Genomic DNA, 137,980 nt, shown 5'->3' with positions numbered 1-137,980 from the left:
CTCTCTCCTCTCCTCCTCCCTCTCCTCCTCCCTCTTTCTTTCTGTTCTGTCATATTTTTATAGTGGTGAGATTAGGACGAGCTCAGGGAAGAATCCTTTTGTATCTCAAATGTAATTTACCTTCCTCCCTCTCCTTTATTCAGTCTCTCTCTCTCTCCTCTACTCTCTCTCTCTATCTGTCCTTCCTCTTTCTCCCTCTCTCTCTTCCTCTCTCTCTCCCTCTCTGCTCCCTCCTCCCTCAGTAATGTCTCTCTCTCTTTCTCCTCTTTCTCCCTCCCTCTCTCCCTCTTTCCTCCCTCTCTCCTCTCTTTCTCTCTCTCTTTCTGCATGTGTTTTATTCTGAGTAAACACTGAACACTCGTCTGGGCCGCGACACATTCCATCAGGCTCTTATCTGTTATGTTTCCTTGGTCCCTCGTTTCCTTGCTCCCTCGTTTCCTTGCTCCCTCATTTTCTTACTCCCTTGTATCCTTGCTCCCTTGTTTCCTTTATTTCCTTGCTCCCTTGCTTCCTTGTTTCCTTGCTCCCTTGTTTCTTTGCGTCCTTTCTCCCTTGTTTCCTTGCTCCCTTGTTTTCTTGTGTCCTTGCTCCCTTGTTTCCTTGTTCCCTTTTTTCCTTGTTTCCTTGCTCCCTTGTTTCCTGTTTCCTTGCTCCCTTGTTTCCTTGTTTCCTTGCTCCCTTGTTTCCTTGTTTCCTTGCTCCCTTGTTTCTTCCTTCCCTTGCCTCCTCGCTACCTCATTTCCTTGTTTCCTCGTTTTGCCTCCTCGTTTCCTTTCCTCGCTCTGATAATGGGGCTGTTTCTTAAACATTGAGGGACAGAGGATTGTGCAGTGGTCAGCAGAGCGTCTGTCCAAACATCCATCCATCTATCACTGCAGGAGAGAGAGAGGGGGGGAGGAGAGAGAGGAGGGGGGAGGAGAGAGGAGGAGAGAGAGAGAGAGGAGGAGGAGGGGGGAGGAGAGAGAGGAGGGGGGAGGAGAGAGGAGGAGAGAGCGGTCAGCAGAGCGTCTGTCCAAACATCCATCTATCTATCACTGCAGAAGAGAGAGAGGGGGGAGAGGGGGAGAGAGAGGGGGAGAGAGAGGGGGAGAGAGAGGGGGAGAGAGAGGGGGAGAGAGAGGGGGAGAGAGAGGAGGAGAGAGTAGGTCAAGTGAACATGAAGACGTTCTCTCTCTTCTCCTCTTTCCCCCTCAGTCTCTCTCTATCTGCCTTCCTTGTCTTTTCTGCCTCTCTCTCTTTCTCTCTGCCTCATTCTCGCCCCCTCTCTTCCTCTCTCTCCTTCTGCCCCCTCCTCTTCCTTCCTCTCTCTGGCTCTCTCTCTCCTCATCCTCCTCCGTCCTCTCCCCCTCTGTCTCCCTCTTTTTCCTCACTTTCTCTTTACCTCCCCTTCCTCTCTCTTTACCCCCCTCTCTTGCTCTCCCCCTCCTCTCTCCTCCTTTCCCCCTCTCTCCTTCTCTCTTTTTTTCAGGTTAAATCTCATATTAATTAAAATGCACCTCCTCGTTTCACTCAAAGCAATTAGCTTCTTCACAATCAATTATTCAATCCACAAACTCACCTCCCTCCACCCCCCCCTCTCTCTCTCTCTCTCTCTCTCTTTCTCTCTCTCTCTCTCCCTCCCTCCCTCCCTAATCCCTCTCTCCCTCCTCTCCTCTGTAGTTTTGTCTCTCTCTTTTCCCATTGGAGCGTCACTGGGGAGGAGGCGGGGTCAAAAAAGGCGCTTTGTTCTACTTTGACTTTTGGAGGTCGAAAAGGACGGAAGAAAGAGAGAGAGAGAGACAGAGAGAGAGAGGGAGGGAGAGCGAGAGAGAAAGACAGAGAGAGAGGGAGGAGAGCGAGAGAGAAAGACAGAGAGAGGAAGGAGAGGGATAGGAAGAGAGGAGGAGGAGAGTGAGAGACAGGGAGAGAAGAAAGAGAGGAGAGGGAGAAAGAGAATACAGAGAGTAGAAGAGTTACACTGAGACTGGACGAGTGAAAAACCTCACGGGATTCCTCTGTCCTTCAGAATCAAATCTCCGGTCCGTGGCTCCGGTCCGTGGCTCCGGTCCGTGGCTCCGGTCCGTGGCTCCGTGGCTCCGGTCCGTGGCTCCGGTCCGTGGCTCCGGTCCGTGGCTCCGGTCCGTGGCTCCGGTCCGTGGCTCCGGTCCGTGACGAGGGAGAGTGCACAAAATAGTTTAATTTCTTCATAGTGTTTTTAAAGCTGCAGTGTGTAACTTTTCTGGAGGGTCTGCTTGTCTCCATGGAGATGTTGTGGCTTTGCCTGGATGTTGCCAAGTTACAGATTAGATCTGTGGAGATGTGAAGTTTTTAAAGACAATTTCACCTTTTGGTCTAAAGATTAAAGAGGGAATATTTTACCTCCACAGGGCGTTAAAGATGGAGGGAGGAGAGAGGGGGATGGAGGGAGGAGAGAGGGGGATGGAGGGAGGAGAGAGGGGGATGGGGGAGAAATGGTAAAGGAGAGAGTGATAAAAGAGGAGAAGGGAGAGAGAGTATGAGAGGTAGAGAGGGATAAGAGAGAGAGAGAGGGGGGATGGAGGGACTCACGGGGGGAGGGGTGAAGGAGGAGAGAGGTCGATACGGCTCATAGATCTGAATCACCTGTTTAATCACAAAAAACTATCGATTATAAAAGACCAGGACTGAACCAGGACTAAACCAGGACTAAACCAGGACTGAACCAGGACTAAACCAAATCTGTTGCTGGAACATTCTCAGGAATTTGTCTGTTATTAATGTTCATATCTTGATTTACAGACACAATAGTGAAATAAAAACCCCAGGATCATGTAGAGGGTTAATACGAACATTTAAGACCAGAATGAGTCTGAAGCAGCAGAGACAGAGAGAGGAGACAGAGGGGGACACAGAGAGGACAGAGAGAGGACAGGAAGTGCGACATGATCACTTCCTGTTTGGAGTGCGGCGGCGGCGGCAGGTTAGATATGTACATTTATATAAACAGTGTAAAATAGCAGGTTAGCAGATCAACAGGTTAGCGTGTTAGCAAATTACCGGGTTAGCGAATTAGTGGGTTAGCACGTTAGCGGGATAGCACGTTAGCGGGTTAGCATGTTAGCGGGTTAGCTGTGTCATAAACTGTGTGTCTCGTGTCTCAGTTTGTGGAGAAAAGTTCAAACCAAATGTAAATATTTGAGTTTATCTTCAGAGACGCACCTGCTGCTCCTGAAACCAGAGAGAGGGAGAGAGGAGGAGGAGGAGAGGAGGAGAGGAGAGGAGAGGAGAGGAGGAGAGGAGAGGAGGAGGAGAGGAGGAGGAGAGGAGGAGGAGAGGAGGAGAGGTGTGCTACAGAGACCAGGTTAATCTGTGAGGGAGGGAGCGAGTGAGAGGGAGGGAGAACAGAAATAGGAGCGATAGAGGAGAGAGAGGCTGAGAGGAGAAAGAGGATGGAAAGAGAGAGAGAGAGAGGGAGGAGACGAGTTTAATCTGTGAGTCAAAGGGAGAGAGAGAAAGAGGGGGGTCAGAGACTCACTTCAGAGACGAGTTTAATGTGTGAGGAAAAGAGAGAGAGAGGAGGAAAAGAGGAGGAGGGAGGAGGAAAAGAGAGAGACAGGAGGAGGGAGGAGGAGGAGAGGAGGGAGGGAGAGGTGGTGCTGATAAATGTGTTCATGTCCTGCTGTCAAAATGATACACAAAATGAAGCTGGAATTAAACCAGGACTAAACCAGGACTAAACCAGGACTGAACCAGGACTAAACCAGGACTGAACCAGGACTAAACCAGGACTAAACCAGGACTAAACCAGGACTAAACCAGGACTGAACCAGGACTAAACCAGGACTAAACCAGGACTAAACCAGGACTGAACCAGGACTAAACCAGGACTAAACCAGGACTAAACCAGGACTAAACCAGGACTGAACCAGGTCTAAACCAGGACTAAACCAGGACTGAACCAGGACTAAACCAGGACTAAACCAGGACTAAACCAGAACTAAACCAGGACTGAACCAGGACTAAACCAGGACTAAACCAGGACTAAACCAGGACTAAACCAGGACTGAACCAGGTCTAAACCAGGACTAAACCAGGACTGAACCAGGACTAAACCAGGACTAAACCAGGACTAAACCAGGACTAAACCAGGACTGAACCAGGACTAAACCAGGACTAAACCAGGACTAAACCAGGACTGAACCAGGACTAAACCAGGACTAAACCAGGACTAAACCAGGACTGAACCAGGACTAAACCAGGACTAAACCAGGACTAAACCAGGACTGAACCAGGACTGAACCAGGACTGAACCAGGACTAAACCAGGACTAAACCAGGTCTAAATGAGTCCCTGTTTCTTGTCGTCTGCTCCTGTGTTTCTCAAACTGTGGGACGTGGACAGAGCTTCAGTTCATTTTTTTTCTTTTCTTTTTAAAAACACTCTGACCTCTGACCCCTCTGACCCCTTTCTCCCCTCCTCTTTCTCTCCTCCTTTCTTTCCTCTCTCTCCTCCTTCTCCCTTATTTTCTCCTCCCTTCTTCACTGATCCCCCTCCCCCCCTCTCTCCCTCTCTCCCTCTCTCTCTCTTTCATCTCTGATCTCTCCATTTGAAGTTCATTTTCTCTTTTGGGAAACGTTCATTTTGATTCAGAGGAAAAAGTCGAGTCGTGAGCTGAATGTTCAACCTCCTCCTCCCCCATCCTCTTCTCCTCCTCTTCTCACTCTCTCATCCTCTCCTCCCTCTCTCCTTCTCTTCTGTCTCACCTCCTCTTGTCTATCTGTCTCCTCCTTGTCCCCCCTTTTCTCTCCTCCTCCTGTCCTCTACTCCGTCTCTCTCCTTCTCTCTCCTCCTCTCTCCTTCTCTCTCCTCCTCTCTCCTCCCCTCTCCTCCTCTCTCCCTCTCTCCCTTTCTCCTCCTCTCTCCTTCTCTCCTCCTCTCTCCCTCTCTCCTCCCCTCCTCCTCTCTCCATCTCTCCTCCCCTCTCCTCCTCTCCTGCTCCTCTCCTCCTCCTCGTCTCCTCCCCTCCTCCTCGTCTCCTCCCCTCCTCCTCGTCTCCTCCCCTCCTCATCTCCCTCTCTTCCTCTCCTCCTCTCCTCCTCCTCTCCTCTCCTCCTCCTCTCCTCCCCTCCTCCTCTCCTCCCCTCCTCCTCTCCCTCTCCTCCTCTCCTCCTCTCCCTCTCTTCCTCTCCTCCTCTCCTCCTCTCCCTCTCTTCCTCTCCTCCTCTCCCTCTCCTCTCTCCTCTCTCCTCCTCTGGACAGTTGTTTCTTTGTAGTGTAAATGTAAAGTGTCTGAGCTCGGCCTGAGCCCTGGACCAGGACACACCCACAGAACAGAGGGAGAGGAGAGGAGAGGAAGAGAGGAAGAGGAGAGGGAGAGGAGAGGAGAGAGAGGAAGATGAGAGGAGAGGAAGAGGAGAGGAAGAGGAGAGGGAGAGGAGAGGAGAGAGAGGAAGATGAGAGGAGAGGAAGAGGAGAGGAAGAGGAGAGGGAGAGAGGAAGAGGAGAGGAGAGAAGAGGAGAGGAGAGGAGAGGAAGAGGAGAGGGAGAGAGGAAGAGGAGAGGGAGAGGAGAGGAGAGAGAGCCCTGGACCACCAGGACACACCCACAGAACAGAGGGAGAGAAGAGGAGAGGGAGAGAGGAAGAGGAGAGGGAGAGGAGAGGAGAGAGAGGAAGAGGAGAGAAGAGGAGAGGAGAGGAGAGGAAGAGGAGAGGGAGAGAGGAAGAGGAGAGGGAGAGGAGAGGAGAGAGAGGAAGAGGAGAGAAGAGGAGAGGAGAGGAGAGGAAGAGGAGAGGGAGAAAGGAAGAGGAGAGGAGAGGAGAGGGAGAGAGGAAGAGGAGAGGAGAGAGAGAGGAAGAGGAGAGGAGAGGAGAGAGAGAGGAAGAGGAGAGGAGAGGCAGAGAGGAAGAGGAGAGGAGAGGAGAGAGAGAGGAAGAGGAGAGAGCAAGAGGGAGGGAAAAGAGGGAAGATCTAAATATGTTATGTTACAATTAATGCCTCCTCTTTAATGCCTCCTCTTTAATGCCTCTTCTTTAATACCTCCTCTTTAATGCCTCCTCTTTAATACCTCCTCTTTAATGCCTCCTCTTTAATACCTCCTCTTTAATACCTCCTCTTTAATACCTCCTCTTTAATGCCTCCTCTTTAATACCTCCTCTTTAATGCCTCCTCTTTAATGCCTCTTCTTTAATGCCTCCTCTTTAATACCTCCTCTTTAATGCCTCCTCTTTAATGCCTCCTCTTTAATGCCTTTTCTTTAATGCCTCCTCTTTAATACCTCCTCTTTAATACCTCCTCTTTAATGCCTCCTCTTTAATACCTCCTCTTTAATGCCTCCTCTTTAATACCTCCTCTTTAATACCTCCTCTTTAATACCCCCTCTTTAATGCCTCCTCTTTAATGCCTCCTCTTTAATACCTCCTCTTTAATGCCTCCTCTTTAATGCCTCCTCTTTAATGCCTCCTCTTTAATGCCTCCTCTTTAATGCCTCCTCTTTAAACTCTCTCTGAGAGCAGGGGCTAACCACTCTGCCACTGAGAGGAGGAGAGAGGGAGAGAGGAGGAGAGAGAGGGAGAGAGGGAGAGAGGAGGAGAGGAGGAGGGGAGGAGGAGACGAGGAGAGGTGGAGAGGGAAGAGGAGGGGAGGAGGAGAGGGGGAGAGAAAGAAAGAGAGGAAGGGAAGGGAAGGAGAAAAGAGGAGGGAGAGAGGGAAGCGGGGTGGGTAAAGGGAGAGTGAAAGACCGCAGGGAGGGTGAGAGATGGAGAGCGGAGGGGTAGAGGGAGAGGAGGGAGGAGGAGGAGGAGGAGGAGGAGGAGAGGGGAGGAGACGCAGAGGTGAGCGCGTGAGACCGAGATGTTCTTTGATTTTGGGGAATGGCGCGCGCGCGGGAGGTTGGGGATCCAATTACCGCGAGATAATTGGGACCGGGGGAATCAGGCCCGCGCGCTCGGATCAATTATGCTAAAAGAACAGCTGTAAGTAGAGCTAACGAGCGCATTAGAGGCGCGGGGCAGGGCATCTGGAGCAGCGCGCGGGGGTCGGGGGACATGCTTAAATACAGAGCGGGGAGAGAGGAGGGGCAGAGCCGGCGGAGGAGCGCTGCGAGGCGGGTACACAGCTCAACACACGCCCGGGGTCTGAACACCGGAGACAGCGGCCCCGTCACACCCGAGGGATGACTCCGTGAGGCGGACACCGGAGCAGGACACCGCGCGTCAGGTACGTGCCCAAATCACCCGTGCGCTTTTTACGCACGAGTCCAAACGGAGAGGTTTAAGGCGCGGACACTTTGACTCACCGCGGGGCTCCCGGGGCCCCACGCGACACTGCGTCAGCGCGTGTCAAATCACGCACCGAGAGCGTGAACTTTGAACTGCGGCGCGCGCTCGGCACACGTGTCCACGTGAGTTTTACGCACAGACCGTAAATGTGGAGACACGCACCGGTCACTAAAGGTCCATCCACAGGAAGGGCATCCGGCACAACGGCTCAGAGGAGTTTAAAGCCCCAACTGTTCATATGAGAACAAACTAGAGACTGGAACTAGACCAGGACTAAACCACGACTAAACCTGGACTAAACCAGGACTAAACCTGGACTAAACCAGGTCTAAACCAGGACTAAACCAGGACTAAACCAGGACTAAACCAGGACTAGACCAGGTCTAAACCAGGACTAAACCAGGTCTAAACCAGGACTAAACCAGGACTAAACCAGGACTAAACCAGGACTAAACCTGGACTAAACCAGGACTAAACCAGGTCTAAACCAGGACTAAACCTGGACTAAACCAGGACTAAACCAGGTCTAAACCAGGACTAAACCAGGACTAAACCAGGTCTAAACCAGTCTGACTTCTGACCCCTGTAGATATTGTTGTGTGTCAGGTGTTGTTGTGTGTCAGATGTTGTGTGTCAGGTGTTGTGTGTCAGATGTTGTGTGTCAGATGTTGTGTGTCGGATGTTGTTGTGTGTCGGATGTTGTGTGTCAGATGTTTTTGTGTTTCAGATGTTGTGTGTCGGATGTTGTGTGTCAAATGTTGTGTGTCAGATGTTGTTGTGTGTCAGATGTTGTGTGTCAGGTGTTGTGTGTCAGGTGTTGTGTGTCGGATGTTGTGTGTCAGATGTTGTTGTGTGTCAGATGTTGTGTGTCATGTTGTTGTGTGTCAGATGTTGTTGTGTGTCAGATGTTGTGTGTCAGGTGTTGTGTGTCAGGTGTTGTGTGTCAGATGTTGTGTGTCAGATGTTGTGTGTCGGATGTTGTTGTGTGTCAGATGTTGTGTGTCAGATGTTGTTGTGTCAGATGTTTTTGTGTTTCAGATGTTGTGTGTCGGATGTTGTGTGTCAGATGTTGTTGTGTGTCGGATGTTGTGTGTCAAATGTTGTGTGTCAAATGTTGTGTGTCAGATGTTGTGTGTCAGATGTTGTGTGTCAGGTGTTGTGTGTCAGATGTTGTGTGTCGGATGTTGTGTGTCAGATGTTGTTGTGTGTCAGATGTTGTGTGTCGGATGTTGTGTGTCAGATGTTGTGTGTCAGATGTTGTGTGTCAGATGTTGTGTGTCAGATGTTGTTGTGTGTCAGATGTGTGTCGGATGTTTGTGTCAGATGTTGTGTGTCAGATGTTGTTGTGTGCCGGATGTTGTGTGTCGGATGTTGTGTGTCGGATGTTGTGTGTCAGATGTTGTGTGTCGGATGTTGTGTGTCAGATGTTGTGTGTCGGATGTTGTGTGCCGGATGTTGTGTGTCGGATGTTGTGTGTCGGATGTTGTGTGTCAGATGTTGTGTGTCGGATGTTGTGTGTCAGATGTTGTGTGTCAGATGTTGTGTGTCAGATGTTGTTGTGTGTCGGATGTTGTGTGTCAGATGTTGTTGTGTGTCGGATGTTGTGTGTCAGATGTTGTTGTGTGTCAGATGTTGTGTGTCAGATGTTGTGTGTCAGATGATGTTGTGTGTCGGATGTTGTTGTGTGTCAGATGTTGTTGTGTGTCAGATGTTGTGTGTCAGATGTTGTGTGTCAGATGTTGTGTGTCAGATGATGTTGTGTGTCAGATGTTGTGTGTCAGATGTTGTGTGTCGGATGTTGTTGTGTGTCGGATGTTGTTGTGTGTCAGATGTTGTGTGTCAGATGTTGTGTGTCAGATGATGTTGTGTGTCAGATGTTGTGTGTCAGATGTTGTGTGTCAGATGTTGTTGTGTGTCGGATGTTGTTGTGTGTCAGATGTTGTGTGTCAGATGTTGTGTGTCAGATGATGTTGTGTGTCAGATGTTGTGTGTCAGATGTTGTGTGTCAGATGTTGTGTGTCAGATGTTGTTGTGTGTCAGATGTTGTTGTGTGTCAGATGTTGTGTGTTGTGGTTGATACACTCGGTTAGTCGGTTAGTCGGTTGTATCTGAGCGCAGCTCTGTTCAGTTTGTTCCGTTTGCGCGCGGACTTCGCGTAATTGACGTAATTGACGTAATGGTCGTACTCGTCTCCTGTCGCGGCTGTGATTGGTCCAAACGGAGGAGGAGGGAGGGGGCGCGTGAGGGACAGCTGGAGCTGCACGAGCCCGGGGCAGACGCTGAGCGCGAGGCGAACGGGACGCATCTCTTTGTCCCGTCATCCACTGCGGCTCTCACGGGCTTCTGCTCCGCACCGCCGCCTCTCGCGGTGTCTCCCCGGTGACTCCGCTCCATCTCCTCCGCCTCTCCGCCGCCACGCTCCCTCCTCCGGACCCCTGCGGAGCTCCACGCCGCCGACCAGGAGCCGTTTCCCGGGAACAAAGCCCCGTCTCTCCGGTCCAGTCGCATGCAGCTGCTCCCCGGCTCCGGCTCCACCAATGCAGAAAAGGGACAAAAGTTTCGGTAAGCCCCGGCTCTCCGCTCCTCCGGTGCTTGTGCGCGAGCCTCACAGCCCGCCGCGGGGAGCTCCGTGTCCGCAGGTGACCCCTCTGCGCTGTGACCGCTCCGGGACACGGGGATCGGGGCTCTCGGGGCTCTCGGGGCTCTCGGGGCTCTCGGGGCTCTCGGGGCTCAGGGCTCGGGGCTCGGGGCTCTCGGGGATGTGCGTGTCTCCGGTGCGGGTGCTGTGGCGGCTGTGATTGGCCTTTTAGCTGCGTGCCGCTGCCATGGCAACAGTCATTAGGAAAAGGCCAAATGTCACCGAGACCGACACGCTCCGTCCGTACGTGAGACGCGCACTGCGGACCGGAGCCTTTGTCCCCGGAGCTGCTCCCGGGCGGAGATGGGAGCGGTGTCCGGGCACGGCGCGCCTCTGTGCGGATGCGGTGCGGCGCAGACCCCGGTGACGGGGTCCCGCAGGGCCCAGCGCTAATGAGCAGCGGCACTTTGAAGTGTAACGTGCGCGTGAATCTGGATCAGCCAATCAGCGCTCAGACAGAACGCACGCGGCTCTGACTGCAACCTGCCCCCGCGCACGCGCACAGATGCGTGCGTGCTCCGCAGCTGACGCACCACGCACGCACCACGCACGCACCACGCACGAGAACAGCCACGTTCAGTTTATGATGTTTGTGATTCAACTGTGACTGCACCAGAGAGAGACCTGGTCTAGTCCTGGTCTAGTCCTGGTTCAGTCCTTGTTTAGTCCTGGTCTAGTCCTGGTTCAGTCCTTGTTTAGTCCTGGTTTAGACCTGGTTTAGACCTGGTTTAGTCCTGGTTTAGACCTGGTTTAGATCTAGTTTAGACCTGGTTTAGTCCTGGTTTAGACCTGGTTTAGACCTGGTTTAGTCCTGGTTTAGACCTGGTTTCTGCCTGTGGACTGCAGAGTCAGGTCCTGGTCAGGAGTACCTCGCTGGAGGACAGGGGCATGTTTTGTTTTAAAGATGAAGGTAAAACCAGACTCAGGGACGTGTGAGCTCCACACGGCTCAGGAATCGAAACCGGGACTTTCTGGCTGTGAGGCACAAGGGCTTATTACTTCAGCGACTTTTTCACCTGTGTCTCATGCAGGACTAAACCAGGACTAAACCAGGACTAAACCAGGACTAAACCAGGACTAAACCAGGACTAAACCAGGACTAAACCAGGACTAAACCAGGACTAGATGAGAGAAAGTGTATTGATGAGGTTTGTTCCAGCTGCTGTGGGCTTAGCGGGTCAGAGGAGGGGTGTGTGTGACTGTGTGTGTGTGTGTGTGTGTGAGGGGGTGTGTGGGGGTGTGCGTGTGTGTGTGTGACGGGGTGTGTGTGAGTGTGTGTGTGAGAGAGAGAGAGTGTGGGGAATACTAATCTGTCTCATTGTCCCTGGTTTACCACAGAGGGACTAAAGAAAAGAGCAGTAACTGAACAATGACACTGGCCCCGCCCACTGCCCCCGCCCCCTCCCACTGCCCCCGCCCCCTCCCCTCTCACTGCTGCTGTCACTAACATTTCAAACTCCATTTTGATTTTAAGGGACAAGGTTGTCAAAAGTATCGACTAATCGATCCTAAAACTAAACCTAGATCCTCATTTTTCAGGCGTCGATACTAAAAAAGTCCCATTGACAGAAATGAGTCTTTCCTGATGTTTATTATGACGCTGAGCTGAATCTGAACAAGTATAAGACACATCGACTCACATACACCATACGCAAAGTCACCGCTGTAACCGCTCGCCTCGATGAGCTGTGGGAGCAAGTATTAGAAAATGGAACAAGACACTGATAATCTCCCTCGATCTGGGGCTACACGCAAGACCTCAGCCCGTGGGGTCAAAATGACACAAGAACCACACTACGCCGCCAGGGACTCAAATCCTGCAGTGCCAGACGTGTCCCCTGATTAAGACAGGACATGTCCAGGCCCGTCTGAAGTTTGACAGAAGCATTTGGATGATCCAGAAGAGGATTGGGACAATGTCACAGGGTCAGATCAAACCAAAATACAACTTTTTGGTAAAAATCTGTCGTGTTTGGAGGAGAAAGAATGCAGAGTTACAACCAAAGAACATCAGACCTACAGTGAATCATGGGGGTGGAAACATCATGCTTTGTACAGGAAAGAATGAACAGGGCCATGTATCATGAGATTTTGAGTGAAAACCTCCTTCCATCAGCGAGGGAACTGAAGATGAAACGTGTCTGGGTCTTTCAGCGTGACAATGATCCAAACACATCGCCCGGGCAACGAAGGAGTGGAGTAAGAAGCATTTCAAGGTCCTGGAGTGGCCCAGTCTCCAGATCTCAACCCCATAGAAAATCTTTGGAGGGAGTTGAAAGTCCGTGTTGTCCCAAAACATCACTGCTCTAGAGGAGATCTGCAGGAGGAACGGACCAAACTACAGCAACAGAGAAAACCTCTGGAGACAGAAAACGACCTGTCACTGCAACAAAGAGAATGTAACAAAGTATGAGATGAACTTTTGTTATTGACCAAATTCTTATTTTACAACATAATTTACCAAGAAATTCATTATAAATCCTCCAGTGTGATGTCCTGGATCTTTCATTCTGTCTCATAGTTTAAATGAAACTATGATGAAAATTACAGGTCTCGTCTTTTTAAGTGAGAGAACTGGAACATCTGGGGCTGAATAAATACTTTTTTGTCCCAATGTATAAAAGGAAGTACTGACATTTAATGTTGAAAATCACATTCTATTGTCTAAAGAGTGTTTTTATTATCATCATGGTCTCCTCTCTCTGACCCCTCTCCCTCTGTCTCTGACCCCTCTCTCTCTCTGACCCCTCTCTCTCTCTGACCCCTCTCTCTCTCTCTGACCTCTCTCTCTGACCCCTCTCTCTGACCCCTCTCCTTCTGACCCTCAGGTATCCAGATGTTGTCCGTTCACCCGGACACAAAGCCTAAGGGCTGTGCCGGCTGTAAGAGGAAGATCCAGGACCGTTTCCTGCTGAAGGCGCTGGATCAGTTCTGGCACGAGGACTGTCTGAAGTGTGCGTGCTGCGAGTGTCGCCTGGGGGAGGTGGGCTCCACCCTCTACACCAAGGCCAACCTCATCCTGTGCAGACGGGACTACCTAAGGTGAGGGCGGGGCCAGGGCGGGGCTCAAAAACAGACCTGTTGTGTTCGTTTAAAGTGTTGGATGCAGCAGTCATCAGAACAGAGCCTGAAACTGTCAGCAGAACGTCCAAACTGAAGGAAAAGTCAAACATTACAGCTGCCCTAAGATGTGAACTGTCCTAAGATGTGAACTGCCCTAAGATGTGAACTGTCCTAAGGTGTGAACTGCCCTAAGATGTGAACTGTCCTAAGATGTGAACTGTCCTAAGATGTGAACTGTCCTAAGATGTGAACTGTCTAAGGTGTGACCCTGAGTCCTGTGTTGTAAAATTGTAATTTGTTGTTGACTGATCCACAGACAGACGAATTCTCTCATAACTGAGTCACAAAGTCACATGACTCCATGTTTTCCCTTCACTTTCAGCTGTGACGTTTGTGACCACAATCCTAAAGTTTGTGCCTCCAGGAAGAATGTTTGTTTACAAACTCTGAAAAATCAAATGTCTGCAGAAGTGTCTTGCCAAAGGACACAACAGCAACAGTTTATCAAGTGCAGCGAATAATCCCCCAGGAGCTGTGTGTCAGATGCCCTCCCTGTGTGTCAGATGCCCTCCCGTCCTCCCGTGTGTCAGATGCCCTCCCGTCCTCCCGTGTGTCAGATGCCCTCCCGTCCTCCCGTGTGTCAGATGCCCTCCCGTGTGTCAGATGCCCTCCCGTCCTCCCGTGTGTCAGATGCCCTCCCGTGTGTCAGATGCCCTCCCGTCCTCCCGTGTGTCAGATGCCCTCCCGTGTGTCAGATGCCCTCCCGTGTGTCAGATGCCCTCCCGTCCTCCTGTGTTTAGATAATTGTCTTAAACTTGATATTTTAATCCCAAACAGAGCAGATCTTCCACGTCTGTAGCTCGGAGCAGTCTCTCGTTCACATTAACCTTCCTCACCCCAATCACGCCGCCGCTCGGCCTTGTGGGTAACGCCGCTCGGCCTTGTGGGTAGTGTTTTTTAATTAAAGCGTGTCGGCTTGTAGGCGTTTTGACCCCAGAGTTTGGGTCAAATTCATGAATATTTTAAACAAACCTGATTTTGTGAAGAAGAATCCATCAGTGCAGAGGAGAGGAGGAGGAGAAGAGAGGAGGAGAGAGGAGGAGGAGAGGAGGAGAGGAGGTGGAGAGGAGAGGAGAGGAGGAGAGGAGAGGAGAGAGGAGGAGGAGAGGAGAGAGGAGAAGAGGAGAGGAGAAGAGAGGAGGTGGAGAGGAGAGGAGAGAGGAGGAGAAGAGGAGAGGAGAGAGGAGGAGAAGAGAGGAGGTGGAGAGGAGAGGAGAGAGGAGGAGGAGGAGGAGAGAGGAGGAGAGAGGCAGTGAAGAGGAGAGAGGAGGTGGAGAGGAGGAGAAGAGAGGAGGTGGAGAGGAGAGAGGAGGAGGAGAGAGGAGGAGGAGAGGAGAAGAGAGGAGGAGGAGGAGAGAGGAGGTGGAGAGGAGAGAGGAGGAGAAGAGGAGAGGAGAGAGGCAGTGAAGAGGAGAGGGGAGGTGGAGAGGAGGAGAAGAGAGGAGGTGGAGAGGAGAGGAGAGAGGAGGAGAAGAGGAGAGGAGGAGAAGAGAGGAGGTGGAGAGGAGAGGAGGAGAAGAGAGGAGGTGGAGAGGAGAGGAGAGAGAAGGAGAGGGGAGAGGAGAAGAAAAGGGAGAAGGAGAGGGGAGAGGAGGTGAAGAGAGGAGGTGAAGAGGAGAAGAGAGAGAAGGAGAGGGGAGAGGAGAAGAAAAGGGAGAAGGAGAGGGGAGAGGAGGTGAAGAGAGGAGGTGAAGAGGAGAAGAGAGAGGAGGAGAAGTGGAGAGGAGAGAGGAGGAGAAGAGAGAGGAGGAGAAGAGGAGAGGAGAAGAGGAGGTGGAGAGGAGAGAGGAGGTGAAGAGGAGAGGAGGTGAAGTCTTTCCTCTTCACCTCCTCTCCTCTTCACCTCCTCTCTGGGTGAAGAGGAGGGGGAGGAGAAGAGGAGAGAGGAGGTGAAGAGAAGCAGAGGGTCAGAGGAGCAGAGGGTCAGAGGAGCAGAGGGTCAGAGGAGCAGAGGGTCAGAGGATGGAGCTGAAATCTGTTTTTGTTTCCAGATTGTTTGGAGTGACGGGGAACTGTGCCGCCTGCAGTAAACTCATCCCGGCGTTTGAGATGGTGATGAGAGCCAAAGACAACGTCTACCACCTGGACTGTTTCGCCTGTCAGCTCTGCAACCAGCGGTGAGACGCACGGACACAGCTAACACGCTAACAGGCTAACACGCTAACACGCTAACATACACTGTATAAACACACGGGCGTAGCTAACCTGCCGCCGCCAGGTTCTAAACAGGAAGTGATCATGGTGCATTTTTGGCTCCAGTTCACTCTCTGTGTATAAACAGCGCCCCCTCTGTCCTCTCTCTGTCTCTGCTGCTTCAGACTCATTCTGGTCTTAAATGTTCGTATTAACCCTCTACATGATCCTGGGGTTTTTATTTCACTATTGTGTCTGTAAATCAAGATATGAACATTAATAACAGACAAATCAGGTCCTTCTGTCCCCGACGTCGCTCCTGTTAGCGTTAGCATTAGTGTTAGCAACAGGTTTGATTGACAGTGTCGTTCCCTGGTAAACCAGTGGTGTGGGCGGGAAGGGGCGTTACCTTCAACAACCTCCCTCTGGATTGGCTCTTTGGTTGATATGATACTTGTGCTGATAATTCCAAACATAGAACTCTGCTCCAGATCAGCCTCTTCTGGGTAAGAGGGACCTCCTGCTCCCGGTTCAGTCCCGGTTCAGTCCCGGTTCAGTCCCGGTTCAGTCCCGGTTCAGTCCCGGTTTAGTCCCGGTTTAGTCCTGGTTCAGTCCCGCTCTAGTCCCGGTTTAGTCCCGGTTTAGTCCCGGTTTAGTCCCGGTTCAGTCCCGGTTCAGTCCCGGTTCAGTCCCGGTTCAGTCCCGGTTCAGTCCCGGTTTAGTCCTGGTTCAGTCCCGCTCTAGTCCCGCTCTAGTCCCGCTCTAGTCCCGGTTTAGTCCCGCTTTAGTCCCGGTTCAGTCCCGGTTCAGTCCCGGTTTAGTCCCGGTTCAGTCCCGGTTTAGTCCTGGTTTAGTCCTGGTTTAGTGCTGGTTTAGTCCTGGTTTAGTGCTGGTTTAGTCCTGGTCTAGTCCTGGTTTAGTGCTGGTTTAGTCCTGGTTTAGTGCTGGTTTAGTCCTGGTCTAGTCCTGGTTTAGTCCTGGTCTAGTCCTGGTTTAGTCCTGGTTTAGTCCCGCTCTAGTCCTGGTTTAGTCCCGGTTTAGTCCTGGTTTAGTCCTGGTCTAGTCCTGGTTTAGTCCCGCTCTAGTCCTGGTTTAGTCCTGGTTTAGTGCTGGTTTAGTCCTGGTCTAGTCCTGGTTTAGTCCTGGTCTAGTCCTGGTTTAGTCCTGGTTTAGTCCCGCTCTAGTCCTGGTTTAGTCCCGGTTTAGTCCTGGTTTAGTCCTGGTCTAGTCCTGGTTTAGTCCCGCTCTAGTCCTGGTTTAGTCCTGGTTTAGTCCCGCTCTAGTCCTGGTTTAGTCCTGGTTTAGTCCCGGTTCAGTCCTGGTTTAGTCCTGGTTCAGTCCTGGTTTAGTCCCGGTTCAGTCCTGGTTTAGTGCTGGTTTAGTCCCGGTTTAGTCCCGGTTTAGTCCTGGTCTGTGTCGTTTTATAAATAGTTGATATTTTGTGGGTCGGTCTCTCCTCTGCCCCTCAGTCCGGTCCGAGGTCTAGACCCGGTCTCTAATTGGTCCACGAGGACTCGGACTCGGACAAAGACCCTGGACGGGGCTGATAAAGGGGGAATGAACTGAGCCTTACCCCAGCCCCGAGCGCTCCTCTGGGGGACAGCTAATCGATACGGCCCCTGTCTGAGCTCCAGAGACGAGCCGCAGCCAGGGGCGAGAGCAGAGAGGCCGAGCCCAGAGGAGAGCACCACGGCTGGGCAGGGCAGCGCTGATAAGACCCCCCCCCCCCCCCGTCTGGAGGTCAAGCACTGATGTTATAACGAGATGAGAGAGAGAGAAAGAAAGAGGGGGAAAGAGAGGGGAGAGAGAGAGGGGGGGGGAGAAAGAGGGGGGGAGAGGGGAGAGAGAGGGAGAGAAAGAAAGAGGGGGGGAGAGAGAGGGGAGAGAGAGAGAGGGGGGGGGACGAGGGCAGAGAGACAGAGAGAGAGAGAAAGAAAGAAAGAGGGGGGGGGAGGGGAGAGAGAGAAAGAGGGGGGGAGAGGAGAGAGAGAGAGAGGGGGGAAGAGAGGGGAGAGAGAGAGAGGGGGGGGAAAGAGAGGGGAGAGAGAGAGAGGGGGGGAGAGAGGAGAGAGAGAGGGAAAGGGGGGGAGAGGAGAGAGAGAGAGAAAGAGAGGGGGGAAGAGAGGGGAGAGAGAGAGACAGAAAGAGAGGGGAGAGAGACAGAGGGGGGGACGAGGGGAGAGAGAGAGAAAGAAAGGGAGGGGGGGAGAGACAGAGAGGGGAGAGAGAGAGAGCGGGAGAGAGGGCCACCCCTCTCTCCCCCTCGCTCTATCTCTCGAGGGGAGAGACAGAGAGAGAGAGTGAGAGAGAAGGGGGGAGAAGAGAGAGACAGAGTGAGAGAGGGGGGGGGGGGGGAGACACAGAGAGGTGATGCTGTCTCCTCCGCTCAGTCAGGAGGTTGTGGGTTAGACTCACACTGTTTATATAAATGGACGTAGCTAACCTGCTAGCACGCTCTAAACAGGAAGTGATGATGTCACTTCCTGCTCTATTAACGTCATTTTGGTCTTAAATGTTCGTATTAACCCTCTACATGATCCTGGGGTTTTTATTTCACTATTGTGTCTGTAAATCAAGATATGAACATTAAAAACAGACAGATCAGGTCCTTCTTTCCCCGAGGTCGCTCCTGTTAGCGTTAGCGACAGGTTTATTAACAGTCGCTCCTGATTGGCTCTTTGGTTGCTATGAAACTCTGGTCCAGATTCGTCGCTAAAATCTCCTCGACGAGCTTCATTTGTCACACTCAGTTCTGTACACAGTCTGGTCTCCTCTCACCAGGAGGTTGTGGGTTCGACCTCTGACCTCTCTGAGTGCAGTGTGCGTGTTCTCCCTGTGCGACTGTGGCAGAGTGGTTAGCCTGACTCCTCTGTTTTTCTTTTGCAGGTTTTGCGTCGGGGATAAATTCTTCTTAAAGAACAATATGATTTTGTGTCAGACCGACTACGAGGAGGGGCTTCTGAAGGAGGGATACGCCCCACAGATACGCTGACCCCGCCCCCTCACGCAGCTCCGCCCTGGGACCCTCCTGTACACACCAGCTCCCGTAGGTGGCGCCGTCTCGAGCCGCGGACACTTGGACTGGTCGAGACGGCTGCTGGTGCTGGACTCGTGCACACGGCGCCCCCTGGAGTCGACAGTTTGTACTTGAATCAGCGTTTTGTTTACAGACCGACCGCAACGAGGAGCACAATCACGGGACGGGGCCGAAAGTCCAACAGCTCAAAATGACTCAGCTTTTTTTTCAGATGTTAAACCCAAACGTTTCCTCTTAAACGGTGGCAGAGTGGTTAGCCCCTCCCGAATTCACAACGTCCAGGGTTTAACTCCCAGACTCTTTATGGAGTTTGCATGTTCTGCCTGTGTCTGGGATCCTCCGGTTTCTATCATCGATAAATCATCTCTGATCAGACACTGGCTCCACACATGAGAAATCTGATTATAATCTGATTTCTGGAGTAATCAGATTAGGTAAAGGTCGTGTAAACAGGTTTCTCTGATGTGAGTAATCTCCATGTTCTAAAGTCCTCCTCAAAATCAGATGTGGAGTTGTGTTTTGTTTCATTCACATGTTTGAGTCACACTTTATTATTAGTCTGTTACATCTCCAAAGCTCAAAATGCGACGTTCCACCTTGTGATGTCATCAAGTGGTAGTTTTCACGTTAACTCCTCCTTTTACCTTTAGTTCAGTCGAGATAAGTGACAACTCCAGGACTGAAATGAAACAAATGATTCTAAAAATGAAGGTGTGTGGAGTTTAAAAACACAGTGGAGCACTTCCTGTATCACCACATGATGACATCACAAGGTGGAACAGAGTGTTTTCAGTTTGAGAGAAGAACTCAGTCTAAATCTGCAGGTGTGTGCGTTAAACATGTGAGAATGAAACAAAAACACAACTAATTCTCTGTTTGTGATGAGGAAACATTAGAACAGATCAGAGAATCGAGGAAAATGGACTTTTAACTGACACATTTCACTGTTTTTGCTGATCAGATCTCATCATGGGGTTATCTGATTACTCTAGTGATCTGATTACTGGACGGGTCAAATGCAGAGGAAACATTTACAGGGACAAAAACTGCAAACCGACTCTTTTCTCATCTGTTTTCTTCTGTATGAACCACAGACTGTTTAGGTAGGAAGGTATCGCCTCTTCCCGCTCACACTGCTGGTTTAACAGGGAGCGGGCGCTTAGCAACACTGTCAATCAAACCTGTTGCTAACGCTAACAGGAGCGACCGCGGGGAAAGAAGGACCTGATTTGTCTGTTATTAATGTTCAGATCTTGATTTACAGACACAATAGTGAAATCGCTGGAGCTGAATCGCACTCACGCTCACAGTTTGGAGCGCGGCCGTTAGCATGTTAGCATGTTAGCTACGTCCCTTTACATAAACAGTCTGTGGTTTGAACTGAATTTCATTTGAATCACATTTTGAGGTTTTTTTTAAATATTTATTCGTCCCATTTCGTTCCTCGTCTGTAAATATTTGTGTAAATAAAAATGGATCTTTTTTTATTTAACAGCTCTTTGTTTGGCATGAGATTTTTAGGGCCTTTGTACAAACTCAAGCACAAATGTAATACACTTTTATTATGTGAACGCGTCTCCTGGGCTTTTATTCTGAAAAGACTTTGACTCAGGATCTTGTTCCTGTTTTGAGCCGCTCTGGTTTCTCCTGTTTTATTCCCTAAAACAAAGTGATTTAGAAAAATGACAAATTACAATAGTTAAAGAGGGAGTGTTTACTTCTGTGCCTCTGCTCTCTGTGCTAAGCCCCTCCCCCTTCAGAGCACTATCACAACACAATCAGCTGCATCGCACAAATGAAACTACTGCACATCACACCAGGTTTGTCGCGTCATAGTGCACAGTTTGTATCATGTTTTTGTGTATTTATGGAGGGTTGTCGTGTGGAGCGTGGGCGATGTAGGCCTGTGGGCGGAGCTTCGTACAGACTCGTACTACTAACTGTGCGGAGGTTTGAATAGAACCCAGGAGAGATCTCTAGATTGCTCAAACATGGATGGATGACTTCACTAGGATCATCTGGATCATTTCAGTCCTGGAGTTGTCTCTTATCTCGACTGAACTAAAGGTAAAAGGAGGAGTTAATGTGAAAACTACCACTTGATGACATCACAAGGTGGAAAAGAGCATGACTTTAAACATGTTCAGGTTAAATTTACTCCAGACTTTTTGACTTAAACACATTTTTGTCGCTGATATAAAGTCGTTTTGTAATTATTAAAGTTGGATTATAGATCTGTTTCCAGTTTCTTAAATATCAGGATATGACAATGAAAAGGTAAAGAGCTTCCTCTGACTCCAGGTCGACTCGAGTGTACGCAAAAGAAATGAAAACATATATGATGATTTTAAACATTAAACATCACAAACTTGTCTCACAGATGCTCGGTCGATCAGCGTCTGCTCCGAGACAAAACCGCCATGAAACAATCCATCAGTTTCCGTCACTCGTCGTCAAGTTGGACCGAGGCCTTTTCAACGGAGACGGACATGAAGCCAAGAACTGGAAACTTCAAGTCATCTAAAAGCACTTTTAATAAACCGAATGTCTCTGTGGAGTTTGTGTGTGTTTAGACCTGAGTCACAGAGCAGTCAGGTCACGCGAGTCTGTCTACAACTCCAATAAAGTGTTTCACATACAGGAGAGAAAAGAGGCCGGTCCTCGTGAATCAGTCTGGTCAGGTACTCCAGGTCCTCCAGGTCCCCATGACACAGTCCGGTCAGATATGCTAGGTCCTTGTGACACATGACACAGTCTGGTCAGATACTCCGGGTCCTCCAGGTCCTCGTGACTCAGTCTGGTCAGGTACTCCGGGTCCTCCAAGTCCTCATGACACAGTCTGGTCAGATGCTCCAGGTCCTCCAGGTCCTCATGACACGGTCTGGTCAGATGCTCCAGGTCCTCATGACTCTGTCCGGTCAGATGCTCCAGATCCTCCAGGTCCTCGTGACACAGTGTGCTCAGATGCTCCAGGTCCTCATGACTCAGTCTGGTCAGATGCTCCAGGTCCTTGGTCTTGTTACCACCTGATATTTCACTTTTGCAATTGAATTTGTTAAACTCTTTTAAACGTGTGTGTTCTGTTCTCAGACTTCCCTCGGCTGTTTTCTGACCTTTATGAACAGTTTAAATGCAGTTTTCACAGAGCGCGTCTTTATAAATCAAACACTTTACATTAATATTCCGCAGTGACGTCGCTCTGGGGGGGTTCTGTGTGTATGTCTACAGTTACCATGGTGACACAACGCACACGTCACCAAATACAAGTAAAAACGCTTTAAGATTAAGTCTGAAAACTCTTGAAAAAATCCCAAAGAAATTTAAACAACACGGAAAGGTGAGAGCGACTCATTGCAAAACTGTTTGCTAATGCTAATGCTAACTAGCTTGTGACGGTAATGTTATTCGTGAGGGACTTTACAGCACAGATGAGCTCACCTGGTGTAATTCAGATAACTCAGGTCTTTCTGGTCAGATTGCGTAAAAAACAAAGCTCAGATTAAAGTCTAACGGAGCTTCAGACAGAGCAGTGCCTCCGGTTAGCTCCTCACCCTGACATCAGCTGCAAAGAATCACTTCCAACAGCACATTAAATTATGAGCAAATCTCAAAAATGAGGTTTGTCCAAAGTAGAGTCGCCATAGCAACGTAGCATCTGGGCTCAGTTTGAAAAATCGCTTCGAATCGGGCGGCGACGGGCCTCGATTTACACCGACGCTTTTCTAAAACGAAGCTAAACTCTGGTCTGAAAACCGAGTCCGTCCTCATGAGACGTGCGCGGGTAAAGCTCTTAGCCTGTGGACATAACAGTTAGCTCCTTTCACCTTAAACCATCATTAGCGTTAGCGGTTAGCAGGAGTTAGCGCGGGGCTATCCACACACAGGACCAAACAGCCCTTAGCCGTGTTAGGTCGAGTTAGCGCTACGATGCTGCAGGCGCTAAAATAATGATGCGCTCTGAAACGTCGATGCTAACTGCAGCTAATGAGAGCGGCAGACCTCCCCCTCCCCAGACGCCTCCCTCCCATTATAAACTGAGTGAGGTGAAGAGGTGGGTGAGACAGACGGAGAGAAAAATACAGATCGCACAGACACGGTGAAAATAAAAACACACTTTTAGTATCGATACCCGCTCAAACGAGTATCTAGTTTCGATACTAGCTTTAGTATCGATTAGTGTCTGGTTTTTGATACTTTTGGCGTCTGCAGGAGCTTAACGAGCTTTGGCGGAAACGAGGTGATTAAAATGATCTTCGACTGAGAACATCAGAAACACGGATGAATAATTATGAGCAAGTCTGAGTTTAATGAGGCGGGACCAGAACAGGAAGTGACACGAGCAGGACGCCACTCACGCCTGAGCAGAACAGGAAGTGACACGAGCAGGACGCCGCTCACGCCTGAGCAGAACAGGAAGTGACACGACCACGACGCCACTCACACCTGACCACAACAGGAAGTGACACGAGCAGGACGCCACTCACGCCTGAGCAGAACAGGAAGTGACACGACCACGACGCCACTCACACCTGACCACAACAGGAAGTGACACGAGCAGGACGCCACTCACGCCTGAGCAGAACAGGAAGTGTCACGAGCAGGACGCCGCTCACATCTGACCAGAACAGGAAGTGACACGAGCAGGACGCCACTCACGCCTGAGCAGAACAGGAAGTGACACGAGCAGGACGCCACTCACGCCTGAGCAGAACAGGAAGTGTCACGAGCAGGACGCCGCTCACATCTGACCAGAACAGGAAGTGACACGAGCAGGACGCCACTCACGCCTGAGCAGAACAGGAAGTGACACGAGCAGGACGCCACTCACACCTGAGCAGAACAGGAAGTGACACGAGCAGGACGCCGCTCACACCTGACCACAGGAGGGCAGCACTTTCACACATTTACTCGAACAACTTTTAAATAATGTGTACATTTAGAGTACTTTCCTAACAGCACACATACTTCATTAAAAACATTACTCAAGTAGGAGTAACTGTACTCTTACTCGAGTAACTGTTCAGAGTAAATGTAAAGTTGTGGTTCCTCGCCCTCTGAGTCTAAAGTGACTTGAGCTTTATATAAATGTTTTATTAATATGAAATGATCTGAACATTTGTGTTTGTTCAGATCTGATTTAGTTTGGGTCATTTTTGTGTTTTTTGTGTCTTTTTTTATGTTTTGTCACAGTGAACTTGTTTCTTTAAAGTGTTTTTAGATGAATATTGTCATTTAAAATGTGTGAATTAAAACAAAATGATCCACGAGTGTCGATTATAACGACAAGACAAACACAACAGCCCGATTAAAGAAGAAGGAGTTTAATAAAGTCAGTTTATCTTCAACAGTTCATCTACAGAAAAACACAACTTTAATACCCCACAGACAGAAAATACCCCCTCTGTAGTACCCCGCAGTAGTGTAATACCCCGCAGTAGTGTAATACCTCCTCTTTAATACCTCCTCTTTAATACCTCCTCTTTAATACCCCCTCTTTAATACCTCCTCTTTAATACCCCCTCTTTAATGCCTCCTCTTTAATACCCCCTTTCTAATGCCTCCTCTTTAATACCCCCTTTCTAATGCCTCCTCTTTAATACCCCCTCTTTAATACCTCCTCTTTAATACCCCTCTTTAATACCTCCTCTTTAATACCCCCTCTTTAATACCCCCTTTCTAATGCCTCCTCTTTAACACCCCCTCTTTAATACCTCCTCTTTAATACCCCTCTTTAATACCTCCTCTTTAATACCCCCTCTTTAATACCCCCTTTCTAATGCCTCCTCTTTAATACCTCCTCTTTAATACCTCCTCTTTAATACCTCCTCTTTAATACCTCCTCTTTAATACCCCCTCTTTAATACCTCCTCTTTAATACCCCCTCTCTAATGCCTCCTCTTTAACACCTCCTCTCTAATACCTCTCCCTAATACCCCCTCCTCAGTATCTGCCCCGTGCTCAGTGGAACACGACGCTGTGGATGACCGTGTGGGCCATGGACAGTGTGGTCATGAATCCCACGGCCCAGCTCAGGCCTCTGGACGGCTGGGGCAGCGCCATCATGTACGCCACCGTGTGGACGAGGCGAGAACACACAAACACCCGGAAATGGAGCAGGGCCCAGGACGGATCCGGACCGGTCAGAGCGTAGAGCAGACCGACCAGGACGAAGGGCACGATGCTCTCCAGGTCGTTCTGATGACACCTGCACCGACGCAACGAGAGGAGGAGGAGGAGGAGGAGGAGGAGGAGGAGGAGGAGGAGGAGTAATAGTAGTAGTAGAAGTTTTAATAGTAGTTGTAGTTTTAATAGTAGTTGTAGTTTTAATAGTAGTTGAAGTAGTTAAAGTAGCAGAAGAGATTAACTGATCCAGCATTTTTAGTTCTGATATTGTCATGGAAACTCCACACAGACACAGGGAGAACACGCAAACTCCACACAGACACAGAGAGAACACGCAAACTGTTGTTTCTAAGGACAGAGGTCTAACTGTTTTAAAGTGAAGTCACTGGTCCAACCAGTGGAACCACATCCAGAAGAACAACTATCAGAGCGAATCAGAACATAACACACACATACACATATACACAGTAGCAGTAGTAGCAGTAGTAGCAGTAGTAGCAGCAGTAGTAGTAGTAGTAGTAGTAGTAGTAGTAGTAGTAGTAGTAGTAGTAGTAGTAGTAGTAGTAGTAGTAGTAGTAGCAGTAATAGTAGTAGTAGCAGTAGCAGTAGTAGTACCTGCGTGCTCTCTCTACGTCCTCATTCGTCCTCACAAGTTGTTTCTTCTCTTCGGGTTTAGAAGAATGAGCTGCAGCGTCCTCTGGGTTTGCAAACGCCTGAAAAAATATGTGAATCAAACAGAATCATCCTCATCCTCATGCTCTTCATCCTCACGACAGAGTGTTGTCTCACTCTCTTCAGTGCACTCCTCTTTCACTCTGTGGAGTCACTGTTCTACTGTGGCCACAGCTGCCCTGGGGCAAACTGACAGTGTGATGCTGCCAATCTGTGCCACCGCACCCGCACCCACACCGCACCCACACCGCACCCACACCGCACCCACACCGCACCCACACCGCACCCACACCGCACCCACACCCACACCGCACCCACCCACTCCTCCTGTCAGCAGTTGTAGTATTAGTATTAGTAGTAGTACTAGTACCTTCCTGGTGATGCGGTAGTACGCGGTCAGGGGGCCCATCAGCAGTAGTTTGACGGTGACGATGGCGGCGTATTTGGCAAAAGAGCGAAACACCTCGTCCTCCATCAGAGACGCCATCTTGGATTTATGTCACTCTGCCAGGAAGCAAAAACACGATTAAGGAAACGGGACTGAACCGGGACTGAACCGGGACTGAACCAGGACTAAACCGGGACTAAACCGGGACTAAACCGGGACTAAACCGGGACTAAACCGGGACTGAACCGGGACTGAACCGGGACTGAACCGGGACTAAACCAGGGCTAAACCGGGACCGAACCGGGACTAAACCAGAACTACACCAGGTCTTTTTGCAGGTGTGGCATTTGGACGTTGTATCTAATATAAAACCATGACTCTAGTAAACATGTACCAGAGGTAGTACTGCAGTACCAGACCAGAGGTAGTACTATAGTACCAGAGGTAGCACTGCAGTACCAGAGGTAGCACTGCAGTATTAGTAGTACATTGGTGGAAAGAGTACTGCAAATTCGTACTCAAGTAAAAGTACAGTTACAAAGCTAAAGATTTACTCAATACAAGTACAGCTTAAGATTTTGAACTTAAGTAAAAAGTACACATGACAAATACTACTCCCCACACGTGAAGTACATTTGACCAGTACAGGATGTATAGTATTTGCATGAATTGTAAGTATTTGCAGTACTTACAGGGAGTGGTGTGCAGAGCAGGAGAGAGGCAGTTGTGTAAGACTTTGGACTGTGGACACAAACACAATGTGATGTCACTTCCTGTGTGGAGGTGGAGCCAAGAACAGGTTCACACAAGGACTAAACCAGGACTAAACCAGGTCTAAACCAGGTCTAAACCAGGTATAAACCAGGACTAAACCAGGTCTAAACCAGGACTGAACCAGGTCTAAACCAGGACTAAACCAGGTCTAAACCAGGTCTAAACCAGGTCTAAACCAGGACTAAACCAGGTCTAAACCAGGACTGAACCAGGTCTAAACCAGGTCTAAACCAGGTCTAAACCAGGACTAAACCAGGTCTGAACCAGGACTAAACCAGGACTAAACCAGGACTAAACCAGGTCTGAACCAGGACTAAACCAGGACTAAACCAGGACTAAACCAGGTCTGAACCAGGATGAAACCAGGACTAAACCAGGACTAAACCAGGACTAAACCAGGACTAATCCAGGACTGAAAACAGGACTAAACCAGGACTAAACCAGGACTAAACCAGGACTAAACCAGGTCTGAACCAGGTCTGAACCAGGACTAAACCAGGACTGAACCAGGACTAAACCAGGTCTAAACCAGGTCTAAACCAGGTCTAAACCAGGTCTAAACCAGGTCTAAACCAGGTCTAAGCCAGGACTGAGCCAGGACTGAGCCAGGACTGAACCTTTGCCCTTCCCTCTCTCTCCTCCTCCTCTTCCTCTTCAGCTGATAAAGTGAGTCTGGCTTAATTTATTCAGAATTAATGTGACAGACTGAGCTATAATGAGCCTGAACTCATCTGAGCAGAGAGAGAGACAGAGAGAGAGAGAGACAGAGAGAAACACAGAGACACAGAGACAGAGAGAGAGAGAGAGAGAGAGAGAGAGACAGAGAGAGAGAGAGACAGAGAGAAACACAGAGACAGAGAGAGAGAGAGAGAGAGAGAAACACAGAGACACAGACACGCAGAGACAGAGAGAGAGAGACACAGAGACTCCGCTGTGACCTCCGCACTTCCTTCTCTAGTTTTATTTTCTGTCGCGTCGTCAGTTTGGTCCAAATGTTACAAACGTGCTGCTCTAGTGCGACGTGCATCTGTCCATAGGGGGCGCTACAGCATGAGGCGCTTTGTTGTGATGACGTCATGATGATGTCAGAGATTATAACTATAGAGACGATCATCACATGTCCATTAAAGCTCCTGTATCACAAACTCGTCAAAAACAGACCTGGAGTTGTGTTTTGTTTCATTCACATGTTTGAGTCACTTTATTATTAGTCTGTCACATCTACAAAGATCAAAACGCTCTGTTCCACCTTGTGATGTCATCAAGTGGTAGTTTTCACGTTAACTCCTCCTTTTACCTTTAGTTCAGTCGAGATAAGAGACAACTCCAGGACTGAAATGATCCAAATGATTCTATAAATGAAGGTGTGTGGAGTTTAAAAACACAGTGGAGCACTTCCTGTATCACCACATGATGACATCACAAGGTGGAACAGAGTGTTTTCAGTTTGAGAGAAGAACTCAGCCTAAATCTGCAGGTTTGTGTGTTAAACATGTGTGCTCGTGTGTTCTATGCTGTTTTAGTGAAAGCTCTTATGGATGTTACTTACTTCCTGTTCTTGTGTCCAGGTGCCAAATGAGTCCCATCAGAAACAAGTTCCCCTTTTAAGGTTCCAGGCCAAAGAAAAATGTGATCCTGATTGGCTGCAGGTGCTGGGCTTTAGGTCGAGAATGTTCAGATCAGACAGACATTTTAGGTTTAAAACGACTGGATTTCAGCAGTGAACCTGGAAACACAAATGAGAGTCATGTGACGCTCATTCTGCTCTCTGATTGGATAATCGTCTTGAACCAAAACTCCAGATTATAATAGAAACAAATGAGACGTGTCCAGTGTTTTTGTCATTAAGAATAAATCAGTATTATCATTGTTTTCAGTAAAAGTTCTATTTGAAGTGAACGTGTTTATTTTGGATTTGGGGTCACAGAGAGGTCAAGTTTATGGAATTTAAAACTCAAAATCTCACATACGGTTCTGTTAAATCAGGTTTTGTCTCTGGTTATATTTTCTAAAACACTTCTGTTCATGTGTCGCTCTCACACAGAGAGATATAAAAAGGTCAAACAGTTCAGACATTTCAACATTGGCTTTGGAAATATGTTGAAAAAAACTGCAGAAAACAGTGAGAGCGTGATCAGAGGAGCCAGCAGCAGAGGACGGACGCCATTTTGACCTGATGTGTCTGTTTTTAATGTTCATATCTTGATTTACAGACACAATAGTGAAATAAAAACCCCAGGATCATGTAGAGGGTTAATACGAACATTTAAGACCAGAATGAGTCTGAAGCAGCAGAGCCCTCTCCTGCTCTCCTTTTTCTCTCCTCTTCTCCTCTGCTCCTCCTTCTGTGCTCCTCCCCCTGTGCTCCTCCCCTCCTCCTCCTCTCCTCTCCTTCCCTCTCCTGCTCTCCTTTTTCTCTCCTCCGCCTCCTCTCCTCTTCTCTCCTCTTCTCCTCCTCTCCTGCTCTCCTTTTCTCTCCTCTCCTCCTCTGCTCCTCCTCCTGTGCTCCTCCCCCTGTGCTCCTCCCCTCCTCCTCCTCTCCTCTCCTTCCCTCTCCTGCTCTCCTTTTTCTCTCCTCCGCCTCCTCTCCTCTTCTCTCCTCTTCTCCTCCTCTCCTGCTCTCCTTTTCTCTCCCCTCTCCTCCTCTGCTCTTCCTCTCATCTCCTCCTCCTCTCCTTCCCTGTCCTGCTCTCCTCCTCTCCTGCTCTCTTTTCTCTCCTCTCTTCCTCTGCTCCTCCTCTCCTCTTCTCTCCTCCTCCCCTCCTCTCTTCCTCTGCTCCTCTCCTCCTCCTCTCTTCCTCTGCTCCTCCTCCTCTTCTCCTCCTCCTCTCCTGCTTTCCTTTTTCTCTCCTCTCCTCCTCTGCTCCTCCTCTTCTCCTCCTCTGCTCCTCTCCTCCTCCCCTCCTCCTCCTCCTGGTGGTTCATCTGTGACATTTGAGCTGAGGTTCACTGTGGAGATAAAAATAGGACGTGCAGCTTTGACGAGTCTTTGAATAAATGAGGCTCAAAGAGGAGCAGGGGTCAAAGGTCACGTTCATGAAAGAAACCATCATTTCTTCTGAGGAGCGGGTGAGGCAGAGTGGTCTCCTGTCTCCTGCTCTCAGTGAGGAGGTTGTGGGTTAGACTCCTCAGAAAGAGACAAAGAAGAAGAGTGAAGGTTGGTGCCACAGAAATGAGAGTGTGGCGCCATCTGCAGGTTCAAACCAGGAACTGCATCCTCCGATTTTCACTTAACTGTGTCTTCTGAAGAATCCAACAGTTTAAACAGCAACTAGAACTGGTTCAGACCTGGTTTAGTCCTGGTTCAGACCTGATTTAGACCTGGTTTAGTCCTGGTTCAGACCTGGTTTAGTCCTGGTTTAGTCCTGGTTTAGGGACATTACCGTTGACCATTTCATGACAGAAAAAGGGTCAATAAATACTATTAAATAAGTTGATTAAAAACGTGATTAAAACGTGATTGTAAAAATATAAATATTATTTGAAAAAGTAATTAATATTTTTAATTTTTTTTTATTTTGCAAAAACAAAAAAACCCGCCCCTCCCACGAGCACGCGCAGCAGAGTGATCGAGCACGCGCAGGACTAAACCACAGAAAAATATAAAAATAAATGAACACAAACCTTTTCTAATCAAACCGGAGGAGCAGAGAGAGTCCAACAGGAGTTTAAGCCGCTACGAGGAGAGCTCAGGAGACTTTTATGTGACATTTTTCCTGCTTTTGTGAGGTGCACTTTGCTGTGGCTAAACGAGGTAATTCCGACTATTTAAATTGTCCAAAGACGCTTAAAAACGCATATTTATGTCGTGTGTAATTTAATTCGATAGCGTTTAAGCCAGAATGTATTCTATTTGATGTATTTTGTGTGTATTTCATGTGAAAATACTAAACTGTTGAAGCGCTGAGCCGCCGCCATTTTGAGTGTGCTCCAGGTCACGTAGCCGCTTCATTTACAGCGCGTTTATTTATTTATTTTTATTTATTATAAAGGTCTAAAATGATGTTCTCATGGTCTGTTCTGCAGGTTTTGTTTCCCCCTGGAGAAGATGGGAGAAGGTTCTGGACACAGAGTTTTTCCACATCTACAAACTCAAGGTTAAAACTCTGTAAACGAAAGACCAGGCATCTTAAAGTGAAGTAAACTCAAACGGTAAAAGAACTCAAACATAATCATTTATTTGACTTTAAAACTTAAGAATGAAACAATATAAAATGTGTTTTAAAAGTGCCTTATACAGATACTGGCATTTAGTTAGTCCTGTTTCCATTTAACGTTCAGCTCTATTTACCCATCATGCACTGCTCCGTCTTTATTTTTAGGTGCAACAAATTCTTCTGGTTTAGTCCTCGTCCTAGTGTAGACCTTTTTTGGACATGATTTAGTCTGGGATTAGAACTATTTTGGTCCAGGTGTAGTCCAGGTGTAGTCCAGGTGTAGTCCAGGTGTAGTCCAGGTGTAGTCCAGGTGTAGTCCAGGTGTAGTCCAGGTGTAGTCCAGGTGTAGTGCAGGTGTAGTCCAGGTGTATAGCACAATTCGTATTAATTCAAAGTGCTTCACCGAATAAGAAAGACATTTAAATCACAATACAACAAATCAATACATAAATAATCATAACATTAGTAAGAAGATGCAGATTTAAGACCCGTTCAGTCACATGTAAATAAACAGAACTGTTCTGGATTTAAACAGGGTCAAAGTAGAGGCCTGTCTCACATCTTCAGGAAGAAGTTTTAGCTGCATAAAAGTGAGATGCTGATTCCCGCTTTAGTCCCGCTTTAGTCCCGCTTTAGTCCCGCTTTAGTCCCGCTTTAGTCCCGCTTTAGTCCCGCTTTAGTCCCGCTTTAGTCCGAGCATGTAGATGAACTCAGACTGACGCTGACCTCGTGGACAGTTCTGTCCGTTAACACCACGTGAATCAGGTTTTTCTAAATTTGAATGAATAAACATGCTTTTACTTCAGTTTATTTATTTTTGGCAAAAAGTTTCATAGTATGGCTTTAAAAAATGTATTTCTGTAAAACATATTAGTTGATGGACTTTTGCTGCGTTGCATTGTACTTCTTGAAGAGTAATTCCCCCTGCTGCCAGTGGATGGCGTGCTAACACCAAACCAAGATGATGGAGCTTAGAGTGATGGACAGTGGTGTGTTATTTCACATGATTTAAGCTCTAAAACATGAGACGCCAACGCAAAGGCACTAAGACCATGTTTAAAGTTCTGTTGACCGCACTGGACTTCACCACAAAAAATACAAAAGGTAAATTCATAAATGTTGAACCCGATCATTTTTATTAGAGCCAAGACCCGACTGTGCTACAACACAAACCTGCACTGGAACAAGATTCATTTTATTTTAGCTGCTTCATCTGTTAAATATGATTGGTCTGTAGAAGGTGGTGACATCATCTGAGACAGTAATAATTTTAATACATAACACGTGTCCTTAACAGTAATAGGCCACATATTAATAAAACGTGTCTAAAAAATGACCTCCAAACCACAGACTGTATATTTAAATGGACACGGCTAACACCTTAGACACCGTGTTCCACATAGAAAGTGATCATGTCGCACTCCCATCTCCTCTCTCTGTCTCTGCTGCTTCAGACTCATTTTGGTCTTAAATGTTCGTATTAACCCTCTACATGATCCTGGGGTTTTTATTTTGAGTCTATTTTTTCCATTTTTCATCTTTTTTTTTTTTTTTTTTTTTTTTTATTTTTTATTTTGAGTTGTTTTTTTTGTTTTGTTATTTTTGACGTTTTATTTTTATGTTTCTTGTTATTTTGAGTTCATTTTTAATTTTTTTTTTAAAAACATTTTTTGTAATTTTGATGTTTTTTTTGTTTTTTTTATATTTTTGTTTTTTAGTTATTTTGAGTTGATTTTTTTTTTTCTTGATCTTTTTTTTTGTGTGTCCACTCTCTGTATCTGCTTTTTTTAATCCTTTTTTGTTTGTTTCTGTTATTTTGAGTTATATTTTTGTATTTTATTTTTTTCTTTATTTCTTTCTTTATTTATTTTTTTGTTATTTTGTTGTTTTTTTTGTCCACTCTCTCTGTATCTGCTTTTTTTTAAATCTTTTTTTTGTTTGTTTCTGTTATTTTGAGTTATATTTTTGTATTTTATTTTTTTCTTATTTCTTTGTAATTTTATTTTATTTTATTTTATTTTTGGTTATTTTTAGTTGATTTTTTTTTTTTTTTTTGTGTCCCCTCTCTCTGTCTCTGCTGCTTCAGACTCATTTTGGTCTTAAATGTTCGTATTAACCCTCTACATGATCCTGTTTTTTTTTATTTCACTATTGTGTCTGTAAATCAAGATCTGAACATTAATAACAGACAAATCAGGTCCTTCTTTCCTCGAGGTCGCTTCTGCTCGCTCCTGATTGGCTCTTTGGTTGCTATGATACTCGTGGTCAGAATTCCAAATATCAGACGCTGCTGTACCTGCTCTGGCCTCGATGAGCTTCATGTGGAGCTGAAGCTGAGGTGACGTCACACTCTCTGTCACTTCTTTATACAGTCTATACTCTAAATGTGATTACAAATATATTAAACATTGATACTCCAAATATTACTGCAGTCAGTGGTAAAATTCACATATTTTTTATTAATAATTATGTGCAAAAAATGATAAAAATAACAGATGTTAAATGTAATAATTGTCTCTTCCGATGGAGATGATGCAAAACAGACCATAAATAAAACAGAAACAGAAACATACGACACTGGAAATAAAATCATCAGAGGAAAAAAAAAAAAGAAACACAAATACATCTGTTTTGTGCAAATAAAATGCTTTTAAATAGTTTTTCATCTAGAGAAAATCTAAATTCTGGAGTTTATCCTTCTCCAATTTGAGTCCGAGCTGAATTTGTGTCTAAATTTGATCTGCACGTGCCCAGAGTCACTACGGCAACACGTACACGGACAAACTACGTGTAATGTGTTATCTTTTTATTATTCTTTAAATCTCTTCATTTTTAATTATTTCTGAACCCAACTTTCATGTTATCACCAGAATTGAACTGATAAAAAGCTCGAGCAGATGAGTTTCAGATGTTTCTCCGTGTTCTGGTCGTTTCTTCTCATTGAGCCTCTGAAGTTGTTTGGAGAGATTCATCTGTTTGTGATGTTTATTAAGTCGTTTCAGATGAATATTGTGACTTTTATTATGGAATAGCCTCAGACAAAACAACAAAAGCAAGACCGGGAATCAAACTCATAACCTTCTTTTTGTGTGACAGAAGAGCTAACCACTCTGCCAGTGAAACTTGTGTCTATTATATTGAGGATAATACTTAAAGTGCTTTATCTGAAGTCTTTAGCTGCCTAATCAACACAGCGCCCCCCAGTGGAGATGTGCCTGAAGCTTTGAGATCAGTACCAAGAAACAGGATCAGGGCTGTGCAGGCGCCAACCCCAAGTCTATTTAAACTGCAGTTAAAAGATTTATAATTGGTTGTAATTATACTTTAAAAAAGAATTAAACACAATAAATGAGTGAAGAGTTCAACAGCACAATCGGATGTGTTTTGAAAAAATGTCAAAAAGTTTTAGTTTTCTTTTTGTTTCCATCTTCTAGAGATATTAGCAACGACAATAATGTAAAGTGGATTTTATCAAGAAGAGATAGGATTATATTTTAACGGCAGTAAAATACATTTGTCTTTTGAAAATATTACAGTATCAAGAGACATTTGAAAATGTCAAAAGGCCTCTAACTCTTATCTCTTTTTGAAAATGAACTCTTCCAAGTCTAGATCACAGCGTTTCAGAATAAGAGACGTAGAGAAGACGTGATCTACAGCAGAGCAGATGGTCTCTTATTACTTATACAAAAGGTTATTAGGCATATTATTTAATTTAACGACAGTCACCAGCTCAGACTTTTAAATGGCGAGCAAAAGAAACAAAAAATAAACTCGAGATAAACACAGGACTTAGTTTTACTCTGATACGCAGCCTGTCCGTCATCCCCGATAAACCTTTGTAATAATATTAATCCTATCTGCTTTTTAGAAAGTGGATCACCATCAGTGTATTTTGCTGTATTTCAAACTACTTACTTATTCATTAAAATTTTTGTTTTTAAGCGGCATTAAAATAGTGTTATCATAAACAATAATTACTATAAATCACAAATCCTTTTAAGTGCAGTTTAACATGACTTCCTGTTGGCACATGCACAGCCCTGATCCTGTTTCCTGGGACTGATTCCGTTGCTCTATCCCCTTTACCCCGTTTGCTAGCCTGGCCAGCCAGCCCATCTGGCTTTCTGTTCAAAAGCAGAAGCATCTGGAATCTTCCCCACAGGGAGTCATCACTGAAGTCCTCTGTGAAACAGCATGAGATCAGGTCTCAGTCTGTGCCTCATTTGTAGAAAACGTTTCAGTGGTCGTCATCTGGACACTGTTTTTCAAATACAGACGTTTCAACTCAAGACGTCATTTTGAATCTGAAGGGACTGGACTGAGAAGCTCCTCCCACAGGCTCCTCCCACAGGCTCCTCCCACAGGGCGGGGCTAATCCAGCTCAGGACAGGAGGACAAACGTTCTCAGAAACCTTCAGAGAGAAAATGACCTCCACAGTCCAAATGTCTCAATTTCAAAATCTTGTCCAGATGACGACCTCTGAACCCTTCTCCACCAAAGCTCTCAGTTAAACACACTCTGAGCGAGAGTCCAGAGGCGTCTGCGTTGGAACAGAAAGCCGGATGGGCTGAGTGGACAGGCTATGGTTAGTTTGGAGTCAGGCTCTGGGAGTGAGAGACGCTGGAGGTGCTGAGGTCCGTGCGATCACCTGGTTTCAGAGAGAGACCAGAGCCACGTGTGACGTGAGAGCGGAGTTTGAGTCCACTGTCTATGAGCCTGCGCCTGCTCCGCCTCTGTGCGCCCCCTGCTGTCCTCGTGTGCAAACATCTCAGCCACTTCCTGGTGTTTCGTGCAGCCAGTGAACGCCTCGCCTTTTTACTGCTGCTCTGGTAGAACCTCCCAAACGTGCACAGAACAGTGAGCGTGAGATCGCTTTTGAACGAGAGGAGAGACAAATGTGGGCAATACATCTGCCACCTCCTGAGTTCATCCATGTTCGGTCTGAACTTCTCCATCATGCTCTTTTTCATTTTTCGAAAAGCAGATGGACTCATGCCACTGAAGTGTTTGGAGGGCAGACACAGGGGCTGAAGCCTCCTCACCTCACTGAGGTAGTCGATGTCTTTGTGGACCTGTTTTAACATGTTCTTCAGTAACCGTCCAACGCAGGCAGAGACATCATGCTGTACTTGTGTGAAAGTCTCGCTCCACTGCTCCAGGAGTGTTTGGTATCTACGGAGACGCTGTGTCTCTTCTCTGAGCCCCTCCTCCTCTCTCAGGAACAGGAAGCGCGCGATGTTCACATCCTGCTCCTCACGGAACGGTGAGATCTGGAATCCCATCCCCAAATAATCAGAGCTTGTGCATTGGCTGTGGAGAAATGAAAGGCACAATTAAGAGCACAGCTCACAACTTTTATCTTCACTCTCCTGTGGCATAGACACAAATACTGCACGTGTGGGTGTGTGTGTGTGTGTGTGTGTAAAATGTCACAGCAATGTCATGTGACCACTCTGAGGCGTGTCAGGTTAGAAAATAAACTAACCATTGGTCTGAAAAAAGAACCTATTAAAACATTGCTAATATTATTCATCTTATATTTGTGCTGCCTTGGTTTGTATTTTTTCTGTGGTGTTATTTGAGTTTATGGTTTCCAGTGTATGTTGTTTGTTTGTTCTTGTTTGTAAAACCCTTCACACTGCTCTGCCTGCTTCACATAGAATCGATGGAGATGACTTCAGGGATAAAACTGTACCTGTTTTTTCCCGCTTTCTCGATGTCTCTGAACAAACTGATGAGGTCCTGCTTCTCCAGATGTTCAGCAGAGTCCTGCTCTCTGCTCCGCTCGTCCTCTCTGTGGAGTCAAACACAGAGTCAAAACCTCTCATCTACTGTGGAAGTAAACGTTTCACATTCATGACCTGCAGAGGCTGCACTAGCTCTGAGTCCTGATGCAGGTGTTGGGGTTTAGTGACCAATCAGATCAGAGAGAGACATTTTAGGTTTAAAACTACTGGATTTGGCAACACAAATGAGAGTCAAGTGAGGCTCATTCTGCTCTCTGATTGGGTAATCGTCTTGAACCAAATGATTATTTTATCTCTTATCTGTGGACATTCTACACTAAGATTCTATGTCCTCTTCCTCTGACAGTAAAACCCTGTCAGACTCAGCTGTGACGTCTTTACCTGCGGAGGAGCTGCACGATCCTCTGTTCTGCTTTTACTTCGTCCATAAAGTCTCTGTGAAACAAACCAATAATGAGTTATTAACGTAAATCACCATAATATTTATTTTTATATAATAAATATTTAATATATAAATATATCAAATATTTATATATATAATATATAGATATTTAATATATTTCACTCAAAAACTTGAGGCAGATGAGTGTGAAGCTGTTTCAGAAAAGAGAAAACACAGAAGGAGCAGCTGAATAATTCTTTGACATATTTATAATGCAAAGTGAGTTCATAAGTAATATCTGCAGCCTTTAGTGCACAGCTGTGTGATGGAGGTGGAGAGTGGGGAGAGACATTCACACACAGAGCCTGCACGTGGGCCCCTCTCACACAGGGCTTCAAAACAAACTACTGTGTTTGAACATTTGGACTTTAAATGTTCTCCAGATGCAGAGAGCAAAAACACACTCCTGCAGATGAGTAAAGCAAAGAAGTAAAGAAAAAAAAAATACATTGTCCCCCAAGTTAATTACCTTGTTTCCTCAAGATAATACATTTTTTATTTTATTTATTCTTTTAAAAGATAAGATTCTATGAGTGTGACGTCACAGCGTCCAGCTCCAGTCAAATGAAACTCATCGGGGCTAGAGCAGTTATAGCGGCTAATTTGGTGCCAGTTCCATATTTGGAATTCTGACTGTGAGTATCATAGCAACCAAAGAACCAATCCAGAGCGAGGCTGTTGAAAGTTACGGCCCTTCCCACTTGCTCCATTGGTTTAGCAGAGGGCGGGGACTTAGCAACGCTGTCAATCAAAGCTGTTGCTAACGATAGTGGGAGCGACCTCTGGGAAAGAAGACGCCTGTATTCTGTTATTAATGTTTTTATCTTGAGTTCTGGACATTATGGCGCAGTGGTCCCCAACCACCGGGCCGGGGACCAGACTGGTCAGCCGGACTGTCAGGAACAGATAAATCGCTCCCTCAAGTTAATTATTTGGTTCACTCAAGATAAATAACTTACGGCCACAAGATAATACCTTTTTAATTGTATTTATTTTTCTTTTAAAAGTGTCATTTGCAGCCTTTTTTACTGCACATGGTATGTTAGACAGTTTCCATTCAGGCTCCAAGGCCCAGCACAGCACTGAGTCTGCACTTTTAAAGGTTTTTAAGGACCTGTTTTTATTGACTGATGCTGTTGTTTTTAGACCTGACCGCGGCTTTTCACACAGACCACACAATTCTTTTTAAACCATCTTGAAGACTATCAGAGTCAGGTGGACCAGGGAGATCCTGTACTGTCAGGCACCAGGGAGCCCCCCAGGGTTCAATCCATGGGCCAATTCTATTTTCTCTCTTTCTCCTGCTGAGTGTGATCTTCAGAAGACACGACATTTATCATTTTCAAACTCAGACTTTATGCTCACGCCTCACTTCCTAACACATTCCAAGCATCCTGAGTTTATAAAGGCCAGAGCAGTTTTACTGTCATGTCCCTGCTAAAAACAACTAGCATGCTAACAGAGTACCAGCTTTACTTCCTGGTTCTCAGCAGACAAAAAGTTATAGTTAGTTATATAATTAGACGTAGACGGCAGCGGCCTCATTTTGACCCCAAGAGCTGCTTTTACAATATACACTGTGCCTTTTGTTTTTTTTACTTTAAACCCATCAGAGCCAAACTGCAGCTTTAGACTGGATGTTCTTACTTGTAGATTTGTGACAACAGGTAATGGAGGGTCCTCTTCAAAGTCTCGCTCTGTGGCGTCTCGTCTGCCTCCTCCTCGCTGTAAAAACACAGAGGGGTGAGATCGTACAGTCACAAGTCGCACGTGGGCTGTCACCATATAATGAATTACAAACTTCTTTGCTTAAATGTATTGTTTAGTTGTAACAGCTAAAAAAAAGCTACATAGACCATGATCCTTTGCTCTGCTTCTGTGCAGACTTATTAAAGATTATTAAAGGTCCTATATCACGCAAAACTGACTCTTGTAGCTTTAATCCATGTTCTAACGCTGTTCCCTCCTCAAACACAGACCTGGAGTTGTGTTTTGTTTCATTCACACATATTTGAGTCACACTTTATTATTAGTCTGTTACATTTCCTAAGGTCAAAATGTTCGGTTCCACCTTGTGATGTCATCAAGTGGTAGTTTTCAAGTGAACTCCTCCTTTTACATTTAGTTTAGTCGAGATAAGACACAACTCCAGGACTGAAATGAAACAAATGATTCTAGTGAAGGTGGAGTTTAAAAAGCACTTCCTGTATCACCACATGATGACATCACAAGGTGGAACAGAGTGTTTTCAGTTTGAAAGATCATTTTAAAATCAGTTTCTATAGTTCTGTGAGCATCTCCAGTGAGATTTGCACACGGTCACTCACCTCCCACATAGAATAACATCCTGAGGGGGGAGGGCAGCGTCTGGAGGGGGGAGGGCGGAGTGTGGAGGGGGGAGGGCGGAGTGTGGAGGGGGGAGGGCGGAGTGTGGAGGAGGGAGGGCGGGGTCTGGAGGGGGGAGGGCGGGGTCTGGGGTACAGAGGGAAAGGGGCCGATCAGTCTCCAGGAACAGAGTGGCGGGGTCTTCTTCGTACACGCGGCGGTCGTCCTCCTCGTCGTAATCGGCCCAGGCTTTGCTCCTGACCACTGCGGGGGTGGGCGGAGCCAGGGAGGGAGTAGGTGGGGCCAGTGAGGCAGTGGGTGTGGTCATCTTTCTGACTGACACGTTACTGTAAAAATACAAAAGACTTTCAGTGCCACTGTGTGAATCGTGGCAATAAAGTGTTGAGTCAGAAGGGGGCGCTGTAGGAACTCACGCTGCAGGTGGAGCATTTCCTCTGGCCGTGACGCTCTTGACTCTGCGTCTGTGTTTTCTGATGGAACAAAAAAGACAAAATAGTTTTTACTTGAGTGACGCATTAATAATTGAATAGAATCAGTCGTTTGATGAATGTTTTTGTTCCTCTTTTATTATTTAGATTATTTATGACCTTTAGGGGGCGCTGTTCACATTCAGTCTTTCTCAGAAACTGTAAAATAACGTAATTCCTGATCTAGTCTAGACCTCATGCCTCATCTCTCGTCTCTGGAGCTGTGGACAGACGGAAATGCTCAGGAAAAAAGCAGGTTTTGTATCTTCCAATGTTTCAAATTTTCTGCCAATCTCGAAGCTCCTTTTTGGCTAAAGTATTGGAGGAAGTGAATGTTCTTAGTCAATTACAGCCTTTTATAAATACACCTGGTATGTTCTAAATGTATAAAATCGGCAAATCCAGGTGTGAAACCAAAGAGCCAATCAGGATCGAGGGTGATCAACTTACAACAAAAAATACTTTAATAACATTGTTTTTTTAATCTGTAACAGTAAAATGTAAAATGCATAAATTTGCCTGAAATTCATACATATTTTTTATCCTTATTTGAACTATACACATTTTTTTAACTGATTGAACCACCTGATACTGAAAAAATAAAATAAAATTTGATTAAATATCAAAAAGAAAAATATAAATTAAATTATAATAAAATGAAGAAGTCAGGATTAAAGGCTACAATGAGCTGGTTTTGCAGGGCACAGCTTTTCGAAGCGGAGTTTGAAGCTGATACTGCAGCTCTCAGCTCCTGCTCAGTGTTTAGTGTTGAGAGAGGACAGTTTTTATAAAGTGAATTATAACCAGAGCTCAAAGGAACCACTTTGTGCCCATGTTCAAGTTCTACATGTTCACTATGTCCATTTATCTACACCACATGTGTCAAACTCAAGGCCCGGGGGCTAAATACGGCCCGCCACGTCATTTTATGTGGCCCACGACAAGGTAAATTAAAATGTATAACTGTCTTAAAATGTCAGTTTATCAGGAGATACGCAGTTACACAGTCATATTTTTTTACATCTATACAAATTTAAGGGCATTTTGCTGATGTGGCCCTCGATGAAATTGAGTTTGACGCCCCTGATCTACACAGTCTATGGTCTGAGAGCAGCATTAACACGGCCTGAGTGTGGGGCCTCTGTCTTTTACTGTTCTATTTATTTTATTATTTTTAACTGGTTGTATTTTGTTTATCGTTTTAAGGTTTTATTATTTTTATGAGAAAGTTTGTTTTAATGTGCCGTCTGACTAAAGTCTTTTTTTTTTTTTTTTATTCGTCCCTATTCAAATAAACCCCACAGTGCGCAGCGTTAGAGGACGTTAGTTTATAAAATGTGTTGTATAAAGTGGATAAACCATAGGACCTGAGACGAAGACGATGAAGTTTAACAGTTTATAGTGACTTACTGTAAACGCTGTGGCTTTTTGAAGAGTATGAAACGGTCGTTTGAGCGATCTCTGAAGGTGCTGCCCCCTACAGGACTGAAAGAGACAGAACACAAACTGTTAACCAGAGTCACAAAATAAAATAAAAGTCACGGGCATCGGTGGATCACATGAGTCACATTTAGCTGTTCTTCTGATCTTCACCACACGACTTTAGGACAAGAGTTAAACCCGGGATAATGCCCAGCAGGGGGCGCAAAGGACTGAACTGATGGGACCATAGAACCCCCTGGATACAGCACAGAGGGGCGTGTCTGGAGGAACCGAGGCCTCGAGGCTTGGAGACGCCTGAGGAACCTGAGGCCTTCGTACTGTGAGGTATGGGAGCTAACCACTCTGCCACTGTACACTTCTTGTTCATTTTCAGATCGTAGTTTGTGCTGATGTTTCTCATGTGGAGGAAGGGCAAAACAAAAGGTCTAAGGGCCCACAAGGGGGCGCTGTGACATGTAAGGGTTAAAATGCTGCGTGTTCTCTGATGTTTCGTTGGTCGTCCGTCCTGAAACACGTCTCAGTCTCAGGTCTGAGCGCACTTTGACCTGATAATGTCAGAGTGTTTTTGTAAAGTGTAGTTTAAATCAGTCTGATCTGGACCACAGCTTTGAGTTCAACTTTATTATTGTAACTTACGTTAAACAGCGTGGCTTTTTGAAGTTTATGGGTTGGTCATTTGAGCGATCTCTGAAGGTGCTGCCCCCTACAGGACTGAAAGAGACAGAACACAAACTGTGAACCACAGAGTCACAAAATAAAATGAGTCACAGGCATCAGTGGATCACATGAGTCACATTTAGTTAATGCTTCACCACACGACTTTAGGACAAGTGTTAAACCCGGGATATTACCAGCAGGGGGCGCTCTGCTGATGGGGTCCCACACTCTGCATAATGTCAGAGTTGTATTCACTCAGTTACAGATTGTTTTGCCAAAAAATGTGAACATTTTAATCGATTATTTGGGCCTGTGGGTGTTGTGTTTTCTATGCCTTGGTGCCAGTGCAGCGCTCGATAGTTTCAAGTTAAAACATGATATTTATTATTATGAAGTTGCATCATTACTCTTGAAGTGATGTTATTTGTAAAATGAAGTAACAACGTGATGGTGACAGATTATAACGCGACAGTGAAGAGCGTGAGGCGGTGGATCAGAGTGAGGACACAGGCTGTTCGAGTTCGTGCTATTAAACATATGATTTATTAACTGAGGGTGTGGCTTTGGTCAACGTCAGAGAGCTGCTTCTTGCTGTGGGCAGAGCTGTGGACTATGGGCACATGCCTCAGTCTGTACTACTACTACTACTACTACTAGGACCACTACTTCAACGCCTATGACAGGTGGGCACAGTCATAACAAACACAATAGATCCTTGTTTTAAATATCTGCTGCTTCATGATTCTTCAGTCTGACGTCATTTCGAGGTGGTATCGTGTTAAAACGTGACTCTGACAATTGGACGAGGCGACGCTGAGGCTCCATTTCTCTATGATTTTAGATTTGTCTTGTATTTTGGAGACTTTTTCTGGTGGAAAAATGAGAATGATGTTATAACTGTGGAACATTTGATCTGACCAGGAGTGAAGAAGCGGTTTGGATGAGCGTCTGCTGTGGACTGTACCTGGACGACTGAGGGATTACACGGACACATCAAGACAAACATCGCTGTCCCGTAGAGCTGCGTGTGGATTAAGGCTCTTTGAGAAACGTTTGACTTGTACGTCTGTGTCCCTCAGTCGTCCAGGTCTGATCCAGAGTAAAAGAAAAATTCAAATCTGTAACTGGACAAAAAGTTCTAGGAGTGAAGACGTTTGGCTGATCGTCCAAGCCACGACTACTGGAACTGAAGAAAAACCTAAGAATATTCAAACTTTTGTGCGTAATATAGAATGTAAAAAATAAACGTAAAGAAAAAAACTAATTTTCAACATGCAGCGTCAACAGTAAAGTGTGCTATTCACTGAACTAGTCAAAACTGCACACAAAGTACTGCTCTGAGCAAATATGATGTGTGCAGTGTCCAGCAGGGGGCGCCAGGGAGCCGTGTTTGTGTGCACTCACGTGGTCAGGGCAGTACTGTCACGTTTACGCCCTCTAGTGGACAGTCGGTTTGTTGCAGAGCTGTGGTCCCTGTCAGAAAAAAGTCAGAGTTTATATGAACAACATTCAGCACAGAAAAAATACACAACTACAGACTGTTAGATTTGTTACTGTTGGACCACACTTGGACCACACTTGGACCACACTTGGACCACACTTGGACCACACTTGGACCACACTTGGACCACACTTGGACCACACTTGGACCACACTTGGACCACACTTGGACTCACCTTGGACCAGAGTGAACGGGGTCTTGAGGATCCTCACTGGGCTCCATTCTGTTCCATGTCAACAGCCTGAGAATGGCAAGAGTCAAAAGTAAACACGGGGAAATGTGTCCTCTGCATTTGACCCGTCCTTCAGTGTCCCTGGTTTAAACCTACATTTTAACTTTGGAGGAAGAGTTGTTATTATTTTGTTATTTAGCTGATGTGATGCAGACAGAGTTTATAGCAAGACCTTCATTTTCAACCCGTCCCTGGTTGGGCTTTTTTACAATTTACTAATATGCAAAGTATATTAAAACACTTACCTCTTAAAATAGTTACATCAGTGCCCAAAAATACATTTAACACTCACACGTTCTCTCACTCACCAACTGTCATACTACTTATTTACAAGTGGGGACAGTTTTGACTCATTTTCAGCCAGTTCTTAACCCTAGAGCTGAACATTTTTTAGTGTTAAACTGCAGATTAAAAGTCTGTACTGTTTATGTTCATGAAATTGATTCTATTTTGATGCAGTTTTTGAAAATACCAAATAAAAAATGCAGAACAAAACATTCTGTCCCCACATGGCTCCGCCCTCCGCCCTCGTGACTGAGGAGGGCGGTGTTACAGTCGGTGTTCACAGTCCACATTCTCTGAGGTGCAGCACAAACAGCTCTGAGTTTTGTTCTCGGCATTTAAACTTTATTTAAACGTGACAAAACATCGAGAGTCAAATCTGTCCTTTAAGAGGACAAGAGGAATAAAGACAGAAGAGACAAGTCTACAGCAAGTCAAATATTTACAGTTTCCCTCACTCTGTTCATGAAGCTCTTTAACTCCTCAGTTTGATCAGTTTGACACTTACCGCGTTTAGGAGACAAAAGCAACGTCGTTTGGGAAGAAAAAGTCTTTAAAAACTGATGAAGGAGCAACTGACGACCTCAAAGAAGGATCCAGACGCTCTGAGGCAGGAAGAGAGGAGGGAGGAGGTATAGAGAGAGAGAGAGGGAGGAGCTACAGGGCAGATAGAGAGAGAGAGAGTAGAGACAGAGGAGAGGTTGAGGAAATCACATGACCCAGAGTTCAGCCAATCAGAGCAGGGCTGCGTGGGGTGGGGAGGGGATTTCCACGTCCCAGGTACCGCCCTCGTCTGGGTCCTTTCAGGTCGTGGTAGGGCATCCAGGTCATTCAAGCATTCACGTCCTCCACAGGCTTGTTTTAGTATTTTCACCTCCTTGAGCAGACATAACTACCCACAATGCATTTGTCTTTTTCAAGAAAAATGTGGGTTTATTTGTTGGTTTGTATTTATTATTTAATGTTTATGTTTTTCCTGCTGCTGCTCGTTCTCTGTCCCGTGAGCCTCTGTTTAGGCTCAGGAGGAAGTGGCTCCGCCCACCGCCAGGTCCAGATACTTTGGAAAACCCCCAGTTCAGTCCTGGTCTAGTCCAAGTTTAGTTCTGGATTTAGATGCTCACTACATGCACTTCCACTGTGCCCCGGCCCCTGAGCAAGACACTGCTCACCCTGTCTCACCCAGGACTAAACCGGGACTTAACCGGGACTAAACTGGGACTAAACTGGGACTAAACTGGGACTAAACCGGGACTAAACTGGGACTAAACTAGGACTAAACCAGGACTAAACCAGGACTAAACCGGGACTAAACTAGGACTAAACCGGGACTAAACCGGGACTAAACCAGGACTGAACCAGGACTAAGGCAGGTCTTTCTCTTTCTGCAGGTCAAGGCTCTGAACAGTGGTCCAGTTGTGGGTGTAGTACCGTTTTAAACCAGCAGGAGGAGCCAGTCGCTCCTACTTCCTGATCTGGAGGATTCATAGATCATAGAGCACGTTACAAAGAAAATAATGTTTGAAACAAGGGATTTTTAATGGAGCGTTTTAGTAACAACAAACATTTAAAACCAAGATAAATGTAAATAAAAACCCCAGGATCATGTAGAGGGTTAATACGAACATTTAAGACCAGAATGAGTCTGAAGCAGCAGAGACAGAGCGAGGACAGGAAATGCGACATGATCACTTCCTGTTTGGCTAGCAGGTTAGCCATGTCCGTTCATATATAGCGTGTATGCTAGCAGGTTACTCTTGATCCTCTGCTGGACGGTGGGAGGACCTTGGTCGTTACAGTCTGTGACCTTCAGGACGTCTTCTTTGTTGAGACGTTGGGATTGTTTTGAACATCATTTCTTTATTTTACATGTGACATAACTGATCATAACACTACACCACTGTTGTTTTTATAATGGCTTCATACTTTTTGCAGATTAAAACAACAACAGCCGACCAGATCATGCAGGAACCTGAGTTTAACACCGAGGACGTGGATATGGAGCTTCTGGGCACAAATGGAGACACAAAAGGCTCAGTTTTATACCACAGAAACACGTTGGAAATGACCTCTTTGGTTCATTTTGTTTGGCCTTTTTAATATCATTTATTTTTATTCTTTGTATTTATCGGCGCAGAGGGGTCTTCTCTCTCGTCGAGTTGAATACGATGAAGAGCAGGAGCAGCTTTAGACAGAATCACAAGAAGAACAACAAAACGTCTCATAAGAACCACCATAACAAAGCTCTAACTGGCCTTTCATTTTGTTTTACTTCCATCTTGACTCTGTCCTGATTTGGCCCTGAGCTCATCCTGGTTTAGTCCTGGTTTAGTCCTGGTTTAGTCCTGTTTAGTCCTGGTTTAGTCCTGGTTTAGTCTTGGTTTAGTCTGTGCCTTAATCCTGAGTTTGTCTCGTCTTTGTTCTGGTTTAATCCTGACCATGTTTCATCACGTCTGGGCTCCTTCCATCTGACTCTATCCTGGTTTGGCCTGGTTTAGTCTGGGTTTTGACCCGGGTTAAGTCTTATTTAGTCCTGCTTTAGTTGAGGCTGGTCCTTTTAAATCACAGTTTTATAAAGTGTGGGCTCTTGTCTCCTGGTCCAGAATCTCACTCCAGCTTTGGTGAAAAGTTCAGTTCTGTGTGAAAGTAACAAAGTTTTATTTGAAATGAGTGAAACGGCAAAAGGTTAAATCAGTTTAATTATGGCAGCAGTTTTTTGTACATTTGATTGAACAAACATGAACATGACTCTGCTCATCTCATCAGACAAATGTTTAAACTGTAAAAAAACAACAGTAAAAGGCACTTTGGCTTGTTTTTAAACAGAAGATCCTCATCTGACTCTGGTGAGGAACATGAAGGTGAGACTCTGGTTCTGTCCAGGCTCCTCGTCTTAATCATCTGGAATCTTCCCCACAGGGAGTCATCACTGAAGTCCTCTGTGAAACAGCATGAGATCAGTCAGGTCAGTCTGTGCCTCATTTGTAGAAAACGTTTCAGTGGTCGTCATCTGGACACTGTTTTTCAAATACAGACGTTTCAACTCAAGACGTCATTTTGAATCTGAAGGGACTGGACTGAAGAGTGAACTAAAGACCCGACATGAGGCACCAGCAGAGACACCAGGAGAGGACAGCACCGGACCAAGAGCGAGGACAAGTGCGCGCTCTGGGTCAAGAGCGCGCACGCAGAGACACGCTGTTTAAAGCCTGCAGCACGCCAAACCCAAACATAAAACTAAACTTACAAATAGGCAAAAATGCACAACTAACTACTAACTTAAAGTAACAAAAATATACAGGAAAAACTTCAGATGATTTAAAACTGAGAAAACGAAGGAAATAAAGAAACACGAGGAGAAATAAACACATAAAAACTCCAGAGATAATGTTAAACTAAAGTCTATGAAGATGTGACAAAACCACAGAATAGAGTTTTGTCCTCGGGATTTAAACTTAATCCTGACAAAACATCAAATCTGAGGACAAGAGGAATAAAGACAGAAGAGACAAGTCTGCACAGAGTGAATCTGAGAGGGGGAGCTGAAAAAAGCTACGGCTCCCCCTGGTGTTTGACCAGAGAATCACAATGAGCCTCGGTCAGAATCTAAAGTGGAAATATTTCAAATATTAAAATAAAATAACTTCCATTCATGAACATTCAGATGAAAACACACTGGAGAGTTATTGACTCATGAACTGTCCCGTGTTTGGACTGACACAGATGTCACAAATATGACACAAATATGACATAAATATGACATAAATATGACATAATTATCACACAAATGTCACAAATCAGTGTCATGACTCTGTCCAGTCTGTTCCACTCATAGATACATTTCATTCTAAAACTCTTTTTTCTGGAGCAGGAAACAAATCAAGATGCACCAAAACGAGGCAGGTCCTGATCATGAATCAAGTCAAATATTTACAGTTTCCCTTAATAAACCACTAAAATATTTACACTGATTTAAGAAAATATGTGAGGATTAAACTGACATTTCTACAGTTGAACTGTATTTGAAGTCAAATCATCACAATTGAGTTTATTTTCTGATTTAAACCCTCACTCTGTTCATGAAGCTCTTTAACTCTTCAGTTTGACACTTACCAAGTTTAGGAGAAAAGTCTTTAAAAAATGACGAAGGAGCAGCTGAAGAATTTAAAGAAGCATCCAGATCCAACACACTATACACCTTACGACGGTAACACTTGATAAACTCCGCCATTTATCCTCCAATCAGACGCTCCGCAGGCAGCGCCTCAATACTGCACATAGAGTGATGATGTGTAATGATCGGTCAGCTGCACAGGGCGAGTGGTGTGGACTATAGTTTTTATATTTATATTTATATATTAGTCTCAGAGTAAAAGGACTTGATGAAAAGAGGACAGTTGAATGAGTCGTTTTTGGGTCGAGAAACCTGATGAAACTCAAATCGTGACAAATGTTGGAGACACATTGGACTTTTATCCACATGTTTTGGGATTGTATTGTGTCAGTATATTTAGTGTATTTAATATATTTAGTGTATTTAGTAAAACTGTATACTCTGATTGAACTGAAATGTTAAAGACTTTTGTTACTTTTTAATGAAGGACTTTTCAAACTCACTAAACTGCTCCTTTTCTCACATAAAGACACGACTGGAGGTTTAAGAAAAGTGAAAAAACTGCATCACTTCACTGACAAACACCAACAACCTGAGTCTGAGTCACTGGACCTTTAGTTTTATCATGAACATGGAATTATCAGGAGCTAAAATGCACAAAAAGAAAAACCTGTGATTCTGGAGTAAAACCTGATGAGAACAGCATCATCTCAAATAAAGTTCAACTTATCATCAGTGGAACACATTTTTACAATGGAAATATAAACTAAAAGGTAAAGGAACTGTATGGGGCTGCAAATTCAAAATAATAATTGAAAAAGTCCATGTTCAGACTGAGGACTGGGGTCAGGGCGCCATCTGCTGGCAGCAGAGGGACATGACACAAACACAAAAGCTCAGGTTTCTGGACTTTAGAACAGCAGGAGACACAAAAGTGTGAAAGTCAAACCCTGGTGTTTTTATGGGGCTGGAGGGAGAGAAGTGAACGAGGATTCATCAAACAAGTGAGAAAAAAGAAAAATACAAAACCAGGAGTTTAATGAGGGAACGAGTTATAACATGATAAAAGATCCAAAAGTCCAGTTTGTATAATGTGCTCTTTAGAAAACACAAGGATCATGATTATAACAGTAACACAACACAAGTATAATTACACTATTAGACCCGCCCCCTGCTGTCTACATCACACCTGGTCTCTCTAGCCCCGCCCCCGATGTCTACGTCACACCTGGACAATGTGATTAGCCAGAATAATCCATGTTTTTTGTATATTTTTGTTTCTACAGGGCAAACGAGTCACCAGTCGGTGAAGTAGAGTCTCAAAACAAACAAGACCCAACACTGATGATCTGCACGAGCTTAAGTCTGAGCCTCTGGACAACTGGTCAAAAGGGGTGTGTTCAAAAAAATAGCAGCGTGACATCATGAGGTCATCAATTTTATGAAAAAAAAACAGGTGTGAATCAGGTGGCCCCAGTTTAAGGATGAAGCAGCACTTAGTGAACATGAATTTGAGAAAAATGGGTCGTTCATTGTTCAGAAGAACGACTTTGATTAAAAGGTTGACTGGAGAGAGGAAAACCGATAAAGAGGTGCAGAAAATGAAAGGTCAGCTAAAATGATCAATGTCTTAAAATGGAGAGTAAAACCAAAGGGACGTGGAAGAAAAACGAAAGACAAGCATCAAAATGGAGCAAAGAAGAATCAGAAAAGGCTCAGCCAACGATAAAGTCTGGAGTTCCCTGTGACAGAAGACGTCTGTGTGAAGATCATCTGTTTCCAACAATCCCCCCAAAAAAAAGACACGTGAAGAAACAGTGACAACCTGACAAAGAACAAAAGAACTAAAGAGAAATGGAGGAACATTCTGTGACTGATGAGTATAAGTGTTCTTTTTGGGTCCAAGTGTGTGAGACGACCCCCAAAGTCTGAATACAAGCGTCAGGCTCTGGTCACAGGTCAGGGGTCACAGGTCAGGGCTCTGGACACAGGTCAGGGGTCACAGGTCAGGGCTCGGGTCACAGGTCAGGGGTCACAGGTCAGGGGTCACAGGTCAAGGCTCTGGACACAGGTCAGGGGTCACAGGTCAGGGGTCACAGGTCAAGGCTCTGGACACAGGTCAGGGGTCACAGGTCAGGGGTCACAGGTCAAGGCTCTGGACACAGGTCAGGGGTCACAGGTCATAGACGACGTAACAAAGAAACGAAAACTTGAATTTGAAAGAAGTGATTTTTAATAAAACATTTTCGTAACAACAAACATTTCAAACCAAGATAAAAGTCAAACAGATTTAAATTAAACTGGACTCTGCGGCGCCGACGTGAAAATCACCAAATCTCAACGTGTCACCAATGAGCTTTGTCCAAAGTGTGGTTACTATAGCAACGCCAGCGCCAAAGAGTCTGAGCCACTTCAGGGTCAAAGTGTCCTGCCCGGAGACACACGACAACTGTGTGTAATGCCACGAGCTGGGATTTAACCCTCGAGTTACCACGGCAACGTCTGCACTGCAAAATAAACAGGATTTACACCAAAATATACCAAACTAAAACTTTATCAGACTGAAGTTTGGACTCAGTGTTTGTGTTTTCACTTCTATGGGGCATTAGAGTCCTGTGTGATGTCACGTAGTACTTTAATTGCAGAGGTCACACAGTTTAGTGACAAAAGTGGATTTAGTGTTTCACTTTAAATGTAAATGTGCGTCCAAACTTTAGGCTGAACTTTCATCGTCTTCACTCCAGAAAATCTCTTCAAACTCGTCAGGAATGTTTAAAACAAACCCCGAGCCAACACCACTTTTCAGAGCTCCTTCTTCTCTCCGCCCGCCGTTTCACCTCCGAGCGCCGCCTCCTCCGGGGCCTCCTCCGGGGCCTCCTCCGGGGCCTCCTCCGGGGCGTGGGGTCCCGGGCCGGTCTTTGGGGTGTGGGGGTCCTGGTTCTGGGTCTCGGGGCTGAAGGTCAGAGAGGCAGAGTTGATGCAGTAGCGTTTTCTCGTGGGCCTGGGTCCGTCGTCAAACACGTGCCCCAGATGAGCGCCGCACTGGAACAGGACGCACAAGGACGTCACACACACAGTACGTCACACACACAGTACGTCATCACACACACATTATGCAGCGTGTGTGTGTCAGGTGCAGCGTGTGTGTGTCAGGTGCGGGGTGTGTGTGTGTGTGTGTCAGGTGCGGGGTGTGTGTGTGTGTGTGTCAGGTGGGGTGTGTGTGTGTGTGTCAGGTGGGGTGTGTGTGTGTCAGGTGCAGTGTGTGTGTGTGTGTCAGGTGCAGTGTGTGTGTGTGTGTCAGGTGCAGTGTGTGTGTGTGTGTGTCAGGTGCAGTGTGTGTGTGTGTGTGTCAGGTGCAGTGTGTGTGTGTGTGTGTCAGGTGCAGTGTGTAGTGTGTGTGTCAGGTGCAGTGTGTAGTGTGTGTGTCAGGTGTGTGTCAGGTGCAGTGTGTCAGGTGTGTGTCAGGTGTGTGTCAGGTGCAGTGTGTCAGGTGTGTGTCAGGTGCAGTGTGTAGTGTGTGTCAGGTGCAGCGTGTGTGTCAGGTGCAGCGTGTGTGTGTGTCAGGTGCAGCGTGTGTGTGTGTCAGGTGCAGTGTGTGTGTGTGTCAGGTGCAGTGTGTGTGTGTGTCAGGTGCAGTGTGTGTGTCAGGTGCAGTGTGTGTGTCAGGTGCAGTGTGTGTGTCAGGTGCAGTGTGTGTGTGTCAGGTGCAGCGTGTGTGTGTCAGGTGCAGTGTGTGTGTCAGGTGCAGTGTGTGTGTCAGGTGCAGTGTGTGTGTGTCAGGTGCAGTGTGTGTCAGGTGCAGTGTGTGTCAGGGGCTGTACCTGTGCACAGTTGGTCTCCACGCGGTGCATGCCGTAGGTGAAGTCGTCCGTCTGGTCGATGGCGTCTTTGGCGAGGAGGTCATAGAAGGACGGCCAGCCTGAAACACAGGACACAACGTGAAACTCCAGAGTGAAGCTTTATTCTGACGCCTCGGCAACGACCTCAAGGTTTCAGGAGTGACAGGAGTGAGTCAGAGCTTTGGCGGACATGTTTTTTGTGTTTGTTTAATTCTGAGGGAGGGCATCTGACACACACACGGGGAGGGCATCTGACACACACACGGGGAGGGCATCTGACACACACACGGGGAGGGCATCTGACACACACACGGGGAGGGCATCTGACACACACACGGGGGGCATCTGACACACACACGGGGGGCATCTGACACACACACGGGGAGGGCATCTGACACTAAACACTGTGCTCTTCTATGTCTCGTGTCTTTGGTGCCCTCTAGTGGTGACTGTGTGAACTGTCCCACACACAGAACAGTTTACACAGGGACACAGTGGCTCAGCGTTCACCCTCTAACCAGGGGGTGACAGTTTAAACCTTCATTTAACTAAATAAAAGTATTTTTATTGTCTATAATCGTAACTTGTGTATAACTTAGACACATTTTGTTTACGGTGGATTGATAAAACGTATGGATTTACCTCTGCGTGTGTCACATCTGCTGCTCGTGTCAAACAGGAAGTCAAATAAATAAACTACAAAAAACATCACTGAGTAAAATAGAACAATGTAAACTATAAATATATTTACACAAACTGAGTCTGAGGTTTAATCATGTTCTAATGTTTTTACCTCCTCAAACACACACTGGAGTTGTGTTTGTTTCATTCACATGTTTGAGTCACTTTATTATTCGTCTGTTTCATCTACAAAGATCAAAATGAGACGTTCCACCTTGTGATGTCATCAAGTGTTTTCATGTGAACAGCTCAGACTAAAGAGGAGGAGAGGAGACAAGAGGAGGAGACAAAAGGAGGAGAGGAGACAAGAGGAGGAGACAAAAGAAGGAGAGGAAGAGAGGAGGAGACAAGAGGAGGAGAGGAGGAGACAAAAGGAGGAGAGGAAGAGAGGAGGAGACAAGGGGAGGAGAGGAGACAAGAGGAGGAGACAAGAGGAGGAGAGGAGACAAAAGAAGGAGAGGAAGAGAGGAGAGGAAGAGAGGAGACAAGAGGAGGAGACGAGTTTAAGTTAACTCCTCCTTTTACCTTTAGTTCAGTCGAGATAAGAGACAACTCCAGGACTGAAATGATCCAAATGATTCTATAAATGAAGGTGTGTGGAGTTTAAAAACACAGTGGAGCACTTCCTGTATCACCACATGATGACATCACAAGGTGGAACAGAGTGTTTTCTCTAATTCTGCAGGTTTGTGTGTTGGACCTGGAGTTGTGTTTTGTTTGTGATTAGAGCAGATCAGAAAATGTGAGAGATAAAAGACATAAAACTGGACACTGACCTGAGCCGGAGTCGAATTTGGTTTTGGAGCTGAAAGAAAAACAAAAACAGTTTTATCGACGTTTTATGAAGTCGAGTTTTGTGTTTTGTTCTGCAGTGACGGGGCCTCACCTGAAGAGCGGCGCTCCACACACCACACAGCTGTACGTGCCGTCCTCTTTGTTAAACGTCAGCTCCCCCGTGAACGCACTGAGGACACAGCGGCAGAGTGGTTAGCCCGAGGAGGTGGGGAGTGTGACTGTGGCAGAGTGGTTAGCCCGAGGAGGTGGGGAGTGTGACTGTGGCAGAGTGGTTAGCCCGAGGAGGTGGGGTGTGTGACTGTGGCAGAGTGGTTAGCAGACTCACCTCTCTGTCCCCCTCTCCTGGGTGACGTGGTACTGCATCGGGGTGAGTCGCTCCTTCAGCTCCTCTTTGGTGAACGTCACGGGCCATGTCTTCTTCGTGCGGCGAGCTCCTGAAAAATGTCCGTCAAACGTTAGAGCGACTCCCAGAAGACAAAACGGGACGTGTGGGAGGGCATCTGACACACGGGGAGGGCATCTGACACACAGGGGGAGGGCATCTGACACACACGGGGAGGGCATCTGACACACACGGGGAGGGCATCTGACATTAAACACTGTGCTCTTCTATGTCTCGTGTCTTTAGTGCCCTCTAGTGGTGACTGTGTGAACTGTCCCACACACAGAACACGGTTTAAACAGGGACACAGTGGCTCAGCGTTCGCCCTCTAACCAGGGGGTGACCGGGCGGCGTGATCGATGGCGGTCGGAGGCGCCGCCGGAGCGGACGGACAGCTGCGTCTGTCAGTCTGCCCCGGGGCAACTGTGGCGCTATCTCACAACCACCATCTGGAGTGAGCAGGAGGGGAGAGCGGGAGGCGGCAGCAGCTCATCGTTTACCGGGAATGTTCCACACTATGGCATTAAACTTATCCGTCCAGATCCAGCAGAGAGGATGCAGGTGTTTCAGGGCATGTTAGCGCGTTAGCATGTTAGCATTTTAGCATGTTAGCCACAAAACGGAGCGTAACGATTCAGAAATTACAACTTCTTTAAATCCGTATTTGGACTGATTCATGTTTGAGTTTAATCTTTAATCAACTGTTTTCAAGACGCCATTTTGTTGCCATCTGCCCCCGTTTAACCTCCACTGTGACACGCCCACTGTGACATCATAAGGTGGAACACAGCGTTTTCAGTTTGAGAGAAGAACTCCTTGTGTTTCTCGTGTCGTTTGTTGGCCATCGCTAAAAGACCGTTACGTTTGATGCCATTGTGGAAAAATTCAGGCAAAACAATAACATCTCCATGACGATAAGCAGGTGGCAAACCCTGTCAGAAAAGTTACACAGTGCAGCTTTAAAGTCCCAGTATGACTCGACTCTCTGATCTGTTCTCATGTCGTTTCCTCGTCACACACAGACCTGGAGTTGTGTTTTTGTTTCATTCTCACAGGTTTAACACACAAACCTGCAGATTTAGGCTGAGAAAACACTCTGTTCCACCTTGTGATGTCATCATGTGGTGATACAGGAAGTGCTCCACTGTGTTTTTAAACTCCACCTTCACTAGAATCATTTGTTTCATTTCAGTCCTGGAGTTGTCTCTTATCTCGACTGAACTAAAGGTAAAAGGAGGAGTTAACATGAAAACTACCACTTGATGACATCACAAGGTGGAATAGTGTATTTTGATGTTTGTAGATGTCACAGACTAATAATAAAGTGACTCAAACATGTGAATGAAACAAAACACAACTCCAGGTCTGTTTTTGATGAAACAGCATTTGTGCGATACAGGACTTTTAAACAGTTATTGTAATGAAACACAGCAAACGCAGGCAGAGGTCATGGGTCAAAGGTCATCAGTAAAGCACAGGTCAGGTCAATCTGTTACTACAAAGGGACTCAAAAGTGAATCAGAATATGCATCATGATTTGAGAAGTTTTACTACTACTACTACTACTTTACCAAATCTTTTTACCCCATAAATATTTTCTCTCATTAAATCTGTGTCAGATCATGATCCATATTCCTGCTGATTTCTAAGCAGTGCATTTGTGCTGTTGCTTTTGTGTGTGCATGTTCTCAGAGCGTGTTGGGTTTGTGTGTTCAGAAAGTGTGTGCCGACTCTCTGCGTGTGTAGTGTGCGTGTGCCGACTCTCTGCGTGTGTGTGCCGACTCTCTGCGTGTGTGTGCCGACTCTCTGCGTGTGTGCGTGTGTGTGTGCCGACTCTCTGCGTGTGTGTGCCGACTCTCTGCGTGTGTGCGTGTGTGTGTGCCGACTCTCTGCGTGTGTGTGCCGACTCTCTGCGTGTGTGTGCCGACTCTCTGCGTGTGTGCGTGTGCCGACTCTCTGCGTGTGTGCGTGTGCCGACTCTCTGCGTGTGTGCGTGTGCCGACTCTCTGCGTGTGTGCGTGTGCCGACTCTCTGCGTGTGTGCGTGTGCCGACTCTCTGCGTGTGCGTGTGTGCTGTGCGTGTTCTAGAGGAAGCGTGCGCACACACCAGCCGCAGTGTTAGCCACAGCACCACACAGCAGCCACATGAGGACCTGAGGGGAGGCTGCACGCGCGCAGAGTCACCGGCTGGCCCTTGGACACCAGGTGCAGCAGGTTAAAGCCCGACATCTCCACAGGTCATAGGTCAGAGGTCAGACGGAGCGGCGGACAGGCCTAAGGCTCTGCAACACACATTTAGACTTTTAATAATCACAACAAAGACACACCTTGGATTTGAGGCCGAGTGTTTAGAAGTGACCGGACGTCTACGTTAGAAAACTGTGGTGTCCGGTGGAGCTGACGGCGCCGTAAACGTCATCACAACAAAGCGTCGTGCAGCGCCCCCTATGGACAGATGCACGTCGCACTAGAGCAGCACGTTTTATTACATTTGGACCAAAATGACGACGCGACGCTGCAGAATCTACGAGTATCAACGATTAAGAAAAAAAAACTGGAGAAGGAAGAGCGGACGTCACAGGGGGCGTGTCACGGGGGGCGTGTCACGGGGGGGCGTGGCAAAGCAGGCACATTCACCCGAGGGCTCAAGGACGGGTCAGACGCTGTGATAAACACCAGTAAGCTCCGCCCCTCCGCACACCGCCACAGTCACACAGGCGAGAGGAGCGGACCGATAACCTTTGGGTTGGTGGGTGAACGCTCTACCACTGAGCCACTGAGGGGGGATTTACTTCTATGTCGTATTAACAAGTTTCACTTTCACCCCTCCCTCCCTTTGCTCTCTGTGCTAAGCCCCTCCCCTTCAGAGCACCATCACAACACTGCACTACTGAACGAGTGAGACGCTGTACTCTACCTAAGAGGCCAGCAGAGGGCGCAGCGTGCACAGATACGATGCCTTGCCCGGTGGCACGATGGAAGACGGAGAGGAGAGTCCTCCTGAGGAGCACAGCCATAAACCGATCAGGCTGAAGAGAAAGAGAGAAGAGAAAGAAGAGAGAGAAGAGAGAGAGGGAAGACAGGATGAAATGATTACACTTTGACCTCCACTGTACGCACACAATAAACACTAAAGAGAGAGGAGGAGAGAGGAGGACAGAAGTGGAGAGAGGAGGACAGAAGTGGAGAGAGGAGGACAAAAGAGGAGAGAGGGACAAAAGAGGAGAGAGGGACAAAAGAGGAGAGAGGGACAAAAGAGGAGAGAGGGACAAAAGAGGGAGAGAAGAGGGAGGAAAGAGTGAGAGGGAAAGGAGAAGAGAGAAGAACTTTTAGCACAAGATCTCATGATTGTCTACGTCTAAATACTGAACAATGGAGACGAGGAGAGAGGAGGAGGAAGAGAGAAGGAAGAGGAGGGAGAAAGAGGAGGAGAGAAGGAGGGAGGGAGGAGGGAGAAAGAGGAGGAGAGGTGGAGGGAGAAAGAGGAGGGAGAAGGGAAGGAGGGAGGGAGGAGGGAGAAAGAGGAGGAGGGAGAAAGAGGAGGGAGGGCGGCTTTTGGTTCTTTTTCTTCCCCAAAATGGAGTCCATCTAAAACTGCAGCACTTTAATAATGTGGAACATTTCTGCTCCTGTTTTCACAGTTTTAAGTGGATGATGTAAATGGACCTGTGCAGGAGTTTGTTTGTTTGTTTGTTTGTTTGTTTGTTTGTTCTGGAGTTGAACTGGGCTCATGAAACAGTTTGGTACCAGAACCAGGTCGACTCCAGACACAAACACAACTCTCTCCTTTAAGTCTCATCATTTCATCATTTCACTAAAACGGAGCCTCAAAACTTTTAAAACGGGTTTGGACTGAATCCTCTGACCCGGGTCCATCTGTACAAACAAACAAACAAACAAACAAACAAGAAATAAAAGAAAAACATGAAGGTTCACTGTAGTAAAGTCACGACTCTGTGGAATGAGGCAGGATGGAAATAAAACATGACTCTACAAAAATAATAAACTAAACAAATATTAGGACGTCATGTGTTTTTGGGCTCAAGTCTCTGGAGTCGTCTGAGCTGATCTTCTGTCACTTCAGAGTTCAAGCATCAACATTAGGAAGAAAAAGATTCAGTTACAATAAAAAATTAGGTCCAGTTCCAACAAAGTCCGGTTAAAGTCCGGTTAAAGACAGTAAACTCGGCTCTGCTGCTGTTTAAGAGTCTGCACAGACACAGAGAGACACAGAGAGACACAAAGAGACACAGAGACACAGAGACGAGGCTTTAGGAAACTACGGAAAAACATCTCTAATATTAATAAAATGTTTAAGTTAAAAATATGTCACTTTTCACACTGTTCGACATTTTACACTTTATAAAGTTTATGCTCTGTCATTACGTCATGTTGCTCGTGTGTAAAAAGTGAACTGTACCTGACACCAGCGACACGCACCACAGGAATAAAACTGGACCGAACCGAGCCAGGACCGAGCCGGGACAAAGTCAGGACAGAGTCAGGACAGAGTCAGGACAGAGCCGCAGAAAACTCGAGCCTGTGTGTCTAGAGTTGTCCAGTTGTGTCTGTGGCGCAGACCTTTTATGGAGACGAGCCTCAGCGCCGGAAGTGAGTGTGACGTAACAGGAAGCAGGAAGTCCACAACAACAACAACAAAAAACAAACGAAATAATAATAATAATAATAATAATAATAATAATAATAATAATAATAATAATAATAATAATAATAATAAACTGCATATTTGAAGTTTACTCTTGGATAAGATAAAAATCACTTTTTTCATTATATTTAGCAGAAATCCATTGAAACAAAGTTGTTTGTCATTTACAGATGCGTAAAATGTGATCTGTGTGTAATCATCTTATTTCAAACACACAGAGGCCCCGTTCTGACAGTGACACACGGATATCGGCAAATATCGGTCCAGTCGATCTCCAGGACATTTAAACTGATGTAATGAGACGATTTACTGATCAGAAAGTCTGAGAATGTTTCCATTTCTATCAAACTTTATTTATAAAACACTTTTCATACAAAAATGAAACGCAGTGTTTAATCTTTTATTTACTGTCGTTACCTGAGACCAGCTGTGACACATTTGGATCAGTTTTGTCTTATTTTATTTTTCTTTTAAGGATAAATGCTGTTTTCAGTCTCTGGTATCGGTTGATATCGAGTATTTGCAGGAATCTGTAGAATTGAAATCAGTATCAGAAGTGAAAAGAAGAATCAGAGAGAGAAGGACGAAGGTTTGAGCTGCACAAAGAATGAAACATATATAAAACATATTTATGAAACCAAACAGGCCTGTGCCTCTGCTGTGGACAAAACATCAGCCCAACAGGTCACTCTGGTCCACCAGGTCACTCTGGTCCACCAGGTCACTCTGGTCCATCTGTATCACTCTGGTCCACCAGGTCACTCTGGTCCACCTGTATCACTCTGGTCCACCAGGTCACTCTGGTCCACCAGGTCACTCTGGTCCATCTGTATCACTCTGGTCCACCAGGTCACTCTGGTCCACCAGTATCACTCTGGTCCATCTGTATCACTCTGGTCCAACAGGTCACTCTGGTCCACCAGGTCACTCTGGTCCACCTGTATCACTCTGGTCCACCAGGTCACTCTGGTCCACCAGCTCACTCTGGTCCACCAGGTCACTCTGGTCCATCTGTATCACTCTGGTCCAACAGGTCACTCTGGTCCATCTGTATCACTCTGGTCCACCAGGTCACTCTGGTCCATCTGTATCACTCTGGTCCAACAGGTCACTCTGGTCCACCAGGTCACTCTGGTCCACCTGTATCACTCTGGTCCACCAGGTCACTCTGGTCCACCAGGTCACTCTGGTCCACCAGTATCACTGACCTTTAGCCTTCGACCTCATGGACTGCAAACTCTACAGAAAAGGTGCTGAGGTAAACAATAAGTTTGGCTAAACAAATGTGCAAATATTAAGATAGAGAAACAATATAACAAATATGCAACTGAGCAAATTACCATTTAAAATAGGTAATAAACAAAAAACAATGAACTCATAATAAACAGAAACATTTATTTCCAGTGTGACAGGGGACATTTTGAATCAACCAGGGTTTATCCGCCGCTGTCCTGCAGAAGCCCCTCAGGGGTCGCAAGGGTCATGAGGGCCCTTCATCACTGCTTACAGTTTTAATAGTGTAATTATACTTGTGTTGTGTTACTGTTATAATCATGATCCTTGTGTTTTCTAAAGAGCACATTATACAAACTGGACTTTTGGATCTTTTATCATGTTATAACTCGTTCCCTCATTAAACTCCTGGTTTTGTATTTTTCTTTTTTCTCACTTGTTTGATGAATCCTCGTTCACTTCTCTCCCTCCAGCCCCATAAAAACACCAGGGTTTGACTTTCACACTTTTGTGTCTCCTGCTGTTCTAAAGTCCAGAAACCTGAGCTTTTGTGTTTGTGTCATGTCCCTCTGCTGCCAGCAGATGGCGCCCTGACCCCAGTCCTCAGTCTGAACATGGACTTTTTCGATTATTATTTTGAATTTGCAGCCCCATACAGTTCCTTTACCTTTTAGTTTATATTTCCATTGTAAAAATGTGTTCCACTGATGATAAGTTGAACTTTATTTGAGATGATGCTGTTCATCAGGTTTTACTCCAGAATCACAGGTTTTTCTTTTTGTGCATTTTAGCTCCTGATAATTCCATGTTCATGATAAAACTAAAGGTCCAGTGACTCAGACTCAGGTTGTTGGTGTTTGTCAGTGAAGTGATGCAGTTTTTTCACTTTTCTTAAACCTCCAGTCGTGTCTTTATGTGAGAAAAGGAGCAGTTTAGTGAGTTTGAAAAGTCCTTCATTAAAAAGTAACAAAAGTCTTTAACATTTTAGTTCAATCAGAATATACAGTTTTACTAAATATACTAAATATACTAAATATATTAAATATACTAAATATACTAAATACACTAAATACACTAAATACACTAAATACACTAAATACACTAAATACACTAAATACACTAAATATACTAAATATATTAAATGCACTGACATCGTTACAATCCCAAACATGTGGATAAAAGTCCAGTGTGTGTTGGTTCCACATTCAGAGACACGAGTTGAACACAAACACACACACAAACACATGAAAGCTCCGCACACTTTGGCTGTTACTGGACAAACTGGTGAAATGAGAAACTTTATTAGGCCCGAGCCCCTACAGGGCGTAGGGCCAATTGCTTCTGCAACGATGAGTGCGAAGCACTCATCGTTGCAGACTGTCTTCACAAAATTGCTTATGTATCCTGGCATACGGATCTGGTGTTTAAAGTGATGGAAGAGGTCTAATTATTAGAGGAATAGCCTTTGTATTCAGAGGGTGTCCACAGGCTCTGACAGTATTGGTCTTGTTGTTAAACGTTCGTCTTGTTTTTGTTGTTATTGTATAAAGAAAGACAATAAAAAATTCCCATAAGCAGGTAAAGAACCATTGGGTAGCTACTCACAAATATTTAATTATTTGATGGGTAAAGAGGCTGGGACCTGCAGCCTGGTAGAATAGATAAAAAATTAAATAAAAGACAAAAAAAAGACACCCACGGCCTCCAGGTCATTCTTGGCCTGGGGAAGAGCCTCATCTAGGATAGGATAGGCTATAGTTTAGGAGTGCACCCTAAAGAGAGTAATCCTTATGGAAAAAAGTTATAAAAAGACAATAAAAATAATCTCGTAACAGGATGAACTATGGGTAGCTGTTCACAAACTTTTTAAGGTTTGATGGGCAAAGAGCCTGAAACCTGCAGGCTGGTAGAATAGATGAAAAATTTAATAAAAGACAAAAAAAAGACGCCCATGGCCTCCAGGTCATTCGTGGCCTGGGGAAGAGTCTCATCTAGGAAAGGTGGACTATATTTAGATAATTACGAGAGCTACTCGAGGAACGAGTAAAGAGCTGACGAGCTATTTATGTGGCATCGATGCAGTGTTCGTTTATGTCTAATGTCATATCGTTTGTATTGAGTAAGGCATACGTAGTCTGCCCTTAAAGTGTTGGTCAAGTATGTGACGAGGGTATTCTGGGTTCTCCCAGGGCAAAGCAGTGTTGCATAACTCAGTCTGGGAATTCTGTAGTCTGAAGTAAGGTGAGACTGTGTGCTATTTTTGGGGTAGCGTCTGTCACTGCTGTGTGGATACAAAATTGCCAGAGGAGCCTGAAAAAATTATATGTTGACTAGACCTATAACACGAAAAAGTTAAGATTGTTAATATTACAATAAAGACCAGGTAGACAGCGTGGAAAAAGGTAATTGTTTTTTGCATGTTTTGCATGTTAATAGTGTATAGTTTAACATGGAGAGACAACCCAGTGTCACAGTCAAAAATTTTGACATTAAGGTCAAAAATGAGGATGATTTGCCAAGACGTGAAAGGAGGGAGTTCAGAAATCTATTAAAATGAAATCCACAATTAAAAGAAGTCCCACAAAAATCTGCGAACAGACTTACACCCAGAAAATATGGATGATTACCAAATTGGGAGTGTACTATGTTGAACCTTATTTGACTGAGTTGTCTACATGGTCTGATAATAGTTACCCACGTGAAGGTAGTTTCAAAGGAGACAAATTGAATCTTGCACGGGGCATATATAGTTGACAAAACTAAAATTGCTGACCCAAAATGGAGCTCAAGTTATTAGTTTTCTGCAGCAAAACAATACTAAAGTGAGTCTAGAAAACGTCAGGTTAAAGTTGCAATAATCTTTCCAGACTCAGATCTAGTGGATAAGTCTGAAAAACAATGGTGAAAGGCTTGCATACAGTCCTGGTATGAAGAAGGTCACCGGGCTGTCCTAAAATTAGACGATGGCAATAGAAAGGACAAAATAGGAATCAAGAAGGACCAGCTGGTTTTTGTTACAGAACTCCTCAAAGTTGAATTTAAACACATTTTTAAATTGATTAAAGACAAAAAAGACCCTGCAATAAATTTGGCTCCAATATGTTCCTATGTTATTAGCTGTTAGGCAACATGTGTCAAGCTAGTTGAAAAGCAAACCGGGAAGTAAATAGATGTTATAAACCCTGTAGAATAAGCAGCAAAAATGTGTAAATTCGGCAATGGTAAAACAGACATTTCTGTTGATAAAATTGAAATTTTACCCAATTGAATTTTGTCTAAAGTACCCAGTTCTTTGGGTGCATTGCAGGCCAATCATGTGGGTCTTCTGCAGGTTCCACCATACCAAGCTAAGATCGATTACAGTAAATTCCATGTATATGTCAAACAATATCCATTGTCCCAGGAAAAGGAACAGGGAATTAAACCAGTCATTGAGAGTCTAATAGATCAAGGAGTTGTTGTTAAAAACAAAATTTAAGAAAGGTTAATGAAATAGTTTTTCCTTTAGCTCCAACAGTGCCTGATGTCAATGCTATACTGACAACATTGCCACCATGTTCTAAATTTTACACAGTTATTGATCTATCATCCGCCTATTTTTCCATTCCCATTGACAATGAGACACAAGAATTAATTGGATTTCAATTTCAAAATGAAAGTTTTTGCTTAACCAGATTGAGTCAAGGTTTTCTAGATTCAGCGACCTGTTTGTGTAGCATTATAAAATGGCATTTGTCGCGCCTCAATCTCCCTGGGTCCTCTGTGTTAGTACAGTATTTTGACGACCTTCTCATTGCCTCACATACAGAAAAGGATTGCCTTCAAGACTCCATTGCACTTTTGTTACATTTGGGGGACATAAGGTATCACTCGCTAAAATGCAATTTTGCCAAGCTGCTGTCAGATATCTGGGATATATTTTGAAAGACGGGTGTCGTTTTCTGTCTATGGAAAGAGTGACTACAATCATGGACTTAAAGAGACCTAATATAAAGAATGAAATGATGTCTTTTTTGGGGCTGGTTAATTACTCTCGTCCATGGCTTCCCAATTATGCCTTATACGATGCTGTTTTACGTAAGGCTACACTGAAAGACAAAACAGAGACTGTGTTGTGAACTGATGAAATGAAACATGCCTGTCGACACATCAAGTACCTTCTTTGCAATGCTCCGGCCTTGGGACTACCGGATTATACAATGACTTTCCACCTTTATGTCTCCAATGATGGGTTGGGAGTCTATGCGGTGTTGGCACAGCTCCATGGGGGAGGAATGCGACCAGTGGCTTATTATTCTAAAATCTTGCCTCTTATTGTTCAAGGAATGGTGCCTTGTTTGAGGGCTGTGGCGGCCGCTGCTATTATGGTGAAAAATTTCAAACTATTGTGTTAGCTCATCTGCTAGTGTTGCATACTACACACATGATTTTAATCATCTTAAACAATATTAGTAATCAACATATGACAAGTCAAAGAAGGAGCAATTATGAGCTTATCCTAACAGGTACTCAAAATCTCACTATTTCCACGGCCTCACATACTAACCCTGCTGTACATTTACAGGTTCTATTGCACGGCTCAGACTATGAACCAGAGGAAAAATCACATGATTGTTTGAAACTAATATCAGGAACAACAAGCATTAGAATGGATTTACAGCAAACTCCATTAGTCCATAGTGATTTGATACTTTTCTGTGATGGATCAGCAATGAGACCTGATGATTAAACTCTATTAGCAAGATATGCAGTTATTGACAAACAAAAAAAAATCTGTATTGAAGCCTATGGCTTACCTGTCAAATCTGCTCAGGCAGCAGACGTAGTGGCTTTGACACGAGCTTGTACCATAGCTGAGAATAAACGTGTAACCATCTACACATTCTAAATTCTAAATATGCATTTTCTGTGGCGCGTGATTTTGGTAAAATCTGGGAAAACAGGGGTCATAACAGCTGCAGGAAAAGAAATACAATAATTCCATTTGTACACAGTCTTATGCATGCAAATTATCAAGCAATCAGCCTATATTGACAAATTATTTTTTTCAGTAGCGTAAGAAAAACACGTAAGGCTCTGTATTCAACAATGTATGGTTGTAACCCAGCAGTAAATCCAGCTAGGCATGAGCACCTTTCAATGCCAGAAGGACCTTTTCAACAATTACAAGTGGACTTCACTCATATGCCAAGGTGTAGAGGCTATTCCTATTTATTGGTCATAGTAGATAGATTCTCTAGATGGCCTGAGGCATTTCCTACTAGAAAAGAAAACGCACAAACTGTTGTTAAATGTCTAATGGAGTATATTATACCATAGTTTGGTATACCTATGTTCATTGATTCGGACGATGGGACTCCTTTCACGTCAAGAGTAACAAAATTATTGGCTACAGCATTGGGCATCAAGTGGCAATTTCATGTGCCATGGCATCCACCTTCAAGTGGGATGGTAGAAAGACTTAACAGAACAATAAAAACAAAATAATGAAAATTCACATGTCTCGACAAATGACATGGTTAGACACATTACCTCTGACACTATTGTCTATCAGAACAATGCCCTGTAAATCAACTGGCTTATCTCCTCATGAAATTCTAATGAGTCATCCATTTCCGTTGGCAGCCAAGGAGACCAATCCAGCACCAGACCTCACGAATTTGCAAGAATTGCAACAACAATATGTGCACAACTTATTCACATTTATTGCTCAGTATCTCCAACAGGTCTTTGATGCTGGTCCGGTGCTGTCTGAAAAGCCTACTCATCCGTTTCAACTCAGTGACTTGGGGTTGATCCGGAGTTTGAAGTCAACTGAAACAAACCACGATACGGGGAACCCGTTGAGGTGTTACTGGTTACAAGGACCGCCGTAAAGGTTAAGGGGACGCCCTCATGGGTCCACGCCAGTCGAGTCAAAGCGGCGCCAACAACAATGACATCCGCTTTACCACCATGAATTTAACCTTACAAATGCCTATTTTCTCCACTAAGCATGCCTTAGGCATGTTACTTATGATAGGAGGGGTTTTAGGTCTGTTTATATACAACACTGACCCTTACTTTATGAGTACTTTATGCTTAGGAAAAAGAGAAACTACACAAGACTTGACTACTTTACCTAGAGACTTCCCTGAAGTTGTTAGGGAAGGGAAAGAGTTCAAATCTAGAAATGGGGAATATAACAGAATAAGCTTAGAGGATTTAACTGAACAGATGACTGAAAGGTTTTTCTTTTTGTTGCAGGCCACCACAAATGCACAGCCCAAACCTAGCATGGTTGGCCGAAGGAGGAGAGACCTATCCCACATCCCGGTGAACCATCTTGATTTTCAATGCTTATATTACCCCCTTTTTGTCAATGCTACTCAGCCTTTCTACGTAAACAACGTTACTTTCTTAGAAATTAAACTAAACAAGGTTTCTGTTAGAGTCCAGTACCAATCAACTATAGGAGAGGAAATAATGTCATTGGCAACAGTTCTAACTCATTTCAAAGAACTAGCCTCTGTAGACCATTGTAATAATTTATGGAAAACATTTACACCTGGATTATATGCACAGCTAGATACACACTGTGATAGAAATTTAAGCATAATCATGTTGTGTATTTAAAAAGCATTTGATCTGTGTCAGTCTGCCAGACCCAGACGAGACATTAACATGTGTGAAGCTCTGTCTCCATCCCACAAGAAACTTGCTGTTGTTCTGTCTAAGTGTAAAAGTTCATTATCATATGGGTGTGAAACAAAGTCACTCTGCTTTGAAATGTATGTAGCATTGTCATTCTGGTATAAAATAGTGAGAGCTCAGATGCTCGGGGAGGTGGCTGGTGGGTGGTTGGTTGGTTGAGACTTGGACTTAGGGGAGAGGGGAACTGGGGGAGAGGCCAGGAGGCTACCGGTCTGTGGCCAGGACAGGCCTGGGCCCTGTCCTGTCTGTATCTGCTGTAACAAACAATAAACCTTTTTTCCTGTATTGCAAAACTCACCGAGCTTCGTAAATGGATTACTTTTCATCTACAACTGTAATTTTTTCCACAACAACCAGCTAGACAGTTCTGATCAGTTTCTACTTCCTCAATCTGATGAAATTACCTTTTCCATATGTACCACACTTCCTCTTACAGGAGACCTTGGTGCGCCAACTGCATGCATTTTAGTTTTTCAATATGTAATGCAAACACACCCTTTACTACAAAACAAGATAGTCTTCTAGTTAGACCTAACAATTTATTAATTACACTTCTAAATGTTGACGATACTGATAGGATTAATCCGCATGATAAATCGAGTTTAAGATATGCAATATATTCTAATATTACAATTATTGATCAACAAAAGTCTGCTGTTAATAAGATACATATTACTACACTACACATCCCTGACCATTATCCATCTGCATTTCTATGAATGATCTTACTTATGTTGTTCAACCTTCTAATTTTATATCTACTTCCAATTCACACATCCAAAAACGTAGTGTACTAGGTGGATAAGTACACTTATTCAATTCAAACCCTAAATCTCTTGCTTCTAGATTTCATGCTTTGCCTGATGAATTTAAACCTTTTACTAGTACACAAATGTTTTTTAAATCTTGGTTTGCTAGTACGAGTCTTCAATATGACAATCATTATCTCATAGCTTTTACTAGACATGATTTAGTTAAATTATCTAATGAGACAATCTGTGGTTTCCAAGCTGTGAATGCTGAATTGATAATCTTGAAACAATTTATACAACACAATCGAGTAGCTTTAGATTATCTGACTGCTGAGTTGGGGGGAGTTTGTTCAATTGTGGGTGGTGATAGCTGTTGTACTTATTTACCATCTACAGAGGAAGGTAAGGCAAATTTGACAACGGCTATAATGAACTTGCAATCCCTCAATCAGGAAATTGTCCAAACTCATTGGGATGCAAGAGCAACTAGTGGTATCTTCTCTTTTCCAGGGATGGATAAGATAGCTGATTTCCTTAGGAATAATTCAATTTTTGGATGGTTCATTGGGATTTTCTCTCCCCTTCTTATAATAACTTTGGTGGCAGGACTATTAATTTGTTGTTGTTTGCCCCTTATTACATCATTTACGCTGATACATAATCCTCAGACTATGACTATTTATGCCTCTGATCCTGTTGCTACTGATGCTGCCTCTACTTGCAGTGTTTCATCCGCAGTATCGAGTACCCCTTCTTCTGTGTGCTGATGCATATCCTTCCACACTGGTTGAGGACGCAGATTGAGGTGTCGAACGAGATGATAATCGGAGATGGCAATCAATGTAACGAATAACTAAATTCGAAAAGGACTTGGAACAACTATCGAGGACGATCGGATGAATTAGCCGATGAACTTGGACCGGATGTCGTTGGAAAAGAAGACAAGCTGAAAAAACATAGTCTACTTTATTATATAGTATCTATGATAGTAGTAGATACAGTTTACTAAACTTTTCAATTTGTGTTATACTTTTATTTCCTTTATGGGGTTATCAAAAACGAATAAGTGTCTTAGACGGCCACAGGGGGCACCTGGGTCGTGAGATAGGTTTTCCCATCTGAAAGGTTCAGGAATATTGAATGGTATAAATTAGTGCCCTGGTGGGTTTTTTCCTTCTCATACTTATTGGTCTAGCATTATCACAATTGAATAAAGCTGAATAATAATATGAAAATAAAATAAAAAAGTAAAAGATTAAAATAAAATAAAAAAGAGAGGATTGAAAGCATGATTTTTACTCTTAAATCTTGAGTTGATTACTTCGTGTCTTAAGCGTGGAGGTGAACTTGTTTCTCTGTAAGAATGTGACAAACTTATTTTAAAGATGTCTTCACTAGAACCAGCTGCTTCGGTCACATGATACTAGTTTCCCTCTTCAGGTTGACAAGAGTCTAGTCATCCATCTTTTAGTGACTGCAGCATCTCTCAGTGACGTATTCTACCTCTCTGTGAACAGCTAACCGTACATCCCTTTGTGACCTTGTACGGACAGTTTGTAAAATGAGTTAAGTCCTTGTAAGAACTGTCTTCTATAGATAGTACCTTTAAGGGGCTTTAAGTACTGAAAAACTCATCTGAAACATAACGCATGTGCCTGCTGTCTGCAACTTCATTCATCTGATCAGATAAACTTCTTTCAACTCTCTACCTGGTCTACAATCTCTTCCTTCACGATTACAAAACTGTCTCTAAACTGTCTCTAAAGTGTCTCTGCATAGAAAAGGACGCACATAAAGATTAGAATAGACAAGCGCGGGGCCCAGTGACTGCAAACTTGAACACAACCTGTAACCAACCTGACGAGGAGCAAATGTCTTTATTCACTTATTGTGAATAAAGACATTGTAAAAGTTCTTTGGTCCCTCCGCCCCGCTGGTTACGACAGGGGAGGCTCCAGGACCGCACAGAGCACTCAGAGCTCCGCCCCCTTCACTGGGTTCGTCACAACTGCTGCAGCCACTAACCTGAGGTTTAGAGCAGAAGATAAACCCACACAGTGGACTTGTTTGAGCGCATAACAGGAAGCTATAGCTTCTCCTGTTGTGTTATAATACAGTTTCCAAAGCTCCGACTCTAGAGTAAAAGAGGAGGAGTTTAAACAGGGAGTTATAAAAAGTGCGCTTGTGTGGGACCTGGATGCTTCTTTAAATTCTTCAGTTGCTCCTTCATCAGTTTTTAAAGACTTTTTCTTCCCAAACGACGTTGCTTTTGTCTCCTAAACTTGGTAAGTGTCAAACTGAAGAGTTAAAGAGCTTCATGAACAGAGTGAGGGTGTAAATATTTGACTTGCTGCAGACTTGTCTCTTCTGTCTTTATTCCTCTTGTCCTCAGATTTGATGTTTTGTCAGGATTAAGTTTAAATCCCGAGGACAAAACTCTATTCTGTGGTTTTGTCACATCTTCATAGACTTTAGTTTAACATTATCTCTGGAGTTTTTATGTGTTTATTTCTCCTCGTGTTTCTTTATTTCCTTCGTTTTCTCAGTTTTAAATCATCTGAAGTTTTTCCTGTATATTTTTGTTAGTTGTGCATTTTTGCCTATTTGTAAGTTTAGTTTTTATGTTTTGGTTTCGCACAGGAGGTTTACAAGATCTATACTGTTTTCTCTTCGCTTTCCGCCATTCCACTCTGCTCACGCGCCTTGTCCCAGAGCACACACGTCTCTCCTGGTGTCTCATGTCGGGTCTTTAGTTCACTGCTGAGTCCTGTTTTCTTTATTTTGTGTAGGTGAAGTTTATGTGTTTTTTTTATTCACACACATTTAACAGAATGAAGTTTATTTGTCCAGACTCATGTTTGGAGGAGCTGATGTTCATAGAGTTGATTGTGACATTGTTTTTTTTTCTGTTGCTCTTGTTTGAGTTGATCTTGACAAACGGCCTTATGCAGGATCATGTCTCAGGCTTTTATTTTGTTAAGTCTGTGTGGCTCATGGTAGAGCCATGGTGCATGTGCCTCCTTAAACACTTGTGCAGCTCATGGACATGTGTCATGTTAAACATCTGTGTTTACTTCAGACTTTTCCCTCCTCAGGCTGATGGAGCTCAGTGAGAATCCTGGAGATCACTCTGGTCCAAAGTGAGTCCGAGTCCAGGTTCAATCTGGTCTAAGTTCGGTCTAACAACAACAAATCTAACACACTTGTTTTTCTCACAGGGACCACAGCTCTGCAACAAACCCACTCACCACTAGAGGGCGTAAACGTGAGCGGACCGCCCTGACCACGTGAGTGCACGCGGCTCCCTGGCGCCCCCTGCCGTCTGAGTTGGGTCTGAGTTGGGTCTGAGTTGGGTCTGAGTTGGGTCTAAGTTGGGTCTAAGTTGGGTCTAAGTTGGGTCTAAGTTGGGTCTAAGTTGGGTCTAAGTTGGGTCTAAGTTGGGTCTAAGTTGGGTCTAAGTTGGGTCTAAGTTGGGTCTAAGTTGGGTCTCAGTTGGGTCTAAGTTGGGTCTAAGTTGGGTCTCAGTTGGGTCTCAGTTGGGTCTAAGTTGGGTCTCAGTTGGGTCTCAGTTGGGTCTCAGTTGGGTCTCAGTTGGGTCTCAGTTGGGTCTAAGTTCGGTCTCAGTCGGGTCTCAGTTGGGTCTCAGTCGGGTCTCAGTTGGGTCTCAGTTGGGTCTTGGTCCAGTCTGTGAAGTATTAGTTTTGAGGCTCTGAACGTTCCGTCCCAGACTGATGTGTAGGACTGAGGGACAGAGGGACACATTTCCGTCTGGTGAGAGACACATTAGGTCACTACAGGCGTAGGGCGCCACCCACAGGCCGACCAAAGCATTACAGTTTGGCTCTAACAGCTCTACAGTTTACAACTGTGTAGAACATCAGCACACGAGACTAAATGTGCTCTAAACATGAATGTGAGCAAAAAGACACAACAATCCTGCACAGAGCGCCCCCTGCTGGTAATATCCCGGGTTTAACACTTGTCCTAAAGTCGTGTGGTGAAGCATTAACTAAATGTGACTCATGTGATCCACTGATGCCTGTGACTCATTTTATTTTGTGACTCTGTGGTTCACAGTTTGTGTTCTGTCTCTTTCAGTCCTGTAGGGGGCAGCACCTTCAGAGACTGGTCAAAAGAACTCATCATGAACTTCAAAAAGCCACGATGTTTAACGTAAGTTACAAATATAAAGTTGAACTCTGCAGCAGCAGGTCTGTAAAGTCCAGGTTTAGATCCTCCAGGAAAAGAAAAAACTGTAAAGGTGGTGCCCTCTGCTGGTGGGGCAGTGTCAGTGTCTCAGAGTCTTGTTCATGACGGAGGTCCCGGTTTAGTCCTGGTTTAGTCCTGGTTTAGTCCTGGTTTAGTCCTGGTTTAGTCCTGGTTTAGTCCTGGTTTAGTCCTGGTTTAGTCCTGGTTTAGTCCTGGTTTAGTCCTGGTTTCCTTCTGGAGGAGATGAAGGAAGTGTCTGGGGTGAGTGAAGTCTGAGGCCGTGTCCCAATTCACCAAATGCACCTTTTGAAGGGTCCTTCGAAGTTCTCTTCAAAGTGCAGTTTGAAGGTTCCTCAGTGTAGCCTCCATCTTGCTGAAGTGGGACAGGTCTACACCACGGACCGCACTTCCACCTCTGTCTTTGAGCGTACGATACACACATTACATACGTTATTTTTAATTATTTATTATTTAATAGAAGAAAAGTCAAGATGTCGTCGTCACAGCCGTTTCTTTCTGTTTAGATTGAATATCAATAGGCAAATATAACGTTTGAGGTGATTTTTTTTACTCAATTGTAGCTACTTCATAACTTAAACAAAATAAACCTTGTGAAAACGTAATAACAGAGACAGAGGAAACAGGATCATTTTCACATTCATAGTCTATAAACCAGAGACACTGATTAGTTGTACATATAGTGGGATATTTCAGTTTAATGGTTCAGTATTTTGTCCAGTGTCTACACCACTTTAATAACAGTAGAGGGCGCTGTTTCCCTTCTGTGCTGTGCCAGTTCTTTCCATCTGATTATTATAAGGTATTTTCTATCAGTGCAGCTACATCAAACTAGTGTCTTGATTTACTAACACGAAGGTAAATGACACGTGTCCACCAGGGGGCGCAGACCTATGGAATGTACCGGAACACATGAAGATTTAGTGCCCGTCTCAGGACTCTGTTCTGTCTGTTCTGTCTGTTCTGTCTGTTCTGTCTGTTCTCTCTGTTCTGTCTGTTCTGTCTGTTCTGTCTGTTCTGTCTGTTCTCTCTGTTCTGTCTGTTCTGTCTGTTCTGTCTGTTCTGTCTGTTCTGTCTGTTCTGTCTGTTCTGTCCTTTCCTCAGAGTCCGTTGCTTCATTGTTCACATTACCTGTGTGGATCATTAAACTCTTCTGACTTTATGTTTCTCTTGGTCTTTGACACAATAAAAATGAACATTCTTACATTTTTCTTATTGCAGTAATAATTTTTAATGATAAAAATGTCTCTTATTGTCAATAACTGCACATTCCTTTATTCCATGTAACTCTCCTCCTTTTTAATCAAACACACTGTACAGATCTTTATTCAGATTTAACAGTTTCATGTCGCACTGATGAGGTAAACCAGTACGAACATTTGAACGTGTATTACACAGTGGACTCCATTTTCTTCTCTTTTTTGCGTAGCCGCGGTGCATGATGGGATATAGAAGTGCGTGAAGTGTGCACGGATGCAGCTTCGGTTACGGCCGATCTCCATGGAAACGGTGGGAAGAGCAGGGCAGGTTTGTCGGGTGCGTTCAGTAGGGTGGGTTGAAATGGGACAGCCCTTATCGCGCTGGAAATGACATAACTGCCCTTCGATGCACACTTTGAATGGTGATTCTAAGGCCAGTTTGGCGAATTGGGACACGGCCTGACAGTCCCTGCTCAGACCCGGGTCGTCTCAGAGTCAGGAGGATCATCCTCCATCTTGGATTAATAACATTTCCTCGTGTCTCCTTCAGCACATTGCGCCCCCTGCTGGTATTGTCCTGGGTTTAACTCTTGTTTTACTCTGAGGTTCTCTGTTTTGGGACCTGTTTGTGATGTTGTTTCTCTTTCAGTCCTGTAGGGGGCAGCACCTTCAGAGATCGCTCAAAGCAGAGACTCATAAACTTCAAAAAGTCCCGTCGTTTACAGTAAGTCTCTATAAACAGTTAAAGTTCATCTGCAGCAGCGTCTCAACCTGAGGTCCAGGCCCTGTGGTTTAGACCTGGTTTAGTCCTGGTTTAGTCCTGGTTTAGTCCTGGTTTAGTCCTGGTCTAGTCCTGGTCTAGTCCTGGTCTAGTCCTGGTGTTTATTCTAGATGTCCACAGCGCCCCCTACAGCTCACACGTGTGAACCTGTTAAAATGTGTTTTTTGTTTATGGTTTTGTTCTGTTCGTTGAATCGTTTTTGTTCCATCAGAAAACGCAGACGCAGAGTCAAAGTGACGTCCAGAGGAAAAGCTCCATCTGCAGAGTGAGTTCCTCCTGAGGTCATCAGGATTTAGGACGATTTAGTCTCATCTTAGGTCTGTTTTTGTGGCATAAACATGTGTCCCTGATTGTTACGTCATGATAAAGAGACGTCACAGCAGCTGGACGTGTGACAAAGTGTTTGTGAAAATGAAAAGTATAAAAATAGAGGAAGTCGATGTTGTTCTGAGTGAAATGACCTCTGCTCATGGAGCTGTTACCTCAGGCTTCACTCTGGACACTTTGGGTCATTTTCACTTTTTTCAGTTCATTATTTCAGTTCAGTTAATGCTCCATTTTGTGAAAAGACAAATTTCTTAAAGATTTTAGTTTCCAAATGTTTTTTGCTGCATTGGAAAAAAGTCACAGTCACATCACTCAGGACATAAATGTCTGTAACATCATCAAAGAATCATAGTTTTTATACTTTTTGGACAAAATCTAAAGATCTCTCCCTGGTCTAATCTGGCGGGGCCAGGACATTTATATATATATATATATATATATATATATATATATATATATATATATTTATATATATATATATATATATATATTTATATTTATATACACAGATACAGTGAGGCTTATTTTTGTGTATTTTACAGTAATATATCAGTGATAAAGACGACCACGCCCACTCCACTGGTCCTGATGAGGCCCGATGAGGACAATCACCTACTCCCCCTCCTCTGGACCTCCCTCCTCCGGACCTCCCTCCTCTGGACCTCCCTCCTCTGGACCTCCCTCCTCTGGACCTCCCTCCGGACCCTGACCTCCCTCCTCCGGACCTCCCTCCGGACCCTGACCTCCCTCCTCCGGACCTCCCTCCTCTGGACCTCCCTCCTCTGGACCTCCCTCCTCTGTCATTCTCCGTGGACAGACTTGTCCCTCAGGTGAGTGTCCAGTTTCTGTTGGGATGTGACAGGTTTAAGGAGCTGTACCTGATGTTTTCAAAATGAGTTTTGTCCCAGTCCAAATATATTTTAACAGAAGCTCTTAGGGTCAAAATGACACTGCTGTGGGAGGAGCCTGTGGGAGGAGCCTGTGGGAGGAGCCTGTGGGAGGAGCCTGTGGGAGGAGGCTGTGGGAGGAGCCTGTGGGAGGAGCCTGTGGGAGGAGCCTGTGGGAGGAGCCTGTGTTTACCTGTAGTTTTGGGGCGTTCTCTGACAGAGTTTACCTGCTGAGTCTCGGCTCGTTAGTGCCATTGTTCCAGCTCAGGGGAGTCGATTCTCTTCAGTCCAGTCCCTTCAGATTCAAAATGACGTCTTGAGTTGAAACGTCTGTATTTGAAAAACAGTGTCCAGATGACGACCACTGAAACGTTTTCTACAAATGAGGCACAGACTGACCTGACTGATCTCATGCTGTTTCACAGAGGACTTCAGTGATGACTCCCTGTGGGGAAGATTCCAGATGATTAAGACGAGGAGCCTGGACAGAACCAGAGTCTCACCTTCATGTTCCTCACCAGAGTCAGATGAGGATCTTCTGTTTGAAAATGAGAGGTTTTTATTTTTTATTTGAACAAAACGTGAATATATATTTGTAATGTATAATACATATATATACGTATATCTTATGTTTCATTTATATTTTATTTATTGTACATATTAATTTAAATATAAAAAGTTCCTGTTCTGCAGTGTCATGTGAACAAATCACCAGCAGATGGAGCCAAAGAGCCTTTTACTGTTGTTTTTACTGTTTACACTTTAGTCTGAGCAGAGTCATGTTCATGTTTGTTCAATCAAATGTACAAAATCTGCTGCTATAATTAAACTGATTTTTAAACTGATTTAACCTTTTGCTGTTTCACTCATTTCAAATATTTTAAGTAAAACTTTCTGTTACTTTCACATTAAAACAGATTTTCACACATCTCTGCACAGATGACGCTGGTTTAAGCAGGAGTCACCCACTGAACTGTTGTTTTTCTGCTCACACTGTTTATATAAATGTTCATATCTAACCTGCTGTGTTACAAACAGGAAGTGATCATGATGCACTTCCTGCTCCATCCACTCTTTGTCCAGTTCACTCTGTGTATAAACAGCGCCCCCTCTGTCCTCTCTCTGTCCTCTCTCTGTGTCCCCTCTGTCCTCTCTCTGTCCTCTCTCTGTCCTCTCTCTGTCCTCTGTGTCCCCTCTGTCCTCTCTCTGTCCCCTCTGTCCTCTCTCTGTCCTCTCTCTGTCCTCTCTCTGTCCTCTCTCTGTCCTCTGTGTCCCCTCTGTCCTCTCTCTGTCCTCTCTCTGTCCTCTCTGTCCTCTCTGTCCCCTCTGTCCTCTCTCTGTCCTCTCTGTCCTCTTTGTGTCCCCTCTGTCCTCTCTCTGTCCTCTCTCTGTCCTCTCTGTCCCCTCTGTCCTCTCTCTGTCCTCTTTGTGTCCCCTCTGTCCTCTCTCTGTCCTCTCTCTGTCCTCTCTCTGTCCTCTCTCTGTCCTCTCTCTGTGTCCCCTCTGTCCTCTCTCTGTCCCCTCTGTCCTCTCTCTGTCCCCTCTGTCCTCTCTCTGTCTCTGCCGCTTCAGACTCATTTTGGTCTTAAATGAAACTCCTGCACATCACACCAGGTTTGTCGCGTCGTAGTGCACAGTTTGTATCATGTTTTTGTGTATTTATGGAGGATTGTCGTGTGGAGATGGGTGATGTAAGGCCTGTGGGCGGAGCCTCGTACGGCTGATCATAAGGACAGATCTCTAGATTACTCAAATGTGCGTGGATGAGATTAAAACCTCTTCATGTTTTTGACGAGGGGACAAAGTCAGAACATGGGAGGAAGTAAAAAAAAAAGGCTCCAACCCACGTTTTTACTGACAGAGGATTAACTGTGGACGTCTCCGTTAATGCAACTAACAAACTTCAACATCCTGGCTCCTGATTGGCTCTTTGGTTGCTATGATACTCACGGTCGAAGTTCTATATAACTGCTCCAAATCGTCTCTTTACCTGCTCCGGCCTCGATGATCTTCGTGTGGAGCTGAAGCTGAGGTGACGTCACGCTCTGTCACGTCTTTACTCTGCGTTTTGTCCATGTGATGATGACCTTTGACCTTTGACCTTTCGGACCTCAGCCGGATGTGCCTTTGACCTTTGTTCAGTTGCAGACTTTTCTAAACGTTAAAAGTCTTTTGATTTTGACCGAACGCCGTTTTCATTCATAAAGTTGTGAGCGTAGCACGGAGCGGCGGGGCGTCTGACCCTCTGACCCGCCCACTCGACGAAATGCCAACGGGACGACGAGGAGGACGAGGAGGACGAGGAGGACGAGGAGGACGAGGAGGAGGATGCCCCGGCTCCGTCACGCGGCCGGGGTCACGCCTCCTCCTCCGACTTTGGGGAAAAACACGGTTTGATGTTCAGCTTTTCTGTCAGCGCCGCACGAGCGAATGAATGAAAAAGAATCAGAAAGAACCGAGAGAAGAGGGGCAAGAGAGAGGGGCAAGAGAGAGGGGCAAGAGAGAGAAGAGGGGCAAGAGAGAGAAGAGGGGCAAGAGAGAGGGGCAAGAGAGAGGGGCAAGAGAGAGAAGAGGGGCAAGAGAGAGAAGAGGGGCAAGAGAGAGAAGAGGGGCAAGAGAGAGGGGCAAGAGAGAGAAGAGGGGCAAGAGAGAGGGGCAAGAGAGAGAAGAGGGGCAAGAGAGAGGGGCAAGAGAGAGAGGGGCAAGAGAGAGAAGAGGGGCAAGAGAGAGAAGAGGGGCAAGAGAGAGAGGGGCAAGAGAGAGAGGCAAGAGAGAGAAGAGGGGCAAGAGAGAGAAGAGGGGCAAGAGAGAGGGGCAAGAGAGAGAAGAGGGGCAAGAGAGAGAAGAGGGGCAAGAGAGAGAGGGGCAAGAGAGAGAGGCAAGAGAGAGAAGAGGGGCAAGAGAGAGGGGCAAGAGAGAGAAGAGGGGCAAGAGAGAGGGGCAAGAGAGAGAAGAGGGGCAAGAGAGAGAGGGGCAAGAGAGAGAAGAGGGGCAAGAGAGAGGAGCAAGAGAGAGAAGAGGGGCAAGAGAGAGGGGCAAGAGAGAGAAGAGGGGCAAGAGAGAGGGGCAAGAGAGAGAAGAGGGGCAAGAGAGAGGGGCAAGAGAGAGAAGAGGGGCAAGAGAGAGGGGCAAAAGAGAGGGGCAAGAGAGAGGGGCAAAAGAGAGGGGCAAGAGAGAGGGGCAAGAGAGAGAAGAGGGGCAAGAGAGAGGGGCAAGAGAGAGGGGCAAGAGAGAGGGGCAAGAGAGAGGGGCAAGAGAGAGGGGCAAGAGAGAGAAGAGGGGCAAGAGAGAGGGGCAAGAGAGAGAAGAGGGGCAAGAGAGAGGGGCAAGAGAGAGAAGAGGGGCAAGAGAGAGAGGGGCAAGAGAGAGAAGAGGGGCAAGAGAGAGAAGCAAGAGAGAGAAGAGGGGCAAGAGAGGGGCAAAAGAGAGGGGCAAGAGAGAGAAGAGGGGCAAGAGAGAGGGGCAAGAGAGAGAAGAGGGGCAAGAGAGAGGGGCAAGAGAGAGAAGAGGGGCAAGAGAGAGGGGCAAAAGAGAGGGGCAAAAGAGAGGGGCAAGAGAGAGGGGCAAGAGAGAGAAGAGGGGCAAGAGAGAGGGGCAAGAGAGAGAAGAGGGGCAAGAGAGAGGGGCAAGAGAGAGAAGAGGGGCAAGAGAGAGGGGCAAGAGAGAGAAGAGGGGCAAGAGAGAGAAGAGGGGCAAGAGAGAGGGGCAAAAGAGAGGGGCAAGAGAGAGGGGCAAGAGAGAGAAGAGGGGCAAGAGAGAGGGGCAAGAGAGAGAAGAGGGGCAAGAGAGAGAAGAGGGGCAAGAGAGAGGGGCAACAGAGAGAAGAGGGGCAAGAGAGAGAAGAGGGGCAAGAGAGAGGGGCAAGAGAGAGAAGAGGGGCAAGAGAGAGGGGCAAGAGAGAGAAGAGGGGCAAGAGAGAGAAGAGGGGCAAGACAGAGAAGAGGGGCAAGAGAGAGGGGCAAGAGAGAGAAGAGGGGCAAGAGAGAGAAGAGGGGCAAGAGAGAGGGGCAAGAGAGAGAAGAGGGGCAAGAGAGAGAAGAGGGGCAAGAGAGAGAAGAGGGGCAAGAGAGAGGGGCAAGAGAGAGGGGCAAGAGAGAGAAGAGGGGCAAGAGAGAGGGGCAAGAGAGAGAAGAGGGGCAAGAGAGAGGGGCAAGAGAGAGAAGAGGGGCAAGAGAGAGGGGCAAGAGAGAGGGGCAAGAGAGAGAAGAGGGGCAAGAGAGAGGGGCAAGAGAGAGAAGAGGGGCAAGAGAGAGGGGCAAGAGAGAGAAGAGGGGCAAGAGAGAGGGGCAAAAGAGAGGGGCAAGAGAGAGGGGCAAAAGAGAGGGGCAAGAGAGAGGGGCAAGAGAGAGAAGAGGGGCAAGAGAGAGGGGCAAGAGAGAGGGGCAAGAGAGAGAGAAGAGGGGCAAGAGAGAGGGGCAAGAGAGAGGGGCAAGAGAGAGAAGAGGGGCAAGAGAGAGAAGAGGGGCAAGAGAGAGAAGCAAGAGAGAGAAGAGGGGCAAGAGAGGGGCAAAAGAGAGGGGCAAGAGAGAGAAGAGGGGCAAGAGAGAGGGGCAAGAGAGAGGGGCAAGAGAGAGAAGAGGGGCAAGAGAGAGGGGCAAGAGAGAGAAGAGGGGCAAGAGAGAGAAGAGGGGCAAGAGAGAGGGGCAAGAGAGAGAAGAGGGGCAAGAGAGAGAAGAGGGGCAAGAGAGAGGGGCAAGAGAGAGAAGAGGGGCAAGAGAGAGAAGAGGGGCAAGACAGAGAAGAGGGGCAAGAGAGAGGGGCAAGAGAGAGGGGCAAGAGAGAGAAGAGGGGCAAGAGAGAGGGGCAAGAGAGAAGAGGGGCAAGAGAGAGAAGAGGGGCAAGAGAGAGAAGAGGGGCAAGAGAGAGAAGAGGGGCAAGAGAGAGGGGCAAGAGAGAGGGGCAAGAGAGAGAGGGGCAAGAGAGAGGGGCAAGAGACAGAGGGGCAAGAGAGAGAAGAAGGGCAAGAGAGAGGGGCAAGAGAGAAGGGCAAGAGAGAGTGGTAAGAGAGAGGGGCAAGAGAGAGAAGAGGGGCAAGAGAGAGAAGAGGGGCAAGAGAGAGGGGCAAGAGAGAGAAGAGGGGCAAAAGAGAGAAGAGGGGCAAGAGAGAGGGGCAAGAGAGAGGGGCAAGAGAGAAGAGGGGCAAGAGAGAAGAGGGGCAAGAGAGAAGAGGGGCAAGAGAGAAGAGGGGCAATAGAGAAGAGGGGCAATAGAGAGGGGCAAGAGAGAGGGGTAAGAGAGAGGGGCAAGAGAGAGAGAGGGGCAAGAGAAAGGGGCAGGAGAGAGGGGCAAGAGAGAGAAGAGGGGCAAGAGAGAGAAGAGGGGCAAGAGAGAGAAGAGGGGCAAGAGAGAGGGGCAGGAGCCAGAGGGGCAGGAGCCAGAGGGGCAGGAGCCAGAGGGGCAGGAGCCCTGCTTCCTTGGTTCCTTCCTTGGTTCCTTCCTTGTCTCCTCGATTCCTTCCTTGTCTCCTCGATTCCTCCCTTGTCTCCTCGGTTGCTTCCTCGCCCCCTCGTTCGCTTCCTCGACCCCTCGTTCATTTCCTCGCCCCCTCGTTCGCTTCCTCGCCCCCTCGTTCGCTTCCTCGCCCCCTCGCTTGCTTCCTCGCCCCCTCGCTTGCTTCCTCGCCCCCTCGTTTGCGTCCTCACCCCCTCGTTTGTTTCCTCGCCCCCTCTTTTGCTTCCTCGCCCCCTCAGTTGCTTCCTCGCCCCCTCGTTTGCTTCCTCGCCCCCTCGTTTGCGTCCTTGCCTCCTTCCTCTCCTCCTCGCTCGTCGCTCTCGTCCTTATTGTGAGTGACAGTGGAGTGGACAGTGGGAGGAGGGTCTTGATCTACAAAAACCCAAGACCAGATCCAGACCAGGTCTAAACCGAGACTCCAGCAGATCATGATGACCGCCTCCAGCACTTCAGGTACTAGTACTGCTACGAATACTACTACTATTACTGCTAATACTACTTTTACTGATAATACTCCTGCTGCTGTTCTGTTGTTATTATAATTATTAAACAGCTAAAGTTAAAGTGGTTTTGATTGTGGGAAAAAAAACTAAAAATAGACAGATATGTGCTTCAAGTTAGAACCAGAGCCACTACTACAGCTTCTCCTAATGTCCTGTAGGATTTATACTGCGTCATGAGACAGATTAGAAAGTATAATTGAGTATTGTTTTGTCAAAAGTCCTAAAATAAAATGCATTTACTGAACATGATGAATTTTAAAGTGGAGCTGTTCTGGAAAATTGACTTTTTTTAAGCTTCCTCTCATGTTCTAACTCTGTTCCCTCATTTAAAACACGTCTGATGAGGTTTTAAACGTCATCCATGCAGGTTTGAGTAATCTAGAGATCTTTCTTTGCCGACATCACCCACGCTCCACACGACAATCCTCCATAAACATACAAACTGTGCGCTATGACGTGACAAACCTGGTGTGATGTGCAGGAGTTTCATTAGTGGGATGCAGCTGATTGTGTTGTGATAGTGCTCTGAAGGGGGAGGGGCTTAGCACAGAGAGTGAAGGGAGAACGGGACGAAAGTGAAACTTGTTAAACTTTTGTGTGAATTTAACATTTTCAAAACAATAAAAGGAAACATGGGGATATAAATATGTGACAGTTAATGCCCCACAGAAGTAAAAGTTTGCAGGACGAGGCAGTACTCTGGTCATAGTACTGAATACTCGTAGTACTCTGTGATGTGTACTGCCTCTGAGAGTACTTTTACCATCAGACGTGTCAGAGCCAAAACATGAGCCAGAATAGTGTGATCAAAACTATAAACTTGATTTAAAGTAACTGTACATTAATTAGTGTATGTTTATATAATTGGACGTAGCTAACCTGCTAGCGCCGCACTCCAAACAGGAAGTGAACATGTAGCACTTCCTGTCCTCTCTCTGTCTCTGCTGCTTCAGACTCATTCTGGTCTTAAATGTTCGTATTAACCCTCTACATGATCCTGGGGTTTTTATTTCACTATTGTGTCTGTAAATCAAGATCTGAACATTAATAACAGACAAATCAGGCGCCTCCTGTTAGCGTTAGCGATAGGTTTGATTGACAGCGTTGCTAAGGACCTGCTTCCTGTTAAACCAGTGATGTGGGCGGGAAGGGGGCGTTACCTTCAACAGCCTCACTCCTGATTGGCTCTTTGGTTGCTATGATACTCACAGTTGGAATTCCGAATATGGAACTGACACCAAATTAGCCGCTATAAGTGCTAGCCTCAGTTTAGTCCTGGTCCAGTCCTGGTCCAGTCCTGGTCCAGTCCTGGTCCAGTCCTGGTCCAGTCCTGGTCCAGTCCTGTCCTCTCGTTGCAGTGAGCGCTGTGTGGATGCTGCTGTGCTCGCTGGCGCTCCCGGTGGTGTCCTCGCCGCTCTGCACTGGGCCTGTGTGTCCTGTGGCGTCTTTGGCAAATTTGTTTGACCGTGTGATCCAGCACTCCGCCCGTATGCACGCCATCTCCACCAGCCTCCACCAGGACTTTGTGAGTACATCCAACATCTGCTGGACCTGGTTCAGTCCTGGTTTGGACCTGGTTTGGACCTGGTTTGGACCTGGTTTAGTCCTGGTTTAGTTTCGGTTTAGTCCTGGTTTAGACCTGGTTTAGTCCTGGTTTAGACCTGGTTCAGTCCTGGTTTAGTCCTTGTTTAGTCCTGGTTTTGACCTGGTTTAGTGCTGGTTTAGTCCTGGTTTAGTCCTGGTTTAGACCTGGTTTAGACCTGGTTTTGACCTGGTTTTGACCTGGTTTAGTCCTGGTTTAGTCCTTGTTTAGACCTGGTTTAGTCCTGGTTTAGACCTGGTTTAGACCTGGTTCAGTCCTAGTTTAGTCCTGGTTTAGACCTGGTTCAGTCCTAGTTTAGTCCTGATTTAGTCCTGGTTTAGTCCTTGTTTAGACCTGGTTTAGTCCTGGTTTAGACCTGGTTTAGACCTGGTTCAGTCCTAGTTTAGTCCTGGTTTAGACCTGGTTTAGTCCTTGTTTAGTCCTGGTTTAGTCCTTGTTTAAACCTGGTTTAGTCCTGGTTTAGACCTGGTTTAGACCTGGTTTAGTCCTGGTTTAGTCCTTGTTTAGTCCTTGTTTAGACCTGGTTTAGTCCTGGTTTAGTCCTGGTTTAGACCTGGTTTAGTCCTGGTTTAGTCCTGGTTTAGTCCTGGTTTAGTCCTGGTTTAGTCCTGGTTTAGTCCTTGTTTAGTCCTTGTTTAGACCTGGTTTAGTCCTTGTTTAGACCTGGTTTAGTCCTGGTTTAGTCCTGGTTCAGTCCTGGTTTAGTCCTGGTTTAGTGTCCTGTGTGTCAGATGCCCTCCCTGTGTGTCAGATGCCCTCCCTGTGTGTCAGATGCCCTCCCCGTGTGTCAGATGCCCTCCCCGTGTGTGTCAGATGCCCTCCCTGTGTGTCAGATGCCCTCCCCGTGTGTGTCAGATGCCCTCCCCGTGTGTGTCAGATGCCCTCCCTGTGTGTCAGATGCCCTCCCTGTGTGTGTCAGATGCCCTCCCCGTGTGTGTCAGATGCCCTCCCGTGTGTAAAGTATCAGGATTTCCCCATGGGGCTGAGACGGGGCGCCCTCTGGTGGTGACCCGGGGACACGTGCTCTGTGACATTTCAGTGAACTCTGATATTTCCCTCGTGTGCTGCTCCGGTTCATGCGTGTCTTTGTCTGAATGAACGAGAGCGCGGTCACGTGACATCACATCCTCACATAAGGCCACACCCCCCGGTCAGAGCCTGATCCGGTCTGACCTCTGAAGCTGAGACGGCGGGTCGGGACCTGGATCGAGAGCGCCGAGAACGAAAAAACTGAAAAAAACTGTGTGTCTGTGTGTGTCCAGGAGCAGCAGGTGGCGCCGAGCAGAAACCACATCGGCCGAGTCAACAGGAACTGCCACACCTCCTCCATCCTCACGCCCAACGACAAAGAGAACGCCCAACGCATGACGGTGAGCGGAATCAAACCCACGACCTCCGAACTGACACAGGCTAACCACTCTGCCACAGTCACACAGAGAGAACACGCCCACAGAGAGGACACGCACACAGAGAGGACACGCCCACAGAGAGAACACGCACACAGAGAGGACACGCCCACAGAGAGAACACGCCCACAGAGAGGACACGCACACAGAGAGGACACGCACACAGAGAGGACACGCCCACAGAGAGGACACGCACACAGAGAGGACACGCCCACAGAGAGGACACGCACACAGAGAGGACACGCCCACAGAGAGGACACGCCCACAGAGAGGACACGCACACAGAGAGAACACGCACACAGAGAGAACACGCACAGAGAGGACACGCCCACAGAGAGGACACGCACACCGAGAGAACACGCACACAGAGAGAACACGCACAGAGAGGACACGCACACAGAGAGGACACGCATACAGAGAGGACACGCACACACCCTCCTCTCTGTAGATGTTCGTTTTAACCCTCGACATGATCCTGGGGTTTTAGCCTTAGCAACAGGTTTGATTGACAGTACATGGCCTTAGCAACAGGTTTGATTGAGCTGGACACGCCCCTCTGTCCTGCTGTGAGATCCACCTAGTGGCTGCTCGAGGTACTGAACTCTCCCACAGAGCAAAGTAACAGAGGGTTTGTGCACCTGACCTCTGACCTCTGACCTGACTCACATTTATGTGAGTTTGGCTGACAGGGCATCTGACTTTCACAAAGGTTGGGTTTAGTTGGAATTCTTCAGTTTTTTCACAACATGAACTTTAAAATGTTTAAATCATCACAGTATCTAAAGGTTAGTTTTGTAACATTTATCCTCACCCCGTTCTGACCCCGCCCCTCTAACAGCGCCGCTGATTGATCAGAACTGGGAGGGCGTGTACCATCAACATCCTCGCTCCTGATTGGCTCTTTGGTTGCTATGATACTCACGCTTGGAATTTCAAATATGGAACTCGGTTCCAAATTTGCCGCTAAAACTGCTCTGGCCTCGATGAGCTTCACTCACCACACACACACTTCACACACACTCACCACACGCACACTTCACACACACTCACCACACACACTCACCACACACACACACTCAGTCCACAGGCTAACCACTCTGCCACATCACAGGAGGACGTGGAGTCTGACCCCCACCTGCTGCTGGTGGTGTATTGGTTGTGTTGTTCTGTGCTGGTGATGTGTTGATGTGTGTTGGTTGTGTGTTGATGTGTGATGTGTGTTGATGTGTGTTGATTGTGTGCTGATGTGTGTTGTGTTGATTGTGTGTTGATGTGTGTTGATGTGTGCTGATTGTGTGTTGATTGTGTGTTGATGTGTGCTGATGTCTGTTGTGTTGATGTGTGTTTGTGCTGATGTGTGTTTGTGCTGATGCTCTGCTGGTGGTGCCGCTCAGAGGGAGGAGCTGACGGAGGTGATCCTGAAGCTCCTCGTCGCCTGGAGGGAGCCGCTGTGGCACTTTGAGCAGAGACTGAGGCCCCAGAGCCTGGAGACCTCAGACCGAGCGGCGCAGGTCGGACGAATGGTCCACGAAGTACGATCCGGCGTCCAGAGGGTGGCGCAGAAGGTACAACACACACACACATACAACACAACACACACACAACACGTATACACAACACCACACACACACACCACATACACAACACATACAACACACACACAACACACATACACACAATAAAACACTTACACACACACACACACCCCCCCACATACAACACATACACACATACACACAACACACACACAACACATACACACACACACAACACACACAATGGTCTGAGATTTATCCACAGAAATCAAACAGGAAATTAAAAATCATGTCCTCCCTCTGCTCCCTCCTCCTCCTCTCTGTGCCCGCTCTTCCCCCCTCCACCCACTCCTCTCCTCTGCCCACTCCTCCTCCTCTGCCTGCTCCTCCTCCTCTGCCTGCTCCTCCTCCTCCTCCTCCTCCTCTTCTCTGTGCCCGCTCCAGATGCAGATGTTGGGAATGATCGGGAATTTCGTGAGCGGCCTGTCGTCTCCCGAGGCCCAGGCTCCTTCAGAAAGCTCAGAGTGGCAGCTCCTCCAGAACTGGGACCTCCTGCACTGCCTCCGACGAGACGCCAACAAAGTCCAGAACTACCTGAAGATCCTCAAGTGTCGGATAGTGCCCGAGTACGGCTGCTAGGGACACGGGACGGAGGGAGGAGAGAGGGGAGGTGAAAGAGGGAGGGAGGAGAGAGGAGGAGGGTGAAAGAGGGAGGAGAGAACGACAGGGATGGACGACCTGAAGATCCTCAAGTGTCAGATAAAGCCCAAGTCCAGCTGCCAGAGACACAGGATGAAGGGGGCTACAGAAAGAGTCTAGTCCTGGTCTAGTCCTGGTCCAGTCCTGGTCCAGTCCTGGTCTAGTCCTGGTCCAGTCCTGGTCTAGTCCTGGTCCATTGAGTGTACTTGAGTTAAACCACACCTCTTCCTCTGTGTGGGGCGGAGTTCCACACCTGTACAGCACAAACCTGCAATAAACATTTCAAACTGTTCCGTTGTGTGTTTCACTTCCTCTGGGCTCGTCTGTCTCTGCTGTGACAAAGATAAAACTTATTCTGTATTTCAAGACTCGCCGAGCTTCATAAATGGATTACTTCTCATCTAGAATTATTATTTTTCTAGAACTAAAGGCCCTGGGCTGTGAGGGATTTTTTTACTTTGTGTTTTTGTACTTTTCTTTTTATTCATTTCTATAGATTTGATTTTTAAATTTGGTACATCTTCAAAACCATCATTTCAACCTGATCCTGTAGACCAGAAGCATCAAACACATTTTCCGCTCTCCAAGGGCCAAATGTAAAATAAATCTAACAAATTTTATAGCTCGTTAATTAACTGTTTCTGTGTTTATAACTTATAACAAGTTACAAATATTACATAAGCGTTTGCCTAGATGTAAAAATGTGTCTGTGTAAGTGTGTGTCTCCTGATAAACTGAGATTTTAAGATCATCATACTTTTAATTTACTGTCGAGGGCCATAAAATATGACGTGGAGGGCCACATTTAGCCCGCGGGCCTTGACTTTGACACGTGTAGACAATCTGCCGGAGGACAGAGGAGCCTCACGCAGGGACTTCTGGGATATTTCATGTTTATTGACGTAAATAAAAAGAGAAATCCTAACGTTCCAGAGGTGTTGAGTTATTTTGCGGTAAATAAAAAGGTTGCGGAGGTTATGACGCCGCCGCCGCCGCGATGGTGATGGCCTCCGAGCGCCCGCTGCTCTGCTCCACACAGCTCACGTGCACAGAGCCGTCTCTGCGGAGAAACAGGAAACACATCAACCACAAACTCAGACTGGACAGATCTCTGGACACGGCTAACACTGCGGCTGGGGTATAAACAGGAAGTGATCATGGGCGCACTTCCTGTTTGGTCTTAAATGTTTGTATTAACCCTCTATATGATCCTGGGGGTTTTATTTAGAGTTTATCTTTTCCTTTTTTTTTTTTTTTTGTTATTTTGAGTTTTTTTTTTTTAACTTTTTTGTTATTTTGACATTTTTTTGTTTAGGTTTGTTTTTTGTCATTTTGAGTTTATTTTTGAATTTTTTTTTTTTTTACTTTTTTTGTTATTTTGAGTTTTTTTTTTGTTATTTTCATTTTTTTTTTTACTTTTTTTGTTATGTTGACATTTTTTAAAGTTTTTTTTAATTTTGAGTTAATTTTTGATTTTTTTTAGCTTTTTTTTTTTAAAACTTTTTTATTTCGAGTTTTTTTGTTTTGTTTTTTGTCATTTTGAGTTTAATTTTGAATTTAATTTTTGTTTTTTGTTATTTTCAATTTTTTTATGTTTTTTTGTTTTGTTTTTTGTTATTTTCGGGGGTTTTTTGTTTTGTCTCCTCTCTCTGTCTCTGCTGCTTCAGACTCATTCTGGTCTTAAATGTTCGTATTAACCCTCTACATGATCCTGGGGTTTTTATTTCACTATTGTGTCTGTAAATCAGTTAGCATTAGCAACAGGTTTGATTGACAGCGTTGCTAAGAGCCTCATCAACTGCCTCGAGGGGCGGGGCCTGGAGGTGTTAGAAACGGTGGGATTGGTCTAATGTGGGGTCAACACTGTGGCTCTACGTGTCTCGGGAAAATACATTTTAAGTATTTAATTGAAGTATTTTATTTGTGTTAGTTCTTTTTTTTATTCATGACTCTCACATTAAATCTTTCTTTATATAAACAGTTTCCTAGTCCAGTAGTTTTAGCTTGAGCTCCCCCTGCAGGTGTGGTCTTGTGGGTGCAGTTTTAAGACCTTTTGCCACGCCCTCTTTTAGCTAGCAGGTTAGCCACGCCCACTTATACACGGTCAGAGCGGTACCTCTTCATAGTGACCACGGTGTCGATGTCGTGGAGCTCGTCCTGAGGCGGCAGGTCTCTCAGAACAATCTGGAACAAAACACAAAGACCAGGATCCAGACGGAGGAAAGTTTAAACGAGGAGGAGTGACTTTTGTGAAATCAACACTAAGACTAAAGGTCAGAGGTCGACTCGTTCTACTGTACCACGTCAGAGGTGGTGGGTCGGTGGTGGATGCTAAGTGGAAGTTCACGCTAGGTCTGTGGTGAATTGGTGGAGGTTCGTGGTGAGTCGGTGATGGTGGGCAGGTGGTGGTCAAGGGTCGGTGGTGGAGATTGGTTGGTGGTGGGTCAGTGATGGGTCTGTGGTGAGTAGGTGGTGTTGGTGAGTAGGTGGTGTTGGTGGGTCAGTGGTGGGTTGGTGGTGGTCGTGGGTCAGTGGTGGGTTGGTCGTGGTCGTGGGTCTGTGGTGTTGGAGATGGGTCGGCGGTGGGTTGTTGGTGGTGTTTGGGCGTAGCACCTTGGCAAGTCTCTCCGGTTGCTCCGCCCCCAGACGCTGGTACAGCTCCAGGCTCAGGCCGCTCACAGCTCCAGGACTGTGCAGGAGGTGGTGCCTCCGAGCGGGAAGAGGAGTCCCAGAGGCGAGGAGGACGCTGAAGACCGGAGAGCCCGCTTCATCCACCTCCTACAGGGGACAAGAAGGGTCAGAACCAGGTCAGGACCAGGTCAGGACCGGATCAGAACCAGGTCAGGACCGGATCAGAACCAGGTCAGAACTGGATCAGAACCAGGTCAGAACCGGGTCAGAACCAGGACTGAACCGGGAGTAAACCGGGATTAAACCGGGACTAAACCGGGTCTAAACCGGGTCTAAACCGGGACTGAACCGGGACTGAACCGGGACTGAACCGGGACTGAACCAGGACTAGACCAGGACTAGACCAGGACTAGACCAGGACTAGACCAGGTCTAAACCAGGACTAAACCAGGTCTAAACCAGGTCTAAACCAGGACTAAACCAGGACTAAACCAGGACTAAACCAGGACTAAACCAGGACTAAACCAGGACTAAACCAGGTCTAAACCAGGTCTAAAACCAGGTCTAAACCAGGTCTAAACCAGGACTAGACCAGGTCTAAACCAGGACTAAACCAGGACTAAACCAGGACTAAACCAGGTCTAAACCAGGACTAAACCAGGACTAAACCAGGACTAAACCAGGACTAAACCAGGACTAAACCAGGTCTAAACCAGGTCTAAACCCGGTCTAAACCCAGGTCTAAACCAGGACTAAACCAGGACTAAACCAGGTCTAAACCAGGTCTAAACCAGGTCTAAACCAGGTCTAAACCAGGACTAAACCCGTGTTCAGACCTTGAGCAGTATGTCTTGCGCAGACACGTCCACAGACACCGAGTCCTCGTCGAGCTCCAGATTGTCTCGGTTCAGCAGGAGCGCGGCCTGGAGCGCTGCCCCCACAGCGATCACCTCGTCTGGGGGAGAGGAGCAGAGCAAGCCCACCTGGAGGAACCAGAACAGGGACAGGAGTGAGAATAAGAACACACCTGAAGAACCCCTTTAAAGAGGAGGTATTTACGTCTGTGGGGTATTAAAGAGGAGGTATTTACGTCTGTGGGGTATTAAAGAGGAGGTATTTACGTCTGCGGGGTATTAAAGAGGAGGTATTTACGTCTGCGGGGTATTAAACAGGAAGTATTTACATCTCTGGGGTATTAAAGAGGAGGTATTTACTTCTATGGGGTATTAAAGAGGAGGTATTTACGTCTGTGGGGTATTAAAGAGGAGGTATTTACGTCTGTGGGGTATTAAAGAGGAGGTATTTACGTCTGTGGGGTATTAAAGAGGAGGTATTTACTTCTATGGGGTATTAAAGAGGAGGTATTTACTTCTATGGGGTATTAAAGAGGAGGTATTTACGTCTCTGGGGTATTAAAGAGGAGGTATTTACTTCTATGGGGTATTAAAATATGAGAGAAATCAAAACTTTAAAATAAAAGTACCTCTGGAAACAGCTCCTGGATCATCTGCTGCAGACGCGGGATACGGGCCGAGCCTCCGCACAGCACCACCTACAGGACACAGAGAGGTACTACTGAGACTTCATCAGAGTTTAACACGTTAAAAAACAAAAACTCAAACAAACCGCAACTATAGAAAACACAATGAATAAAACAAAATAAATAAAACAGGATTAAAGAGTCTGCCCAAAAGAATCATCACAACTACAGGAATATTCAGCTGTGAGATCTGCATCGATCAGAGACAGACCCACACACAGGCTCAATGTTCATATGTTGAGTTCTGGACACAAAAGTGAAATAAAACACAGATTTTAAAAAAAAAACCCTCAAAATAACAAAAAAAAAAACCCAAAAAAAAACCCAACTCAAAATAACTAAAAAAAACACAACAAAATAATAAAACTCAAAATAACAAAAAATAAATAAACAAACTCAAAATAACAAAAAAAACCTCAAAATAACTAAAAAAAAGGAAAAGAAAAGAAAAAAAGAACCAAAAACTCAAAATAACTTAAAAAAATAAATAAATAAAACTCAAAATAACAAAAAATAAATAAATGAACTCAAAATAACTTTAAAAAAACACTCAAAATAACTGAAAAAAAATCCTCAAAATGACTGAAAAAACCCTAAAAATAAAAAATAAATAAAAAAATAACTCAAAATGAACTAAAAAAAAACCCAAAAAAACAAAAACTCAAAATAACAAAAAAATAAATAAACTCAAAATAATAACAGAGGTGAAGTGGACCGGTTCTGACGGTTTCTGATAAAACATGTCTGATTTGTCTGTTATTAATGTTCAGATCTTGATTTACAGACACAATAGTGAAATAAAAACCCCAGGATCATGTAGAGGGTTAATACGAACATTTAAGACCAAAATGACGAGTCTGGATGGAGCAGGAAGTGCGTCTATGATCACTTCCTGTTTGGAACACGGCGCTAGCAGGTTAGCTACGTCCGTGTGTATAAACAGTCTATGGTTTTGACCTGCTGTGGTAAAAAGCAGTAACTAAATCGTGTGTAAAAAGTGTAAAAATGTGGGGGAAATAATCAAAATTGGCCCAATATTTCGGTCCAAAAATATCGTCAGATCAGACCGTCGCTTTCTCTGGATTAAACCATCGGCATCGGTCAGGAAAAATCCCACATCGGTCAATCTCTACCACTGATATAAAATAAAAACTGCCATAACGTTAGAGGAGAACGCCTTTAAGCTAGCAGTTATAGCGGCTAATCTGCAAACATGACCCAAAGAGCCAATCAGGAGCCAGGATGTTGAAGGTAACGTCCCTTCCCACATGCGACGCTGGTTTAGCTTGGAGCGAGCGCTTAGCCTTAGCAACGGGTTTGATCGACAGCGTTTTGCTAGTGGGCGTGACCTCGGGGGAAAGAAGGCGCCCGATTTGTCCGTTATTCATGTTTATTTCTCGATTCAGGGACAAAATGGTGGATGAGAAACAGAACCAGAGCTCGACGGAACCACATGGTCACTTCCTGTTTGGTACGCGGTGGTTAGCAGGTTAGCTACGTCCATTTAGCAAACTTCTCTCCACTGAACCGGTCCTGGACGTGAAGGTCACTCCGTCTCAGTCTGTGGTCAGAAATAACAAAACGTCGGCAGCGGGAGTCGGAGCAGACGAACCCGCCGACTCCGCTTTGCTCCGCCCCCCAGTCACCAAAAAAACCCTGAGACGTGCATCAGGACTGAAGAAATATTAAATGTACTTCAAAATAATGAGTTTACTTTGTACGAATAAAAGATGTTTGTGAGTCATGGTTGAATAAGCTCCATTTTGTCCATATCGTCCAGGCCTTTGTCCACCGCTCTGTGTCCAGGGACGTTGTTGTTTTCAAGAGGCAGCGGAAGAACAAGTCCTCAACGAAAATAAACGACAACAGAACTACTCCTCTGCGTCAGATGCCCTCCCGACCTCCTGTATCCCCGAGTCAGACGCCCTCCTGCCCCACTGTGGAATACCCTGAGATGGGGCGGGTCAGACGTCTCTAGTTAACGTTGTGTCGTGTCAGATGCCCTCCCCGATGCCGTGGTGTGGCTGGAGAACGTCACAGGTGCGTGCGTTACCTGGTTGATGTCGGAGGCGCTAAGTCCCGCCTCCTCCAGCAGCGTTCTGATTGGCTGGATGCTTTTGTTGAACAGGGAGGAGCAGAGCAGCTCGAACCTCGCCCTGAAGAAAAGAAAGAACGACGTTAACGCGAAACCTCACAACCTTAACCTTCACTTTAAAGTATCGATACAAATATTGGTGATTTGCCCCAACAGCACGACACTGGAGAAAAAACACACAGGACCATCCCAAACACTTTATAACAAGGGAAAAAAAAATTATTCTTAACTTTTTAATGACATTTGGCTTGTGAATCACATTAAAACAGGGTAAAAACGCTCTGAAAACACCCCAAAACAAGCTGAAACATGCTAAAAACACACTAAAAACACCCTAAAACAAGCTGAAACATGCTAAAAACACATTAAAAACACCCTAAAACAAGCTGAAACATGCTAAAAACACATTAAAAACACCCTAAAACAAGCTGAAACATGCTAAAAAACACTCTATAAACATGCTAAAACACACTAAAAACACTATAAACATGCTAACACACACTAAAAACACTCTATAAACATGCTAAAAACACTCTATAAACATGCTAAAACACACTAAAAACACTATAAACATGCTAAAAACACACTAAAAACACTCTATAAACATGCTAAAACACTATAAACATTCTAAAACACACTAAAAACACTCTATAAACATGCTAAAACACTAAAAACACTCTATAAACATGCTAAAAACACTAAAAACACTCTATAAACATGCTAAAAACACTAAAACAGCTGGTTACCTGGACACGTTGCATTCGAAGTCCAAACCGTCGTGCAGGGAGTCGACGAAGCAGTTTGCGGAGCCCAGAGATGAGAGCGAGTGTTTGGCCATGTCTGCAGAGTTCATCAGCTTCAGCATCGCCCGAGCGTTTGAGCTCACGTCATGACGGAACGAACTAGAACCAGAAAATATGACGGAATGAACTAGAACCAGAAAATATGACACGACGAACTAGAACCAGAAAATATGACACGAAGAACTAGAACCAGAAAATATGACACGACGAACTAGAACCAGAAAATATGACAGAACGAACTAGAACCAGAAAATATGACACGACGAACTAGAACCAGAAAATATGACAGGAACAAACTAGAACCAGAAAATATGACACAATGAACTAGAACCAGAAAATATGATGGAACAAACTAGAACCAGAAAATATGACACGAAGAACTAGAACCAGAAAATATGACACGACGAACTAGAACCAGAAAATATGACAGGAACAAACTAGAACCAGAAAATATGACACGACGAACTAGAACCAGAAAATATGACAGGAACAAACTAGAACCAGAAAATATGACACGACGAACTAGAACCAGAAAATATGATGGAACAAACTAGAACCAGAAAATATGACACGAAGAACTAGAACCAGAAAATATGACACGACGAACTAGAACCAGAAAATATGACAGGAACAAACTAGAACCAGAAAATATGACACGACGAACTAGAACCAGAAAATATGACACGACGAACTAGAACCAGAAAATATGACACGACAAACTAGAACCAGAAAATATGACACGACGAACTAGAACCAGAAAATATGACACGAAGAACTAGAACCAGAAAATATGACGGAACAAACTAGAACCAGAAAATATGACACGACGAACTAGAACCAGAAAATATGACGGAACGAACTAGAACCAGAAAATATGACGGAACGAACTAGAACCAGAAAATATGACGGAACGAACTAGAACCAGAAAATATGACACGACGAACTAGAACCAGAAAATATGACGGAACAAACTAGAACCAGAAAATATGACACGACAAACTAGAACCAGAAAATATGACGGAACGAACTAGAACCAGAAAATATGACGGAACGAACTAGAACCAGAAAATATGACACGACCAACTAGAACCAGAAAATATGACGGAACGAACTAGAACCAGAAAATATGACGGAACGAACTAGAACCAGAAAATATGACACGACCAACTAGAACCAGAAAATATGACACGACGAACTAGAAACTGGAAACCAGGACTAAATGTCACGTCCTTTAGACCAGTGGTCCCCAATCACCGGTCCGTTACACATTTGCTACCGGGCTGCACAAAAACAGTAAATAATTTATCAGCGACCGCATCTTCTCCGACGTAACTTTCACCCGTCCCTCGTGACGCGATCATAAACTCGTCCATAGACATAAAATGAAAATCCTGAGAGGAAATGGCCACAGAAATCTGTCTGATGTAGTGATAAGTTTATTATCTGCTCTTGTCTCCGCGACGACGTATCACGTTTAACACATCAGACACGACGCACAAAAGTAGAGCCACGAGTGAAAATGAGACAAAACAAAAGTCTGTGGAGAGGTTTTTAACTAAAGGGGAAAAGGACAAACTGAGGAGCCAGAAGAGGAGCCTACGACCTCCAAGAAAAAGAAAGATCAATTTAACAGACAACACCAGGAGTCCTACTTAAAATATGAGTTTGTCTCTACAGGTGAGTCTCGTGCGCCGAGTCGGCTCTGTGGAATGTGCAGGAAAAGCAAATGAGGCAATGAAACCTTAAAACTACTTTGGCACATGGAGAATAAGAACCTGGCATTAAAAAATAAGATTTAGAGGGTTTTTTTTAAGAAATTCAATTTAGAATATTTTAGTTTAGAATATTTATTTTTTATTTATTTTTATTTAATTATTTTATTTTTATTTAATTATTTTTATTTAATTATTTTATTTTTATTTGTTTTTATTATTATTATTGTATTTTTATTTGTTTTTTTATTTTATTTACTTATTTTTTTATTATTTTATTTGATTAAAGCTCGGGTCTCAGGAGGTTAAAAGATAAGATTTAGAGTTTTTTTAAAGAAACAAACGTGAACAAGAAGGAAAGAAGAAACAAGTGCAGTTTCCTCTGATTCATCGTGTGGGGAGTTGTGTTTTTTATGCACTTCACTTATATGTGACATATTTATCTGCCCCACGTAGAAGCTCCGTGAAAATAAAACCTACATTATTCCGGTCCGTGGTGTAAAATCGTTTGGGGACCCGTGCTGTAGACCGCTGTGTGTCGTACCGTTTGAACTCTGCGGCGAGGTGCTGAGCGAGGGCGTGGGTGAAGCGCTCTCCTCCGATGCTGTGGTCCGTCACCGTGTGCAGCACCCGGTACATCCCCCCGTTCACCTGCAGGGCGGTGACACTGAGCGACGTACCGCCCAGTTTGTACACGAGCACATGACTGAAGAGAGAGAGAAACAGGACTAGACCAGGACTAGACCGGGACTAGACCAGGACTAGACCAGGACTAGACCAGGACTAGACCAGGACTAAACCAGGACTAAACCAGGACTAGACCAGGACTAGACCAGGACTAGACCAGGACTAGACCAGGACTAAACCAGGACTAGACCAGGACTAGACCAGGACTAGACCAGGACTAAACCAGGACTAGACCAGGACTAGACCAGGACTAGACCAGGACTAAACCAGGACTAGACCAGGACTAGACCAGGACTAGACCAGGACTAGACCAGGACTAAAACAGGACTAAAACAGGACTAAAACAGGACTAGACCAGGACTAGACCAGGACTAGACCAGGACTAGACCAGGACTAGACCAGGACTAGACCAGGACTAGACCAGGACTGAAACAGGACTAGACCAGGACTAGACCAGGACTAAACCAGGACTAAACCAGGACTAAACCAGGACTAAACCAGGACTAAACCAGGATTAGACCAGGACTAGACCAGGACTAGACCAGGACTAGACCAGGACTGAACCAGGACTGAACCAGGACTGAACCAGGACTGAACCAGGACTAAACCAGGACTGAACCAGGACTGAACCAGGACTGAACCAGGACTGAACCAGGACTGAACCAGGACTGAACCAGGACTAAACCAGGACTAAACCAGGACTGAACCAGGACTGGACCAGGGAATCGATCAGGGACTCAATCTGACCCTCTCTTCCCATGCTCCCTTGTTCCTCTCCTCCTCCTTTCTCCTCCTCCTTTCTCCTCCTCCTCCTTTCTCCTCCTCCTTTCTCCTCCTCCTCCTCCTCCCTCAGTCTCATACCTTTTGCTGGAGTGAGATTCTTGTCCGATGTCGTAGGCGAGGAGAGCGGCCGCTGGTTCGTGGATGAGTCTGAGGACGTGGAACCCGGCCGCCTCAGCCGCCTCTCTGCAACACAACAGAATACACCAGGGAGGGCATCTGACACAGAGGGAGGGCATCTGACACACACAGGGAGGGCATCTGACACACACAGGGAGGGCATCTGACACACACAGGGAGGGCATCTGACACAGAGGGAGGGCATCTGACACAGAGGGAGGGCATCTGACACACACAGGGAGGGCATCTGACACACACAGGGAGGGCATCTGACCGTATTCTGGGCCCGTGCTGCCCTCTACAGGCCGAGCGGTGCAGTACCTCAGAGCGTTCTTCTGAGCATGTGCGAACTCAAAGGGCACCGTGATGACCGCCTCCTTCACGTCCGAGCCCAGAGCAGACTGAGCCGTTTCTACGACAACCACAGAGACAAACTCAGTCAACCACGGGGACAGGACCGGGACAGGACCGGGACAGGACCGGGACAGGACCGGGACAGGACCGGGACAGGACCGGGACAGGACCGGGACAGGACCGGGACTAGACCGGGACTAGACCGGGACTAGACCGGGACTAGACCGGGACTAGACCGGGACTAGACCGGGACTAGACCGGGACTAGACCGGGACTAGACCGGGACTAGACCAGGACTAGACCGGGACTAGACCAGGACTAGACCGGGACTAGACCGGGACTAGACCGGGACTAGACCGGGACTAGACCGGGACTAGACCAGGCCGGTGCTAAATAAGTGTCAGATTCAGACATGTTGACCTGGTTCATGTTTAATCACTGAGTCATGTAAAAAAAAAAAAAAACATACAACAAACCAACTGTAAAAATCCCACTGAACATCAATTTCTGTGTCCTCGCCCCGTGTCCTCGCCCCGTGTCCTCGCCCCGTGTCCTCGCCCCGTGTCCTCGCCCCGTGTCCTCGCCCCGTGTCCTCGGTCTGTCTCCTCTCTCTCCGTCTCCCCTCACTCTCTCTCTCTCTCTCTGTCTCCCCTCCGTCTCCACTCCATCTTCCCTCTGTCTCTCCTCTGTCTCTTCTGTCTCTCCTGTGTCTCCTCTCCTCTCTGTCTCCATCTCCTTTGTCTCCTCTCTCTCTCCTCTCTGTCTTCCCACCGTCTCCGTCTCCTCTCTATCTCCTCCGTCTCCCCTCCGTCTCCTCTCTGTCTCCTCCGTCTCCTCTCCGTCTCCTCCGTCTCCTCTCTGTCTCCTCCGTCTCCTCTCCGTCTCCTCCGTCTCCTCTCTGTCTCCTCCGTCTCCTCTCTGTCTCCTCCGTCTCCTCTCTGTCTCCTCTGTCTCCTCTCTCCTCTCTCCTCTCTTGTTGAAGTCGTACCTTTCATTTTGTGCAGGATGAGTTTGGCGACCTCTTGTGGAGCGACGTGCTCGGTGCGCTCGTCCAGCTGGATTTTATAAAACGGTTTGTCTCCTTTGTTTATCACCTGAAAATGTGCAAATAGATGAATCATTTAAACACAGTCTTTAGTTTCACTGAACACGAATAAAAAATACTGTGTTAATGACATAAATAAAATGAGTATTAATAATCACAGAGACACTACCACCAAATGGAACAGATTCAGTTTATGAACCGCTCCTAAATTTGCCCAAATGTTTTTATACAGAACTCACCTCACATTTGGTCTCTGCTTTGTGAACCTGCGTCTCTGCGTCGTCAAAACTGCGTCAGACAAAAACGTTTAATTAGATAAAAGACATTTCTGAGGCAGCGGCTCTGACGTCATTAAACTACGACGGATTAAATAAACGTCCTGACGTCAGCGCCTCTGCTGTGAAACCCCGTGTCCACCGCCATGCGTCAGAGAGCGTCACCTTCGGCCCAGCACTTGTTTGACTTTGACGATGGTGTTCGCGGCGTTCCGGACTCGCCCCTGTTTCGCCGCGATTCCAACGATCTGTAAGAAGTGGAGCGGAGATTAGTCCAGAAAAACAATTTAAACTGATTTAAACTAATAAAAAACATTTCCATCTCCACGAAGAAAGTTCCATAGTTTGGTTTTAACTTTCTGTTTTTCATGGCAGCAAGTGATGTGCCACCTCCAGAAAGTTACATAGTGTAGCTTTAAGATTTTTTTTAACACAGGACAGTGACAGTCTGTTTACATCAGTTTGTGTCTCATTTCATCTTTTGTCACATTCACTTTAAATTATAAATCAGATGTTAAGTCTGACAGTTTCTCTTTGGACCAGACACGAGCAAACTGCGGCCCGTGGTATCGGGATCGGTATCGAGTATCGAGTCTATTTCTTCATATCGACGCAGAGTTTTACATTTCAGTGTCGTGGCGTCGCTGGGTCAGACTCACCTGCTCGTTGTCTCTGTACGCCACAATCGCAGGAGTCACTCTGTCTCCAGCGTCATTGGCCACGACATCAGCCCTGCCATCCTGAACAAACAAACAAACAAACAAACAAACTCATTAAGAACAACAACAACAACAACAAACACATTAAGAACAAACAACAACAACAAACACATTAAGAACAAACAACAACAACAAACACATTAAGAACAAACAACAACAACAAACACATTAAGAACAAGGCTGAAGCATTTGGGAAAAAGATGGAACTGTCATTTTTCTGACAAACTCTGAGATTCAATTTGTGATTTATGTTTTGATATGATTCTGTTGAAAGTTCACATTTTAAACCAGAAAAACTGACAAAACAACAAAGAAAGGGAGGGCATCTGACACACACGGGGAGGGCATCTGACATTATAGACATTCAAATTGTGATTTCAATTTGACTGAATTTGCCAATAAAACACCAACTCATCATTCAAAAGAAATAATCTGGACAATATTTTTAGACTAAACCAGGACTAAACCAGGTCTAAACCAGGACTAAACCAGGTCTAAACCAGGACTAAACCAGGACTAAACCAGGACTAAACCAGGACTAAACCAGGACTAAACCAGGACTAAATCAAGTCTAAACCAGGTCTAAACCAGGACTAAACCAGGACTAAACCAGGACTAAATCAAGTCTAAACCAGGACTAAACCAGGACTAAATCAGGTCTAAACCAGGTCTAAATCAGGTCTAAACCAGGTCTAAACCAGGACTAAACCAGGACTAAATCAAGTCTAAACCAGGACTAAACCAGGTCTAAACCAGGACTAAACCAGGTCTAAATTAGTTCTAAACCATAAATACTTAGACCTTCTTTGTGTCCAGTCACATTTCGTGGTTTAAAATGTCTCGTATCTTAAAGGACAAACTGCAGATGTTCAGCGGATGAGTTTTTGTCTGACACGGAGCACATCAGTCAGTTTGTGTTTTAGCTTTAGCTCTTTTCACATTTAACACATTTTTATCACATTTTCTGTAATAAACTGAGAATATTCGGCTGAGACTCGCCTTGAACACGGCCACACACGCACACGTGTACCCGAAGTGCACTCCTATCGCTGCCATGGCCGAGAAACGCAGATTAAACCGGTGTTTGGGCAAAAAGCATGTTCCCCGATCCGTGCCCAGAGCGGTGTCACAGCGGCGCGGCCCGGGCGGAACACACGGCCGCGCACTTTGGTTCCGGCCCCGCTCCTGCTGCTCTCTGCTGGAAAACGAAGGGTATTTCCACAAATTGTTTCTAGAGGAGTAATTATGTATGTTTATGTTTCGTACAGGACCAGTCAAAAGTTTGGACACACCTCATTGTTGTGTTTGATTTTATTTTTATTTTTATTTTTTTATTTTATTTTATTTTATTTTATTTTATTTTATTTTATTTTATTTTATTTTATTTTATTTTATTTTATTTTATTTTATTTTATTTTATTTTATTTTATTTTATTTTATTTTATTTTATTTTATTTATATATTTATGGGGGTTTTTTTCTTACGTTTACAGCTTTCTACACTTAAGTTTCAAACAGAAGACATCAAATATATGAAGCAAGATGTACAGAATTATGTAGTAAAGAGTAAAGAACATTAAAATTCTTTAAAATGGTTTCGTTCACAGCTGTTCCATGTTAATATCACACAAGACTAAAGGCTATTTTTCAGTTATTTTGAGTTTATGTTTGTTTACTACGTCCCACATGTGTCGTTCATATTTCTGATGCTTCAGTGAGAATCTACAGTGTAAAAAATCATGGAAATAAAGAAGATGTATAGGATTTAGATGTGAAAAGCCGCCTTATAATTACAGGCAGCAGGGTCGTTCTCAAACTGAAGTCCTGCTCTTTGGATTTGTGTGCTGTGTTTGGATCTTTCTGTGTGGAGTTTGCATGTTCTCCCTGTGCCAGTCAGGTTTCCCTCTGGTTTCCTCAGTGAAACTTTGCAGTGACATCGCGCTGGGGGTGTTCTACAGGTATCTCTATTGGCAAAATGTCCATCAGTTACCATGGTGACACGACGCACACATTAGCAAACGCTGTCAAAAAAAGTTTTAAGATCGTCTGAAAACTCAAGAAAAACTACAAAATGGATTTAAAGAGCACATTTTCATTATAATGTGAGAGCGACTCACTGAAAAACTGTTGGCTAATGCTAATGCTAATGCTAGCTAGCGTGTGACTGTAATGTTATTTTTAGAGGGACTTGTTTAACAGCACAAGTTAGAGTTCAGATAAGTCAACTCTTTACGGTCAGATTGTGTTAAAATTAAGCTCAAATTAAAGTCTAACAGAGCTTCAGACAGAGCAGTGCCTACAGTTAGCATCACACCCCGTCGGCTGTAGAGTGTCACTGGGCTGTGTTCAGGTTCAGGTGATGATATCATAGCCTCAGATGTTATTCAGAGGCGTGTCGTGTGGTTTAAAGTCTGAAGAACGACTCCACTTTATGAAGATACTGTGAAAAAAACCATGTGACTTTTGTTTATTTGAACCGACAGAGGAGACGATGAACTTGGGGCGGATTGGCTCAGTCGGGGCCCGCTCTTTCAGGGGCCCCCCGGCTGTGGCTGTGGACGTACCTGGGCTCCGCTGTCGGTGACTCACATTTGACGACATTCTGACCGTCACCTTGTCCATTTGTGTTTCTATTTACATGAACAAAAGTCTGAAATGTTTGAATCTAACCGGTAAAATGGCCGTTCAAAAGTTCCTCAGGGGCCTCAGCGAATAAACACACAGATTAACAAATGTAGGCAGCAGATATTTTGCTACTACAGTATTTAGAACAACAATAGTAATCTTCATAGAGGGATATTTACGCTGCTGTAAACACCTGAGCACTGTTTCTAGTACAATTTTACATATTCTATTACTTTGAATGTAAATATAAGTGCTCTTGGGGGCCCTCTGGTGGCCTCTGGTGGCTCTGCATACAGTCTGGGCGCAGTGACCACACAGATATGACCCGTAAACCCGGTCACACCTCTGACACTGACCCGCAGACTCATCAATCAAGTGACGTCGACTCAGACTTGTCCCATGATCCTCCCGTTGGTTTCCCCCTGGATCCTGGTTCTGGTCAGATCCGCTCCAGGGACGTGGAAGTTCATGGAGATCTCTTTTTCTCTTTTTCTTTGGCTGATTTTTGTTTACTCAGATCATTTCCTGGTTCTTTGGGCGTTCCGTGTTAATTATGTTCTATTTTTACACAGACGATCAGGTTCAACCGGTTTAACTTTAGATAAAAAACTACGCAGACGAATAAATGAAACAATAAAACACATTTGAAACATAATATCAGCACCGCGAGGCTTTTCTCAAACATCTAAAGTCTCTTAAATCAGTCCTGTTGAGCTTGTGTCTCTATGGTTCTCATCTCTGTGGTTAATTGTGTTATAATTTACACATTTTAAATCACAACATTCATCTGATGTCTCTTTATGAATGCGTCCTGAGACATAATCTGTCACCGACCTACGACTCTATCCTCAGACCCAAAGCAAACAGGAACAAAGAGAACAACAGACCACAATTACAGGTTGAATAGGGTCATTAAGGCTGAGACAAGAGCTGTTTTACTCCGGTGCAGGGGATGGAACCAGCAACCTTTGAGTTAGTGGGCGAGCATAAAAAATCGTACAATGTTAAGTGGAAATAATCTTTTTATTAGTTATAAAGATGATCAGATTTATGTTTGAATAACAGAAGTTCACATTTTAAACAGAATAAATGAAGATTTTATGCAGAGTAAGACCCCAGGGAGGGCATCTGACACATCTAAACTACAGCGTTAGCAGGTTAAATTCAGAGAGCAGCGGTTTATGAAGCAAAAACAAAATGTCCAGCTTTAATACAATAGCCCTGATTTTATAATGCAGTTTATTTAAAGAGGAGGTATTTACTCCTGTGGGGCATTAAAGAGGAGGTATTTACTCCTGTGGGGCATTAACTGTAAAACATCCCATATTTTAATCTCTTTCCTTTTATTGTTCTAAAAGTCCTATTTTCACCCAAACATCGTGTCAAAATGCTTCTTTTTCATTTTTGTCGCTCTGAGTCTCTCCCCCCTTTGCTCTCTGTGCTAAGCCCCTCCCCCTTCAGAGCACTATCACAATCAGCTGCATCGCACTAATGAAACTACTGCACATCACACCAGGTTTGTGAAGTCATAGTGCACAGTTTTGTAAAGCTCAGAAAAATGTATTAATTAATTTTACAGAATGTCCTCGATTTAATCAAGAGAAATCTGACACAAACATTATCAAATAATGATTAAAAGTGACTCACTCTTTGTCACTTTAGTCGTGACATAAACAGGTTTTATAAAGAAACACAGATCGACATCATCAGATCATTACCTCAGCCAAACAGCAACAGCAAAAAGTTACTGAGTGATGCTTAAAAAATTCAAATTATTTACAACTTCCTGATTCAGAAAACCTCCCGAAGACAAAGTGCAGAGATCATATCTGAAGGTCTCAGCTCTGATCCAGCTGTTCAACAAACAAACAAACACAAACAAACAAACAAACAAATGTTTATTTAAGTTTCATATTGAGCAAAATGAAAACACAAAACAAGTTACCTGACGCCCGCAGAATCACAACGAATCCGGCTCTGCAACAGAAAGAAACGTGTTTAGAGCCGTATACCTGGTTAAGTCCTGGTTTAGTACCGCTCCAGTCCCGGTCCCACTCCCGTCCCGCTCCAGTCCCGGTCCCGTCCCGTCCCGGTCCAGTCCCGCTCCAGTCCCAGTCCCGTCCCACTCCAGTCCCGCTCCAGTCCCGTCCCACTCCAGTCCCGGTCCAGTCCCGCTCCCGTCCCGCCCCAGTCCCGGTCCCGCTCCAGTCCCGGTTCCGTCCCACTCCAGTCCCGCTCCCGTCCCGCTCCAGTCCCAGTCCCGGTCCCGTCCCACTCCAGTCCCGCTCCCGTCCCGCTCCAGTCCCGTCCCACTCCAGTCCCGGTCCCGTCCCGGTCCCGTCCCGCTCCTTACCCCAGTTGTAGGACCGCGTCTCCCCCTGGTGTGTGACCTTGCAGGTGTATTTGCGGTCCTTCTGCGGGGTGAAGGGGGCGTGTGCCGTCAGGTGGTAGTACCAGTTCTCCTCGAAGGCCAGGTCCGTCTGTTTGGCGTCTTTGAACTTGACGCCATCGACGAGCAGCTGCAGGTCGATCTCAGGAGGGTAAAAGCCTTTGGCGTGACACAGGAGGACGTTCTCTCTGTCGTATATCCCCGGGCCCCGAGTGTAGATCTGGACCACAGGAAGAGCTGGGACACAGGACAGAGGACACAGGTCAGAGGACACAGGTCAGAGGACAGACGACACAGGACAGACGACAGAGGACACAGGTCAGAGGACACAGGGCAGAGGACACAGGTCAGAGGACACAGGACAGAGGACACAGGACAGAGGACACAGGACAGAGGACACAGGTCAGAGGACACAGGGCAGAGGACACAGGTCAGAGGACACAGGTCAGAGGACACAGGGCAGAGGACAGAGGACACAGGGCAGAGGACAGAGGACACAGGGCAGAGGACACAGAGGACGTTAGTCCTGCTCTGGTCTGTGTTCAGTCTGAGTCTTTCTCGTGGACACAGACGATATTTGGACACAAAGTATCGACAATATGAAGAGAAAACAGAACAAAATGAGAATAAACCACTGTCTGATGTTTAGACCTGGTTTAGTCCTGGTTTAGACCTGGTTTAGTCCTGGTTTAGTCCCGGTTTAGTCCCGGTTTAGTCCCGGTTTAGACCCGGTTTAGACCTGGTTTAGTCCTGCTTTAGTCCTGCTTTAGTCCTGGTTTAGTCCTGGTTTAGTCCTGACACGCCTTTGACCTTTGACCCTTGACCTGGTGATTGTGGCTCGACTCGTCTCTGGTGAAGTTTAATGTCACAGTTTTGTGTTCATTGAGTTCATTATGATGATTATTAGTATTAGTAGTAGTAGTAGTGGTAGTAGTATTAGTAGTAGTATTAGTAATAAAAATAAAGTATTGCTATTTATTGTTGAAAATCACATCTTCTTGTCTAAAAAGAGTTTTTATCAGTTCCACTTCTTTAAAAAGAGACTCGAGTAAATGTACTCGAGTATCAGGAGTATCAGGAGTGTAAATGTACTCGAGTATCAGGAGTACTCTGCTGTGGTCTAACAGCTGTTAGTTGTTTAGCAGTTGTATAATAGTTGATGAATAGTTTTTTAAATAGTTGTTTAACAGTTTTATAAATTGTGGTTTAATGTTGTAGGTTTAACTTTTCCGTAAGATTCAAAATAAAACGCTGTAGTTTGGACATTGAACTGCGCCATAAACTTTATAAACTGATATTATTGTTATTAAACTTGACCTTAAATGAGACTAAAATGACATTTATCTCAGACTTAAATCTCCAAACGCGCGGGTTTAAACATAAAGAATCTAAAGTGTTTGAGGAAATAAAAACACGGCGCCATTTTGTGTCGAGCGTAAAAACAAAATACTCACAGATTTTAGACTCGCACAGAACAAACAACAACAGCCCCACGAGGCAAAAGAACACGGCAGACTTCATCCTCCACGACAAATGTCCCGCACTGTGACTTTAAAACAGATCAACAAGAACCACGAAGACACGAAGACACGAAGACACGAAGAGACGAAGAGACGAAGACACACCGACACACCGCGGACCAGCTCGAAAGTGAAAGTAAAATGTGACGAGAGGGAGGAGTCTAAACTGAACCAGGACTAAACCAGGACTAAACCAGGACTGAACCAGGACTAAACCAGGACTAAACCAGGACTAAACCAGGACTGAACCAGGACTAAACCAGGACTACACCAGGACTGAACCAGGACTAAACCAGGACTAAACCAGGACTAAACCAGGACTAAACCAGGACTACACCAGGACTGAACCAGGACTGAACCAGGACTGAACCAGGACTGAACCAGGACTAAACCAGGTCTAAACCAGGACTGAACCAGGACTAAACCAGGACTGAACCAGGACTAAACCAGGTCTAAACCAGGTCTAAACCAGGAGTAAAGGTTTGCTGTTATAAAGTACATTTTCTTTGTGCCTGGGGTAAACGCGGTGGCGCCCTCCTGTGGTCGTTTTATATAAAGTGTAAATGTTTGTGACGTCATCCTCTGAGACACTTTGACTTTTATTTAGAAAAATGTGACGCAACAAGAAGAAAATCACACAAGGAGCAGAGTACACTGCCACGGGGCATTAAAGAGGGGTATTTACCTCTGTGGGGCATTAAAGAGGGGTATTTACCTCTGTGGGGCATTAAAGGGGGGTATTTACCTCTGTGGGGCATTAAAGGGGGGTATTCGACTTCTCTGGGGCATTAACTGTAGCATAAGTTTGATAAAAGTGTAGATAAATGTTTGTTGTGTTAAATATTTCTCAGACTGAACATTTCCTTTTTTGTCTTGATCATTTTATTTGTGGCTGAGTTGGTTTCACTTTTGTTTTGACTCGGCTCATTGTTCTGTGGGGCAGATGTTTCCTCCTCAAAAACAGACCTGGACTTGTGTTTGTTTCATTCACATGTTTGAGTCACTTTATGATTCGTCTGTGACATCTACAAACATCAAAATGAGACGTTCCACCTTGTGATGTCATCAAGTGGGAGTTTTCATGTGAACAGCTCAGACTAAAGAGGAGACAAGAGGAGGAGACAAGAGGAGGAGAGGAGACAAGAGGAGGAGACAAGGAGACAAGGAGACAAGAGGAGGAGACAAGAGGAGGAGAGGAGAAAAGGAGACAAGGAGGAGACAAGAGGAGGAGAGGAAGAGAGGAGACAAGAGGAGAGGAAGAGAGGAGACAAGAGGAGGAGAGACAAGAGGAGGAGAGGAGACAAGAGGAGACAAGAGGAGGAGAGACAAGAGGAGAGGAAGAGAGGAGACAAGAGGAGGAGAGGAAGAGAGGAGACAAGAGGAGGAGGAGAGACAAGAGGAGAGGAAGAGAGGAGACAAGAGGAGGAGACAAGAGGAGGAGGAGAGACAAGAGGAGAGGAAGAGAGGAGACAAGAGGAGGAGGAGAGACAAGAGGAGAGGAAGAGAGGAGACAAGAGGAAGAGAGGAGACAAGAGGAAGAGAGGAGACAAGAGGAGGAGATGAGACAAAAGGAGGAGAGGAGACAAGAGGAGGAGGAGAGACAAGAGGAGGAGAGGAGTTTAAGTGAACTCCTCCTTTTACCTTTAGTTCAGGCGAGATAAGAGACAACTCCAGGACTGAAATGATCCAGATGATTCTAGTGAAGGTGGAGTTTAAAAACACAGTGGAGCACTTCCTGTATCGCCACATGGAGGTGTTCTCTGATTGGTCCATGAGTGTGGTGATGTCATCTGTGTGCGACTGTGGCAGAGTGGTTAGCCTGGCCCCTCCCTCTCACATCAGAACATGAGGTGAGTTTAAACGCAGCGACAGGATTCAGGAAAATGTTTATTTTTATGTTTTTAGCAAATTCAAAAGACAAAAAACAAACACGTTCCATTTTGTAAAGTTTTATTCAAAGATCAAATGTATTTACAAACCACCAACCGCACGATCGATGAGTCTACAGCAGTCCTGTTTAGTCCTGGTCTGGTTCTGGTTTAGTCCTGGTCTGATTCTGGTTTAGTCTAGTCCCAGTTTAGACCCGGTTTAGTCCTGGTTTAGCCCCAGTTTAGTCCCAGTTTAGACCTGGTTTAGTCCCGATTTAGTGCTGATTTAGTCCTGGTTTAGACCCGGTTTAGTCCTGGTTTAGTCCCGGTTTAGTCCTGGTTTAGTCCCGGTTTAGTCCCGATTTAGTCCTGGTTTAGACCCGATTTAGTCCTGATTTAGTCCTGGTTTAGACCTGGTTTAGTCCTGGTTTAGACCCGGTTTAGTCCTGATTTAGTCCTGATTTAGTCCTGGTTTAGACCTGGTTTAGTCCTGATTTAGTCCTGATTTAGTCCTGGTTTAGACCCGGTTTAGTCCTGGTTTAGTCCTGGTTTAGTCCTGGTTTAGTCCTGGTTTAGTCCTCATCTATAAAACATGAATTATAAATATAAAAACGATCATCTCTAAATAAAAATCCAAAGCAGACAAGAAACTGTTTTCTATTGATGATTAAAATCCCACAGCCAGAGTCAACGTGAAGCAGAGGGGAATCGGTTTGGGTATCGGTCGAGTATCGGTTTGGTAGAGGGAATCATCTGGGTATCGTTGTGGATTATGGTGCATATTTGTGAGCGTCAAACTGAGGAGGAAGAGCTGATGATTGTTTCCTGCTGAAGAGGTGCATGATGGGAGCTGAGGAGGTGCATGATGGGAGCTGAGGAGGTGCATGATGGGAGCCGAGGCCTGAGGGAGCAGGACTCACATGTTTGGATCTGAAAAAGTCACAAAACAAAGAGTTAAAACAGATTTGAATCATCTGGATTTGAACAATTTGGACTTAATGAGGAGTTGGATCACAAGTCCTGGTTTAAATCTGGTTTAGTCCTGGTTTAGTCCTGGTTTAGTCCTGGGTTAGTCCTGGTTTAGTACTAATTTAGTCCTGGTTTAGTTCTAATTTAGTCCCTGCTCTGTCCCGGTCCAGTCTTGGCCCAGCCCCGGCTCAGTCCTAGTCCAGTCCAGTCCCGGGTCAGTCCAGTCCCGGTCCAGTCCAGTCTTTACCCCAGATGTAGTCGGTGACTTTGCCGCCGTGGTCGATTCTACAGGTGTATTTAGCGTCGCCACTCGGGCTGAAGGGGGCGCTGCGGGTCAGGTGGAAGTGCCAGTCCTGTTTGAAGGCGAGGTCGGTCAGGACGGAGTCGGACAGCTCGTGTCCGTCGCGCAGCAGAGTGATGCTGATGTCCGGAGGGTGGAACTGGCTGACGTGGCAGATCAGAGTGTTGGATTTGCCGTACTCTCCGGGGTCACGGCTGTACAGCTGCACTTTGGGAGCCCCTGAGGAAGAACGGGAAAAATCAGACGGATTCAACGGGAAATGTTCAAACAAAACCCCAAAATAAAACCCTCTCTCTGCTGGAGGGTTAGGTTTGTGACACCTGTCGTGTGTTGTGTTGTGTGTTGTGTTGTGTGTTATGTGCTGTGTTGTGTTGTGTGTTGTGTTGTGCTGTCTATTGTGTTGTGTTATGTGCTGTATTGTGTGCTGTGTGTTATGTGTTGTGTTGTGTTATGTGCTGTGTTGTGTTGTGTGTTTCTGCAGCTCTTCACTTTTGGTCTTTGAATCTTTCACATCAAACTCAGACACAAACTCTTCCTCATTGACTCTTTATTTATAGTTTTGGCTTAAACGAGGAATTTATTCTGCTGCACTCAGGCCTGTAGGACCGGTTTAGTCCAGGTTTAGTCCTGGTTTAGACCTGGTTTAGTTCTGGTTTAGTCCTGGTTTAGTCCTGGTTTAGTCCTGGTTTAGTCCTGGTTTAGTCCTGGTTTAGTCCTGGTCTAGTCCCGGTTTAGACCTGGTCTAGTCCTGGTTTAGACCTGGTCTAGTCCTGGTTCATTCCTGGTTTAGTCCTGGTTTAGTCCTGGTTTAGACCTGGTTTAGACCTGGTTTAGTCCTGGTCTAGTCCTGGTTTAGACCTGGTTTAGACCTGGTTTAGTCCTGGTTTAGTCCCTCCCTTTTATTGATGTTATAAAAGATTCTTCGGGGATCTCCACAGCAATAAAACATCACCATTTATGTCGAGTAAAGGAGCAATGATTAAAGATCAGTCCAGTCCTGGTTTAGACCTGGTTTAGTCCAGGTTTAGACCTGGTCTAGTCCTGGTCTAGTCCCGGTCTAGTCCTGGTTTAGACCTGCTTTAGTCCTGGTTTAGTCCTGGTTTATTCCCGGTCTAGTCCTGGTCTAGTCCTGGTTTAGTCCTGGTTTAGTCCCGGTCTAGACCTGGTCTAGTCCTGCTTTAGTCCTGGTCTAGTCCCGGTCTAGTCCTGGTTTAGTCCGGGTCTAGTCCGGGTCCACGCCCTTTCTTCTTCTCTAAAGTTGTCGTTTTATCGGGGGATTTTCTTTCTTCTCATCGTATTTTAAATTTCACTTTTGTTTTGTGATTCTGTAAAATTCTTCTGAGTGAATTTGATCCAAAAACAGTTTAAAACTTTAATTACAGAAAATGAGGCGTTGAATCTTAAACGGAAAGAATCAAAAACATTTCAAATTTCATAAAGTGACGACAAAACCAAACGATTCAGATTCTGTATTTTTTATTTTGAGAGTTTTTCCTCTGAGCTGTGACAAAAAATATTATTTGAATTGATAAAAAAAAAAAACCTGATGATTTTGACTCCACCGCTCGAATGACGCAGTTCACAGAAATACTCGAGTACACAAATACTCAAGTACACAAATACTCGAGTACACAACCAGGTTGACTCAGAAATAAAGTAAAATAAAATATATATCATTTATTTTTTAATTTTGTGGTAAAATGTTCTCTGTGAAATTTTGAAACGTTCAGATTCAAACTTCAAAAAACTGTCAAACTGCAGTACTTTTACTTTTACTTCTTTGATTTAGTTTTAGTTGTGTTTGAAAAAGAGCCGTGAGTTCATGTTCTGCAAAGACGAGGTCGAGTGTGTAAAATAGTACTTCAGTATGAGAAACGTTACTTCAAAATACTATAACTCAAGTAGAAGTACAAAGTGTAATCCAAGAAATTACTCAAGGGAAGAGTAAAAAGTACGACTGAAGTTTTAATTTGAAGTGAAAGTGACAAAACATGTACTTTTTTTTATCAAACTATTTTTTCTACTGAAACCGGAGACTTTTAAAAAACAGGTTGGAATTTGGAGACTGAAAACTTAATATAAAATAAATAAATACAAATAATAATAATAATAAAAGTGTATTTTTACTCCTCCATGCTGCTGCTCTTTAAAGAGGGAGAGGCACAAACAAAATGGCCGACTGTTTATTGTTTTCTTTTATTCTAATTAGATTTTTTTAAATTGTAATAAAACATAAACTAATTGTATAATTTGTGTGTGATGTATTTTATAACCAGACTTTTTTAGATTTATATTTAAATAAATTTACTGACGTTATAATATAAAAAGAAGTTTATTGTATTTTATTGAGGTAAATCCCCACAAAGACAAAATGGCTGCCAAAACTTCTGAAATACTTTCACTCTGAAACATTTATGTCATTTAATTTACACAGTGTCCACGCACAAAATAATATCATTTTACATAAATTATAGGTTATTAATGTTTTTTATGCAGGTTTTGATCTTGGTTTAGTTCTGGTTTTATTCATAAAAATAAGACACTTTCTGTTCCATTCTTCATAATGTGACTGTGATGTTTCACATAATCTTTTACTGGTTTTATTTGATAAATGTGACTTTTCCTCTGAGACACATTTTAAGTTTTCTCATCATTTCATTATTATTTTATAAACCTGCAGGATCAGAAACTTTACAGAAACACACCTGTGTCACACAGATCTGTTAAAGAAGAGGAAGAAACTAAATGTCAGCATCTTTATTCAATTATTTTAGTCTAATTTGATTAAAAAATAATAATAATCGTTTTGTTTTAATGCAGGTTTTGTCCTGGTTTAGTCCATGAGTCTGACTCAACAAAACGCATCTGGACATAACAGAGTTTATAAGTAACAGTAGAATTATTACTGTTAGTTAATAGTATTATATTATTAGTATTATCAGTATTAGCAGTAATAGTAACATAAATATTGAACAGTTTGGGCTGAATATAAAGTGCGTCAGCGGTGTGTTTTTAGTTTCACTTTCACAGCTCCAGTCCAGTAAAAACACACATTTCTTTTCTTAAACGTTTATAAAACCATGAAACACAAAACAGCAGAACATTAAACGCGACGCACTCGACTCTGCAGCGAAAATAAGCGCGTAAAAACTAAAATAACTTCCAGTTTGTTATAATCAGACTGAATTATGATAAAAATGAAAAAAGAGACTTACTGCGCATGTTCGCGTCCACAGCGCAGATCAGGGCCACGAGGGCCACGAGGCTCAGGTAAAGATTCATGTTGAATCTTTTTCTTTAACTTGTTCAGCGAGAGGGAAGAGGTCAGAAGTGTCCGGTCCGTCCTGAGACACAGAGAAACTACAGCCAAACCAGAGCGCACCGCGCGTAAAAGTGCAATGACGCACCGCCCACTTTGTGCCAAACAGCCAATCAGAGTCTGTTACCAGGTAGAAGTGGCCCTCACAGGTTCTGAGAGACACTGAACCTGAGTCTTAGAGGAAAGTGTCCTGTGTTTTTATTCAGCATGAGTCCCGCTTTAAGGTCTTTTGTTTTTTTCCAAACACAAATTGAATCTTTCACATAAACTTTCGTACAGTTTGATTAAAAAAAAAAAAAAACTCTGTGGAAAGTCCCCACTGATTTAAGTTTCGTTTTCGTTCGTGTTTGGAGGAAAAGTGGGAAAGAGGGAGAGGTGGACTCCTGCGCCCTCTGCTGGCAAAGGCACGTGTGTGTTACAGTTGTGACGTAATGTGTCATGTGACGTAATGTGTCATGTGACGTAATGTGTCATGTGACGTAATGTTATCACCAGATCAATATTTTCTCACAGAATCATGTTTGTGTTTGTGGCTCTGTGGGTTTAAATGTGGCACCTCCTCTCTCTCCTCCTTTCTCTCCTCCTTTCTCTCCTTCTCTGTGTCCTCCTCTGTTGCTTCACTCTGCTCCCCATCTGCTCCTCCTCTGTCTCCTCCTCTGTCTCCTCTTCTGTGTCCTCTGCTCCTCTCCTCTTTTTCCTCTCCCTCTCTCTTCTCCTCTCCTACTCCTCCTCTCTCTCACCTCCTTGGCCTCTCTCTTCTCCTCCCCTGCTCCTCCTCTCTCTCTCTCTCCTCCTTGACCTCTCTTTTCTCCTCTTCTGCTCCTCCTCTCTCTCTCTCTTCTCCTCTCCTGCTCCTCCTCTCCCTCTCTCTTCTCCTCTCCTGCTCCTCCTCTCTCTCTCTCCTCCTTGACCTCTCTTTTCTCCTCTCCTGGTCCTCCTCTCTCTTTCTCCTCCTTGGCCTCTCTCTCTTCTCCTGCTCCTCCCCTCTCTCTCTCCTCCTTGACCTCTCTTTTCTCCTCTCCTGCTCCTCCTCTCTCTCTCTCCTCCTCTCCCTCTCTCTTCTCCTCCCCTGCTCCTCCTTTCCCCTGCTCCTCCTCTCCCTCTCTCCTTCTCTCTAAACTCCTCCTCAGATGGTGGAGGATCCAGGTCAGGGCTCCATCTTGAGGCTTATTTTTGTGCATGTTTTTGGTTGGAGGCATTTTGAGAATTAGCAGAACATGCAAACTCCACACGCCCCTCAAATCTCCTGATGTCTCCTTATTTCTTTATTTTATTTTATATTATTTTATTGCACAATGAAAAAGATTTGTGCCTCATAGAGTTTTTTTTGTTTTTTTATTTAGTGACCCAATAGTGTGTGTGTGTGTGTGTGTGTGTGTGTGGGGTGTGTGGGGTGTGTGTGGGGTGTGTGTGTGTGTGTGTGTAAGTAACCCAGTTGTGTGTCATTAATATTGTTTGAATATAAAGTGCGTCAGAGGTGTGTTTTTCACTTTCACTTCTGTTGGTCCTGTCCAGTAAAAAGACAATACTTCATTTTGCAAACATTTATAAGACTGAAAAAAAAAAAACAAAAAAAAAAACCTCTAAACGTGACGTAATCGGTTTAACAACGTAAATAACAACATAGACATTATGCTAAGCCTCTGTTTGTTATAATTAATCCATTCATTACAATAAGTAACTGCACCGGCCCCTCAAATCTCTGTCTCCTTACTTTTTATTTTATTATAATATTTTTATTTGAATATAAAACCCATATTCACGTACGTGGAGTATTTAAAAATTATGATTATGATTATTATTTTATTTATTATTATTTTTAATTTTTTTTTCAAAGTTAATTTTCACCTTTACTGCGTCACTGTAGTCATGTGACCGGAAGTACAGATTGTGTCGTGCAGAACCCGGAAGTGGCGGAGCTCGTTTGTTTTTCTGCGCTTCAACTCACTCCAAACAGCTGCGAAAAAGAGCGAAAAAAGCGCAGACATGAGCAGCGACAAATACCCGCGCTGCTCCATTGAAGATGACTTTAACTACGGCACAAACGTGGCCACGGCCTCGGTGCAGATCCGGATGGGTGAGTCCTGCGTCTCTAACGTCCAGACTGAGAACGACACAGCGCCATTAGCAACGCCACGATCATCGGTTTATTCATTTATTTACACTCATGGATGTTATTTTTATGTACGACAGCAGAGGTGTCTATGTTAATATCACATGTGTGGACTGTGAGTGTTATTTCTACAAAAAAATAAATAAAATAAAACGCCTTTCCTCTGATGACGTGTTTGATGACGTCACATGCAGAGTTAAAAATCTGAAATGTGTTTCCAAACTGCACAAGGACAGAAAGTGAATCTGGACAAACACTGGGACAATATTCAACCGACATTTACAAAAATATCATGGAAAATTAAGACAGAAAAACATTTTACCTCAGAGACATTTTGTGCTGTAAAAACGTTGAAATGTGTCTGTTTATTTAAGGTCCAGTGTTTGATTTTATGAACAACCTCCATCTTCTAATGTTCTAATGTTTTTACCTCCTCAAAAACAGACCTGGAGTTGTGTTTTGTTTCATTCACACATGTTTGAATCACACTTTATTAGTCTATAACATCGCCAAAGCTCAAAATGCTCTGTTCCACCTTGTGATGTCATCAAGTGGTAGTTTTCACGTTAACAGCTTCTTTTACCTTTAGTTCAGTTGAGATAAGTGGCAACTCCAGGACTGAAATGATCCAAATGATTCTAGTGAAGGTGTGTGGAGTTTGAATTTGAATTTGAATTTTATTTGAGTATGTTCATAAATCATGTAATACATGTCATTACAGTCCATAAATAAAATAAATTATCTTCCACAAAAAACATTGAACATTCTCAAAAGGGATGTGGGAAGAAGTGTACACTTATTCAATCCCACCCCGTTCCTCTGATTCAAACTTTGAACAAAAATTTCATCCAGCTTCCTTTTACTTTACTTCTTAGTATTAACTACTTTTTCTTTTTCTGCTTCTTCTTCTTCTTCTTATTATTATTATATATTCATTATTCTTGTTATTCTTATTCTCCTTGTTCATGTTATTATCACAAAAATCACCATAGTCTTTCCTGTACATCATCACTGAACCATTCTATCAACAAAAAAGTATACATACAGCCACTGCTACCATTAATTAGGATTTTCTTTTGGTATATCTGGACAGAATATGACATTTATACAGTTTTTTAAATTGCCTAATATTTGAACATTGCCTTAAATCTTCACTCAACCCAGTCCATAATCTGACCCCACAGACTGAGACACAAAAGTTTAAAAACACAGTGGAGCACTTCCTGTATCATGATGACATCACAAGGTGGAACAGAGTGTTTTCAATTTGAGAGAAGAACTCAGCCTAAATCTGCAGGTTTGTGTTAAACATGTGAGAACGAAACAAAACACAACTCCAGGTCTGTGTGTGACGAGGAAACGACATTAGAGCAGATCAGAAAACAGTATAATATGAGGACTTTAAAGTACATGGTTCAAAATCAGGTACAGAATGACCTTTGACCTCTGACCTCTTGTATTTGTCCAGACTTCCTGCGTAAAGTCTACAGTCTCCTGAGTCTGCAGCTCATCCTGACCACAGCCACCTCGGCCCTGTTCATGTTCTGCCAACCGGTCAAGGAGTTTGTGCACAGCAGGTCAGTGAACGCCTCGTAACAGGAGGTCAGCGAACGCCTCGTAACAGCAGGTCAGCGAACGCCTCGTAACAGGAGGTCGGTGAACCTCATAAAAAGTTTGGATTTGGAGTTAGATTGGAGTTAGTTAGATGTTTTGGCATTAGTTTTGGAGTCGGATTTGGAGTCGGATTTGGAGTCGGATTTGGAGTCGGATTTATCTGCAGTGATTGACTTTTGCACTGAAAAAACATCAGGAGCAGGAGAGAAATCCAAACTTGTCTCCCTAAACTGATGAGGTCAGGTAGTCAAAATGTCACTCTAGTAAAAGTCGTATTACTCAAGTACAAAGTAAGAGTAAAGTATTTGGAAAAGAGTACTGTAAAATAAAATATTATTCAAGTAGGAGTGAAAGAATGCTGCTAAAAGTACTCTGAAAAATACAGTTTATTTAAAAGTTACTGGAGTAAAAGTGAGTTGTTGTTTTTAAATGTTCCTGACACATGAGGATCAGGGCGTCTCACGTTCTGTTCACTTCAGACGGAGACTCGAACCACAAACCCACTTTTTACAGGCACAGGACAAAGCACAGACCTTCAGTGGAAATGTGTTTGTAGAAATTGAAAGTGTAGAATCATTCCAGATCATTCCTCCTTTTATCTGAACAGAGCCAGAACAAACCAGCTCTGCGGAAATATGAGACAAACCAGAACACGGGCTTCATATGATTTGAATACATGCAAAACTATAATGAGATAAATAAAAAGTAAATGGGATTGTGTGAGACCTGGGTTTATTTTTAACACGTTCACTAAAATATACAAATAAAAACAGAAAAAAACGATTGATTCAGTTGTTTCTGTTGAAGAAAATTCAGCTCATTTATCAGAATCACCACATTTGAAGCTTTTGACTCAAAATCTGTGTGAAATACTTTAACTTTTTACTCTTAAAGTACATTTTTAAACACATTAAATACTTTTACTTAAGTAGATTTTTCATGTGATACTTTTACTTTTGCCTGAGTATTTTTTCATCTATTATCTGTATTTTTACTTAATAATATTGAGTGTTACATAGACCCCGCCCTCCGTCTGACACTGTGACGTCACTGCTCTGTGTGGTACATTGTGGTCATGTGACTTTGGGCTGGTCATGTGACTTTGGGCTGGTCATGTGACTTTGGGCTGGTCATGTGACTTTCGGCTGGTCATGTGATTTCTTTGAACAGTCTTGGCGTTTGTGCCGTGGTCAAACCGGTGCGTTGTGTTTGTGTTTCAGCCCCGCCCTGGTCTTGGCCTCCGCTCTCGGGTCGCTGGTTCTACTCCTGGCTCTGTTCGTCTACAGACACCAGCATCCGGTCAACCTGTACCTGCTGCTCACGTTTGTAAGAAACACGTGACACGACCGCCACGAACGCACAACAGATTTAAAATAACATAAAAACCACGGTAACACTTAAAGGGCCCGTGTTCTAATGTTTCCTCATCACACACAGACCTGGAGTTGTGTTCCTGCAGATTTAGGCTGAGTTCTTCTCTCAGACTGAAAACACTCTGTTCCACCTTGTGATGTCATCATGTGGTGATACAGGAAGTGCTCCACTGTGTTTTTAAACTCCACACACCAATCATTTGGATCATTTCAGTCCTGGAGTTGTCTCTTATCTTGACTAAACTAAAGGTAAAAGGAGCTGTTAATGTGAAAACTACCACTTGATGACATCACAAGGTGGAATGTCGCATTTTGATCTTTGTAGATGTTACAGACTAATAATAAAGTGTGACTCAAACATGTGAATGAAACAAAACACAACTCCAGGTCTGTTTTTGAGGAGCATTAGAACATGAGTGCATTCTGTATAATATAGGAGTGTGTGTACTGCCTCCTACTGGTTTAAAAAAGGTACTACAATCACAACTGCCCATACTTGACTTGCACAGACACACACAGTGTGTGTCATTGTCAGTTTATGGACAGGCCTCATGTTCAGATCCTCCAGATGCCCTCCCTGAGCTGCAGATGCTGCACTAGCTCTGAGTCCTGTTCAGGTCTGGGGTTTAGTGACTGATCAGATCAGACAGAGACATTTTAGTTTTAAAACGACTGGATTTGAGCAGTGAACCTGGGAGAGTCATGTGACGCTCATTCTGCTCTCTGATTGGATAATCGTCTTGAACCAAAACTCCAGATTAAAACAGAAACAAATGAGACGTGTCCAGTGTTTTTGTGATTAAAAATAAATCAGTATTTTATGATCTGTAAAGGTTTTATTTGATGTGTGTTTAGGTCGTGTCTGGGGTCACACAGAGGTCACGTGGAAGTTTAAACTCTAAATGTTACATACAGTAGTACTTTTATAAAACACTGAATGCTTATTGAGATTATAGTGTGTGTACAAAAGCTTTTACTGTTAATAATGCTAATGATGCTAATAAAGCTAATAATGCTAAAGATGCTAATGAACCGTGATCTGTGTTTTGCAGACGTTGTTAGAAGCCGTCTCCGTGGCTACGACTGGTGAGTGTTATTTTGTGTGTCTCCATGGTAACCCCCCCTCCCTCTGTGGCGTCCTGCACCGCCAAAGACCCCCAGATCAGAAAATAGTGCATTATGGGACATTTAACTTTAAAAAAACTTAAGTCTGTAATAAAACAGTTCATGTATTTTTAATAGTATTTATTTCAGAGTATTTGTCCTGTGTGTTTTCTCTCAGTGACCTTCTACGATTACTGGACCGTCCTCCAGGCGCTGCTCCTGACCTGTGCCGTGTTCGCCGGACTCACCGCCTTCACCTTCCAGTCCAAGAGAGACTTCAGCAAACTGGGAGCGAGGTAAGAGCCACAGAACCACTGCCACACGTCTGCCGGTCTGTCCCGGGGCAGCTGTGACGACGACACGTGTGACCGAGGAAGAGTCACGGCACTAAAACTGTAAACTGGATTTTAATGCTCAGGAACAGACTCCAGACCGATTCTGAGATCATTTTTTTCCCAAATGGAGCCGTGGTCTGTGTCTGTGTCCGTCCTGATGTTTCCAACGGGTAAAATGACCTTGTTTCTGCTCTTCCTCAGCCTGTTCTCCGGCCTCCTCATCCTCCTCGTCGCCAGCTGCTTCGGGGTAAGTCTCTAAAAAAACCTCCAGACGTCAGTTTAAGAGTCGCACATCTGCAGACGAGAAGAGACTAAATAACAGTCTCCCTCATTCTCTCTTCCCCTCCTCTCCTCCCTCTCTCTCCTTATCATTCCTCCCTCCCTCTTTGTCCTTCTCCTCCTCTCCTCCCCCCTCTCCTTTTCTCCTCCCTCTCACCTCTCTCTCTCTCCTCTTGTCCTCCTCATCCCCTCTCTCTCCTCCTCTCCTAAACCCTCCCTCCTCTCCTCCTTGTCTCTCCACTCTCTCCCCTCCCCCTCTCTGTCCTCTCCTCCAAATCTCTCTCTTCTCCTCTCTCTCCTCCTGTCCGCCCCTCTCTCTCCTCCTGTCCTCCCCCTTCCTCTCTCTCTCCTCCTCTCTTAAACCCTCCCTCCTCTCTCTCCCTCTCCTCTTCTCCCCCTCTCCTCCCCCTCTCTCTTCTCCTCTCCTCTCCCTCCTCCTGTTCTCCCCCTCTCCCTACCCCCCTCCTCCTCACCTCTCCTCTCCCCCCCTCCTCTCCCCCTCTCTCCTCTCCTCCCCCTCCTCCTGTCTTCCCCCTCCCTCTCCTCTTCTCCCCCTCTCCTCCCCCTCTCTCTTCTCCTCTCCCTCCTCCTGTCCTCCCCCTCTCTCTCCCCTCCTCTCCCTCCTCCTGTCCCCCCCCCCCCCCCCTCTCTCTCCTCCTCTCCTCCTCCCTCCCTCAGTTGTTCTTTCAGTCTGACATCACAGAGCTCTTGTTCTCGAGTTTTGGAGCGTTCTTGTTCTGCGGTTTCATCGTTTACGACACGTTTCTTCTGATGAAGCAGCTGTCGCCCGAGGAGCACGTCCTGGCCTCCATCAACCTGTACCTGGACATCATCAACCTGTTCCTCCACGTGCTGCGGATCCTCGACTCCCTGAAGAAGCACTGAGCGCCTGCAGGGGGCGCTGTGAGCTGCCTGTAATTAAAGAGGGAGGGTTCTGATAAATAGACTTTTTTTTTTTTTATCCCATGTTCTAACGCTGTTCCGTCATCAGAAACATGCCTGAAGACCCACACATGTTTGAGTAATCTAGTGATCTGTCCCAGGCCCTATTCAAACCCTCTTTAGTTGGTACGAGGCTCCGCCCACAGGCCTACATCATCCAAGCTCCACACAATTTTCCATAAGTATTTGTGTTGTGATCGTGCTCTGAAGGGGGGGTGACTTAGCGCAGAGAGCAAAGGGAGGGGAGACTCGGAGCATAAAGTGTCATATGTCTGAATGTTTCGTGAATGAAAGTGTAAAATGAGTAAATATTGTGATGTAAATATTTTTGGATTAATAATTATCTGTAGTTAATTAAAAAACTTCTGACCCTTTAGTGTTTTGTTTATTTGTTGCAGTTTCATTATTGCACAAATAAGAGTCGATTTAAACAATGAAACAGACAAAGACGAGAAGATGAAACAGACAAAGAAGTGTCCCAGTGCGCCCCCTGTCCTCAGACCCTCCACCTGCAGGAACCACCTCAACAAACCTCGAGAAGAAGGAGAAATCCACCCCACTGAACCAGGACTAGAACAAGACTAAACCAGGACTGAACCAGGACTAAAGCAGAACTAAACCAGGACTGAACCAGGACTAAAGCAGAACTAAACCAGGACTGAACCAGGATGGGAGGGTCTTGGTCCACAGAACCGGTTCAGGGCACAGGAGGAGCATCTAGGGTCCAGTCGTCAGTGGGAGGGCATCTGAATGAGGCCTGTTTTAGAGTTTCTTTAGAGAGAAACACATTATAAACAAACTGTTAAAAGGAAATATCATCACATAAACATATGCACAGAAACAGAATTATAATAACTTTATTTGGAGGTAAACACAGAACCTCAGCATCAGAAGATCAGATATGTCTACACCGAGGCACTACTGTGTCTAGGGTCTAGGGTCAGGTGAGATGTTCAGATGTTCAGGTGTTGATTTGACCTGAGTCTCATTTTGAAGTAACGTTACTTTTACTCGAGTACTTTTATTTACATACTCTGGATAACGCGGGGATGTCGTGCACGCGGCGCGGTACAGGTGCTGTGCACGCGCACAGGTGTCACACCGGAAGTGCCCAGCGCGTGTGTGACGTGATAAAAACGTGCAGGTCTCGCGCCGCCCGGTCTCACGGCCTCAGAGCTTCGTGTGGACCGTGCGCGTGGACCTCATCACTGACCTCATCACTGTCCGCTCTGACCCCGGGACCCGCGCTCTGCAGGTGGGACACTAGTTTAGCGCGTGCTCTGCGGGAAAGGCGCGTGTTTGCGCCGCTGCTGCGGCTGCGCCACATTGGACCTGATTAAGAGTCTGTCATTTTATCTTAAACCTGCGGTAAAACATCTCACTGAAAACACTAAATACTAAATATGAGGCTCTGTGGTTGTGTCTTTGGGCAAGACACTTTCCTCTGTGAGAGTCTGACCTGTGACCTGTGACCTTTGACCTGAGGCAGAGCTGCCCCAGGTTTAGTGAACTATCAGTGTTAAAGCTTTAACCTGCTGTTTAAAGTCTTTATGTTTTGACTCAGAAATGTCCCAGAATGCACCTGGTGCTCTGGTCTTTAACAGATTTGGTCCATGTCTTTGGATCGTCCCTGTTTTGTCTTTGGGATAGATTAAGTTTAAAGCCACAGTGGAACATTCCAGTTAAACAAAGACATCTCCATGGAGACGAGCAGATGGCGCACAATGCATCTTTAAAATGAACTCCACTGGACATGTCTCTGACAGTTTTAGCAGATTTTTAAAACATTATATACTCGATTTTCTAGTTTTTATTGATCCTTTGCAGCTGACGTCATAAACTTTCTCTGGGGGTGTGATGCTAACCTTAGGCACTGCTCTGTCTGAGGCTTTTACTTGAGTTTGACTTTAATCTGAGCTTTAATTTAACACAATCTGGTCAGGAAGAGTTGACTTTTTGTGACGCTCGTGTTGACCACAGGCTCCTCAAAATGTGCTGTTTCAGACCATCTAAAACGTTTATTTATTTAAAAAGGGACAAAACACATTAATGAACACATAAAAGATATGTAAATATGTTGTCAGATTGTAGCCTAGACAGGTTGATGTAATCATAAAACAAATACACACAGTAAAAACAAATACACACAGTAAAAACAATCCACCAGAGACAATAAAACAAACACAAAGAGATGGTCAGTCTCAAGATCACAGACTTGGATAAAGTGCAAGGTGAAATTGCTAAATAACCCGTCTTATATAGTGCTATTCTACAATATGCATGTTCCCTCAAAGGTAAAATTCTTGAGTATATTTTGCATATTGTCCATAAATAATTAATTAATAAATAGTATCTTGCATCTTGCCCATTGCACATGATAAACTATTGTACATGATCACACACCTGCGTTGACCTGAGCCATGTCTCTATTGTGTCTCCATGGTAACTGCTGAACATTGCACCATAGAGGCACATGTAGAACTCCCCCAGTGTGACGTCCTGCAGAGGGTCAGTGTCTTGTCGCTGTCCCCTGATGGACCCCTCTCTCTCCACAGCGCACAGGCCAGACTTCGGGAGCCGTCATGGTGCAGCTGTCCCCCTCCCTCACCCTGGCCCCGCCCCCTGACCCCTGTAACGGCGGCGGCACCCTGCTGGAGTGTCACATGACCAGTCCGAAGGCGGAGTTACCTGCGGAGCACACGGACACGTACCTCGGATACGAGAACTACATCGAGAACGGACTCATCTGCCTCAAGCACAAAGTCCGCAACCTGGAGAAGAAGAAGGTACCGGCGTTTACCCCCGACCCCCGACGTGTGTGACCCCCGACGTGTGTGACCCCCGACGTGTGTGACCCCCGATGTGTGTGACCCCCGACGTGTGTGTGTGTGTCCCCGACGTGTGTGTCCCCCCCGACGCCAAAGCCAACATAAACACAAAACTACTTTAGCCCCTGACCTTTAGCTCCTGACCTCTAGCCCCTGACCTTTAGTCCCTGAACTTTAGCCCCTGACCCCGGACCCTGACCCACATTTACTCCGTTTAAGGATGGACAATAATGCCAAAAATGAACTGTTTTTGTCATTTTCTATTTGCGTCATAATTTGATCTGCACATGCTCAGATGATTCAAACTCGAGTCGCTACGGCAACACACAGGGACAAACTCCATGTAATGTGTGATCTCTTTAAGTTTATTTTAAGTGGAATCTGAGCCCAGCGTTGGTGTTAACACATTTAACGGCTGAAAAACTCGAGCAGATGAACACGGAGGCTCTGATCTGATGTTACCAGGGGTTTTATTAAAATAAATGTATAAACTTTCTTGGTGAACTGAAACTCAAATCATAATTTCTGTGAGACGTTCGCAGAATGTGGCTCCACCAGGCTACATGTTGCTAGGTAACAGTGTGATGTCATCATTTTCAACCAGGAAGTAAAATTAGCTTTGATAAAACCTTAAACATGATGATCTGAACTGTGTTTTAGTGACGTTCTAACCTTTTAAAGTTTGTGCTCACAGTGAAACTCTTGTGTCTCAGATCAAACTGGACGAGTACAGGCTGCGGCTGCGGAGAGGCGAGCGGCTCAACAAAGACCAGATGGTGAGGCTCAGCTCCTCCTGCAGGGTGCGCTCTTGTATTGAATTTTTACATTTGCGGGGGGAACATAGACGGTATATATAAGTGGACATAGCTAACCTACTAGCCGCCGCGCTCCAAACAGGAAGTGATCATGGGAGTGCGTCTGACTCTGGCTCCAATTCACTTTCTTTTGAAAAACTGCTGCTAGACTCATTTTGGTCTTAAATGTTCATATTAACCCTCTACATGATCCTGGGGTTAATTTTTGAGTTATTTTTAGATTATTTTTTAAGGGTTTTTTTTTAAGTTATTTTGTCATTTTTATTTATTTATTTATTTTTTTTTAAGTTATTTTTTTTTATTTATTTATTTTTTATTTTTGTTATTTTCAGGTTGTTGGGTTTTAGTTTATTTTATTTTATTTTTTGTCATTTTTAGTGTGTTTTTTTTTTTGTTTTTTTTAAATTTATTTCTTTATTTTTATTTCTTTATTTTATTTTATTTTTTGTTATTTTCAGGTTGTTGGGTTTTGGTTTTAGTTTATTTTCTTGAATTATTTTTTGTTATTTTGAGTTGTTTTTATTTTATTTTGAAAACTGTCCCCCCTCTCTCTGTCTCTGCTGCTTCAGACTCATTTTAGAAAGGGGCCTCGCTCCTGATTGGCTCTTTGGTTGCTAAGACGGTCGGACTTCCAAATATAGAACTCCAGAGTAAAAGTATTCTACTAGAAAAGTACTCTTGAAAAGTACAGTTTACTTTAATACACGTTTATGCAGTAACTTTTTATATTTGTGACCCTGGCGTTGTGTTTGTGAAGGCGTCGGTGGAGAAGTACGAGGAGGTGCTCCATCACTTGGCCTTGGCTCAGGAGCTGCACCAGACTCTGGACTCTCTCACACAGAACGTAAGAACATCTCACTCTAACTGGAGGCACTGCTCTGTCTGAACCTGCTCCAGTTAGACTTTAATGTGAGCAGAGCGAGCCGACTGTAGTGTCTTTTCCACTGGCACTGCGTCTGTGGACAAATGTTTTTCTTAATAAAAGTCATTTGTGACGCTGTGAGACGAGGCTAAAGCTAAAGCTAGCACCGGCGTAAACGCAAAGCTACTTCCGCGCCGCATTTAACCTCTTTGATTTTTCACGTTTAAGCTGTTCATCTATAAATTTGCGACACATCAGCTCAATATTTAAGTCACGTCACTGGAAACACAGCAGTTTATCACAAAAGTCAGTGTTTGGTGAGATTATTTTTCCTTTTCTGCTTTTTGCGTCTTTGTTTTCACCCGACTCGGCCCCAGACCCTCTGAGCTCGTGCCCTCCGGGGTCAGAGCCTCAAACGGGGCGGTCACTTTGGACAGTTCTGCTCCAGAGTGAACGAGGTTTTATGTTGAACTACAGCAGGAGAACATTATAACAGACCAGGCGTCTCTCTGCAGCTGCTCCGCTCTCAGAAAAAGGCCGTGAAAAAGGAGCAGATGTTGAGGTCGGAGGTGGAGCGCGGCCGTTTGTCCTCGGTCCTCCAGCTGCAGCAGGTCCTTCAGAGACTGGACCGTGCGCCGGGTCTGGACTCGGGACTAAACCAGGCCCCCAAAGTCCCGGTCCAAACCCTGCAAAGACTGAGCCAGCTGAGACCTCTACTGGGACTGACCCGGGACTACACCCTGAGGTAAGGACACCCCGAGGTAAGATCGTCCTGAGGTAAGATCGTCCCGAGGTAAGATCGTCCCGAGGTAAGGACGTCCCGAGGTAAGATCGTCCCGAGGTAAGGACGTCCCGAGGTAAGGACGTCCCGAGGTAAGGACGTCCCGAGGTAAGGACGTCCCGAGGTAAGGACGTCCCGAGGTAAGGACGTCCCGAGGTAAGGACGTCCCGAGGTAAGATGGTCCCGAGGTAAGATGGTCCCGAGGTAAGGACACCCCGAGGTAAATGCAACGTCAGAGGCTCAACGAGAAGAAACGACCAGAACATGGAGAAACATCTGAACAGTTTGTAGAACACGTCTGATCTGAAGCTCCTCTGGTCTCTGAGTTGTGTAAAGTGCTTATAAACTCATCATGGTGAGTAATGAGGATGTTCTGATGCATAAAGTCAGTGAGGAGTGACTTTGGACACCACAAACTGTTTAAATGACCTCGTCCTGTTTTGTGCATTAGTCTGGACGAGCAGATGGACCGGGCCGCCGGACTCTACCTGGACCTGCTGGACGCGAAGGACAAACCTGTGGTCGGCTCCACCTGTGAGTGACCCCCCCCAAAAATCACATTTAAACCCACAGGACGGTGACGGTGTAACGAGGCCGAGGGGTCAGGGACAGAGAGCCGTTAGTGGGCGCAAGAAACTGAGTGAAGAGACGATGACTTTACACGGAGTCAGACGCCTATAAAACGTGAATTAGAGCAGAGATGCACATCAAATGTCACTTTTACAACCGTTATAGTCATGCAGTTAATCAGTGATGCTAACTGTAGGCACTGCTCTGTCTGAAGCGCTGTTAGACTTTAATCTGAGCTTTAATTTAACACATTCTGTCCACAAAGAACTGACCACTGATCTGTGCTGTTAAACAAGTATATATCTAAAAATAACATTACAGTCATTAGCATTAGCATTAGCATTAGCCAGCAGTTTTTCAGTTTGTCACTTTCACCTTTTTTTTTTGTAAAATCAAACTCTAAACACCATGAGCTCGGACTGACACATGCTCTTTAAATCATTTTGGGATTTTGATTGCAAACTCAAGCAAAAATGTATCAAGATCATCTGAAAACTCAAAGTATTGATAACTATAAAAAGTCACAGAAAATGAACAAAAAACCAACAAATTTCAGATTAGTTCACACGAGTGGCTGGCAGAACAAATGCAAAAAAAACAACAACCTTTTTATTTAAAGTCCCGTCTCTGTTCATGGGTTTCAGCTTCCCGTTGTCAGGCTCCTGGTTTAGTCCTGGTTTAGTCCTGGTTTAGTCCTGGTTTAGTCCTGGCTTAGTCCTGGCTTAGTCCTGGCTTAGTCCTGGCGTAGTCCTGGCTTAGTCCTGGCTTAGTCCTGGTGTAGTCCTGGTGTAGTCCTGGTGTAGTCCTGGTGTAGACCTGGTGTAGTCCTGGTGTAGACCTGGTTTAGTCCTGGTGTAGTCCTGGTTTAGTCCTGGTGGTACTTAAAGTTTGAGAATCACTGGTCTAAACTACACCAGGGTCAGCAGCTCTACAGAGAAACACCCATGTAGAGACGGGAGGGCATCTGACACACACACGGGGAGGGCATCTGACACACACACGGGGAGGGCATCTGACACACACACGGGGAGGGCATCTGACACACACACGGGGAGGGCATCTGACACACACGGGGGAGGGCATCTGACACACACAGGGAGGGCATCTGACACACAGAGTTCCTATTTCCTTGTTTGATGTAGTGTTTTGTTTTACAGTTAAGGTGTTGAAGGAGGAGCTTGATGTTCTGTTGAAAAGTCCATATTTCCACTCTCTGCCTCCGGAGCCAGAGTCCTGCGGCGCCGACCCCGCTGACCCCGCTGACCCCAGAGACGCACGACCCGCTGACCCCAGAGACCCCAGAGACGCTCGACCCGCTCAGCCCGGAGACTCCAGTGATGCAAACTCCAAAACCAGTGAGACGTTCAAAATGTTCAAACCCAGAGCGGATCTTCTGCAGAGTCTTACCTGATCCGTTTCCATAGTGACTGAGTGAAATAGTTTTAACACGAGTTTCGTCCTTTTGTAGATTTATCCAAGTCCAGCTCCAAACGGGTGAGTCCACAAATATTTACTCTTATGGTTTATTTAAAATTGTACATGTAAAAAATATTTAGGAATAATAATTTGTACATTGGGAGATTGTTTTTTGGTGGAGTCGGCCGCTCGTCTCCTCAGAGGTGACGTCTCTTTATCTTGAATGTTTCACAGTACGGCATTAAACTTTATCTTTATGGAGCGTAGCAGATCAAGTTACAGGTCTGATCTGTGGAGAGGCGATCTTTCAGTTTCTGTGTATAAACTGTGTCCTCTTTTATTTATTTATTTTTATTTATTTTGTTAATTTTTGAGTTATTTTGAGATTATTTAATTTTTAAAGTTTTTTTGTCATTTTGAGGTTTTTTTTAATTTTAATTTATTTATTTTTTGTTATTTTCAGGTTGTTGGGTTTTGGTTTTAGTTTATTTTCTTCTTTTTTTTTTTTAGTTATTTTGAGTTGTTTTTTTAATTTTATTTTGAAATCTGTCCTCTCTCTGTCTCTGCTGCTTCAGACTTTTCATTTTGGTCTTAAATGTTCGTATTAACCCTCTACATGATCCTGGGTTTCATTTTATTATTATTATTTTTTAAATTTATTTTTGAGTTATTTAGATTTTTTGGATTTTCAGTTTTTTTTCTTTTTCTTTTTTTTTTTTACTTTATTTACTTTATTCTTTGATAATTTGTGTATTTTTTCTTTTTTTTTTGTTATTTTGAGTTTTTTTTTTTTTTTTAACTGTCCTCTCTCTGTCTCTGCTGCTTCAGACTCATTCTGGTCTTAAATGTTCGTATTAACCCTCTACATGATCCTGGGGTTTTTATTTCACTATTGTGTCTGTAAATCAAGATATGAACATTAATAACAGACAAATCAGGTCCTTCTTTCCCCGACGTCGCTCCTGTTAGCGTTAGCGTTAGCATTAGCCTTAGCAACAGGTTTGATTGACAGTGTTGCTATGGGGCGCTGTATCTGCTCGGCCTCGATGAGCTTCATGTGGTTCTTCTACTTCTTCTTCTACTTTTTCATCTACTTCTTTTACTACTACTTTTACTTCTTCTTCTTCTTCCGTTTCTCGTCTGAACCGTGTGACTCGTCTTTGTTTTTTTGTTGAATCCCAGTTGGTTCCGGACTCGGTCCTGGTCCAGACCTGGGACTCGGACTTTGGGCCGGACCGAGAGCCTCCGGATCAGTGGGACTCACCGGCCCAACACGAGGCACCGGACCTGGGGAAGAGCTGGAGAGGAGGAGCCGCCCTGGTGCCCAAGAGCCAGGAGAAGAGAGAGGGGGAGGGCAAACGGGTGAGGAGGGGGAGAGAGGGGGAGGAGAGAGGGGGAGGGCAAGCGGGTGAGGAGGAGGAGAGAGGGAGGGCAAACGGGTGAGGAGGGGGAGGAGAGAGGGGGAGGGCAAACGGGTGAGGAGGAGGAGAGAGGAGGAGGGCAAATGGGTGAGGAGGAGGAGGAGAGAGGGGGAGGGCAAACGGGTGAGGAGGGGGAGGAGGGCAAACGGGTGAGGAGGAGGAGAGGGGGAGGAGGGCAAACGGGTGAGGAGGAGGAGGAGGAGGAGGAGGAGAGAGGGGGAGGGCAAACGGGTGAGGAGGAGGAGAGAGGGGGAGGGCAAACGGGTGAGGAGGGGGAGGAGGGCAAACGGGTGAGGAGGAGGAGAGGGGGAGGAGGGCAAACGGGTGAGGAGGAGGAGGAGGAGAGAGGGAGAGGGCAAACGGGTGAGGAGGAGGAGAGAGGGAGAGAGGGGGAGGGCAAACGGGTGAGGAGGAGGAGGAGGAGGAGGAGAGAGGGGGAGGGCAAACGGGTGAGGAGGAGGAGAGAGGGAGAGAGGGGGAGGGCAAACGGGTGAGGAGGAGGAGGAGAGAGGGAGAGAGGGGGCGGGCAAACGGGTGAGGAGGAGGAGGAGAGAGGGGGAGAGGGGGAGGGCAAACGGGTGAGGAGGAGGAGAGAGGGAGAGAGGGGGAGGGCAAACGGGTGAGGAGGAGGAGAGAGGGAGAGAGGGGGAGGGCAAACGGGTGAGGAGGAGGAGAGAGGAGGAGGGCAAGCGGGTGAGGAGGAGGAGAGAGGGGGAGAGAGGGGGAGGGCAAACGGGTGAGGAGGAGGAGAGGGGGAGGGCAAACGGAGGAGGAGGAGGAGAGAGGGGGGGAGGGCAAACGGGTGAGGAGGAGGAGAGAGGGGGAGGGCAAACGGGTGAGGAGAAGGAGAGAGGGGGAGGGCAAACGGAGGAGGAGGAGGAGAGAGGGAGGGAGGGGGAGGGCAAACGGGTGAGGAGGAGGAGAAAGGGAGGGCAAACGGAGGAGGAGGAGAGAGGGAGGGAGGGGGAGGGCAAACGGGTGAGGAGGAGAGAGGGAGGGCAAACGGGTGAGGAGGAGGAGAGGGGGAGAGGGCAAACGGGTGAGGAGGAGGAGGAGGAGAGAGGGGGAGAGGGCATTCTTAATTCTAAACTCTTTTACAGAAGAAGGAGAAGAAGCCCCGGAGAGAAGAGCACTCCACATCAGTGAGTTCTCTCCTCCTCTCCATCCCCCTCTCTATCCTCCTCTCTCCTCTCTGTCCTCTCCACCTCTCTCCTCCTATCTCTCTTCCTTTTCTCCTTCTCCCTTCGCTTCCCCCCTCTTCCCTGTCTGTTTCTCCTCCTCTCTGCATGCGGTGGATCTCCAGATGGAGGTGCTGTCTCCTCCTCTTCTCTCCTCTCTCGCCTCCTCCTCTCTGCTCTCTCCTCCTCTCTGCTCTCTCCTCCTCTCTCCTCCTCTCTGCAGGCGGTGGATCTCCAGATGGAGGTGCTGTCTCCTCCTCTCTGCAGGCGGTGGATCTCCAGATGGAGGTGCTGTCTCCTCCTCTCTGCAGGCGGTGGATCTCCAGATGGAGGTGCTGTCTCCTCCTCTCTCTCCTCCTCTCTCCTCCTCTCTGCAGGCGGTGGATCTCCAGATGGAGGTGCTGTCTCCTCCTCTTCTCTCCTCTCTCGCCTCCTCCTCTCTGCTCTCTCCTCCTCTCTCCTCCTCTCTGCAGGCGGTGGATCTCCAGATGGAGGTGCTGTCTCCTCCTCTCTGCAGGCGGTGGATCTCCAGATGGAGGTGCTCTCTCCTCCTCTCTCTCCTCTCTCCTCCTCTCTGCAGGCGGTGGATCTCCAGATGGAGGTGCTGTCTCCTCCTCTCTCTCCTCCTCTTTCTCCTCCTCTCTGCAGGCGGTGGATCTCCAGATGGAGGTGCTGTCTCCTCCTCTCTCTCCTCCTCTCTGCAGGCGGTGGATCTCCAGATGGAGGTGCTCTCTCCTCCTCTCTCTCCTCTCTCCTCCTCTCTGCAGGCGGTGGATCTCCAGATGGAGGTGCTGTCTCTGCCCACAGACTCAGAGCTGCGCAGACAGAGGCTGGAGGAGCTGCTGAGCCTCACCCACGGAGCCTTCACCTTCACCTTCATGCAGGTCAGCTCCTCCTCCCACTCCCACTCCTCCACCCACTCCTCCCACTCCAGCACTGACCCCACGGTGAAAATAAAAACTCTTTAGACACTGAGCTGTTCAGTTTAAATGTTGTACTTCGTCTTCTGTTCCAAAATTAGAAAAATGTTTCTTTGTGTCTCTGACGTCGTGGAGGTCTCTGTGTCTCTGTTGTGTCTCTGTTGTGTCTCTGTTGTGTCTCTGTTGTGTCTCTGTTGTGTCTCTGTTGTGTCTCTGTTGTGTCTCTGTTGTGTCTCTGTTGTGTCTCTGTTGTGTCTCTGTTGTGTCTCTGTTGTGTCTCTGTTGTGTCTCTGTTGTGTCTCTCTTGTGTCTCTCTCGTGTCTCTCTCGTGTCTCTGTTGTGTCTCTGTTGTGTCTGTTGTGTCTCTGGTGTGTCTCTGGTGTGTCTCTTGTGTCTCTTGTGTCTCTTGTGTCTCTCGTGTCTCTCTCGTGTCTCTCTCGTGTCTCTCTCGTGTCTCTCTCGTGTCTCTCTTGTGTCTCTCCTGTGTCTCTCTTGTGTTTGTCCAGGACTCTGTGCTGGACGGTGACTCCTCCCCCTCCAGACCCCCCCACAGACTGAGGAGACGAGCCTCCGGAGGCCCCTCCCCCCTGGGTATCTCCTCCTCCCCCTCTCCTTCTTTGCGTCTCCTCCTCTTCTCTGGGTCTCCCCCTCTCTCCTCTTCTAAACTTCTCTTCTCTTCCTCACTTCCTCTGGGTCTCTCCTTCTCTTCTCCTCCTCCTCTCCTTCTTTGGGTCTCTCCTCCTCTCCTTCTTTGCGTCTCTCCTCTTCTCCTCCTCCTCTCCTTCTTTGCGTCTCTCCTCCTCCTCCTCTCCTTCTTTGCGTCTCTCCTCCCTCTAACCCAGGTGTATGTTCTGTCCCTCAGCTCATGGAGACCCCAGGAGCCCCCTGTCAAAGACGCTGCACGTAAGACTCCGCCTCCGCCTTAAAGCTCCACGTCACTTTTCTCTGTTTCCTCGTCACACACAGACCTGGAGTTGTGTTTTTGTTTCATTCTCACATGTCTAACACAAACAAACCTGCAGATTTAGGCTGAGTTCTTCTCTCAAACTGAAAACGCTCTGTTCCACCTTGTGATGTCATCATGTGGTGATACAGGAAGTGCTCCACTGTGTTTTTAAACTCCACACACCTTCATTTCTAGAATCATTTGGATCATTTCAGTCCTGGAGTTGTCTCTTATCTCGACTGAACTGAAGGTAAAAGGAGGAGTTCACTTGGAAAAACTACCACTTGATGACATCACAAGGTGGAACGTCGCAGTTTGATCTTTGTAGATGTAACAGACTAATAATAAAGTGACTCAAACATGTGAATGAAACAAAACACAACTCCAGGTCTGTTTGTGAGGAGGTAACAGCATTAGAACAGTTTGTGTGATATCGGTCTACCTCCTCCTCTTCCTCAGTCCACTCCTCTTCCTCCTCGGCGCCTGGAGCCTAAAGTCCTGACCTCCTCAGAGCCGAGCCCGGAGCTGCAGCTGCCCGAGCCTCAGGTCAGATTTGATCAGTTTGACTTTTAAATTCGGTTTAACTCTGAAAAAAACAAGTTTGAATTTGTTTTTTTCTGAATTTTAAGCAGGAAACACATTTTCAACTTTTAAATATTCAGCACGTGGATTTTCAGACTCAGATTCAAACGTCAAAGATGCTCAGGCCTAAGCAATCGATCCTGAGTCGATCCAACCAATCCAAACTCTGTGTCCGAACATTCCCCCTGCTCCATGTCGTCATTTCCAAGGAAAATTTGAAAACTAAAAAAATGGAAAACTGGAAAAAATGTACAATTTGTAATAAGATCATTATATTTAAGATTTTAACAGTCGTCCAAACTGTCAAACCGGCAATTTTAAACTGATCTTTCAAAATAGAGAACTAAAGACCCAACGACTGGAGGAGCAGATGAGTACTCTGATACTCTGATACTCTGATACTCTGATACTCTGATACTCTAACAGTCACTGACATGAGGAGACGAGGAGCCGCGTCAACTGCACCGACTTCAGTCTCGTCCTGGTTGTTGTTTCTCTGCAGGACTCTGGGTCGAAGGCGTTCTCCTCCTCCTCCCCCTCCTCCTTTCTCCAGGTTTCTGACCCCTCTCCTCCTCTTTCTCTCCTCCTCCTCCTCTGTCAGCCTCGTCGCCCTGGAGGTCAGAGCCTTCTGTCGCTCTGCTCCTCCCTCCGCATCACAACTCGCTTCAAACCTGATGTGTTTTTTCCTCCTGTTTTAATGTTTTTATCTTGTTCTGTTTCCTCATGTTGTGAAAGTGACTTATAGATACAATTTATTATTTCTCCTTTTTCCCTGATGTTTTCCTCAGAGCCCTGCGCTGGTGTCCGTGAGGCCTCCACCCTCCTCCTCCTCCCCTCATCACTTCACCACTCCCCCCTCCAGGAGGCCCATCCCCTCTGCACACTTCAACATGCACACGGTGAGTCCGGACCCGACCGCGCGCCGAGTCCATTTTAAACCAAAAAGACGTGATTCAAAGTCTGGAGGTTTAAACGGTGAATCTCCCACAGTTTTACATTTGTCTGTTATTAATGTTCAGATCTTGATTTACAGACACAAAAGTGAAATAAAAACCCCAGGATCATGTAGAGGGTTAATACGAACATTTAAGACCAGAATGAGTCTGAAGAGACAGAGAGAGGACAGAGAGAGGACAGAGAGAGGACAGAGAGAGGACAGAGAGAGGACAGAGAGAGGACAGAGAGAGGACAGAGAGAGGACAGAGAGAGGACAGAGAGAGGACAGAGAGAGGACAGAGAGAGGACAGAGAGAGGACAGAGAGAGGACAGAGAGGGGACAGAGAGGGGACAGAGAGGGGACAGAGAGGGGACAGAGAGGGGACAGAGTTTATACACAGAAAGAACTGAGAGCCAGAGTCGATGGAGCAGGAAGTGCGCCATGATCACTTCCTGTTTTACAATGCGGTGGCGAGCGCTTTAGCGGTTTACAGTGTGTGTCCGTCCTCATGTCTGTCACACGTGTGCGTTCAGTTGTGTCGCTCTGTGTCAGTTGTGTCGCTCTGTGTCAGTTGTGTCGCTCTGTGCCTGAGTTGTGCGTCGTTCTGCAGGTGTTTAAGGTGAACCCCACACTGCCCTCTACAGACTTCTCCAAAGTGGTGTCGGAGCTCGTCGGCGTGAGCAGCATCAGCACACAGACCCCCCCGGAGTTCGCCCCCCCAGAGGACGACATGGGTACTACAACACGCCGCAACGTTTAAAGATATTTACACAACACGCAGCATATTTAGATCACGCTGTACATTTTACACGTGTTAAAGTGTTTCATTAGTTTGGTTCAGTTTCGCCCTGAGTCCCTCTCCTTTTGCTCCCCGTGCTAAGTCACACCCCCTTCAGAGAGACGTCACAACATAATGAGTGTGCATCCCGCTAATCTCATCTCTGTTTATGGAAAATGGCTGTGTGGGCTCAGGGGTGACGTAGGCATGTGGGCGGAGCTTTGTACAGGCTCGTACAGCTTAAACGTAAGGAGCATTTGAATAGGGCCTGGGAGAGAACGCTAGATTAATCAAACATGGCATAAGTTCTCATTCAAAGTGCACTTTTCTCCTTCCTCGGACAAAAACCACACTATTCTCTTTATTCTCCACTTGGGGCAGTATTTAGTTCCTTCGTTTTCAGACCGGATGGAGACGTGTCCATTTTCAGATTTGGAACTTTACTTTTTGTTTGATCAAACTTGTAGCACAAATATACTTCTATTTTATTTTATTTTATTTTTACTGTTAAATATTTGTTCAGAGCTGGTTATCGCCATGGACACAGAATAAACTGGACACATCACACAGTCCAGTCGTCCTTAGCTTCTGTCCTTTTGAGCTGCACTTCAGAGTTGGTCAAAATCCCAAAATGTGTAAGATAACTGCTCAGTGTGTGCGCTAGTCAGCCACGAGAGCGGCCAGCCATGACTGCGGGGAGGAGGGTTTAGGGGGAGGGGTGTGGACATTTGTAGCGTCGGATTTAACGATTCGTCTTGTATACGTTCTGTCCAGTGTATGACTACAGCACCAGCTTCCTGTCTCCCAGCCAATCAGGAGGAAGACCCGCCCCCTACCAGCGACCTGCGAGAGGTAGGCGACGCAGTGTGAGATCTGGAACGTGAAGTGAATGTGGCGGCGGCGTTTTCATCGGGCTGTGCTCATTTGCACGAAAGCCAAGAGCGGAGTTCGCACAGATTTTTTTTTTTTTTTTTGGAGCAGGGAGAGTTTCCATGGCAACGAAAGAGCCAATCCAGAGCGAGTGTGTGTGTGTGTGTGTGTGTGTGTAATCTCTGCTCTGTACAAACATGTCTGAAATGTGATTGTCAGGTCAGATTTCATTCTTTTTGTCACTTCTTCTGGATGTGTCTAAAATTAAACTTTGCACACAAACATAATCATAAAAAAAAAAAGTCACATCTAACACGGACACGATGTTTGTCTGAATATTGGTATTTTCCTGCCGTGTTTGTTTCAGGGACTCCACAGTCTCACCTCAGAGACCCTGGACACTTCTACGCTCCCGGGGTAAGTGAATCCACACCTGAAGAATGTGCTGTGTGTGTCCTTGAGCAAGACACTTCTCTGCACTGGGCTCACCACACACTGACACACAGAGCTCAGTGAACCAGGCTAAAGACTCACTGTGGAACTGGACGTCTGAGCCATAAAAACAACAGGAAAATGCAAGATCAAATTATCTTTTATACTCCAAAATGGAAAGTAGAAATTGTTGCTGTGACTGTGCAGACCTTAGCTAGCATGTTAGCTAGCATGTTAGCTAGCGACAGAAGGAGATAAACGACATTTCAGCCTCACAAAAATGAATCGACACAGATGTTTTCACACTGCCTCAGGTCGATGGGTCAGTGTGAACACGACAGTCTCACTCTGGAGCAGGGGGAGTGGTGTCTGATCTAAAGTCTGTCAGTGATGAACAGGAGTGTGTCTGCAGGGTCCACCTGTGGTCCACCTGTGGGTCTGAAACAAGAAAATGAAATGGAGTTGTCGACTTTTATAATTATTCTTAAACTGAAGCAGCTCTTTCACATTTTAGGTTTAGTCTTTTGAGCTTTTACAGAAGAAAATGTCATTAAAACTTCACAATAATCTGTATTTTTAAAATGAGGACCAACTTTATACAAGTCTGTGCCCCTCTCTGCATTTCCCTGTGTGGTGTTGGGATAATTCTGCTCTTAAGATTCTGTTTCTTCTTGTTGTACGTTTGTTTCAGGACGAGCAGAACTACAGAGGATCTGGACACGACAACAGCGGTAACGACCAGCCATTTATTTAAAGATTTTAAAAAATGTCACGCACACAGTGGATCCAGAGTTAAACTGTACAACTTTCTTGCCTAAACTAAAGACAAACCATACAGTGCGTAGCAGTTTGCTCTGTGCACAGCGGGATAAATCGGACACATTTCTGCTCTGATGTAACGTCTGAGGTTTTTCACAATTACATTTGTAATAAAGACCCAGTTTTTTGTAGATTATTTCAGTTTATAATTATAGTTATTTAAATATTTATTAGGCTCAGAAGTTAGCATTAGCACTAGCATTAGCCTTTGCATTAGCACTAGCATTAGCACTAGCATTAGCCTCGACACACACAGACTTGTACTTTTCTAAAAGCTGAAGTGTCCTCAGTGAAGTTTATCATGTCGTCAGCTCCGTGTGTAGGAGCTGGAATTGCACCAGCATTTTCAGCCGTTGTGTCCTTGGGCAAGACACTTAACCCTCCTCCCCTCAGTGTCTGTGTGCACTGGTGTCCTCTTTACAGTCTGTGGTTGGAGCGTCGTCTGCCGTTGTTCAGAGACTGAAAACACTGATACAAACTAAACTTGAATAATCACCTCCTTTCTTCTTCTTCTTCTTCTGTTGTCTGGGCGTGTCCGTGGCGTCTGCAGCCGCCTGGAGCGACTCGTCTCTGGGCCACAGTCCGGAGAGATCGACCTTCGCCCTGGACTCTGGTCAGGGGGAGTCGCTCACAGTGTCCACTCTGCACAGGTAACGCACGACATCACAGCATTCTACTGGACTGGAATTACTGCTGTTAAACGAGTCCCTCTTAAATACCATCAGTCACACGCTAGTTAGCATTAGCATTAGCATTAGCATTAGCCAACAGTTTTTCAGTTGGTCACTTTCACCTTTTTGTGTAAAATCAAACTCTGAACAGGACCATGAGCTCGGACTGTTCAGACTCTTTAAATCTAATGTGTGCGTTGTGTCTCCACGGCAACTGCTGAACATTCTGCCAAAGACGCGCACGCAGTACTCCCCCAGGGTGACGTCACTGCAAAGTATCAATAATATTTAACACGGGTGGAGCGGCTCGAATGAATCAAACTGATGTAAAAATGTAAACCCGCTGTGTTTTCTCTCTGCAGCTCCGGTTCAGACGCCTCGCTCCTGCCCGCCGCCACTGCACCTGTCCTGCCTCACCTGCCCGCCCCCGACTCCGCCCTCTCCGCACCCGTCCTGCCCCTGTACCCTCTGCCCCCTCAGCCTCTGCGCGTCGCCTTCTCCGCCTCTCGCACCGCCAACTTCGCCCCGGGCAACCTGGACCAGCCCATCGTGTTCGACCAGCTGCACAGTAACCACGGCGACGTCTACGACCCCCACATCGGGCGCTTCACCTGCCCCGCCCCCGGCACCTACGTCTTCCTGTTCCACATCCTCAAACTGGCCATAAACGTGCCGCTCTACGTCAACCTCATGAGGAACCAGGAGGTGATGGTGTCCGCCTACGCCAACGACGGCGCGCCCGACCACGAAACCGCCAGCAACCACGCCATTCTGCCGCTGTACCAGGGCGACCAGGTGTGGCTCCGACTGCACCGCGGCGCCATCTACGGGAGCACTTGGAAGTACAGCACCTTCTCCGGGTTCCTGCTCTACCCGGACTGAAGGTGGCGCACGTCTTCAGCTTCTGCTCTGTGTTTAAGAACGCTACGGGAAAGCTAGCATGGATGTGGAAGCTAGCATGGATCTGGAAGCTAGCGTGGATCTGGAAGCTAGCACAGCACTTGGTCGATAACTACCTCAATTTCTACTAAACCTTTTGAGTTATAAAGTTTTAATTACAGCGTTTCTCATTAATAAAACGGACTACAGCGCCCCCCAGAGTCTAAAAACAACACGGACTAAACGTTGGCGAACAAACTCTCACTTTGTTTCTCCTTATTTTGTCATAAACACAAATTTCCTGCAAAACCGCTATGAAATACAACCAACATATGACATTTAAACTCAGGAAATGGTTTGAAAGAAAATCCTTAATACAGAACGTGTTTAGTTTTTTTGTTTCATTTGTCAAACTATCAAAAGTCCAAGTGTAAATCTGTCACGTTTTGATGTTTTTTGCTTCAAGATGTTTGGAAGTATTGTAACTCTGAGATGGTGCAGGTGTAGAGGCTGGAGCTGGTGGTGGTGGTGGTGGTGTTGGTGGAGGGACCTGGTGTGAGCACTGAGCAAAACTGATGCACTAAAATGAACCGGACCAAAGAAAAGGTCCAAAATGTCCCTCAAATAAAAGACGAGCAAAGAGTCTGGTCTCGTGGGCTTTTGTTTTGGGTTTTTAAAGTGAAACTCTGTACGTGGAGTTTTTTTAAATGTGTAAATTTGCAGCTTTCGGGTCAAAAAAACTCTAAATCTGAGTGTGTGCTGCCTCTAGTGGCCGGTGTAAAGTACTACACGACATCACACAGGACTGCTCCGATCACAGCCCGGTGTTTCTGATCACAAACGACCGGCTGCGAGGGGTTTTAGACCAATCGCACTGCGCCTTACATCTTACATCTACAGACCCCGCCCCTTGTGATGTCACACGTTACCACACGATGACATCACAAGGTGGAACGGAGCGTTTTCTCAGCCTGAATCTGCACGTTTGTGTGTAAGTGAAACGAAACACAACTCCAGGTCTGTTTTGAGATGAGGAAACAGCGTAAAATGGAGCCTTTTTTGGTTGTTTTGAGTAAAAATAGTGTAAAAAAAAATCACTTTCACTGCCCTTTTTAACATTTTTAATTTCAGATTTGCATGAAAATAAACTGAAATAACAGAAGCGTCCAGGGGCTGATGTAGAGGGGGTGGGGTTTAGCAGACCCTCGCCAAGGCACACCAGAGACGAGTACGCAGTGTAGAGCAGGGGCGTCAAACTCATTTTCACAAAGGGCCACATCAGCAAAATGGTAGTTCTCAAAGGGCCAGATGTAACTAACAGTAAGATAAATGTCACTAAATGTAACCAAACTTAATGTAATTTTTATTTTTTTAACTTGTTAATTAACCATTTCTTTATCTATCGCTTATTCGAGTTTCAAATATTGCATATGGATTTGCATAGAGATGGAAAAAATGGCTGTTTAACTCTGTATCTAATGATAAACTGACATTTTAACACAGTCATACCTTTGTCACGGGCCACATAAAATCACGTGGCGGGCCGCATTTGGCCCACGGGCCTTGAGTTTGACACATGTGGTGTTGAGAA

The 137,980-nt window shown here is 45.5% G+C and overlaps 11 protein-coding genes across 15 annotated transcripts; 5 read left to right on the top strand and 6 right to left on the bottom strand.

Moving 5' to 3' along the window:
- Positions 1–9,314: 9,314 nt before the first annotated feature.
- Positions 9,315–18,540, top strand: lmo3 (LIM domain only 3). Its single transcript, XM_033976247.2, has 4 exons — positions 9,315–9,799; positions 12,704–12,917; positions 14,990–15,115; positions 18,018–18,540. The coding sequence occupies exons 1-4, from the start codon at positions 9,775–9,777 to the stop codon at positions 18,121–18,123; spliced, it is 471 nt and encodes a 156-aa protein (XP_033832138.1). The 5' UTR covers positions 9,315–9,774; the 3' UTR covers positions 18,124–18,540.
- A 5,398-nt stretch (positions 18,541–23,938) lies between these two features.
- Positions 23,939–27,725, bottom strand: LOC117379507 (microsomal glutathione S-transferase 1-like). Of its 2 annotated transcripts, XM_033976231.2 has the most exons (5): positions 27,675–27,725; positions 26,044–26,092; positions 25,334–25,467; positions 24,907–25,004; positions 23,942–24,373 (listed from the first exon to the last, which is right to left on the bottom strand). In XM_033976231.2, exons 3-5 carry the CDS (start codon positions 25,448–25,450, stop codon positions 24,127–24,129), a joined length of 462 nt encoding a protein of 153 aa, XP_033832122.1. In that variant the 5' UTR covers positions 25,451–25,467; positions 26,044–26,092; positions 27,675–27,725; the 3' UTR covers positions 23,942–24,126. The 2 variants fall into 2 exon arrangements, with proteins under 2 accessions (XP_055081677.1, XP_033832122.1); XM_055225702.1 differs by lacking the exons at positions 26,044–26,092; positions 27,675–27,725 and having other exon boundaries at positions 23,939–24,373; positions 25,334–25,461.
- A 4,997-nt stretch (positions 27,726–32,722) lies between these two features.
- On the bottom strand, positions 32,723–44,010 carry LOC117379329 (FYN-binding protein 1-like). The gene is made up of 11 exons (XM_033976025.2): positions 43,912–44,010; positions 43,065–43,130; positions 42,793–42,861; positions 41,368–41,442; positions 40,699–40,773; positions 39,235–39,291; positions 38,803–39,147; positions 38,123–38,200; positions 36,415–36,468; positions 35,982–36,080; positions 32,723–35,596 (listed from the first exon to the last, which is right to left on the bottom strand). Exons 2-11 carry the CDS (start codon positions 43,109–43,111, stop codon positions 34,873–34,875), a joined length of 1,623 nt encoding a protein of 540 aa, XP_033831916.1. The 5' UTR covers positions 43,112–43,130; positions 43,912–44,010; the 3' UTR covers positions 32,723–34,872.
- Positions 44,011–49,825: 5,815 nt separating this feature from the next.
- msrb3 (methionine sulfoxide reductase B3) lies at positions 49,826–57,785 on the bottom strand. Of its 4 annotated transcripts, none has more exons than XM_055225699.1 (7): positions 57,632–57,785; positions 56,129–56,240; positions 53,155–53,263; positions 52,921–52,998; positions 52,811–52,839; positions 51,336–51,433; positions 49,826–50,556 (listed from the first exon to the last, which is right to left on the bottom strand). In XM_055225699.1, exons 2-7 carry the CDS (start codon positions 56,226–56,228, stop codon positions 50,317–50,319), a joined length of 654 nt encoding a protein of 217 aa, XP_055081674.1. In that variant the 5' UTR covers positions 56,229–56,240; positions 57,632–57,785; the 3' UTR covers positions 49,826–50,316. The 4 variants fall into 4 exon arrangements, with proteins under 4 accessions (XP_055081674.1, XP_033831915.1, XP_055081676.1 ...); XM_033976024.2 differs by lacking the exon at positions 56,129–56,240 and adding an exon at positions 55,365–55,493 and having other exon boundaries at positions 57,632–57,694; XM_055225701.1 differs by lacking the exon at positions 56,129–56,240 and having other exon boundaries at positions 57,632–57,717.
- A 10,950-nt stretch (positions 57,786–68,735) lies between these two features.
- LOC129456686 (uncharacterized) lies at positions 68,736–74,679 on the top strand. Its single transcript, XM_055225592.1, has 8 exons — positions 68,736–68,840; positions 69,651–69,695; positions 69,774–69,842; positions 70,654–70,728; positions 72,631–72,705; positions 72,974–73,027; positions 73,632–73,919; positions 74,670–74,679. Exons 2-8 carry the CDS (start codon positions 69,655–69,657, stop codon positions 74,677–74,679), a joined length of 612 nt encoding a protein of 203 aa, XP_055081567.1. The 5' UTR covers positions 68,736–68,840; positions 69,651–69,654.
- A 5,139-nt stretch (positions 74,680–79,818) lies between these two features.
- Positions 79,819–85,155, top strand: prl2 (prolactin 2). The gene is made up of 5 exons (XM_055225698.1): positions 79,819–79,880; positions 81,289–81,455; positions 82,796–82,903; positions 84,334–84,504; positions 84,919–85,155. The coding sequence occupies exons 1-5, from the start codon at positions 79,856–79,858 to the stop codon at positions 85,111–85,113; spliced, it is 666 nt and encodes a 221-aa protein (XP_055081673.1). The 5' UTR covers positions 79,819–79,855; the 3' UTR covers positions 85,114–85,155.
- Positions 85,156–86,049: 894 nt separating this feature from the next.
- hspa14 (heat shock protein 14) lies at positions 86,050–99,087 on the bottom strand. Its single transcript, XM_033976303.2, has 15 exons — positions 98,934–99,087; positions 97,875–97,955; positions 97,381–97,463; positions 97,180–97,228; positions 96,884–96,989; positions 95,863–95,953; positions 95,503–95,607; positions 94,499–94,660; positions 92,186–92,341; positions 91,398–91,500; positions 89,288–89,356; positions 88,641–88,787; positions 87,787–87,951; positions 87,290–87,357; positions 86,050–86,233 (listed from the first exon to the last, which is right to left on the bottom strand). The coding sequence occupies exons 1-15, from the start codon at positions 98,988–98,990 to the stop codon at positions 86,149–86,151; spliced, it is 1,527 nt and encodes a 508-aa protein (XP_033832194.1). The 5' UTR covers positions 98,991–99,087; the 3' UTR covers positions 86,050–86,148.
- A 2,475-nt stretch (positions 99,088–101,562) lies between these two features.
- Positions 101,563–104,599, bottom strand: LOC117379497 (beta-2-microglobulin-like). The gene is made up of 4 exons (XM_033976222.2): positions 104,402–104,599; positions 102,912–103,184; positions 102,504–102,535; positions 101,563–102,411 (listed from the first exon to the last, which is right to left on the bottom strand). The coding sequence occupies exons 1-3, from the start codon at positions 104,466–104,468 to the stop codon at positions 102,519–102,521; spliced, it is 357 nt and encodes a 118-aa protein (XP_033832113.1). The 5' UTR covers positions 104,469–104,599; the 3' UTR covers positions 101,563–102,411; positions 102,504–102,518.
- Positions 104,600–106,400: 1,801 nt separating this feature from the next.
- On the bottom strand, positions 106,401–110,983 carry LOC117379500 (beta-2-microglobulin-like). Its single transcript, XM_033976225.2, has 3 exons — positions 110,821–110,983; positions 107,552–107,824; positions 106,401–107,265 (listed from the first exon to the last, which is right to left on the bottom strand). Exons 1-3 carry the CDS (start codon positions 110,885–110,887, stop codon positions 107,252–107,254), a joined length of 354 nt encoding a protein of 117 aa, XP_033832116.1. The 5' UTR covers positions 110,888–110,983; the 3' UTR covers positions 106,401–107,251.
- Positions 110,984–112,810: 1,827 nt separating this feature from the next.
- tmbim4 (transmembrane BAX inhibitor motif containing 4) lies at positions 112,811–119,059 on the top strand. Its single transcript, XM_033976224.2, has 7 exons — positions 112,811–113,001; positions 114,506–114,614; positions 115,872–115,977; positions 117,077–117,110; positions 117,307–117,424; positions 117,665–117,710; positions 118,421–119,059. The coding sequence occupies exons 1-7, from the start codon at positions 112,911–112,913 to the stop codon at positions 118,625–118,627; spliced, it is 711 nt and encodes a 236-aa protein (XP_033832115.1). The 5' UTR covers positions 112,811–112,910; the 3' UTR covers positions 118,628–119,059.
- A 723-nt stretch (positions 119,060–119,782) lies between these two features.
- On the top strand, positions 119,783–136,424 carry caprin2 (caprin family member 2). Its single transcript, XM_055225693.1, has 21 exons — positions 119,783–119,939; positions 121,240–121,470; positions 122,226–122,288; positions 123,085–123,171; positions 123,705–123,934; positions 124,422–124,504; positions 125,698–125,895; positions 126,009–126,034; positions 127,139–127,318; positions 128,478–128,519; positions 129,323–129,439; positions 129,982–130,066; positions 130,338–130,378; positions 130,881–130,967; positions 131,792–131,902; positions 132,551–132,674; positions 133,493–133,570; positions 133,956–134,005; positions 134,712–134,751; positions 135,390–135,489; positions 135,873–136,424. Exons 2-21 carry the CDS (start codon positions 121,267–121,269, stop codon positions 136,390–136,392), a joined length of 2,466 nt encoding a protein of 821 aa, XP_055081668.1. The 5' UTR covers positions 119,783–119,939; positions 121,240–121,266; the 3' UTR covers positions 136,393–136,424.
- Positions 136,425–137,980: the final 1,556 nt, after the last annotated feature.

This window comes from Periophthalmus magnuspinnatus, chromosome 12 (assembly GCF_009829125.3).
Source record: "Periophthalmus magnuspinnatus isolate fPerMag1 chromosome 12, fPerMag1.2.pri, whole genome shotgun sequence".
Lineage (NCBI taxonomy): Eukaryota > Metazoa > Chordata > Actinopteri > Gobiiformes > Gobiidae > Periophthalmus > Periophthalmus magnuspinnatus.
The sequence above is the reverse complement of the archived record's forward strand: the minus strand, read 5'-3'. Positions and strand labels throughout refer to the sequence as shown.

Coding starts and splice junctions, on each gene's coding strand:
- lmo3 (XM_033976247.2), top strand. CDS start 9,775: ATGCAGAAAAGGGACAAAAGTTTCG. Junction 9,800..12,703: donor GAAAAGGGACAAAAGTTTCG/GTAAGCCCCGGC, acceptor TCTGACCCTCAG/GTATCCAGATGTTGTCCGTT. Junction 12,918..14,989: donor TGCAGACGGGACTACCTAAG/GTGAGGGCGGGG, acceptor TTTTGTTTCCAG/ATTGTTTGGAGTGACGGGGA.
- LOC117379507 (XM_033976231.2), bottom strand. CDS start 25,450: ATGGCGTCTCTGATGGAGGACGAGGTGTTTCGCTCTTTTGCCAAATAC. Junction 25,005..25,333: donor ACTACCGCATCACCAGGAAG/GTACTAGTACTA, acceptor ATATTTTTTCAG/GCGTTTGCAAACCCAGAGGA. Junction 24,374..24,906: donor GACGTAGAGAGAGCACGCAG/GTACTACTACTG, acceptor GCGTCGGTGCAG/GTGTCATCAGAACGACCTGG.
- LOC117379329 (XM_033976025.2), bottom strand. CDS start 43,111: ATGGAGCCCAGTGAGGATCCTCAAGACCCCGTTCACTCTGGTCCAAG. Junction 41,443..42,792: donor GACAGTACTGCCCTGACCAC/GTGAGTGCACAC, acceptor TGTCTCTTTCAG/TCCTGTAGGGGGCAGCACCT. Junction 38,201..38,802: donor GATGTTATTCTATGTGGGAG/GTGAGTGACCGT, acceptor GTGTTTTTACAG/CGAGGAGGAGGCAGACGAGA.
- msrb3 (XM_055225699.1), bottom strand. CDS start 56,228: ATGGCTGTGCTCCTCAGGAGGACTCTCCTCTCCGTCTTCCATCGTGCC. Junction 52,999..53,154: donor CAGGAGAGGGGGACAGAGAG/GTGAGTCTGCTA, acceptor CTGTGTCCTCAG/TGCGTTCACGGGGGAGCTGA. Junction 50,557..51,335: donor TGGAGACCAACTGTGCACAG/GTACAGCCCCTG, acceptor GTCCTGTTCCAG/TGCGGCGCTCATCTGGGGCA.
- LOC129456686 (XM_055225592.1), top strand. CDS start 69,655: ATGGAGCTCAGTGAGAATCCTGGAGATCACTCTGGTCCAAA. Junction 69,696..69,773: donor GGAGATCACTCTGGTCCAAA/GTGAGTCCGAGT, acceptor TTTTTCTCACAG/GGACCACAGCTCTGCAACAA. Junction 69,843..70,653: donor GAGCGGACCGCCCTGACCAC/GTGAGTGCACGC, acceptor TGTCTCTTTCAG/TCCTGTAGGGGGCAGCACCT.
- prl2 (XM_055225698.1), top strand. CDS start 79,856: ATGATGACCGCCTCCAGCACTTCAG. Junction 79,881..81,288: donor GACCGCCTCCAGCACTTCAG/GTACTAGTACTG, acceptor CTCTCGTTGCAG/TGAGCGCTGTGTGGATGCTG. Junction 81,456..82,795: donor CCAGCCTCCACCAGGACTTT/GTGAGTACATCC, acceptor GTGTGTGTCCAG/GAGCAGCAGGTGGCGCCGAG.
- hspa14 (XM_033976303.2), bottom strand. CDS start 98,990: ATGGCAGCGATAGGAGTGCACTTCGGGTACACGTGTGCGTGTGTGGCC. Junction 92,342..94,498: donor CTCGCCGCAGAGTTCAAACG/GTACGACACACA, acceptor TTCTGGTTCTAG/TTCGTTCCGTCATGACGTGA. Junction 91,501..92,185: donor TTCGAATGCAACGTGTCCAG/GTAACCAGCTGT, acceptor TCTTTTCTTCAG/GGCGAGGTTCGAGCTGCTCT.
- LOC117379497 (XM_033976222.2), bottom strand. CDS start 104,468: ATGAAGTCTGCCGTGTTCTTTTGCCTCGTGGGGCTGTTGTTGTTTGTT. Junction 103,185..104,401: donor TCTGTGCGAGTCTAAAATCT/GTGAGTATTTTG, acceptor CCTGTGTCCCAG/CTCTTCCTGTGGTCCAGATC.
- LOC117379500 (XM_033976225.2), bottom strand. CDS start 110,887: ATGAATCTTTACCTGAGCCTCGTGGCCCTCGTGGCCCTGATCTGCGCT. Junction 107,825..110,820: donor TGTGGACGCGAACATGCGCA/GTAAGTCTCTTT, acceptor GTTCTTCCTCAG/GGGCTCCCAAAGTGCAGCTG.
- tmbim4 (XM_033976224.2), top strand. CDS start 112,911: ATGAGCAGCGACAAATACCCGCGCTGCTCCATTGAAGATGACTTTAAC. Junction 113,002..114,505: donor CTCGGTGCAGATCCGGATGG/GTGAGTCCTGCG, acceptor GTATTTGTCCAG/ACTTCCTGCGTAAAGTCTAC. Junction 117,111..117,306: donor CGTCTCCGTGGCTACGACTG/GTGAGTGTTATT, acceptor GTTTTCTCTCAG/TGACCTTCTACGATTACTGG.
- caprin2 (XM_055225693.1), top strand. CDS start 121,267: ATGGTGCAGCTGTCCCCCTCCCTCACCCTGGCCCCGCCCCCTGACCCC. Junction 123,172..123,704: donor TGGACTCTCTCACACAGAAC/GTAAGAACATCT, acceptor GTCTCTCTGCAG/CTGCTCCGCTCTCAGAAAAA. Junction 130,968..131,791: donor TGCAGCTGCCCGAGCCTCAG/GTCAGATTTGAT, acceptor TGTTTTCCTCAG/AGCCCTGCGCTGGTGTCCGT.